Genomic DNA, 107,328 nt, shown 5'->3' on the forward strand with positions numbered 1-107,328 from the left:
TATTGACAATTGTTTATTGGTGATGTTGATTGCTGTGCTGCTACTATAGATCCATGCACTAACATCTTAAAGCATCCCAGCACCAGATGTCCGGATCGAGAATAGGAGATAGTCCAGCTGTGGGAAATGGGACTGGTAGAGAACAGAGTATACAAATACCTACAAAGTAAAATGTGGTAAGCGCTACTGTAGTGGTTCAAAGCGTAGTGGGAGTTCTGAGGAACGAATAATTTCCACTGGGAAGACAGGATCTTGTTGAGAAAACAGCCCCTGAGGTACCCCTTGAAGACTGGAGATTTCTAAAAGATGTACATGCTAGACATACGTGTAGAAAAAGTACATGCTTTCCAACTTTTCATTTCAGCTGAGATCATGATCTCAGGGAGGTGAGATGGAGCCCTGCGTCAGGCTTTGCGCTCAGCAGGGAGTCTGCTGGAGATTCTTTCTTTCCTTCATCCTCTGCTCTTCCCCACTCCCTCATCCCCCACCCCTGCTCTCTCTCCCCACCTCTCTAAAAAAAAAAAAGGACAGAAAAAAGAAAAATACATTCTAGATCTGTGCTGTCCAATATGGTAGCCACTAGCCATGTAACTATTTAAATTTAAAGTAAAATTAAAAGTGCAGTTCTTACTACTGCACTGGCCATGTTTCAAGTGCTCTGTTGGATAGCCACATGTGGCTAGTGGCTGCTGTATTGGATAGTGCAGAACCATAGAATATTTCCATAAACACAGACAGTTGTCATTAGATAGTGACATTGTAGATGAAAAGTTCAGCCTGAGCAAAGACATGAGGAAGGCAGGAAAGTTTGGTGTTGTAGAGTATAGGGTTTGTGGGACAAGTCATCCCTGTTTTGACTGGATCCTAGGCTATGGGAAGAGGAAGTGAAAGACTAGCCCTTTCCACAACACTAGATATCACGGCAGGTTCCCCAATGTCAGTGCCAATGAGGAGAGCTTCCCCTCCATGGAGCTGTTTGACCCCAAACACTGGATTTCGCAGCCTTGTCGACAGATGAAGGATGAAACTATGTAAACAAAGATTATTGGGTGGTACAGGGCATCCAGACTTGTTTAGAAGTTTTTACTCTCTATAGACTCTCTTAGGGCACAATGGAGCTCAAAGAATGATAATTATGTTGTCGTTAAATATATTCTATTACTATTGCTGTCTTCTTTAATTCCAACACTACTCTGCTTCTGGCAACATTGTCTTCATAAATTGAGGCTCATATAATATGGTGGCCCATTCACACTTCAAATAAATAAAGATATATTTTAACTAGCTTATACAATTAACTGGGGTTAATTGTATAGGAAACACATTCATGATCATAAACAGCATTTTCTCATGGGGGACCATGATGCAGTGAAACCACTGTATTTAGCACTGCCTTACTGCAGTGTAAAAGAGTCTGACTGTATTTGAGAAAAGGAGAAAATTAAAGGAGGAAAAGAGGAGACAATAGTAGGAGTACAAAAGAAGGAACTAAGGAAATGTTGAGAACATGGAATGATTTGAGGCAGGAAGATAGGAGTAAACATAATTGTAATCAGGGAGGCTGGAATGATACTTTATTTCACTGAATCTATGGTACCATCAGTGTGCGATGCACCCAGATTTTATGTATTATTAAGAAAAAATGCTACTAAGTAAATTGTAGCATGCGTCCTGATTTTACCAATGTTAAATTGTGAAAGATTATGCATGTTAGAATAAAAGAAATGGGCATTATACAAAAGCTGGTGATTGGACATACTTTTTTTTGACACCATGGAGCCAAGAGTTACTAGGCTCTTGTCTTTGGGGTCTTGTGTCCAGGTCAGGGATGGGGCGATGGCAGATAAAGAAATAAATGGGAGGGGCGCCGAGTCACTTAGGCATCTGCCTTCACCTAAGGTCATGATCTCTGGGTCTCAGAGCCCTGTGTCGGGCTCCCTGCTCGCTGGGGAGCCTGCTTCCCCCTCTCCCTCTACTCCTCCCCTCTGCTCTTGCTCTCTCTCAAATAAATAAATAAAGTCTTAAAAAAAAAAAAGAAAGAAAGAAAGAAAAAGGAAACATCTTTCAGGGATTAAGAAGCTTACAGTGCGTGTATTTCAAAGGAGGAAGAGATCATAGGCTTTGAGGAATAGATCCTATTTGTGGTCAGTTCTGAACAATGGATAGATATAATTTCATCTAGTGGAAAAGGTGAGGAGAGGATGGTAACATGGCAGAAGGAAAGCTGAGGTGTGTTCAGAAGGCAATGGGCAGATAACCTACCAAATGTACAAAAGTCTCATGTTCTCATCCTCCTATTTCCTTGACCCTGGAATCAATGGTCCTTTTAGGTTCATTCCACTTAGAATAAACCTGGGAAAGTTGGGGCGCCTGGGTGATGCAGTTGGTTGAGCGTCCAATTCTTGGTTTCAGCTCAGGTTGTAATCTCAGGGTTGTAAGGTTGAGCCCCACTTTGGACTCTGTGCTCAGCACAGAGTCTGCTTGAGCTTCTCTCCTTGTCCCTTTGCCCCTCTCTTTCTCTCTTAAGTAAATCTTTTTTAAAAGGGGGGGAAATGGTGGCGCCTGGGTGGCTCAGTGGGTTAAGCCGCTGCCTTCGGCTCAGGTCATGATCTCAGAGTCCTGGGATCGAGCCCCGCATCGGGCTCTCTGCTCAGCAGGGAGCCTGCTTCCTCCTCTCTCTCTGCCTGCCTCTCTGCCTACTTGTGATCTCTCTCTGTCAGATAAATAAATAAAATCTTAAAAAAAAATAAAAAAATAAAAGCGGAGGAGAAAAAGGAATAAACCCAGGGAAGAAATTTGTCTGGTCCATTCTGAGCCACACATGTTGAAGATGATGAGAGTTCTGTGTTTTGTGTAAGTTTAGAATGTTAGAACTTGGGACTCCTGGGTGGCTCAGTCAATCAAGCATCTGCCTTCGGCTCAGGTCATGATCCCAGGGTCTTGGCATTGAGTCCTGCATCGGGCTCTTTGCGCAGTAGGGAGTCTGCTTCTCCTCTGCCTGCTCTGCCAGCAGCTCTCCCTGCTTGTGTGTGTGCGCACATGCCCTCTCTGGCAAATAAATAAATAAAATCTTAAAAAAAATAAAGGGAGGTTAGAACTTTTCAAAAACATTAGATTTTGGTCCCATCTCTTTGTAAACATCTGTAGAAGGGAGAACCGGGATTCAAAAAATGGAAAGCTGCATAGTTTATGGAAACCAATAAGGCAGAAAAAGAATGATAATTCAGTTATGTGTAAGAGCTACAGGCCATGTGCTGACATAACAGAGCCTGGGAAACCAAGGGAAAATAGCTATTCCATGGGGAGGGTGAGGAGTTTGGGACTTGTAGACAGGTAGAGATAGATGTGAATGAAAGTTATAAATGTTAGTCTGGGGCTGGAGGGAGGTAAGCATTTGGGACTGCCCTCCTATATGAAACTGTCCAAGTGGATGAAACTCCAGGAGCAAAGTAGAAGAGAGGAGGTCTTCAGACAAAACCTTAGGAGTATATATTTATGCAGGGAGAGAAGGACTGATCAGAGAAGTAGAAGGAGAACAAGAAGACTGTTGTGTCATGGAAAACAGAAGAAATGTTCAAATGGAGGAGGGTTCAGCTGAGGGCAATATTTACCATAACAGTTCAGAAGGGTAAAGACTGAACAGACCAGGCAAGATGGAGGCCAGAGGTTCGGTGGGATCAAGCACACAGCTGGATGTTAAAGAAGAGGGACTCTTCTCTTACCTGTAAGTGATTTTTGTAGATAAAAGGGGAAATGCTCCAAGGATTATGACTTTTTATGATTTAAAGAATATGCCGGACTTGTTTTCTTGGAGGATTTTAAAATAACATGGTGACTGGTTGAGGGTTGTTGTGGTCTCAGTTGTTGGTTCTCCAAACTATTCTATTGGAATTTAGGGTACCGACCTGAAAAAACAGTGTTTATAACCTGGTCACCAGGTCTGTGGACAAGGAACAGTCTTGAGGACTTGTACCATCCTCTGTCCCTGCATGCATGGGGTGGACACCTCCAGGAGACAGTGTGGCTTCTGTCTCTATTGCAGAAGATAGAGCAGATGTTAAAGCAACTTCATTGTATAAAGGGCCAAGTATTGAGTGCATTGTGTGTGCTTGGCACCATGGTGAGGATAGGATATATGGTTCCCAACATGATTTTCATGTAAACCCCGCTGAGATGGGAAGGATTGCCCCTATTATATCCCCACTAAAGTGTGCTGCCTTCCATTAATGTATTCAACACATCTAGGTAGACGGACTTTGTGTAAAACAATTATTTCCCATACTACTTTCAGGAAAAAGGCAATTTATTCCCTTGCTTAGATGGATAGAGACGGGGTTGGAAAGCGTAGAAGGAAAACCCAAACCTGTCTGAGTTGTGCTGGAACACGTGGGCATGGAGTCATCCCTACACCCAGGTAGAAACTTGGAGTCAACTAGGACACATGGCTAGCTCTTGAGGCTGGAAGCTGGCCTATGAGACATGCAGCTATTCAAGTGGCCAGGACAAAGCATTATGGGTTTCCACCACCTGTGCTGTTGTAGGGAAGGAAAAAATTTTCCTCAACCCTCTTAGGGTCCCTGACTGAGTCTGAAAATGAAACGGAAGAAGACAGATTAACAGGAGAAAAGAATACATTTTTATCTAATACAAGTCTCATGTGACACCGAACCTTTGTAAAGACATGAAGACCCAAAGAAATGGTTAAACCTGAGTGTTTTTATGCTTGATTTGATGAAGAGTGAAGAGTGGTGGGAAGATGTCATAGGACAAAGGGTATGAGATAAGTGTAGTAAATTGGGGGCTGTGGGGGACTTAGCAAGGCCTGTTTCTTCAGATTTCTCTCTGTGTCCCTTCACCTTTGGAGATAAGAGTGCTTCTTTCCTCTGGGTGTGGAGAGGACGGTATCTCATGACCTGCTTCAGGGGATGGTGGAAAGTCCTTCTTGCACAAACCGCTTCTCAAATTCCTTAATCTTGAAATAGTCAGTAAGCTATATTTGGGGCATTGTGTGTCCTGTTTAAAAGGTACAGACCAGGGACACCTGGGTGGCTCAGTTGAGCCTCAGTTCGGCTCAGGTCATGATCCTGGAGTCCTGGGATGGCGTCCCGCATCAGGCTCCCTGCTCGGCAGGGAGTCTGCTTCTCCCTCTGACCCTCCCACTTCTCATTCTCTCTCTCTCTCAGATAAATAAATAAAATCTTAAAAAAAAAAAATATATATATATATAAAGGTACAGACCAGGAGAGTTCATATCCCCACCACAACCCTTGGAGAGTTCTTCCCCCTTTTCCTCCCATTGCCAAAGAGCAGACACCTGTGGTTGTGGGATTTACACTGGATTGGAAGCAGCTGGAACGCCCATTTCCACCCCCACACCAACCACTAGGAAATGTGACATGAGTCAAAATTGTTCCCACAAGGAAGGCTGCGTGCGTAACCCCTCTGAGGGCTGATGCGGTGGCCTGTTTGCACAGAGACCTAAATCCTGTGCCAGGAGGGTCCTATGTCCTAGCCTGTCCAAGCCCCAGAGCTACGGGTGAGCATCTGCACCAGCAGTATAAAAACATTCCCCATTAGCAGATTGGATAAAGCACTCAATCCTCACCCTCAGACCTTCCGATGTCATTATGAAATGACATTTGGGTCAGCCACTGAGAACATTAGGTTTGGGATTTATTTTAAAAGAGAAATTGAAAAATAAACCTTGGCTCTAGAAAACCATTATTTAATCTAAACTGACCAGGTTTATGGTGCAATGCTCTTCTCCACCTTGTCCATTTAGTCTAAGGCCTCTCAAACTCTGCTGTCCATATGAATAACCCAGAGGTCTCGGGAGGGGCACCCAGGACTGTGCATTCCCAACAAGCACCTTGCAGATGTTCACTTTGCTGGTCGGCAGGCCACGCTTCAAACGACAAAACCCTAGGGACCTCTGCTCATCCTTTAAAGTTGAGCTTAAATGTCACCTCCCCTCTGTTGGTTTCCTGACATCTTCTTCCTTCCCAAAGCAGAATCAATTACTATGTTGCTGGTGCTCCCAAAGCATTTTGTGGGCATTTGAGCATTAAGAAATTTCCTTTACATTGTGATTATCCTCTTTAATCCATGTTTTCCTAGCTTTGGCCAAGCAATGGTCCCCTGGAACAAGGCAATGGACCCAGCCAGAATGGGGGGACAGTGAGGAAGGGAGAGAAGCTCACCTTTCCTCTCTTCCCAACAACTTTTTCATCCTGCTCTTGAGTAAACCAACCAGCCCAACAAAGAATTCTTAACCCACTATGAGCAAGTGCCCTGTCTTTTAATCCTTCCAAGAACCCCATGAAGTATGGTTCACAGAGAAGATAAGAGGGAAAGATAGCAAGATACAGGGCAAGGACTGAATCAGGACTACTGACCCCAAGTCCTTTCAGTTTTCATGGTTCCCTGCAGGAAACCTGTGGGGTTCGAGACACAAAGGTCCCCAGGGAAGCCTCAGTCTTCTCCCATTAGCTGGGATCAATACAGAAGGTACCTGGCTTCCTTGTGGCCCAGGTGGAAGAGGTTAGAGATTGGGAGGGACAAGCAGGCACCAAGGTTCGCATAGAACTTTGGGCTTCTGAACTGACTTCAGATTTGTCCCCAAAGAAGTGCCCAGCCTTGTGCCTGGTCTTCTGGCTTCCAGCCTTCACCCTCTTCTCCCTGTCCCCATTAACTCTCCTCTTCCCTAAGAGAACACCACTGCTCCACTTCTGGAAGCTAACAGCAGCCGGCACAACAGCCCCCTTTCTCCCCTGATGCCCGCTCTGCCATTGTAGGGCTGGAAAGCGCAAGACGGCCACAGCCCTTTTTCATTCCTCCTGTGAGCAGAGAGAGTGCATGTGGGTGTAAGCTGCAGCAGAGGACAGAATCACACATGTAATAAGCCCCAAAATGTAAGCTCCAAGGGACAGGGGTTTCCATCTGTATTCTTAATTGCTGTGTCTTAGGGCATTTAACGGTTCTTGGCACATGGCCGATGCTCAGCAAATATTGGTGGAAGGAATGAATGACTAACTACTCATTGTTAAGTACCCATTATGTTCCTGATGTCATGCCGGCTGCTTTATTTGCACCATGTCATTTCCTGTTAGCTACGGAAATGTCTTATTCATGCTCGGTATGGAGGCAGGAGTCTGGAGATTCAGTGACTGCATTTTGCGAGCTGAGTGACATTGAACAATGTACTTGATCTCTCTGAGCTTTAGTTTCTCCATCTGGAAAAAAAAAAAAAAGACAGTAATTCTGGCCTCTTTGGTTGGATATGAGGCATAAGTTAATGTGTTCAAAGTCCTCAGCCCAGGGCCCAACCCAGAGATAGACAAGGAGAGGAACAGGAGAGGGCATGAGGAGGAGGAAGGTGAAGAAGACAAAGGAGAGGAAGGAAGAAAACATTTAAAATAGCCCTACAGCCCAGACTATCCCTTCCATCTGTAATTGCAATAATTTCTAAAACAATAAAAATTTTAACACAGACCTGATCTCAGAGTATATAAAATTCTTCACAAGAGAACCCAGTTTGCATTTTACCCACACATTTTCCTCACAACTGATGAAAACCAGTTGGCACTCTTGGGTACCATCTTTCCAAGAGGAGGACTCGCTCTTCATTTTGCCACAGAAGGAACAAACCCAGGGAGGTTGAGCAGCTTGCATAATTGCAGACAGCTAGTTTTTAGAGGAAGAATGTTTACCCAGATACTCTCTTTTGCCAGGTTCAGAATTTAAATTAGTTAATATTCATCAAATGAAATGAATTTGTAACAGCATATGACCTGGATTAAGACTTCTTTTGGCTAGAGATTTCATCCTCTCAGTCTTCTGACCCACTGGGACACTATGAATGCCCAGACTTCATGTATTTCCTACGAAGTTGGAATGATAAGATGGGTCTCATCTCACGTCTCATGATTCACTGAATCATGCTTTTCACTGAGCTTCCTAGAGCATAGCTCTGGGCTCAGGAAATCTCCTTTGAAAAAAGTTGCTTGAGGTTGTTGAATATTATCCAGGTCAATATATTTGCTTTTAGCGAGACCCTCTGACCCTTGACCTCATGGTCCAAGATGGTGGTAAGAATCCTAGCAGTCGTTTCTTCAACTGAAGAAGCAGGATGCTTAAGGGGAGGAAGAAGGAAAAGTGGAGCATCCTTTCAATGAAACCTGTCTTTCAAGAAAAGTTCCAGGAGGCTGTCACACACTTTCCCTTTGGCTAGAACTTGGTCCCATGGCCACATCTAGCTGCAAAGAATGCTGGGAAATGTATTTACTCTGAATAGGCATATACTTAGCTAAAAATAGGGAATTCTGGAAGCAAAGGAAAAACATATAGTGTAGGAAAGAGCAGCTCCTGCCACACCACCCAAGAACACACCCACTTGTTTCCATGAAGTCCCAGCTGAGAAGAGTTAGGAAGGTCGTAAGTAAGGACAAAATGTTCGGCCATTGCCTGGCTCCATCCCTCCCCCCTCACCCAGATAACTCTTGTTCCTATCTCAAATGTGAAGCAGAGCAGAGATACATGGGTCTTTCTAAAGAATTGTGTTAATGCCAGAAGCTTCTGTTACCGCTGAGCTCAGAAACTTGGAATGTTTCTATGCCCAGAAATAGGACCTGGGCACTGAGTCCCTGCCATCATTTATTTTGAAAGAGGGCAGGAGTTTTCCTTTACACCAACCGCCAATTTTAGGGACAAGCAAATGGGGTCAGCAAGTCCGAGGTAATTCTCCTTGGATTGTAAAGGCCTCAAGCTCCTCCTGCCACTCATCACCCCCCCCACCCCTGCCACCCCCCACCACGTGACTTCTCTTTCCAGAGGCTGCGCTGGCCTGCCTTCCCCACACTCTAAGGGGGCCTCGATTACTAGAGGCAAGAAAACAAAACAAAGCCTCTGAGGTGATTCTCATTCTGGGGTTGTTTTCCCAGGAATAATGAAGGGTTTGCCATGAGTCACCCCCATCCTCTTAGCTAACAGTAGGACACTGTTTTGAGATCTCCCTCTGGTCTAAAGGATGTAAAGGGGACACAGAGGAGAGCTTCTTTTGAGTTGGGATAGCTTTAGACATTGAGTCGATAAGCAAATATGACATACATGTATTAATAATAATGCCAGAGTGAGGTGAGGAGCTGGGGCTTATTGTTCCAGAGGCTCTTTTTTAAATTAAATTAAATTAAATTAATTTATTTGACAGAGAGATTGAGAGAGCGCACAAGTAGGCAGAGCAGCAGGCAGAGGGAGAGGGAGAAGCAGGCTCCCTGCTGAGCAGGGAGCCCGATGAGGCTGGGCCTTCTCCCAGGACTCTGGGATCATGCCCACTGGGTAGAAACTTCACCTACTGAGCCACCCAGGAGCCCCTCAAGGCTCTTTCTTAATAAAAGAAACAAGACTACATTTAAAAACAACATAATGTGATTTACAGTGTGTTGTTAGTTAATGGTTTAGTAATCTGGACCATTTGTGTGCCTGTGGTTCAAGTTACTACCTACCTTGAGGTCATAATGTCCAAAAACAAAGGCATCTTTCGTTTTCTACAATACTCTTCTGTTTTTGTCTCCTTCATGTTAACCAATAGTCCACAGGGATATGGGTATCTAAATGTTGGGCATGGCTAGTCGTATCTGTATTTCTGGAAAAGGTACCTTTTATTTACTGTTTGTTTGTTTGCTTGTTTAATTTTTATTTTAATTTAAAAAGCTACCTTTTAATAAACTATTTATTTTTAGATAACTGTGTAAATTACCTATGGCCCACAGCTTTTATTGAGGTCACTGCAGTATGAATGCATCCATCTTAAGGGGAGAATGGTTCAGTGAGTTTTAACAAGCACGTATACCCACTAACCTGCCTTCCTGTCAGGAGACATTTCTGACACCTCACAGAGAGTTCTCTAGTGCTTTCTTTCTAGTCAGTCCTTCATGCCCGCCTCTCCCTGACGTCACAACCAATATTCTGGGATCTGTCACCATTGGATTTGCTTTGTCAATTCAAAAACTTCGTGTAAATGGAATCATAAATCATGTTGTCTTTTGTGTCTGGCTTCTTCCATTCAGCGGCCATTTTGGAGATTCCTTCATGGTGTGGCAAATATCAACCGCTCAGTCCTATTTGCTGCTGAGGGGTATCCCATGGTATGAATAAACCGTGATTTCTGGATCCATTCTCCTGTTGATAGACATTTAGGACATTTTCAGTTTGGAGAAGTGAAGTTTTTTATAATAGTTATAATAATTTAACTAAGTGCATAAATAATAAATGTATAACTTATAAATAAAGGAGCTGACAGAGATGTGTGAGTATGTGCCTGACTTATCACAGAAACATGTGCCTCAAAGATACTCCATTAAGCTCAGAAGTGGCAAAGTCGCAACCGGAACCGTGCCTCGTGTAGATTCGGGATTGAGTGAGGAATCACGGAAGATGGTGAGACAAAGTGAAACATTACCAATCCACACACTTTAAAAAAGTTGTTATCTACCAATTGCCATCAAATGAAGAACGTAGGCTTGGTTTGAAAATGAATTTTATAATTTAGAGACGAGTCACTCCTGATGGGCTATTAATGGTTCCATTTTACAGTGGAGAAAATTCTTGGACCCTTAGTTTTCTTATGTGTAAAATGGAGACACTAGTTCCTCCCTCACAAGTTTTTTTGAGAAGCAAATGAGAGAATGCATGCAAAGAATCTATGAGCTCAAAGCTTTGTGTGAGTGCAAAGTGCTAGTGTTGTCAGTGACAGAATCACACAGGTTTCCCTCAAAAGATGGCAGTGGAGTATTTCACATGTGTTATGCATTTTTTAAAAAATTTATTAACTCATTTACCTTCCTAAGAGATACATATATTGTTATCATTCCCATTTTCCAGATGAAGAGCTCAAGGCCCAGAGGCCGCACGGGTATAAATGGCATATGTGGGATTTTAATCCGTAGAGCTGGCATGAATCTGAGCTGTTACTATTGTACCATCTGCCTTTCTAAAAAGATGTCATTATACCTCCTCCCTACAGCTCACTTTACAGTAATTGTCTACATCCACAGCCTTTATTTCCTTGTGGGAGGGTTGCTATATTCAGATTTGTTGGCCTGCTCTCTATAAGATATAAGAAGGAAGCTGAAAGCTTGCCTAAAATCTCAGGGATTTCCCATTTTGGGGCTTCCTGGAGGTTTGCAGGGAGACAGCCGGGTCAGCCACGCTCTCAGCAAATACTCTATTTATGAGACAATCAGAACCACCCGCAGGACAGAAGAGATCCTGGGAGCTCCTACTTGTGGCTGTCTTTCCCAGGACACAGCTGAGCTGGGAAGCTCGCTGTAGCACTGAATGCTGAGAAGGAAGCATCCCCGTGCCCAAGGCCCTTTGGTCACTTACTGGAATGTCTCTGTCCTCACCTGGACATTTGGCCTTGCTTCTCATAGCCCACTCTGAGTTGGAAGGCTCCTTACATGACTGGGTGGGGACGGGGGAGGTGGGTAGGCGGCAGCACAGCATTTCTTTTTCTTTTTTCTTTTGAAATTACCAGGGACCACTCTTTAAAAAGCAGGGGGCACCCAGGTGACTCATTCCAAAGAACATGGATCCCTTGATCTCAGGGTCATGAGTTTGAGCTCTATGTTGTGTGTAGAGATTACTTAAATGAATGAATACATAAAAACTTTAAAAATAAAATAAAACAAAATAAATAAAATACAATAACATTGCTAATTAATACTAACTGATACCTTCAGACGGACCCAAAGGTAAAGTTCAGTTTTTAAGCAAAATTATCATGGTTGTCTAAAATATTACATGTCCCTAACACTGAGGTTTCAGAGTGTGAGTTGTGGAAGTTCTAAAGTTGGGTGAAGCTTAACTCAGCGACACCCGAAACTGAACATTCAACTCTAGAAGAACCTGCTGAGAAAACCACCTGTGCTGCTTTCTTTAGCATTTTCTACAGAATAATTAGAAGCAGGAGTCATGGGCTCTAAAACCACATCACCAGGGATTGGCTGGCTGTATCTTCAGCATTGACTAAAATGGGAAATTACCAGGTGTACCAAAATGGAGCTAATGAGAGCAAGAACCTCCTACAACTTAGTAGCCACTTGGGAAAAGCGGCCCAAACCAAATTACCCATCTGGACCTGTTTTCTGTTCCTAAATGAAGTAAATTAACTTGGAGAGCACTAACACCTCCTCCAGCTAGCTGGTAGTGTCATGATTCTAGGAGATGCCACCAACGGTTAGGGATGGCAATCCTCTACAAACCTGTCCTTTGTATTCATCTTGGAGCTGTCCTGGATGTTCTCCTGGTGGGATAGCAGGGTGTGGAGCAAGATTCAGGGTGATTTCAGAAGCCCCTAAAGTGGGCACCTGGGTGGCTCAGTCGGTTAAGCATGTGCCTTCGGCTCAGGTCATAATCCCAGGGTCCTGGGATCGAGTCCCTGCGTTGGGCTCCTCGCTCAGTGGGGAGACTGCTCTTCCCCCTGCTTGTGCATTCTCTCTCTGACAAACAAAATCTTAAATAATAATAATAATAATAAATTAAAAAAAAGAAGGCCCTAAAGAAAGCCAACCCTGACAGTCAGAGGGCAGAAAGTGGACACAAATCCACAAAAAGCATTCATTTCACTGACTTTTAAGGATCCCCAGTGTTTTCTCTCTCCTTAAAGCAAGGAACCAAGTCATTGGAAAAAGTGGAGACAAAGGAATGCACAATGAGACTGGCTATTTTGTTGTGATTTTTCCACAGATTCAAAGAGAGTGGAATTTGTGTCTACTTATTTTTAAGGAATTATATGCAACCAGCGTTAATCTGTGAGTCAAGACAGTCTCATGCTGAAAAAAGTCCAATAGTCATACATTACATTGCACAGCTATTATTTCCTTCTTTTCTGCTGCTGAATTCAGCCTACGCCTATTGTTTATTTTATGATAAGATTAAATTACATTCTTTCTTTTCTTCAAGAGTTGAAGAGCTCCAAATATGGCTTCTCATTCAAAGAATTCATTCTTACCATGGCCAAAAAGCCTTCTTTCGTTTAAATGGATCATTTAATTCCCTAATTAGCAGGGAATAATCTGGAACTAATTAACTAAAATATCTAGGATGTCTTCAAAATGCCTTGGACAACATGTTAGATGAGAAGACTGTGTGACAAATCTTTTCGCACACACACCAGCCATTTCAGGCAGAGGGAGCAGTCCGAGTCAATGGAAAAGCACAGGCTTTGGGATCAGAAGCCCAAGTTTTCCTGTTTATTAACCACATGTCCTGCGGAAAATAACTGAATGAGCTGGAGCCTCAGCCTCCTCATCCATGAAGTAGACGTAGTAATCTGCTGTGCCAACTTCCGGGGCCAGGTCTTGGGGCCAAATGGAACCACAGAGGTAAAATGTTTTGTAAATGCCACAGGACCGTTCAGCGGCAAGCTGGAGTTACCCAGCGGTTTGGTGGCTTTGGGCAGATGAAAGAAGTCCTTGTGTTTTGCATTCAGTCATCAGACCACAAAGTGCCACTGAGGGGAACCCCACATCAACACCCCCCTCTTTCATCCCAGCACATTCTGTGAAGGGCTCTGAGCGGTCACTGTGGCTTTAGGCATAGACTGATAGCACAGTATTTCCTTCTTTCTCCACAATGACTCCTGTAGAGCTGGGATGAGCATATCAAACTCCATCAACAAGAACTAGGGGACTTTTTGAGTTTGTGTGTGTATGTTATACCGGAACCTAGAAGCCTGTGTGTTTCAGTTAAGAACAGTCTTGGAAATGCTAAGTTGCCGTAACAATTTGATCATGAGTCCAGCAGAGGGAGACAGGCGTGCACTGAGTGCCCACAGGACCAGCGATGTAATTCACAGCTTTACATCACAAACAGGAAATACACTCAAGACACTTATGAGGGCCTGGGTGGCTCAGTTGGTTAAACATCTGCCTTCAGCATCCCGGTATGGAGCCCCACATCTAGCCCCCTGCTCAGTGGGGAGTCTGCTTCTCCTCTGCCCCTCATCCTGCTCTCATGCTCTCTCTCTCTCTTAAATAAATAAATAAAATCTTTAAAGGCCCTTATGAATTCAGCTGCACTTCCAAAACACTTTCAAAATGGGTTTGCACTTTATTGGTCATAGGAGCCACTAGGGCATTTGGGCAATAGTGGCCAATATGGGTCGTACACTCCATCCCCAAAGGCTTCCCACCTGTGGCAGGCACCACTGGAGGCTGAGCCAGCTGGCACCCTGTTTTCTTCCTTCCTGAATCACAGCCCCAGTTTTGTTCAAGTGTCCACCCCGTTGCCAGTGCAGAGGGGGATTCTGATTCGTCTCAGTCATTCAGATCACATTTTCCCCTGAAGAAGGTAAATGGTCTAGGGGTGGACCTTACTTGGTTGGCCCAGTCAAACTGAAGGGAAGGGCTTATCTTTCATACTCTGGGAAGAGGTTTTCTCTCTTTCTCTCCCATTGGATATAAATGAGGAAATGTGTTGCTGTTGGCAGCTGTAGTCCGCCAGGGGAAAGGAAATAGGAGACACATGGAAGAATGATGGAAGGAAAGAACCTGAGTTGTTGTTGTTGTTCTTTAAGAACCTATGTTTCAGCTGGGGCGCCTGGGTGGCTCAGTGGGTTAAGCCGCTGCCTTCGGCTCAGGTCATGATCTCAGGGTCCTGGGATCGAGTCCCGCATCGGGCTCTCTGCTCCGCAGGAAGCCTGCTTCCCTCTCTCTGTCTCTCTCTCTGCCTGCCTCTCCGTCTACTTGTGATCTCTCTCTGTCAAATAAATAAATAAAATCTTAAAAAAAAAAAAAAGAACCTATGTTTCAGGGACACCTGGGTGGCTCAGTCGGTTAAGCCACTGCCTTTAGCTGTCATGAGCCCAGGGTGCTGCGATCGAGTCCCATATCGGGCTTCTTGTTCAGTGGGGAGCCTCCTTCTCTCTCTGCCTCTGCCTGCAGCTCTGCCTGCTTGTGCGCACTCTCTCTCTCTCTCTGACAAATAAATAAATAAAATCTTAAAAGAAACAAAAGAGCCTGAGTTTCAGATGATACCACTAAATCAAACAACCTTGGAGCCTGGATATCTTGTTATTGGGAGATAATACATTTCTTTTTAAGCCTGCTTGAGTCAAGCGTCTATTTTTTGCAGATACAGTACCTTTATAGACTGATGGACTCCATTTGCTTTCCTCAAGGGCACCCAGTGGTCTTCAGTCCATTGAGTGGGTTGAAGTAGTGATTGAGAGATATTACCTCTCTCTTTTTTTAGGTTAAAATATTTTTTTTTAGAATGCCACTATATTTAATATACAGTGTTATGTCAATTTCAGGTGCACAATATAGTGACTCAACACTTCCATATATTACTAAGTGCTCAGCATGGTAAGTGCCCTCTTTAACCCCCCTCACTTATTTCACCCATCCCCCAACCCACCTCCCCTCTGATAACAATCAGTTTGTTCTCTATAGTTAAGACTCTGTTTCTTGAGAGCCACTATATTTACTACTTTTCACAGGGCTTGAACTCAGGACCCTGAGATCAAGACCTGATCTGAGATCAAGAGTCAGACGCTTAACCAACTGAGCCACCCAGGGGCCCCTCGACTACTTTCTATTTTAAACTGTCTATAGGTTTTCCATAAGTCGCTTGTTGAGGAATTGCTGCAAATTATTTCTGTGATATTATTCTTTCCATGGACATAGCACTTTACAGATACCTATTATTTACTGTTAATCCTAGATGGAACTGTAACTTAGAGGGATTATTCCAAATGAGAGATTACAGCACAACATGTCAAAAAATATCCAGAGTCACCCAAGATGTCCATTACTGTGTTGGAAATACTCTGTATATAGTAAGTCCTCCTCTCGTTATTTATGGAGGGAAAAATTCAAGTCATCTAAAATAACAAACCATGGTAGTTAAAGCAAACAAAAAAAAAGGAATATTTACTGCTGCCTTCATTCTCTTTTTCAAGGGTGGGGGGTTACATATATGTTTTTCTTACTGTCTTTTGTTGCTAATTTATGTTTATAACCTCTAATCAATTAAAACTAAACATCACATTTAAAAAACCCACTTGTGGCTCCTTTTGGAAAGAACTTGCCAAAGCCGGGAGTAGGAGTTGCCTCACAGGAGGGAGACCAAATGTCCAACGTCCCAAGGATTTGGGCCTAGTGTTTGAGGGATTGTTGTTCAGAGAATCACCAGATAATTTGTCTAAGCATTTCTGAAACATTTATTATTTTACCATAATTTTGAGAAATAAAGAATCAAAAAAGAATGTAATTTTTCAACCAACAGTATACAAAGTCTTGTGCTGGGTGCTGGTGTGATAAAAAGATGAATAAGATACAGTTGATGACATTTTATATTGTCTTTAGAGAAAGAAGGTTAACACAGTGTATGTGAGACAAGTAGCCAACCATTTTAAGTAGCAGATAATGAAATGTTAAAGTTTGTGGTGCAGAGTTAAGTGCTATCAGTACACAGAGAAAGAGAGCTCAAGATGAGCTATTGTGGTCATGAGAGGTTATTTTATAAAAAAGATGAGCCACAGGGGCACCTGGGTGGCTCAGTGGATTAAAGCCTCTGCCTTCCGCTCAGGTCAGGATCTTGGGGTCCTGGGATCTAGCTCTGCATCAGGCTTTCTGCTCAGCGGGGAACCTGCTTCCTCCTCTCTGCCTGCCTCCCTGCCTACTTGTGATCTCTGTCTGTCAAATAAATAAATAAATAAATAAATCTTTAAAAAAGATGAGCTACACAGGATGGTTTGGATTTGGATGAACTTCCAGGTGAGAAAATTGGGACAATTAGGGTATCGTGTTTAAAAAACTAAATCAATGCTAATCAAAAATAATTTTCATTTCAAACATTTTTGAATGTTTTCCTAAAATGTATCCCTACATGAACATCTGAAATTGTTTCTTATTTTTTGGAAGGCTTCAAAATTAAACTAGAAAATATTGTCAATATATTTATGTACTTTCTTCCTTAGGAAATAAAAGCATTGGGCATTGAATAGGTTCATTATTCATTCACTAAATATTTACGAGCACCTACTTGAGCCCGCAAAGATTCTAAGTGATGAGCAAAAGAAATCTTTTTCAGAGTAGCTAAAAAGGGAAGGACACAAAATCTAATTAGGTAGGGTGGTTGGGGGCCTTCTTGGAAAAGGCAATGTTCAGTTAAGATTCAAAGAGTGAGAAGAGCCAGCCAGCACTGCCAAGATGGCAGCAGAGCTCCAGGCAGTCCCTGAGGCTGAGTTTGAGGTGCCCAGGTGTATCAGCCAACGTTCTGGAAAAACAGAATCTATAGGATACAGATCTGTTTCTACATATCTTTATTTATCTAACAATCTATCTCCTACTTTATTTATTTCAAGGAATCAGTTTATGTGATTGTTGGAGCAGGAAGTCCAGAGTTTATAGTGCAGGCCAGTAAGCTGGAGTTCTCAGGCAGGAGATGATGCTGTAGTTACAAGGCAGAATTTCTTCTGGAAAACTCAGGTTTACTCTTAAATTCTTGAAACTGATTGGATAAGGTCCACCCACATTATCAAAGCTAACCTCCTTTACTTAAAGTCAGTCAACTGATGGTAGATGTGAACATCATCTACAGAATGCCTTCCCAGCAAGACCTAGATTAATGTGTGATTAAATAACTGAGTTGTATGGCCTTTCCAAGATGACACATAAAACATCATAGCAGGAAACTGTCACATCTAACATGATGTCTGGAGCATGGTGAGGTGAGAGAAGGTAACCCAATAAACTTGGGAATATGGGCAGAAGCCTCAAAGCCAGGATACAGAGTTTAGCTTTTATTCAAAGTGCTTCAGAAAACCATAGAAGGAACGTGATTCTAAAGTTTATATGGAAAGGCAGAAGATCCTGACTAGCCATTAAAATATTGAAGAAGAACAAAGTTAGAGGACTGATTCTACCCAACTCCAAGATCTACCTTACAGTTACAGTGATCATGACAGTACGGTATTTGTGAAAGAGTAGACCACAGATTGATGGAACAGTATAGAGAGACTAGAAATAGACCCGTACAAACATAGCTGTCTGATTTCCAACAAAGGAGCAAAAGTCATTTGATGGAGAAAGGATAGTTTTTTCAACAAATGGTGCTGGAACAACTGTGTATCCACATGCACACACAGACACACAGATGCACACACAGAGAGAGAAGAAAGAAAAGCAAAAAGTGAATCTAGAAAAGGCATCTACTTATGCAGTAAATATTTATTGATTCCTATCAAGGATCAGGCTTGTGATGATTCTTATGAGGAAAAAATATGTGTGGATAAAATTCAGACTCTGCTATCAAAGGGTTATATTCTGATGGTCTGTTGACCCTCGGCACTGTAGCTGTGGCTGGAGCCATTGGGGTTTGTTCAGACCCAAAGACTTAGATTGTGGAAAATTCAATCCAGTTAACTGAGGCTTCTTCTTTTTTTTAAAAAAAATTTATTTATTTATTTATTTGTCAGAGAGAGAGCACAAGCAGTGGGAGGGCAGAGGCAGAGGGAGAAGCAGACTCCCCGCCAAGCAAGAAGCCAGACATGGACTTGATCCCAGGACCCTGGGATCATGACCCGAGCCGAAGGCAGATGCCCAACTGACAGGGCCACCCAAGTGTCCCTAACTGAGTCTTCTTACTAATCTAGACATCCCATCTATGACAAAAATTGTAAAATAGATGGTGGGCAATCTCCAAATAGCCTCTTGTAACCACCATATTAAATACTTAAATAATTTAGGTGGTTTCGGTGTGACATCAATACCAGCTGGTTTATGGATTAGTAATTCAACAGGAAAATGACACACTACATTACAGATGGGCTTAAAAAGATCTAGAGATCAGGGAATTGGACTAAACTAAAATTGCAGATGCAGAACAGGGGTGATGGCTTTTGGTGCCTGCTGTAAATATCACAGCCTTCTTGGTATGCCTGATATTAACAGTCTGATGGACATTTTGTTCCCTCTTTGTTTCAGTTGGCTGCTCTGACCCATCTCCAGATGTGAAGGGGCCAAGGGGAAAAAGAGCCCAACAAAGTGGGTTTATGGGAATAAAAGTTGGGATTCAAGTCACTGCTATGTGACTCCTGGGTTGGAGAGAAAAACTTGAGTTTGTCAGACTGCTGATCGTTCCCCTGAATGTATTCTCCTGTTTTTACCTAATGAAGGAGTTTTAGCTAGGCATAAGTTGACTCATCGAGAAAGTGCCCTTCTCAGACTCCTCACAGTTGGGAAATGGTCGACTTCTTGCCAGGAGAATGTGAATAGAAGTGATGAGTTCAGCTCTTGTGTCACTTTCTTAAAAGGAAATTGCTTGCCTTTCATTTCTTCTCTTTGCCTCTCCCCATGACCTGGGCAGCCCAGCTTTAACCACGCATATAAGGACCCTATGAACCATGTAGCCTAAGAAGAAGCAACAGGATGGAAAAAACATTGTGTGGATCAGACTTGCCTATCCACCTGGACTGGTTGCCTCTGAAGTGTTATGGAGAGAGAAAAAATATTCCATCTTATTGTTGGTCTTTGAATGTTTCAATTATACAACAGTTTAAATTGCAGGTTAAGCAATACAGTGAGTAAATAAGTAGCTGCATCAGGAACTGAAAAATGACTCTTCCAATCATTGTTTCATCCAGTTCATTTTCTTTGCTCTCTTCTCTCTAACTACCTACCTGGCAAGTTTCAGTCCAATGCCAGACCACCTCATTTAGGCACTGAGTTCAAAGCTAGAGCAAGACTGGGGTGCATGTAGCTAGGGATGCTCTGGAGTGAGTAACTTGAAAACAATTGATGAAGACCTAGGTCCATTGTCTTGGAACAGTCAGGAATGTGGTGTCTGAAGTTGACCTTCTTGGTCAGTGAATGTTGGGCTTGTTCTGAGGCCTGGAGGCAAGGGGACACTTGAAAAGCCTATAAATGGCAAGGAGAAAGCAACCTAGCCTCAACTACTACCTGATCCTTTCTCCACTGAAGGAATACTACCCTGGAGGTCCTGCATTGGTATAGAGAAGCCTGGGATGAGTGAGGAAAGAAGTTAGAGGGATGCCTGGGTGGCTTATTTGGTTGAGCGTCTGACTCTTGATTTCAGCTCAGGGTTGTGAGATTGAGCCCCACTTCAGGCTCTTTGCTCAGGAGGGAGTCTGCTTGAGTTTCTCTCTCTCCCTCTGCCCCACTCCTGCTGGCATGTGCACTCTCTTGTTCTCAAATAAATAAATAAATCTAAAAAGAGAAGGGGGGGAGAAAAAGTTAGCAATAAAGGAAACTGGTATGCTGAATAAAGGAAAAGGAGAATATGGTAAAAACAACAACAACAAAACAGTGGTATTTAAAATTGGTCTGGAAATACCATACTTGAGTAAGTCAGTCTGTGTCCTCAGTAATTCTTGGATCATGATTTCCAACTCCTCTTTCTTCCTGAATCTGGATGCTAGCCCTAGCTAGTTGTCTCAGGCTCCATGTCATCTTCACAAAGTCCTCCTATATCTTTATCTTGCAAAAATGGCATGGATACTCTTTCTATAGAGTCACATGGTGTTAGTGAGGAGAAAACATTAGTAAGAGCACTTATAAGTAGGGAAGGCACAATACTTTCTGAGTATTTCTGAGCCCTCATGATTCCCCCACAAAGGGTGTTTGGGCTGAGAATGATTGGTCAGGCCCAAATGCAGAAAGGACTCCAAGACAAGACCTCACCCCATAGGGTTCTGTCTGGTGGTAGAAGTGGCCTTGTTAGGAAGGCTGGGCATCTAGCATCAGCCTGTCCTTGCGTTGAGCTAGACTCAGACCTGTTGAGCCAGCTCTCTGCTAAACTACTGAGAGAACGTGAGAAATGGGTATTTGAAGCCATCTAGATTTACCCTCTTTGGTTATGTCCAGGATCCTCCAAACTAGAAAGAACTACATTTTCCAATATTACAACATGAGCACCAAAGAGCCTTTAATGGACTTCTCAATGCCTTCTTGGCCTAGAGATTTTTGTGTACTCAGCCCCAGGATCTTTCCCTTTTGCCACTTTGATTCTTCAGGTCAGCAAGTCACTGAGATACAATTGAGTGTCTAATCATGCTTGACTTGTGTTGACTTCTGCAGACATCACATATTCTGCCCTTATTTCTATATATTGAATTATCTTCAACATCTGTTTATTGACTGCTGTTAAAGGATAATTTATATAAGAAGATCTAATCATAACTCTCATCTAACTATAAAAATGAACACATGTCAAGGTTTCTATTTAACTCATTAATTAGCAAAAGGACTAGTAAGATGTTACAACTAGTTCATATGAGGATTTGATTTATATTCTGTACTGAACAAAAGGAATACTTTGCAAAGCTATGGACAGAAAAGATACATTACTATCATCTCTCAACATGTTGATGTCTACTTGGACAGAGTTGTAAAATAGCCTGGTCAAAGACAATCAAAGGCCACATCCTGAGAGGTTGAGATAATCCCTGGAGGGTCCGCTGGACAAGGCTTAGCATTCTACTGCAAGGACACCCAATAATCTCTTTGGTCCCTTTCAGTATCTGACAATTTATCCTGGCAGACTTCCTTCCCCCTGTGGTCATACATAATTTAAAGATTATTCTTGGTCATCAAAAAAAGCTGGTCTCATTAGATTTGGCTGATTAATTAGATAGGTGCATCACAATTGTTTATTGATTAGACAGGCCTCCTCTCAGCCTACTTGGAGAAATCTAGAGTCATACAGTATTGAATGGTCCCAAATTAACTTCCGGCTGTAAGTGTTCATAAAGAAACTTGGAAAAACACATCTTATTTGTTGTCCCAAGATACTCCACCAGATTTCAGCTGCAGTACCTTTACATTTGGGTAAATTCCTTTCTTCTTGAGGTTTTGAAAAAATATCCCAATGGCTTGCCTTTGAAGTGAACTTCCTTACTAACTATCAGGCTGGACCCTATGAACTCATTCAGGTCAGTTTTCCTGGGAGGACTTTATAAGCTTTCACTCCATAATTACAGTCAAGCTTGGCTCTTTATTCTTTTCAAAAATGTTTAAAAAGATCTTCTTTTTAAGTAATCTCTACATTCAACGTGGGGCTCGAACTTTCAATCCCTAGATGGAGAGTTGGATGCCCTATCTACTGAGCCAGCGGGGGGCCCCACCCTTTGTTCTTTAGAATGGCTTGTCACATCTATTCAACTGAGCATCATTCTCAACTACAATATTCCAGGCAAGGCATTGCTTGCATAATGGAATCTTCCAATTATGTCTTGGCACAAAGAAGGACAGATACTTACTGAGCATATGTAAACAATTATATTGAAAGTAAAGAGATTAAGTAAGTTTCTGAATTACCTGAGGAGGGTAATTAATTGTGTCAGTTAGAACCGCATGTCATTTTTAAATGTTTTGTTTTAGTTTACAACAGTAGAATTTACAAAATTATTGTGAATTGCATACAGCATAAGAAGAAAAAAGGAAAGGTTTCCTTACACATCCAACAAATAGGACATTAAAACAAGTCAACAGTGCTCCAAATAACCTCAATAAAATTTCCTGTACCAATTTGTTTGGTCTTACATAATTAATTCTCTTTCTTATGGGTGATGGGTTAGCAGTTTCATGAAACTGTCTGCTTTTCAGCTATAAAGAGCCTTGGAAATCCTGACTAAGTTCCACCGATATACTCTGAAAGTTATCCAAGCCATGTCAGCTGAGATTTGAAGGGTCAACGGTTTAAAGGACCTTGTGCTATCGTTGTCCACAAGGTCTTGGAGTGCCCTTTTTTATTGAAGACACAAACGCTGGCCCGTTGCTTACATCAGTCTTTGAATAAGCATCAAAGAAAAAGAAAAATTATATACGGTGTTTAAAAAACTCAACCGAGTACATTTTGAAGCTCTTACTGGCTTTATTCAATGATTCACCAATCAGTCAGCATCTAATCCAGCAGATAGAAAGGAGCTCTGAGGAACTATATAAAATGAAAGATTTGTATAAGCAGAAGAGGGATGGTACAAGGAAGTTATACTAGATGAAAAAGTAGATCGTCACTACAAGGTTACTTTCCTTTAGGGGATGGTAAGGGTCTATCAGGCAGTTTACTAACTAGTGCTAATTAGGTAGGTGACTTCTGATCGAATCATTTAAGATGACATTTCTGTTGGGGGGGCCAAAACTAAGTCTTGGTTTGGTGACATGGAGCTTAGCATAAGTGACTCCATTTGGGGCCCATTCTTTTATCAATAGATATCACAGACTTAATGGCTATTCCTAATTTATTTCTGCTATTTTTTTAATGTGAAAAGTCTGATCAAGTTCACAATACAAATAATACTGCTGACAAGGAATTTTGGTTCTTTTTGTGCAAAACAAAAACAAAAAATCCTCTTCCCCACCTAGCCCTCCCAACCTCAGCCCTATAGACAACCTGCCCAGGTAGGAAGACCCAGGCTGTTGTGGATTCAGCAGAGGCAGGAATGGGGGCAGGGAGCTGTGCAAATCCAGCCCTCAGCTAAAGCAAATAATAATGGCTGGAAGCTTAAAATAGATCCAGGGAGGAGCTCATTAACTTGGCATATGAAGCAGTCAGTACCTCTAAGCATTTCTCATTTTGGAAATTGCTTTGGTCCATTTTCCTCCTATTCATTGGACCAGAAAATATAGATCTTTACTAACATATTCGCCACATCTGATGATGAGCTAATTTAGACCAGCCGAAATAATTGTTCAACAGGAACACAGGACTTCAACCTCAGTTCAGAAAATCCCTGACATCTGACGTAGGAGGATTTATAGGTTTAGTGGAAATTGCTTTCTCCTGCTCTCCAGATTACATACTGTGGCTTGATTTTTTTTTTTTTTTTTTTTTGCATGAGTAAACATCCTTGGAATTAATGAACAGACCAATAATGTCTTAAAAGAGAAAAGAACATCATTTTCCTTTTTGCTGTTTTTTTGAGAGAACCATTTGCATTTGGAAACCCATGCTGGCTGTCCAGAATATGAAAGTTGGAGTCTTCATTTTGTGGTGGGGATGGGTTTGGGCCACTGAAAGCAAAGTGCATGGACGAAGAGAAGTACACGAGATGTCTAAGAAAGGCAGGTGAGTGGACTTCTGGGGATAGCGCTCGCGGTATTGCCCTGAGGCAATTCCAACATACGGTGTTTTACGTGGGTGCCCTTCTCCACCTTTTCCCTTTGTTCTCCTGCTCCCTCCCTTTTAGGAAGTTGGAATTATGTTGTTTTTAATGATGTTAGATTAGATAGAGTGCTGGCATTGCGAATCTCTTATGAATTGTCTTACGCAAAAGACTCCAGAAAAAAGAATATAGTCACCTCATTTTAAAAAGTTAAGGGCAATTATTTGATGTCTGCCTCCTAGGTTGGGACAAATCTGCAAATTCTCAAATAACCAATGGGGTCTTTGATTAGTGAGAATGATTTTCGTTCTAATTATTTCTGGTACATTTGTGGATCTGGATCTCTTTTGATGTCTTTTAAAAGAAAACAAGGCAGCTTTCTTCAAGCTGTATGGCTAGATGGGGTCAATTGATTGTCCCTTACTAATAAATGGGGAGGTGCAGGGACGGACCTGCCTGCAGACCAGTTGCTTGCTCGTTGTCAATGGTACGTGTAACCCCCAGCCATACCGGGGTCCGAGGAGGCAGTGGGGGCAGAGGTGGACGGCCCCTTTGGCACCTGGACTCACTCAGGTGGCTCTGATGACAGCCCCGGTCACTAACTGATGGCAGTGCACAGCCGCACGCCTGCTAGCCCCACATTCGTCAGTGAAATAGCACCGTTGGAGGAAACCTGATCCAGCTCTACCTCTTTACGGATGAGGAGAGAGAGGTAGTCAGGGCATTCTTGATTCTCAGTTCTTTATCAGCTTTAGGTCCAAATTCAGCTTCAGGTCTCGTTATCTCTGGACAGAAATATGAACAGAGGTCCGAAATATCAATTAGTGTGAATGGAAGTGTAGCTTTCTGCAGATCAGGGCTAGTGACAGGACTGGGAGTCTGACTCTTCAGTGCCCCCCTCCTGGGTTTTGAGAGCCCTTCACACATGGGCTCCCGGACAGCCAGCGATGGCGCACAGCACTCCAGGATGTTTTAACGACATCACATAACCAGGAGCTCAAATATCAGGGGACTGTGGGAAGTCCTGGACACGGAGGGGGACTGCTGAGTACAAGCCACATGCCCTGGTTCCCTCAGACTCTCAGGTTGCTTGGGCAAACGGGAATTTTTGGAGCGGTACAGCCACAGAGATTATCTGAATCAAATGTGCTCTGGAGGACTAAGAGCAACCGCAGCGACAAACCCTATTGGTTGTCACCAAGAACTTCTCAGCCTCTCTCCTAAACCGAGCTGGAGTGGCGACCTATTGGTGAACACCAATGATGAAGAGAAGTCCCAGAGAGTGAAATAGATTTTCTTAAAAAAAAAAATTATTTGCACCTGGGTAGCATGGTCAGTTAAGCATCTGACTCTTGGCTTTGGCCCAGGTCATGATCTCAAGGTCCCAGGATCAGGTAGGGGGGATCTAGCCCCAGGTTGGTTTCCACACTTAGAGGAGTCTTAGAGAATCTCCCTCTCCTCTGTCACCCCCTCAAATAAATAAATCTTTAAAAAATTAAATTTAAAAAATTACTTATAAAACTTTCATTTTTTATGATGAAATTCATATATGACTATTATAATTTTAAATTTTTAAAAAATGGGATCAGTGTATTAAAAACACAAAATTCACCCATAATCCCCCCACCCAAAAATTTATGGGTGTTAACATTGTTAACATGGTTGTGTATTTTCTTTTACTCTTTTTGTCTAAGCACATATTGAGTATTAACTAGTTTGGGACTATTCTATACATATAGTTACATTTATAACCTCAAGTTACTTAATATGACTTTGCATGTTTACTTATTTATAGCCTACATAATTATCATTTCAATGACTGCATTATGATGCATAATAATACATAATTTAGCACCATTTAAGCAGTTTCCTCTGCTTTTGGACATTGAGTTGCTTCCTTTGTTATTATAAATATTATACATGAATATCTTTGTACATGAGAATAGTTGTCTACATATAGGATTTTCTTTTTTAAAAATAAGCTATATGACCCCATAAAGTGCTTGAACTCACAATCCTGAGGTCAAGAGTCACATGCTTAACTGACCCAGCCAGGAACCCTTACATATGTGATTTTTTTTTTAAGATTTTACTTATTTATTTAACAGACAGAGACCACAAGTAGACAGAGTGGCAGGCAGAGAGAGAGGAGGAAACAGGCTCCCGGCTAAGCAGAGAGCCTGATGCAGGGCTCAATCCCAGGACCCTGAAATCATGACCTGAGCCAAAGGCAGTGGCTGTGGCCACTGAGCCACCCAGGTGCCCCATATATAGGGTTTTTTAATTAGAATAGACTCCTGGAAGTATACTGGGTCAAACTGCACGAGAACTTTAAAGCTCCAGATATATTTAGCCAAATGGCTTTCCAGAAACAGTGGACCCAACTTACACATCCCCCGCCAGGTTAAGTTTTATTTTTATGTAGCCTTCATTTTTCAAGGGCTCACTTAATTTCTTCCAGATTCTCAACTCATAAACTGCTGGTAATTTGTATGCAGGCTTCTCTTCATAGTTTCTACTAATGAAATGTGAAGCACAGTGAACACGTGCACGCAACGGGGTGAGGCCCGTGAGGTACCCACTGTGCAGAATTTAAGAAGGTGCGTGCATGGTCCCGAGGGGATTCCTCCTTAGGTTTTGTTCCTTACCTGCCTCATTCTAGTCTCCACCCTGGCAAATAACTCAAGAGCTGTTTCCCAAGCTCTCCATGGGAGGCACATTCAGTGGGATTTTCCTCACAAATCATGCTTGGTAAATATCAAAATGCAAGGGCATTGGGCAAGGTTTCTAGAATGGATCAATAGTTATTGTCTCTCCCTCCTCCCTGGAAGAATGGAGGTATAGCCTGTCTACACCACAAACCCTCGGGCAAATGCCAGCTCACGCTCTAGGAGGGCCAGCTGGTCTACCAGAAGTTGCAAGTTTCATTCTCATACTTGCTTTGTCACGTTAAGGCACTCTGGTGTATTCGGAAGGTGAAGCGGGTCTGCATAGCTTCAGCTGATGTCCAATTTGGAGAGCGCACACTGGTGGCAGTAGCATAGAAGGATGGGAAGGGTGCTAGAAGGGACGTAGAGAAAGTTGCCCACAGCCTATGCCATAACCCAGGTGAGAGAGGGTGAAAGCCTCAAGTGGGGTATGGGTGGAAAGAACAGGACTAGGGGAGATGGATGTAAGAGCTTTAAGGAGCTAGATTGTCAGAATTCGATCAGGTGGAAGACTAGCAGGTATCCGGATTGTGTGACCTCATAGAAGGCAGTGTCAGGGAAAGCAAGGCAGGATGGGGAGCAGATGTAGGGGGAAAGAGGCGTTCGTTATGAACACGTGGACCTGAGGGTGTTTGCCCAAGATGTGAAGAGAGAGCTGTCCAGTTGGAGGCCTACAGGTCTGCAGCTCAGGAGGGAAATGGGCTTAGAGACGTAGATCTAACAGAAGTCATCGTAGTTGGGGGTGGAAGAAGCGACCCAAAGAGAGCAAGTCGCATGAAAGAAGAACAGGATCAAGGACAGAACCTTCGGGAACAGCAACAGTTAAGGAGAGGATGGCGGAAGAAGCCTTCCTCGGTGAGGGACGCTGGAAAAGAAGGACCAGAGAAATAGGTGTATGACTGGAATGGGGAGGTGTCAAAGATGTCAAGAGAGTTATTTATTCGACAGTTGCCAAATGCTTGTCTGAAGGCCGGCACCACACCGGCAATGGGCGCTTCCCCAATGCCTAAAGCAAATACAGATTTTGCCCTCAAGAGACTCACAGACTAGAGAGGCATTCCCTCGAAGCATCAAGGGTTTCCAGAGGGAGGGAGTGACACTAGGGTCAGATCACACAAAGACATAGCAGCTAAGAGCCCCTGAGGACCTCAGAGAAGAGTGACAGTGGGTTGAAGAGCCAGGAGAAGATGGGGTGGGTATAGGTAACTCGTACAAGAAACTCAGCAGTGAATGGAAAGGCTGTGACTGATGAGGGTGAGAGAGAAAGCCGGGCAGGAGTTCTCAGGCCAGCAGAGACCTAGCGGGTGCACGTGCTGAAGGGGGAAGGTGGTAGAAAGGCAATGATGATGATGATACAGGAGATACTTGCTGTCAAATCCCTATCCTGACGAACACAAGCCACTGGATTGTGAACTGGGTCTCTGACTGCCTGAAGTATCTAGGAATTTGATTTTCTCCTAAGTTGTGTTTTCTCTTCATCTTGTCCCTCCCTTCTCCAGATGGTTTGCTTGAACTTTTGATTCTCTTCTTTGGGCTGCTGGGTCTTGCCCAGGTATGACCTGCCATTCAGCCTGAAGGTTTCCTGAGGTCTGTGGCGGCTCCCCGTGCTCATGACAGCCTTCCCTCTCCTCTTTCTCCTTCTCATTTCTTTGGGTGCCTCAGTGCTTCCCAGACACATTACATTCTCTGAGGAGACTTTGTTGCCCCCACCTCCCACCTCTCAGTCTCAACTGGGCAACTTACTTCTGAGCTTCCATAGCAACCCCCCCCCCCCCCAATCCATTCCATCTCAGAGGACTAATCTCTCCGCATTAGTGCTCACTCCTCATCTGCTGCAGCTTCTAGACTATGAGCTCCTTGAGGGCTGTACTAGTCTGCTCGAGCTGCCATGACAAATTACCACCACTTTATGGCTTAAGCAATAAACAGTGATTCTATCACAGGTCTGGAGGCTAGTCCATGGTCAACGTGCCAGCAAATTGTTTCTTTCTTTCTTTTTTTTTTTTTTAAGATTTTTATTTATTTGGGGCGCCTGGGTGGCTCAGTGGTTTAAGCCGCTGCCTTCAGCTCAGGTCATGATCTCAGGGTGCTGGGATCGAGTCCCGCATCGGGCTCTCTGCTCAGCGGGGAGCCTGCTTCCCTCTATCGCTCTCTGTCTGCCTCTCCAACTACTTGTGATTTCTCTCTGTCAAATAAATAAATAAATAAAATCTTAAAAAAAAAAGATTTTTATTTATTTGACAGACAGATCACAAGTAGGCAGAGAGAAAGAGAAGGAGGAGGCAGGCTCCCTGCTGAGCAGAGAGCCCGAAGTGAGGCTCGATCCTGGGACCCTGGGATCATGACCTGAGCCAAAGGCAGAGGCTTTAACCACTGAGCCACCCAGGCGCCCCGCAAATTCTGTTTCTGATGAAGGCTTTCTTCCTGGCTTATAGACAGCCCCCTTCTTACTGGGTCCTCAAATGACCCTTCCTAGGTGCTTGCCAAGAGGGGTGGAGAGGGTATCTCTAGTGTCTCTTCCTCTTCTTGTAAGGACACCAGCCCTATTGGATCAGAGCCCAATTCTTATGATCTTATTTATTTATTTATTTATTTTAAAGATTCTATTTATTTATTTGTCAGAGAGAGAGAGAGAGTGAGAGAGTGAGTGAGCTACAAGCAGGGTGGAGGGCAGAGGGAGAAGCAGGCTCCCCACTGAGCAGGGAGTCTGATGCGGGGCTCAATCTCAGGACGCTGGGATCGTGACCCAAGCCCAAGGCAGACGCTCAACTAACTGAGCCACCCAGGTGTCCCCTTATGATCTCATTTAAACTTAATTAGCTCCTTACCAACCAATCACTCAAAACAGTCACACTGGGATTTAGGGCTTTAACATATGAACTGGGGGGTGGGTGGCACAGTCCAGTCCATAACAAGGGCTCAACCTGTACCTTTATCCTTGTCACCCCAAGTTCAAGGACCATATCTGTTACATGGTTGATACTCGAGAAATGTTAAGCATAAATAAATGAGTGAGTCCCAACTCATGCTATTCCTATACTTCATTCATCCAACAAATATGTACTCACTACATTTCCGGCACTGTGCCCAGGGCTTGGGAGGCAATGGCAATCACTTGAGATGTTGACAGTTTATGGGGGTGACACACATTAATGAAATAATTTTTACAGAATGTCAGAATTTCAAGGACCTTAGAAATCCCATCACTTAAGGATAAGAAGAGAAGGGCCCCAAAACATGTAACGCTTATTACAAGATTATGCAGCATCCCCTCAGAATTCCACACCTCTCATTTCTCCGCGTCCAGGGCCCTCCCCTCACCATCACAAAGGAAGGTAGGAGGTGAGGAAGATAAAGAAGTTCATTCAGTAACTTCATTTACCAAAATACGTTGTGGGCTCTCTCCTTGACAAACAAACTCTTTGTTTGCTTGCTTTTTTGGTTTTGGTTTTTAAAAAGCTGGTATATTTAATTAGTTGTGGGAACTCAAAAGACATTTACTGAGAGTCTAACATGTCCAAAGGCACATAGGTATATAGTGAATAGAATATGATCACTAAACACAGGTTGCTCATAAAGAAGGCAGCATTGGAATTAGGGACAGATTTTTATGAGTCAGAAAATAGTTAAAGAACTATAATAAATGGGAAAAATACAATCTGAGATTTCTGATAAAGAGAATAGGTGGGGAAAAAATTAGAGCTTTAAATTAAAAGAAAGTAATCCAGTGTCTTCTTCAAATGGGAACACATGTGGAATTTATGTTGGGACATATGTAGAAGATAAAAGAGATGATCTAGGTCAAGATTTTACCTGAGAAGTAAGGAAACAAACATGGTCTTCCTGTGCCCTTTTGACCCCATGGAGGGCGATAGCATCTTGGGTGTTTGTACTAAGGACCCACCAGGTTGGTGGGATCAGTCATGGTGGCAAGAAGAAAGCTTGATCAAATGAGCCCGAGATAGGACTTGGCGATAGCATCAGAAGCCACACTGAAGTTGGGCTGGTCCCACCCGCACCAGCCTGATATCTTTTGGTTCCAGGCAGCTCAGGTCTCCCACAGGTGTGCTGACCTCCAGCGTCAAGGAGTGCTCACACCCTGTGTTAGGGTTCTCCAGAGAAACAGAACCACCAGGCTGCTTGTAATATGTATCTATCTGTATATACAGTGTTGCATAGATACATTGCGTGACACAGATGTGGTGTAATATACATGTATGGAGAGAGAGGAGGGAGTAAGATTAACTGTACAGCAACAGGAGTTGAGGCTGCAGCTCAAGTCTGAAGGCGATCTAGTGGCAGAATTCCCTCTTCCTCAGAGGATCTCAGCCTTTTCTCTTATGATTGGATTGATTGATCAATCAATTGATCTCTTTTCTCTCTGATTGGATGAGACCCACCCAATGAAAATCAATCTGCTTTGCTTAAAATCCACTGATGTAAATGTTAATCACATCTTTTAAAATACCTCACTTCAGGGCACATGGGTGATTCAGTCTGTTAAGCATCTGACTCTTGATTTTGTCTGAGGTCATGATCTCAGGGTCATGGGATCCAGCTCACATCAGGTTCCACACTGGACAGGGATCCTGCTTAAGCTTCTCTCTCCCTCTCCTGCTGTCCCTCCCCCACTGCATGCATGCGCGCGCTCTCTCTCTCTCTGTCTCTCAATAAAAACTAAAGCAAATAAACAAAACATAACAAAAACCCTCAGTGCAACATCTTGTTTAAACAGACTGGTGTTTAATCAGAAACTACGTACCATGGCCAAGCAAAGGTGACACATAAAATTACCCATTACATACCCATTACATACAAACCAAACCCAGCATTCTGGTTTGAAAAGCAGATTATTGGTTACTTCTTCAAAAATCCAGCTTAGTAAGAAATCAAAAGAAATGAAGTATTTACACCCAAAAGAAAATATAAAATACTTATTCGCTATGTGGGAAAATGCACAACCTCTGTAGCAATTCAAGAAATATAAATATAATATAAATAACATTAGGGTAACATCCTTATTAGGTAAATAAAGATTAAATGCACACATGCACACACACTCACTCACACACAGCCTGTGCTGGTGGGTCTGGAAGAAACCAAAACCATATCTGTGGGGCTCTGCCAATGGACAGACCCTTCCCACACTGCCATCCACCCACGAGGCTAGAGCTGTAGGTTACCTCTAGTACCATAGAGGGGATGCCTTCTGGAAAAGGCTTAAAAGGTCTCCAAGCTCCCCCACGGCCCAACCCCTTATTTCACAGCAGAGTTATCAGAAACAGACAGAAAGCAGGAACGTGTTGGGATGCCAGTGGCTCAGATGGTTAAGCCTCTGCCTTCAGCTCAGGTCGTGATCCCAGGGTCCTGGGATTGAGCCCACATCAGGCTCATCGGGAAGCCTGTTTTGCCTTCTCCCAGCTCATCGGGAAGCCTGTTTTGCCCTCTCCCTCTGCCTGCCACTCCTCTTGTTTATGCGCGCGCGCTCTCTCTGTCAAATAAATATACAAAATTACAAAAAAAAAAACGTTTAGAAAAAATAAAAGAAATGTATTGTATTCTCTCATCAGCTAGGAAACTTGGGGCCTGAGGCAGAGCGCCTTCCTCTTCACTGACGGGTGTCCTTCCTGCTGTATCAGGTCATTGTCTCAAATATACAAAATGTCCTCAGTATACAAAATATACGAAATAAAAAATATAAACATATTTTTAAAATATTAAAAAGTATACAAAATATCATAGTGGCCTGACTCAGGATGACACTGGAGGGTAGCCCCGTGTTCAGTCTTACGTGGGCCGCAGAGCAAACTCAGCTGGTCTGGCTCCCGCCTTCCTCTCCGACCTCCCTTCCATCGCCACACTGGCCGGCTTGCTGCTCCTGCCACAACTGAGCAGCACCCCGTCCCCCTGCCCCCAGCCTCTGTCCCTGCCCGGCCTCTGCCAGGAGCACTCTTAGGTAACCTCAGCATGTGGTTCCCTCACGTTCTTCAGGCCTCTGTCTGATTGCCACTTTCAGGGATGTGTTCCCTGGCCACCCATATAAAACAGCCAGGTAACACCCCACCACCAAGCCCTTACTCGGCTTGCCATCCTAGCCCTCAATGTATGTTCCCATAAGGCAATAAGGGGCCCAGGATGTGTGTCTTTGAGGATTTCCGTGGATGTTCTGGCTTGGGCAGGAACAGTGATAGGCAACCCCAAGAATGTATCACCAAAGCTCCTAAGCTCAATGGGGTGATGGTGGATCCAAACGGCATGGGGCCCTGGCTTTTGGACCTAGAGCTACCACATACCCCATGACTGGGGATAAGTCACTGCACATTCTCAAGTCTGTTTCATCTGTAAAGGGGAGTCAGTTAGGTCTGTCACCTTAGGGTTATTATAAGGACTGTGTGAGCCAAAGTATGGGAAAGGGCTTGACTGCCATAAAGCTCAGTGAACCTCTAAGGGCCCGGGGCCTCACCTCTGCCATCTTGTGATGGGCGCAGATAGGAAGCTCCCGCACAGACCCTCATCCCACTAGACAGTCCTTAAGGCTCGTCTCTGCCTGGAGGACAGTTACACCATGCACAGCATCTGGGGACACTCTGCGGATCTGCCAATTAGAGAGTAAACAGCACCACCACCACCACCATCCCTGCCCAAGGAAAGGAGATAGTGTAGGATGTTTCACTCTGTCTGAGCCCTAACTGGTTTCATGCCATCGACAGGATGGGACACAAGTTGTCTTTGTAATCAAAGTTCTAGGATGTGGCCAGGAATCATCTTGGAGCTTAATTCAGCAGCTTTCATGATACTTTTTTTTCTTCTTTGTCAATCTCTTGTCCCCAGTTCTCTGAACTCTCTCTTATTTTCCAGATTTTTCTCTACTGCAGAATCCTTAAATTTCCTGAGCTGTGATTCATCTGGATCTGTAGGCTTGAGTTCCACTTAAACAAAAATTAGAACAGTGGTTCTTAACATTGACCGAGGAGGTTTGACAGCTCTTGATAGCTGGGTCTCCCACTCCCGGTATGGGGTGTGGCCTGGGAGGTTTTAAGTTTCTTGGGTGACCCCAAAGTGTAGTCGGGCTGAGAAACCCTGAGTTAGGTGATCTCATGCCAGCATTTTCACTATTCTGGGCAGTAACTAAGTTCTTTTCACTGCTCCCTTCCCAATGCAGAGGCCAGTCTCTTTGATGGAGACTTAATTCTGTTAGCAGAGGCTCAGCCTTACCTTAATCATTGGCTAACATTGCCCGCTCTCTTCCAAACAGAGTATTTCCCTCTGCACACTCCCCTGACTCAGGATACACTTTTAAGGAAAGCTGCTTGTCTTGAGCACCTTTCTTGTGTCCCTCATTTAAACCTTGACCTCCTTCGCACATTTCTCACAGAACCATTTGATTCTTCAGAATGTCCCCTTGGGTTTATGCTTCTCCCTCCGTATTTTCTATGTATTTTTGTGAAATCTGAGTTCTGCACACAGCGAGGAGCTGGGGCTATAGAGGTACACGAGGTAGAGTCCCTCCCTGGTAGAGTTCATGGTGAAGTGCAAGAAGTGGTCAAAAGCTTCCTCCCCTCACACACACACACACACACACACACACACACACACAGAGGAGCTGGTGCATATTCTAATAAAGGCAGAGGGGAAGTATTGACTTTGGTGGGAAGGGGGGGAAACCTGGGAATTCTTCCAGGAGGAGGAGGCATTTGATCTGGGCATGCAAGGCATTGTCTGGGTAAGAAGACGTATGAAGAATGGTGGCAAAGACTTTCCAGACAGATGGGACGGCAGGAACAAAAAGCATAGAGGGGTAATGGGCAACTGCACGACGTGGGGGACAGAGTGGGAGCTGAGGCTGGAAAGAAGTTTTTATGTAGATGTGATGATTACCAATGCCATGAAAAAAAGGTTGTTTTCATTAGCTGGTTGAAAAAATCCCTTCCTCATCCAAATTAAGTTCTCTGTCTTCTCAGAGATGACATAATCAGCAGAGTGAAGTGTAACTTATCAGGCGTTCTGCTATCAGCGAAGTGAGGGAGACTGCCGCAGACCCCTTGGCTCACCTCAGGTTCCCATCCCTGTTCTATCCAACCTCTGAGAGAGTTCTGAGAGGGGTCTTGCGAAAACATTATCCACATACAAGTTGACCAGGAACTATAACAAGGAAACATCAAGATGTATTGTAGGTCAGAACTTTTCATTCTGTCCAAGAGGATAAGATGGACATGGGTGGTTCAAAAAATGTACACCCTCTGTTCAGCCCAAAAAACTGTCTCAAATGTCAACCTATATCATCATAACTTGGGCATGTCTATATTTTCTTCATAACTTCCCAGAGACTCATTCAATAAATAAGTGAGCATCAGTTTTGTGTAAGGTCCATGTTAACTCCTATGAGAGGGGGAAAGATAAGCTTGGACCTTCTATATCTAACCCAAATTCTGGGCAATGGAAACCAAATCTTTCAATGGGGCACCGTGGCCAACCTTGCTTCCAACACTTGGAGCCGGACCCTCTGGATTTGACTCCCGAATCCATCATGTTTACAAGTTATTCGGATCCCCTTTGTCTTAGTTTCCTCATGTATAAAATGGGGATAATAATATTTTCTTTATTTTTAAGATTTTATTTATTTATTTGACAGACAGAGATCACAAGTAGGCAGAGAGGCAGGCGGGGTGGGGGGGGGAGAAGGCTCCCCGCTGAGCAGAGAGCCTGATGCAGGGCTCAATCCGAGGACCCCGGGATCATGACCTGAGCTGAAGGCAGAGGCTTTAACCCACTGAGCCAGCCAGGCACCCCTGAAATGGGGATAATAATAAAGCCTACTGTGTAATCTAAGTTAGCACAATACCTGTGCTATTCAAGCAGTGTCCTATTCAAGCAGTGTTTCTTATTCTTATTACCAGCTGTGTGCCATACTTCATTTCAAGACTAACAATCAGGGGCCCCTGGCTGGCTCAGTCAGTAGAGCACGTAACCCTTTATCTGGGGGTTGTGAGTTCGAGCCCCACACTGAGTGCAGAGCCTACTTAAAAAAAATTAATTATCATACGCCTGGTTGGTAAAAAGATGCCAATGCCATGTAAAATATTTCATGATATATCATAACTTGAGTTTAAAAGCAGGTTACAGTGTCTTCTCTTTCTCTTGTTCTCTCTCTTTCAGAGGACAAGGGTATATGCAGGTGGCAAAGATGGTTTCTGAGTCGTTTTTATTTTCTCCTTTATATTTAAATCTACTTTATAAATTTAACATGGGTGTATAAGTTTTATAAAAAAGGTTATTTAAAAATAATAAACAACATCAGTGAGAAAGACTTTAAGGATCTTATGAGTCTTTTCTAGGCTACAGTCTAAGCGTCACGATGGGAGAGGCAGTGGCGTCTCAGAGCCCGTGTCTGTTGCAGGCTGGCCGGAAGCCAAAGAAAGAACTGGGTCAAGATCAATTTCTATCCCAAGCCCTTCTTTCGACTTCCCCTGCTTCCCTTTTCAGATGCCCATCAAGGGGGCTAATTCTTTCCTTCATTCCACCAACATGTGTTGCGAGCCCACAGGGGCCCAGCAGTGTATGAGGTGCTAAAGATAAACAAGACTCTGCCCCTGGTGGCCTGTGATCTCATCCTGCCCCTGCTGACCATCAGCTGTGATGGCCTGTAGCCCAGACAGCGCTCCCTGCACTCTTAGCCCTTCCCCACTCTTGGACCCATTCCTGGGACCTGCTCCTGCCCAGCTCCTGCCTCTGCGACTCTTTGCTACAGATGACGTCATCCTTATGCATCAGTCCTGATGTGAGTGCCTCAGTCGAGTCCTGGCAGAAAACAGCATTGTACTCAAAAGGGCTTAATGGATAGTTGAATAAAGGGACTACTCGTTGAGCTGTGGGCAAGGTTCAGGGAATGCCTGATGCCAATGTCCTTAAGGACAAGGACCAGTGGGAAGCCATGACTACCCTCGGTCCCAGAGGGGAAACAGTGTTATTGGAGCCTATTGAAGATACTGTGATTATCTGTAATCACAGAGCGACACGTTGCTATTCCCAGAGATTGAAGCAGGAAGAGAATGAGGAATAAATGTCCTGCTCTGTCATCTCCTGCCAGTGCCCATTTGGCTGAATTCACAAGCCAGAGAGCAAGGATGCCCAAGCAGTGCACTTCGCCTGGCAATGTGTTACTCTCTGTAGTAACAGGTTTGTGGCAGACCCAAGTTAAGAATGGCATCAGTTTCAAGTCAGGGTGAACTAATAGGGCAGATATTTTAAGGCAGACCTCCTCAGACCAGTGGTTCTAAGTAATTAATTCTCCAAATCCCTGCTCCTGTGGGTACTGGGGAAATGCTCATCAAAAGGCTAAATTAATGCACTGAAGCTTCATAGTTTTGTTATGTTCTTTCACATTTTATTCTGACTATATTGGAAGGAGATCTGAAGAGTGAGGGGTGCTTTGTTGATCTGAGTATCTAGACTGCCTCCAGCACATCTCTGTGTTAATTTTCATCGTAGACAGAAACAACGACCAGAAGTACACAAAGATGTCAACAAGTAAGACAGGCATGACGGTAAATGCATGCACACAATTCTAAAGATGTCTCTTCCCCACACCTGAGCTGTGGTGACTTTCAGCAGCGACCCCCACCCCTGGCCAAGGAGCAGGAGGCAGAAGGTGGGGGACCAGAGGAGGGGAAACTGGAAAGGAAAAGATGGCGGGGCTCCCAGTCCCGCTGGGGGAAAGAGGTTGTGAGAGGTGACAGGAACAGTTTTTGTCCTCTTCAAGTCCCCAGCGTCTTCCTCTCCTACATCCACAAGCAGCATAGCTTGGCCCTGGCTCACTAGTTCAGATTCTTTCCCTGGACTGCTTCCTTTGCAGTAATTTCCTTACCTCAAAAGGAAACTTCCTTGTCGGTTCAGTAATGACAGTGGCTCCGTCCATTGGGGTATCCTTTAGAGTCTGAAGAGTACTTCTGTGCACATGATCTCATTTACTCCTCACACTCCTTGTCAGGTCACAGGACTTTACCTTCTATTGGTTGAGGAAACCGAGTCTCAGGGAACAAGCTGCCTAAAGGCACAGAGTAGGCAGTGTCAGGGTTTCTCTGTCTCTCAGACAGGTTCCCCTCACCCCCACTCCCACCCCCACCAAAATGATGAAAGGTTTCTTCAAGAAAGAAGATAGCAAGGACATAAAGGTGGACTGAGGTAGTTATAAGGGAGGAAACTGTGTATACCGAGGACAAAAGGATCCAGAGCGGTGACTCTCAAAGTGTTGTCTCCAGACCAGTGGCATCGGTGGCATCTGGGAAAGTCTTACAGGTGCAGATTCTTGAGCCACAGCCCAGACCCACTGAATCAGAAACATCAGAGGAAAAGGGAAGCTCAGGAACCTAGGTTTGAACAAGGAAGCTATTGAATCCAGGGGAAAGGAGGTATGTGTGGTGGTAGCCTGAAGAGAACGCTGGTGTTAGCATAAGGGGGAGCTGGGAAGGTAGTCAGTGATTTCTGTGGATTCTAGAGCTGGTGCAGGTAGGTGAATGAAGACCGTCCAAGGCCACTGCAGCTTCGTTTGTAATAGCAGAAGACTAGAAACAACCCAAATTTCCACCCGTAGAGAATGGTCACATGAGTTACGGTGTATCCATGTAGGGAACATGACACGGTATAAAACAGAATAAGAGGCTTGGGATATTTACATATGGGAAAAAAGCTGAAGTATATTTAAATAAAAGAAGAAAAAGTAGGAGCATTTATATAATACATTAAATTTGGATTTTAAGGGCGCCTGGGTGGCTCAGGGGGTTAAGCCGCTGCCTTCGGCTCAGGTCATGATCCCGGGGTCCTGGGATCGAGTCCTGCATCGGGCTCTCTGCTCAGCGGGGAGCCTGCTTCCTCCTCTGTCTCTCTCTCTGCCTGCCTCTCTGCCTACTTGTGATCTCTCTCTGTCAAATAAATAAATAAAATCTTTTAAAAAATTTGGATTTTAAAAAGGGGAGAACTAAGAACATATATTTGTAGTTGTATCTCCAAGAAAGTCTGGACAGAGACAAGAAGTCGTTCAGAGAGGTACCTGTGGATGGGGAACGGGGTAGTTGAAAACAAAGACAGGATGTCAATTTTCCACTCCATTTCCTTTCCTAAAATTGTCCGCCCCTGTAAATAGATCACCTCTTCCGGAAAAAATAAAAAATAAATAAAAACGGCCATCGGTGCCATGCGGCAGCAGAAGAACAAGAAGCTACTTCCCGTGGAACAAGGATGGTGGGTATCCAAGGGCAGGTCCAAACTCTTTCTTCAGAATGGGCCAACAGAGGTCAAGGGTGCCAAGCTCTGCCCACACCCATTGTCTCTGCCCTCCAGCTCGAACTCTCCCAGAATGGCTGAAGTGCTTTGGGGGAGTTTAGACTTCTTAGTAAGGACTTAGTAAGGACAGGACCAGCATTTCTCAGCCTTAGCTACACATTAAAATCATCTGGGAAGCTTTTGGCTCAATGGGTTAAGTGTCTGCCTTAGACTTAGGTCGTGATCCCAGGACCCTGAGATTGAGTCCCACATTGGGCTCCCTGCTTATCAGGGAGCCTACTTCTCCCTCTCCCCCGACCACCCACTCATGCTCTCTCTCATGTGCTCTCTCTCTCTCTCTCTCAAATAAATAAATAAAAATCTTAAAATAAATAAATAAATAATAAAATAATCTGGGAAGCCTTTTATAAATGCCAACTGCCAGGCCCTATTCCCAGAACAGCCATATCCAAATCTCTGAGGTGGGCTCTGGGCATTGACACTTTTTAAAGCCCCTCAGTTATGATTCTAAACCCGGTCTTGGACCTGCCGGGTGAGCTCATTAATCCAGAAAGCTGGAGAGAGGAGGCAAGGCTATCCAATAGCTTATAAAAGGAGAAATAACACAACCCACCAAACCTGTCACAATCGAATCTGGCTGAAAAAAAATTTTTTTTTATCTGTCTTGATTGGAATCTGTGATGAACCTGTTTCTCCCCGCCTTGGCAGCCCCATTCTGAAGCGAAGCCCTGATATCACCAAATCGCCACTGACCAAGTCAGAGCAGCTTCTGAGGATAGATGACCATGATTTCAGCATGAGGCCCGGCTTTGGAGGTATGAGACAAACACTCATGGTGGGGTCTGTCCGACTGTCCACGGGTAGAGGCCAAACCAAGGGACCACACATGCTTTGTTCTCCCCCAATCAGGTGCCTCCATTATGCTTGGGGGCCAAGATGGAGCCCACAGGTCTTCTGGATATCGTCCCTGCCCAGCCCTGCCCATTTCCAGGCAAGCTAGCTGAGCTCTCCTCAGGCCGCTGCTCCTGACAAGGAAGGCTGGGGATCGGTGAGGTCAGCAGCTGGCTGTGGGAAGGGCCAGGGGAAGACTGGGCCACCGCAGCCCAAAGCTGCCTCCTGAAAATGCTCTGAAATAACAACCTTGGACAAAATTTGCGCTCATCTGGGAGCTGGCAGACGGAACTCGGGTGTCAATCCGAGGGCAGACTGCGGTCTGCTGGGTTTAATTAAATGAAAATAGCTTGAGAAAATAATGATCTAGTGCAGAGGGCTGTCTGCTTAGCCTGCAGCTGGCAGATTTCAGCCCCTTCTGTGTCAAATAGGGTTTTCATCCATATGGGTTTCTTCCTGGAATAAAATATTTGTTTCAGAAATCGTCCTCATGTTTTTATTTCTCCCAGCCGCATTCACCCAAAGAATAAACAGGTTCTAGAAGGGAGTCACTATCAAATCTGTAACCTGTTGCTGTTGGATCCAAACCTGCCTCCATCTAGGATAATCCAAGTGTGGCCCATGCTTGCCCACATCCAGCGGGGGAAGGGGCAGCAATCTATTCCCTTGATAATGCTTTCCTTCTTTTGATGAATATTATGTTTTCGTGGCCTAGAAATGGAAAAAAAAAAAAAAAAAGATTCTAATGTTTCCAGGCCACCCTGATGCCTCACATTTCCCTTGCAAGCGACTCTGTCATGCGGTGAAGATACAAATCTGTAGGCTTGGCGAATGGCCTGCCTGTGGCTTTGGTTCTGGGTGCCTCAGGGCCAGACAGAGGCATTGACTTCCATGACAGAATCAGGAGGCAGATATAAAGAACAGTGCGGACGACCCCGTGCTAGGAGTCACTCCTCAGATCAGACCCAGCTTTGAGCTAGGTCATCCCCTGTAGCTTTCCATGAGCACGTGTAACCAGAGAAGAAAGTTTCATAGAAACCTTCTCCTTAGAATCACCTGAATGATTCAGACAAAAAACTTAAAAACAAACAAACAAAAGCTCTTTGTTGGAATATTCCAGGGAACCAGCCCCAGGATTCAAACCTCTGATTTCTGGTTTCACTTCAGCTTGACATGTGGGGACGCCAAACCTTCAAATCCGGCAGGAAGCGGAGGAAACGGGTTCCAGGGGGGATGCTCTTCCTGCCTGTAGTAAAAATGCAAGCAAAAGGGATCAATGTCTTGCCATGCCCCATTTGCAGGTCCGGCCATTCCTGTGGGTGTGGATGTGCAGGTGGAGAGCCTGGACAGCATCTCAGAAGTCGACATGGTAAGCGCCTCTGTGGCCGGGGCTGTGAGCACGTGGAGTCACACGGGGCCTGTGCTGGGCCGGGAGGTCGACACGCCTGAATTCACAGGGTCTCACAACTCCCCGAGCCGTGGGAATGCCCACACTCATTTTACAGTTGGGCGAGGAAGGTGAAGACACTTGCCAATCAAAAACAAAAAGAAAAAAAACAAAGTAGAAGGTATAAAAGAAGTGATTGTACGAAATAAAGGTGTCTACTGATCATAAAAAAAAAAAAGACACTTGCCAAAAGCCTCCAGTTGGTATGACACAGAGCTGGATGCCAAAGTTGATCTCCCTTCAGTGCCTAGGCTCTTTCCCCTGGCATGTGTACTCTGGGCAAAAGCTCTCCAACAGACAGTAGGATCCAAGGTTGCAGTCATGTAGCCAGATATTCCACAACTGGAGATCCTGTATCTGGCTGTTGAAATGCAGAACTGCTGAAAAGGGTCCTTTTTTTTTTTTTTTTCCCTCTTCAGTGGGTTTAGGTGGGAAAATGGAATGTTCTACAACTCCCTGACTTACAGGACTGGTTACAGCCTCACATAGTCTGGGGGTCTCCAAAAGGCAGACTTGAGAGAAGCATTCTAGCACAAGTAGTTTATTTGGGGGATGATCCCCCAAAACCCACGAAGAGCGTAGGGCAAGGTGAGACAGGGATGGGGAGGAAGGGAAAAGTCCCGTGTCCTCAAGCCGGTCACTGCTGTGAATCTCAGTCCCATTAGGAAAACTCTGAGAATCAGCAAAGAACATAGCTTCAGGCTATCTCAGCTGAGGGGCCAAGAAGCTGGGGTGCTCATCTAGCCCTCCCTTCCTCCTACACCCCCCCAACACACTGAGGGTCAGCAGTGCTGGCAGCAGCACCTTGTCAGGGTGGAGACAGATGCCAGGGGATGGGTTGGGACTCAGGGACATGGATTTTGCTAGAAGCGTCTGGCTGAGTCCCTCCCCTGCAGTCCTCTTACCGCAGCAAACCCCAGGGACCGGAGGCAAGACCTCTATGTCTCTGCGGTTTCATCCCCAGCTGGGTGACGGCTCCATGGGGTGCCCAGGATCCTGCTGACACCCAGTAGTTTCACTGTGTGTGGTTCCCCTCTCTGCCCCTCCCCTCCAGGACTTCACGATGACCCTCTACCTGAGACACTACTGGAAGGACGAGAGGCTGTCCTTCCCCAGCACCAACAACCTCAGCATGACGTTTGACGGCCGGCTAGTGAAGAAGATCTGGGTCCCAGACATGTTTTTCGTGCATTCCAAGCGTTCCTTCATCCACGACACCACCACGGACAATGTCATGCTGCGGGTGCAGCCCGACGGGACCGTGCTCTACAGCCTGCGGTAAGGCTGCCTCTTTTCCTGGAGGTCCTCTCGCTCCTGAAGCAGGGCGGGAAAGCAGAGCGTTCCTCTACCTGCAAGGGCAGTTTTGCTTTTTGGCTTTGAATGGCTAGTTTTTTTGGTGGTGGTTGTTTTGGTTTTCTTCTTTTTATTTTTACTTTTTACATTTTTTTAAATTGTGTTCTATTAGTCGCCATACATCATTAGTTTTTGATGTAGTGTTTCATGATTCATTGTTTTCGGGTAACACCCAGTGCTCCATGAAGTCCATGCCCTGCTTCATACCCACCACCAGATAGCAAGTATATAACGTCTCAGGAGGCACCACGTTCCCTACGTCAAGGGAAAGCTATTTTATGCGGGAGAAAAAAACTGTAAAAAATTATTTAGTCTCAAAAACACATTTGTGGAAATTTTGCAAGCTGATGCTTATGATTTATGCCTTACCCTGCAGGTTATATTTTAATTTAAAAACTTCGATCCAAGTTTTATTGAGTTGTATTTATTTGGCCTCTAGTGGGAGGCAGCGAAATAGATAATGTGTTCTTCTGAAAGACTTGCCTCCTTAGATGTCTCAATTCCCATCTTTCAGGTATACCTTAGAACTTGGGCTAAAAGAAATTCTCTTTCCTTACCGCGCCAGCCACAGGCATGTTTGCTATCCTTTCTCACCACAAGTTGGGCCGCTTTATGACTTTGAATGGTCTTCTGAGCATCACTTTTAACATAGGAAGAATATAGGCCTTTTTTCTTAGGAGTTCAGAGACCTTGGAAATGTTCAAGTGCTGATTTATCACTGACCTGGGGAAGCGTTCCTTCAACACAGGTGCCACAGCCTGGCGTTTACTGCTCGGCCAGCTTTAGAAACTCATGGTTTAGGAACTCATGGTCCCACTGGGGAGGACGCGTTCAGATGAGCCGCAGGCCTTCATGGAGAAGGGGCTCTGTTTGTTGTGATTTACTCCTCCTGTGCTGTGCTCATGGTGCATTTCAGTTTTTTTAAGATTTTATTTATTTATTCAGGGGGTGTAGATAGTGAGAGGGAGCATGAGTAGGGGGAGGGGAGAGGGAGAAGCAGACTCCCCGCTGTGCTGAGAACCCGACAGAGGACTCGATCCCAGGACCCTGGGACCATGACCTGAGCTGAAGGCAGATGCTTAACAGACTGAGCCCCCCAGGTGCCCTGGTGCATTTCAGTTTTAAAGACTTTGTTCCGGTAAAGATGAATCCATATACCAGTGTCTAAGTAAGGGATGCCTGGACAGGAGCATGGTGTATCTTTTGAGTCAAAGAGGGCAGCGTTGAAGCTGAATTTCTGCCTCCACCCTCCAAAGGAATATTTATGATGATCCCTCAGGACTCACTCTGGCTTGGGATCTAAACAATTAGTTACTAGACACAGAGTGGAGGTATGGGGTTTTCCTCCCCATAGCTTGAGATGCCTTCTGCCATAGAAGTGCTCAGGAGGGTCAAGGACGTAAAATCCCTTCCCCCAGCCGTGTTGAGGTGGTTCTTCCTGGAGTCCTCCCATCTGAGGCAGGCTGTCGAGGCATCCTACAACTCCAAAACCACCCACAAAACATCACAACCTGATGGCACTACCAGGGACACAAAAGACTAGACCATAAGGCATGTGATCACTGGTGTGCTGGTGAATGTTTAACAACTGGTTGGCTGGGGTGGATGTATGCTTGCTATAAACATGGCTGATAAAAGGATGTAGAACATATGAGTCACAAGTAAAATAATCTATGTGATACTTAAAAAAAAAAAAGATTTTATTTATTTACTTGAGAGAGAGTGAGAGAGAGCATGAGAGGGGCGAGGGTCAGAGGGAGAAGCAGACTCCTGGCTGAGCTGGGAGCCTGATGTGGGACTCGATTCGGAGACTCCAGGATCATGACCTGAGCCGAAGGCAGTCGCTTAGCCAACTGAGCCACCCAGGTGCCCCTATGTGATACTTTCTGTTATAAATCCCATACACTTATAATTTAAGTATGATTTCCTATTTCTTATAAAATCCTGAGCCAGATGAAGTCTAGCCCAGCACACGCTGCTTGTGATCACAGAGGCGCTACATAAGAAGCAAGGAAGTGGAAAATCTCCTGTGTGTTCAGAATCAAAGTTGTCCATGAGCCCCCTTGTGGCTAAAAACAGATGCTTTGATTTTTCATCACAAATAAAATCATAGGTTTGTTTTAAGTGGAAAAAAAAAAAAAAAGAGTCCTTGATTGCGGGCTGAGGAAAAGATTTGTAAGATTGTTCTTGGGAGAGAGCTGTGGGCATGAGCCTTTCCTGGCATTTCTCCAAGAGCTTGGAACATGTGTGCCTACCAGGGGGGGATGTTGTGCAGTCGGAGAGCAAGAGAAGAGCCATCTAAACACCCTGAGGGTGTGGTGGGGCCAGTCTGTATCCCCGGGTTGCTGGGAATAGTTGGGTGTGTGTAGAAGGGACAGCAGGTGGGTAAACCAAGAGCCAGCGTGGGGAGTTGAGACTGGTTAAGACAGCCCTGAAGCCTGGAGGGGTCCAGCAGGGGAAATGAAGAACCCAGGAAAGTAAGGAATCAGCTTCAACCATGTAGAGCATGGTTACCAGAGAGCGTCAAGAAGAGAGCACGAAGCCACCTACCAAGGAATTGTCCTGCCTCCCGTCACTTCTGCCTGAGCAGAGATGGGCAGGAATTGACCACTCAAATGTCAACTTCATAACTTAGCCAGGAGGAGGAGTGGAAGTCTTAATGTGAATCAACTTTGAAGTGCTGCTTAATATCTTGGACCAAATTCTTTTCATTTTTGAATTGAGACATGCTTTGTTACCTACAAGGGTTTTGACATTACTTGAAACATAAGCAAAAAAAAAAAAATCACAGGGTGTGCCAAGTTTCCATCCAAGACAAGGGAAGAGCCAATGAATTAAAAAAAAAAAAAAAAATGGAGGGGAGCAGAAGTAGAGGGAAAGAGAGAGAATCTTAAGCAGGCTTCATGCCAGCACAAAGCCCAACGAGGGGCTCGATCTCACTACCCTAAGATCAGGACCTGAGCTGAAATCAAGACGGGACACTTACCCGACTGAGCCACCCAGGTGCTCCCCAATAAATCAATTTAATGAGATACGGAGAAACAAATATAAACATAGTACGGATTAAATCACAAACTGTGCTTGTTTAATGTGTGGTATGTGAGTTACAGGTTGAAAAAATATCAAGTCAGGGTGCAAAGAACCAGTCTGGTATCTGTGATTCTAAAAATATCTGTTTCTGATACAAAGAGAAGAGACATTCAGTCCTTTTGTGGATAGCAAAATCTTCCTGCATTTGAGATTTCATTAGCTCTAAGTCACCAAACTTAGTTTCTAGTTTGTTTCTTGTTGGGGATGCCATTAGGCATAGTAGAAATGGAAGTCCACCCATTAGGTGTTCCAAGTCAGCTGCTATCCTGACTCCTCTCTACTCAAGACACCCTGTTTATCAGGATTTCCAGAGGAGATAAGGCTACCCAGCTGCCAGCAATAGAAAATCCCTTTGAGAATACAACTATTCCATACCCAACTGGAATGGGGAAAATAAAGCAGATATTTTATAATTCAGTTTCAAGAAAGCTCTTTCCCTTGAAATTTTCATTTTAATTAAAAGTGATTTTTTTTTTCCTTTTGGCCATGAATCATCCAGACAGTTTCTACAACTTATACATAGCAATTTTGTGTGTGTGTGTGTGTGTGTGGTTGAAGGAAAAATAGTTTGTTCAGTATCAGCCAATAACTCTTAATCATGTCCTGCCATGAGATTCCCCATGGGATGGGCGATCTTTCGTCTGTGACTAATGATCTGTGTTTGTTTTCCCTTTGATGCAGAAGCCCATTTTCCCATGTAAACTCTGAAACAAAACCACCAGATGCCAGGAAGTGTTTGTATGCTGGTACAAAAAAGGTTTCAGTGTTTTTTCATTATTATGATCTCCGTGGAATTATCCACTAAAAACACCGATGCCCAGTAGGAGATATTATTATCAATATAAAAATAGCAACTTTGCGGGCGCCTGGGTGGCTCAGTGGGTTAAGCCGCTGCCTTCGGCTCAGGTCATGATCTCAGGGTCCTGGGATCGAGTCCCACATCGGGCTCTCTGCTCAGCAGGGAGCCTGCTTCCTCCTCTCTCTCTGCCTGCCTCTGCCTACTTGTGTTCTGTCAAATAAATAAAAAAAAAAAAAAAAAAAAATAGCAACTTTGCAAAAAAACAAAAAGTTCCCCATTTGGCCACTGCCAGAAGTGTTTCATTCATATTATTTCTGATATGTTGAATACAAATATTAAATATGGGTAAAATCAATAAAAGAAGAAAAAAATTGAATTTATCTAAAACCAAAAACAATATATACTCCTATGGTTTCTTCTAAGAAACAATATCATAGGAGTTTTTAATTTCACATTTTTATATCGATTGAGATCGTATATCGTTAATATCATTAATATGCTTATACGTCAATATGTTAATACCGTTAATATGGTTGAAGATGATAGAAGTTGGTAGAGACACTCTGGAGTTAAACATAGAACCCTGAGTACTATGATGACTTTATCATACCTAAGCTACTTATCTAAATCTTGACACCTTGTTTATAAATTATAAGGAGGCAGTTCTACCAGAAGGAAGCACAGTCCTTTTCTGTTTATCATTCTGCATTTGTATTTTGCAGCCTCCGAAATTTTGAATTTTTGTCTTTTTGCTTGTAGGGTTACAGTGACTGCAATGTGCAACATGGACTTCAGCCGATTTCCCCTGGACACACAAACGTGCTCCCTTGAGATTGAAAGCTGTGAGTAGACTGTCCCAGACAGAAGCCCACAAAACCCAAGTAATTCCCAACACCGCTCTCAGTTAGCAGGAACAGCATAGTCCCCTCATTCATGGCTAGTGATTGTTTTCAGTGATTTTTTTAGATTAAAGCTAAGTGCAGAGTAATTTTGAAAATCAGGAGCAAATTTGGGGCTAAAACCTCCATTCCTATAATAGATCCTTTTAATGGTGCTAAGGTAATGGTTTTAAACTTGGTTCTGTGGGAACCTGGGCAATAGCTTGGGGGGTGGTGGTAGAGGGCTCAGCAAATCTGGGTCTCCATGTGCAGCTATTTCTACCTGGTGTCCAATGTATGAGCTCATTTTGATCTGTTTTTATTATTCCTCTGAAAAAGATTTCTGTTGAAGAAGAGATTTCATGCCAAAAACATGTTTGTAACAATTGCCTGTGGGAATTGCCCAGGTGAGCGCAGGTGGCCCTTGAGAGCCTCAGGCACAACTGAGGGGCCTCAGGACCCTTGCACACATGGATGCTCTGCCCAGGTTAAGAGCCAAGCTCTGGGAAAAGCAAGGCTGAGGCAGCGTCAAGAACTACTTGCTTGCATCTCCAGGTCTCTACACCACTGCTCTGTTTTTCAGTCTTTGCCCAAATACTTCCTTTGATGGGCACAGTCTGGACTCTCCCATAATTCCAACTGTCCACTCCTCCCAAGCGAATACCAGCACCCACCCACTGGCCCTTCCTGGCTGGTGACCAAGCCCTAGGGAGGAATCTCTTTGGCCCAGGGCACCTTTGTAGCCTACCTGCATTTGTGGCAGTGAGTCAGCGATCTCCTGGCCCAAGTCATCTGGGGTGGAGGAGGGCAGGCATGTTGATGCAGAGGTCAAATGGACACCTGCATAGGGCACTGAATGTGGAAAAAGGGAGTAATAAATCCCAGGACCAAGGGAGAAACTGAACTACCCACCACATAGTGGCTTCCCACCTGCAGTCATTTCACCCTCAGCAGCTCCCAGGAGAAGGTTACTATTATTTCCATTCTACATGGAGGGACATAACTGGCCTGAGGACATAGCTCTAAGGACTTAACTCATTGGCTCCAGTCCCTTGCTTTCCCTAGCACACCCAGCTAGCTCCATCGGGAATGTGCATTCCAGGCTGCATCAGGTAGGATGCACAGAGAAACAGAATATTGGAGATACACAGTAAGAGATATTAAGGGCAAGGAATTGTGCGAGCATGGGAGCTGGCGAGGCAAGTCTGTGCTGGTCGGAAGAGCAAGCTGGGAACCCCCGGGTGGGACCTGAGCCTGCCTTCCACTTGCAGAATTTCTTCTTCTTGGGGAAACCTCAAATCTGCTCTTAAAGCTTTTCAACTGATCAGATCAGAAAAAGGATCATCTCCTTTACTTCAAGTGAACCGATTGTAGGCATCTGGTCTACCAAGCATCTTCAGAGCAACACCTAGATTAGTGTTCGATTGAATAACTGGGTGCTCCAGCCCAGCCAAGTGGATACGTAAAACCAATCCTCACACGGGTCAAGGGTAAGATATAGAATAAAACAGAGGAATAAAATAGGGCATCAGGGAGCTCCAGAACAACTGTTGAACACGTGGGCAGGCTGGAGTGGCCGCTGTTAGGTTTTTGCCTCAGGTCTGTCCAGGCTGCTGGTAGGTTTGCTCAGCTGGAGTCCCGTGTGTGCCCACTAAAGTGGGTGAGGGTCAAGGGCGTGGCAGCGCCAGAGGGTGTGGTCCTTCTGAGGGAATCTCTGTGATTTTACCCTGGGTAGGAGCAACTGGAAGCCTGCAGAGAAGGGCCTTGTGTTCTCTTGCATCACTTTGTGAGTCCTTTCTTGTTAGAACACAGTCCCTTTACCTTGAGTATTTAAAGATATTCGCCATCAACGGATGCATTACCATGCTTCGGAAGGAGAAAAGAAAGGGCTAAATCAGCCTAGCTAAGGCAGTTTTGCCACAATTTCACCATTTCTGCTCTATAAGGGTATAGCAGATTCATTCGTGTTAACTTAATAAATGGCAGGTTACATTGTGGGGTGAACACTTTTGCAGGAATTAGGAGCATTGAGGCTCGAGGGCTTTGCTCTGATGACTTCTGGAAGACTAGGGAGAATTCATTTGTCTTTTTTTTTTTTTTAAGATTTTATTTATTTATTTGACAGAGAGAGATCACAAGTAGGCAGAGAGGCAGGCAGAGAGAGAGAGGAGGAAGCAGGCTTCCTGCTGAGCAGAGAGCAGGATGCAGGACTTGATCCCAGGATCCTGAGGGGACTTGATCCCGGGATCCTGAGATCATGACCTGAGCTGAAGGCAGAGGCTTAACGCACTGAGCCCCCCAGGCACCCTTATTTGTCTTTTTAAAAATGTTGTTTTGCTTCATCTAAACTGCGGCTTGTTTATTCACCTCTCTTACTCCCAACTCAATAGTTCAGGTGGGAGATGTGGAGCTGCCCCCTGCGGAGCACCACAGACAGGCCTGGCTTCCCACCCCCTCGTACCTGCGCCTGATGCTGTCTCCTGTCTTTTCAGATGCCTACACGGAGGATGACCTCATGCTGTACTGGAAAAAGGGCAACGACTCCTTAAAGACGGATGAACGGATCTCGCTCTCCCAGTTCCTCATTCAAGAATTCCACACCACCACTAAACTGGCCTTCTACAGCAGTACAGGTGGGGGCAGGTGGGGCCTGGGTGGGGGGTGGTCAGCGCTAGCCTGGCTGGGTGGGTCATCCTCTCTTTTAGGAAAGGTGTCAGTGGGTTGTCAAGGGAGCATTGCCTGTGCCACCTGGATTTGAAGCCAAAGATGGAAATCCTAAATCAGGTCGAGGGGGTGGCAAGCATGGGGGAGAGGTGCTTTTTGGATACCACCAAAGCATCTGGAAGTGATAATCTAGAGAATATTAGTAAAGACTCAGACATCAGCCAGGTGAGGAGATTCGTTTGAGCCAGTCATTTCCAAGCTTAGCAGCTGGCATTTCACCCCAGATAGGATTCCCAGAACCCCCTCCTCTGTAGGCAAGAAACTGTTCTATTTTAGCTCTGCTGATTTCTGTTCTCTATTACTCAATTTCTGATTTCTGAAATAACCCTGAGAATCAGGGTTATTCTGATTTCTGTACTCAATTAATCTTCCCTCCCTCTCTTTTTTTCTGGAATGAATTCTCGCTTAACTATACTGCTTGCACAGGTCCACTTTATAACCTTGGCACCCTCCTTGCTTGCTCTGAATGGGCTTGCCCCCTCTCCTGGCCTGGGGGCATGTTCTGTGCTCTTCCTCCTGGCGGCTGAGGTGAACAGCTCTCTCTAACCCTTACCCCAGTCTTGATTAATCAGCTTTAGGATGATGTTATTCAAACCTTTATGTAGTTTCTTTTCTTTTTCTTTCTTTTTTTTTACTAAGCTCAGCGTGGGGTCCAACGTAAGGCTTGAACTCACGACTCTGAGTTCAAGACCTGAGCTGAGATCAAGAGTAGGATGCTTAGCCGCCTGAGCTACCCAAGCGCCTGTCTTTATGTGGTTTCTTTTGCCAAAACATTGCACGACTGCACAGGAAGTACAACCTTTTAAGTCTTCTTATCTGTAGCAGAGGGCACTGCTTTACTCCCAGCATATCATGGCAATCCAATATACCCCACCTTCTGTATACATCACTCAGGAGTCTTGGTTTTTCAGGGGACCCCCACTTCATCCTTAGCATTCTGACACTTCCTCTTGTCTTAGTCTCTTTGGGCTGCTATCACAAAAAGACCATAGACTGGGCAACTTCAGAAATAAAGAGAAATTTACTTCTCACAATTCTGGAGGCTGGTAAGTCCAAGATCAAGATGCTGGCAGAGTCAGTGTCTGATGAGAGCCCGCTTCCCAGTTCATAGACAGCCACCTTCTTGCTGTGTCCTCACATGGGAGAAGGTGCAAGGGAGCAATCTGGGGTCTCTTTTATGGGGTCACTAATCCCACTCGTGACGTAATCACTTCCGAAGGCCCCACCTCCAAATACCATCATGTTGAGGATTAGGTTTCAACATACAAATTTAGGTGGGTGGGGGGTGGGGAGGTGTGGAGGGGCAGACAGTCAGTCCACAGTGCCTCTACAATCTCTTTCTGGGACTGCTCTACAGTGACAAGCACTGTATTATAATTGTCCAGGATGCCAGGGATTCAAGTTAAAGTTGCCAAGTCTCCATTTCATGTTCAGACCTTGCCTTCCTGGGTTTATCCTGCTTTTTCCTTTTCCTTCCATCTTTCTCCTGTTCCTTTGAACGCCTCCATGCATATTTTCTCCTTGTACAGGATGTAAGAGGAGCTAAAGCATGCTGAGCCTGTGATCATTTACTGTTCCTAAATGCAATGTTTGCGTTAGCGTGGTATTTTAACTTTAAAACATTTGCCTCCATAAAGAAATCCAAAGGGGCTTGTTTAAATAAATGTTTCTCAAACTTTATCATGCAGATAAGTCATCTGGCAAATATTGTTAAAAGGAGATTCTGATACAGTAAATCCGGGGGGTGGGGCTGAGAGTCTGCATTTCTAACAAGCAACCAAGTGACGGTGACATTACTGGGCTCTGCCCCAAACAATGAGTAACAGGAGTCTTAAATGGCCTTCTCAAGGGGCTTCCTTTATGAACAAGACAGGGGCCAAAGATGTCTGGAGAGGGACTCACCATGTGGCGTAGGTTATCATATAATCACTCCCACTGGTTTTATTTCCTCTCTGTAAATGTCTGGCAAGTTTCCAAGGAAGTGTCTAGGGATTTTTGAGTCCCAGAACAGAATGGGTTGTGTGCAGGAGGTCAGCTGCAATGATGTTTGGTATCTTTTCTTCCTTGTGTCCCCCAGGCTGGTACAACCGTCTGTACATTAACTTCACGTTGCGACGCCACATCTTCTTTTTCTTGCTCCAAACTTACTTTCCGGCCACCCTGATGGTCATGCTGTCCTGGGTCTCCTTCTGGATTGACCGCAGAGCTGTGCCCGCCAGAGTCCCTTTAGGTAAGGAACATCTCAAGTGTGTCTTTTAGGCATTTGAAAATACAAGTAATTTCTTCCAGATGAAACCATTCATTTCAAATTGGCTCTACACCCCTGTTGGCATGATAACTTGGAAACACCAGGTTATTGATTCACGGGTCAAATACTATTATTAAGGACCTATGTGGCAAAACTGTTTCCAGGGCCCCACGAGTGCCCGTGCAAACAACCCCCTTTTAGTTTTGTTAGAACCATGTTCTGGGGTCGGTGGTCCTGGTGTGTGGGTGCTTTTTCTGCTCACTTGCATGAGGACACCACTTTATAAAACAGGGCTTCTCCAAAGGTGGCCTAAGGGATCTTTGTAATGGCATCTCTGGGGGAATTTGTTTAAAATAAAGAATCCCGTGTCTCATCTACAAGTTTAGAATCAGAATCTCTGAGAAAGGACCAGAACCTACACTTTGAACAAGGTCTCCTAGTAATTCTGACCCATACTCAGGTCTGAAAATTCCTACTCTGTAAGCATTTTGTGAATAGCTCTTTGCCATCAGCTCTCTCCCCCACCCTAAATGTCACACCCACTCAGTCACACCACCATTGCTCGCTCAGTGGTTCCAAGGCTTCAAGGGGGGAGGGAGGGTGACTGCCAAGGTTTTAGTGACACTGAGTTGGAGCTGGCTCTTAAGGTGACCTCAGTTCCCTGTGACTCAGTTGTTTGCCAAGCAAATGTTCTGAGCTTAATCTGAAATCCCAGGCAAACACCCTTCTGACAAATGTCCTGTCCTTTAGCAACTGTCCCATAGCTTGAACAGTCCTGTGCTAAATGGACATTCTAGTTTCAAAAATCTAACCCCCCTAGCTGAGGCCAGCATCATTCTTGATAAAATTGGCCTCCACGTCCTCAAGTCAACTTTGCTGAATGGGTAGCCTAGTCTGGCATTGGGTTGGCTGTCAGAATTGCTCTGACTGCTGATAATACAGGCCCAGGACTGCAAGATCCTACACCAGCAGCAAGGACACCAGTACTGAAATATACTTTTCCCCCCGTTTGGGGAGGTAGTTATAAGAAATACATATATACCTGCTCCTATGCATAATCTCGGATTTATTTATTTACTTATTTATTAATTTATTATTTTTAAATATTTTATTTTGGGGGGTACCTGGGTGGCTCAGTGGGTTAAGCCTCTGCCTTCAGCTCAGGTCTTGATCTCAGCGTCCTGGGATAGAGCGCCGCATCAGGCTTTCTGCTCAGTAGAGAGCCTGCTTCCTCCTTTCTCTCTGCCTGCCTCTCTGCCTGATCTCTCTCTCTCTCTGTCAAATAAATAAAAATCTTTAAAAATATATTTTATTTTTTAAAATAACCTCTATGCCCAATGTGGGGCTTGAACTCACCACCTCAAGATCGCAGGCTCTATTGACTGAGCCAGTGGGGTGCCCCTATAGATCTCTGTTTTAACCAATTGAATGGAAAAATAAATGTCTTGTTGCCAGAATGTCTAGGGCGGGCTCTCCTGGAAGGACAAGGTGAGACAGATGGTGTTGGCCAGTATGTGGTGGGAGGGGGTGGGTGAGTATAAGAGGTGAAGGAACAGAAGAAGCTTCCTAAAAGCCAAATTTTGAGGGGTCCCTAGGTGGTTCAACAGGTTAAGAATCTGCCTTAGACTCAGGCCCTGATCTCAGGGTCCTGGGATCAAGCATGGAGAGAGGGCTCTCTACTCCACAAGGAGTCTACCTCTCCCTCTCCCGCTGTTCTCTCGCTCGCTCGCTCTTGCTCTCTCAAATAAATACATAAATCTATCTTAAAAAAGAAAGCTAAATCTTGAAAGATGAGCAGGTGTTTGCTAGACAGAGGGGCAGGGACGGAGATACTCTAGGAGAAAGGAGCAGAAGGGACAAAGAACAGAGGAGTGAAGCCACCCAGGGTCTTCGGTCAAAGGCAAACGACTGCTTGTTTCTCACTCTGTTCGCAGGTATCACCACCGTGCTGACCATGTCCACCATCATCACGGGCGTGAACGCCTCCATGCCCCGCGTCTCCTACATCAAGGCGGTGGACATCTACCTGTGGGTCAGCTTCGTGTTCGTGTTCCTGTCGGTGCTGGAGTATGCAGCTGTCAACTACCTGACCACCGTGCAGGAGCGCAAGGAGCGCAAGCTGCGCGAGAAGGTGACCTTAACACGAGTGAGGGGTCTGCTCGGGGATAGAGAGCCTGGTCTAGCTCTGGACCATGGGCACGTCAGACCTTCTCTGTAAATTGGGGTGGTGACATCCCCTCCACCTGCTTCACCAGCTGGTGTGAAGAGCAAACAAAATAATACATGAAAACAGTGTGAAATTTACCCTGGCTACATCTTTCAGTCATTCAAATATTTATTTAGCGCCTGCCACATATCAGCAGCTAAGCCAAGTTAATTAAGACAAAGTCCCTTTAATCGTGGTGGTGTTCATTGTTTAGTGCTAAAAACAAGATGACAGTTCAACATGGTGAAACAATTATTTGTGAACCCAGAGGGGTAAAAAACAAACAAAAAAAAGAAACCAAAAAAAAAGCAAACAAACAAAACACTTCCAGGGAAGCACATCCTCCCTTCTAGGAACCTCTCTTTCATATGTGATTTCTGGAATCACCTTCCCTCCCACCCGGCTTTTCTTTCTTCCTCCTGTCCAGTCAAATGGTTCTTTCCTCCAGAAACCTAGAACCAAGTAGGAGTAAACTAGCACCACGATGCTACACCTTTCAGTCCCCACCCCATCACACCACACTACATACACATAATGTTTTCAGAAACATTTTTATCAGGGCTCCTATCAGTTTCTGACCTCAGGGGGAACGGGACAATTATCTGATCAGGAACATTCGGGGGGGTCTCTGACACGATGTGATGTTCCCTGAGAGTTGCTCCGTAGACTTGGAACAAAAACGGACACCTGCTCTTTTAGCACGTTCCCCTGCTGACACCATTATTTCCCCAAGCCCCGCCCCTAACTGGGAGTAAAAGAACAGAGAAAAGGTCACCGAGACCAGATGGCAGTTTCTTCTGAGAGCCTGGGCAGAGCTCACATCCCAGTGTGTGTTTGCTGTGTTGGCAGCTTCCTTGCACCTGTGGAATACCCCAGCCTCGAGGCGTCATGCTGGAGGGCAGCTACAGCGACGGGGAGGTTAATGACCTGGGCAGCTACATACCCAAGAATGGAGAGAAGCCAGAAGAGATGATGGTGCAGCTGACCTTGGCCTCGGAGAGGAGCTCCCCACAGAGGAAAAGCCAGAGGAGCAGCTACGTGAGCATGAGGATTGACACCCATGCCATTGACAAATACTCCAGGATAATTTTTCCGGCAGCATATATTTTATTCAATTTAATATACTGGTCTATTTTCTCATAAATGCCTGTAACTCTATAAATTTCACCTTCTTCTGTATGTGTCACAGAAATACCTGTGTGATGGAAGTAATTTAAGGTTATGAGGCAATTAAAGTTCCCACTACCCACCCTTCTCCTGCTTTCCAAAACTACATAGACAACATATTCACTGCTTTAATTTGCACTTACTAACCCCCTGTTGCATCCACAGCACAGCATGCTGCCAGGAATAGGACACCCATAGCAACTGGTGATAGTTGTTACTGGAATCCCCTGGAAGAGCACGCTGCCCGTGTTGGGGACACGCTGTAGCTTAACCTGTAGCGATTATTCACATGAATGACGCCCTCTGTGCACACGTCATTATATTCCCTGGACTCGGTGGGATTGGGAAGCACTGAAGTTCACTTGCGTGAAACATACAAGCACCTAAATCCCCACTTGGACCAAAATTCATGCTTCACTTCATATCTATTCCTTATTTTTCAATGTGTCTCCTCATGTTTATTTTAATACAAGGCAAAAATAATTTCCCTGTTTTTATTTATGTCTTGCGGTTCATGAGGTTTCACCTCTTCAGAAGCAAAGCTCTTTAGATTGGTGCAATGACTTCTGATTTGGGGGGATGGGGAGTCTCCCTCGTAGGGAAGCTATGAAGAAGATGGTCTATGCATATGCGTTCTGTCAGTTCTGTCATAGAGATAAATAGCTTAGAAAACTTGTGCTTCAGTGTCTCCTGTTTCATAATAATGGCTTCATGTAGTTCCACCTTGGAGCATGTCCTAGTTCAAAGTGAAGTCCTTTCTCAGGAGTGTGGTACCTTCACTGAGGAACTTGGGAATAGACAGTTGTCATCATAAACACTTCAAGAAAACACATCTTTTGGGACTATTACTAGTTACTTATTAGGAGGAGAAATATTCACATGGTTTCTGGAGAAAAAAAGAACACCAGAAAGAAAAAGAAATGGGAAGACATCACTGTACATCTCCAGTTATATTTAGTGAATGCCAGAATTTTCTGTGAACCAGAAAACAATGGCCCCCTCTCGCTAGGGCATGGGATAAGAGAGAGGATTCTAACTTGATGTATTATTGAAAAATAAACAAGCTATTGTGCTGTGAAGTGTGTAAACCTGGCGATTCACAGACCTGTACCCCTGGGGCTAATAATATATTATATGTTTATTAAATAAATAAATAAGCTATTCATACTATACACCTACAGGATCAACCCCCACCCAACTTATCCAAACAGTACTTGTTCGAAACTCACTTTAATAAAGTGAATTCTACACAATGATGTCATTTTCTTTCCACAGGTACTTGAGCTGAGCATCCATACTAAATAATATCTCTTCATACGAGAACTATGCTTCATTCTAGTATGACAATAAAACCATATCTGCACAAATCCTAATTACAAGGTAGTCTTCCATTTCCCCCACTTAAAAACGCCTTCAAGAAGATACTTAAAGGGATATAGATGAAATAGTTAAACATTACCTTTTGATATTTAAAAACATTTTGAACATTGCTTTCTCATGCTTATTTTATGAAACAATTTCAATCAAATTCTTCACAAACATCCTTGCCACTCACTTCTCGCTCGTGACCACAGCCACTCTGAGTCATCTAGCAAGGTTTCCAGGGCACATCATGTCAATTTCCATCCACTTTGTTTGGGCTGTATGTAGAGGATGCTGTATGAGTTTACTAAAGCTGCCATAGCAGGTGGCTTAAATGACACCAATTTATTTTCTCTTGGTTCTGGAGGCTGGAAGTCCAAGAGCAAGGTGCTGGCAGGTTTGGTTTCTCCTGAGGTCTCTCCCCTTGACTTACAGATGGTCACCTTCTTGCTATGTCTGAGCATGGCCTTTTTCTCTGAGCCCATGCATCCCTAGATGTTTCTTTCTTTTCTAGAAGGATACTAGAACTACTGGAGTAGAGCTCCACCCTTACGATCTCATTTAACTTTAATTGCCTCTTTAAAAGCCCTGTCTCCAAATAAGTCACCATGGGAGTGAAGACTTCAGCAAATAAATTGGGGGGAGGGGTAGAGTGAGGGCAAAATTCAGTCCAGAACAGCTGTCCATGTTGTCACGTCCATTATGTTATTTGCATAATAGTACACCTTATACATGTTTACTCTTGATCTTTATAACATAATCACTTACAGTACTTTTTTTTTTTAAGTTTATAGTGATCTCCACACTGGTAGTAAGGAAGAAAAAGTAATGAAATTCATGTTAAATTTTTTTGCTATCTTGAAGCAATTCTCGCAGGGGACCTCTTCAAGCATTTCAAACTAGCACTGACGGAGGTTATTTCCATGCTCACGTTTCCTCCAGGCCGTACCTTGCTGTCAAGCTACATGTGGGAGAAAGAACTCTAATACGACTTTGTAAAGACTTCAGTATAAAGCAGCTCCCTCTTTCTGGTGGATAATTTTGGAGAGGACCTCACCACATATGTGGGCATCTATATAGTACTTCATGAAGTTTTGCTGGGATAACTGGAGAATAGGAAGATGTGGTTAATAAAATTGCTTGGTTAAGAGGCAGGTACCATTATATGCCCATATTAAATAATTTTTCAAGAGTCAAAATACTGTAACGTACAGTTGACTTGACCTATAGCAAACATAATGTATTCTCTATCTGGTAGTTCAGGATTTTGAGGGTTTATCATCATTTTTGTGCTATAATGTGGACATCATAAAGGTGTGTAGAGTGTTAGCCAGGAAGGAACTGGGGTCAGTCAGACCAGCCTTGACTCAATGGCAATATTCTCTTTCTGTGTTACATATCCCTAACCAATACTCATTAGCTTTTTCATAATTCACATCTTAGAGAAGAGTGGTAATGCTAGGTTTTAGAAAGAATAAGAAATGGCTTGTTAATAACAATGAAACCTCACATTTGTAAAACCCAGTTTTACACAAGTACTTCTTTTTTTTTTTTTTTTTTAAGTAGGCTCCACACCCAGCATGGAGCCCAGTGCAGGACTTGAACTCACATAATCCTGAAATCAAGACCTGAGCTGAAATCAAGAGTTGGATGCTTAACCGTCTGAGCCATGCAGGTGCCCCACAAACAAGCACTTATTTATTTATTTATTTATTTATTTGTCAGAGACGGAGAGGGAGAGAGCCAGAGCACACAAGCAAGGGGTGAGGCAGAGGGAGAGAGAGAAGTAGATTCCCTGATGAGCAGGGAGCCCAACACAAGGCTCCATCTCAGGATCCTGGGATCATGATCTGAGTCGAAGGCAGACGTTTATCGTACTGAGCCACCCAGCATCCCACAAACAAATGCTTTTGATGTGGCACACTGGGAGCAAATGGTCAAGAATGAATTCTTGAGATGTCTTTGGTGCAAAAAAAGGTGTGTGTGTGTGTGTGTGTGTAAGAGTGCAAAAAAGGTGATTTTATTAAACCATAGGGACAGGACCTGTGGGGAGAAAGAGCTGCACTGGGCTTGTGAGGAGTGACTGATTACACACTTTCAAGTAGGGAAGAGGTTAGAGAGAGCCTAAGTTTCTAAATGCAAGGTTTCTAGGACCTTCGGGGCAGTTTTTGTTAGGATAAGTTAATTTACCTCTGTCTAGTAAATCCTTAGTCATGAGACCCTTCAAATGTGTATCAGTGGGCCATCTGTTTGGAGGAAGGTTGCTAACATATCTTGGAAAGGAAGAGATAAAGGCAGTTTCTGAAGGGATTTTCATATGTTAAAGAAGTCTTACACGATCCTAGAGGTTGGGCTAAGGTCAAGTTAAAGTTGCCTTTTGCCTCTAGCAGAGTATTAATACTGAAGCGGTTGAGCTCCACGAGGAAGGAAGGTCACTCTGCTGTCCCAAGTACTTGTCAATGGGCTGTAAGTTGTAAGGAAGTTTAAATTTTTTCTACATTTCTTTCACCTTTGTTCTCCACATCACTTTCACATAGTGTATTTGTATTAAAGATTCCTAAGTTTCAAGTACAGAAACCTTTCATTTTGTGATAACTCACTGAAGAACCCATACGAAGAGACATAGACTAAGAAGTCAGTGAAGGGGGGGCACCTGGGTGTCTCAGTTGGTTAAGTGTCCGCCTTAGGCCTTCGTCTCAGGGCGTGATCTTCAGATCCTGGGATTAGGCCCCATGTTGGGCTCCCTGCTTAGCAGGGAGCCTGCTTCTCCTTCTCCCTGTGCCCTGCCCTGCCCCTCCCTGCTCACAATGCTCTCTCTCTCTCCCTCATATAAACAAAATCTTTTTTTTTAAAGATTTTATTTCTTTATTTGACAGAGAGAGACAGAGCAAGAGAGGGAACACAAGCAGGGGGAGTGGGAGAGGGAGAAGCAGGCCCTGCCAAGCAGGGAGCCCTATGTGGGGCTAGATCCCAGGACCCTAGGATCATGACCTGAGCCTAAGGCAGATGCCCAATGACTGAGCCACCCAGGTGCCCCTCATATAAACAAAATCTTTAAAAAAAAATCAGTGAAAGAAAAGAGTAAGATAAATTCTCGATGAAAAAACAAACAACACTTCCATTTTCAGGCCAATGAGAGTTGAACACAACCCTAATGAATGCAAGATACAATTCATTCTTTTTTTGGTCTATACAGCATTCGACACTTTGATTTGTCTGAGGAATTTGACAGCACCTTTGGTATTTTGTAGCTTGAACCCTCCTGTACCTACCTGTTTGTCCCATATACAAAAGCCCTTTAGACTTTATAGCTCTTTTTTATTCTGAAAACTGAAAATAAGACAGAGAAACACAATGTATAAAGAAATGCAAAATGTAAATACTCCCCAAGTCTCTACCATTTCCTTGGTTTAAAAATTTAATTGACATTTCTAAGAGTAGTATTAACACTGCGGAAAAACTACTAGAGCAAGAAAAAAGGTCCTGGCAACAAATATTAAATATAATCTTAATTTGGGGGGTTGCAACATAGAACCTACGTGAATGTAATTCTAAAACATTGTCCCTAAAAAGGATAGATTCTAAGGAAATGAAAAGTATTGTAGGCTGAGAGGTCAATAGAATTATTTGATAAGGATTAAATAGAGAGGAACACGTGCTCGCTTCGGCAGCACAGATACTAAAATTGGAACAATACAGAGAAGATTAGCAGGGTCCCTGCACCAAGGATGACACGCAAATTCGTGAAGCGTTCCATATTCAAAATAAATAAATAAATAAATAAATAGGAACGCAAGTTGCTTTAGGAAATATTTCGGGCCACGATGGCAAGATTTCTTGTGTGCAAAAGCCAAGAGTTAAATCTCATTCAGGCACATTTTAACACGATTCCACTTGTTATTTTCTATTAAGTTTCTTTCTCTTAGATCTCCTACCAGAAAGCAATCAACTTAGGATCACCCAATTTAATGATATGCCTAGAAAAAAAATCATTCAAGTGTGATGAGAGAAGAAAAAATCCAACTCTGAAAATTTCTCAGTCTTCACCAAAAGTTGGCACCATTTTCTCAGGTCGTACATCTGCGCACAAGTATCCTCATATGAAAATCAATTTTAGTATTCTGGCTTCCCCCCAAAATACCATGACTACCACTTAACATGAGCCTGGCTCCATAGTTACTGGCTTTGCCATTTCAAATAGTTAACAATCTTGGCAAAATTGTCTTTAGTTATGAAATATGGCATCCTGTACCCACATATGTCTGGTGGATTTACCTAAAAACTGAAGATTTAAGGTACAGCTTTACAACAATGTTCCTGTTTTATAATACTGTTCCATAACACAATATAACTATCATGGCATCCTCCAGTTGGATTTCCATACTGGGGTATTCACTGCATCTATTTTTTAATTGGGATAAAAATACAATCTGATTCTGGCAATTCAGATATCCCCAGAACAGTGTTGGCATCGAGGCCTAGGAATGCGTTAAGAAAGCAGAACCTCAGTACCCGCCTTTCTCCTTCTCTATTAGAACCCGTATTTTATTTTTTTTTCCAAAAAAAAATTTTTTTTTAAGATTTTATATTTATTTGACAGACAGAGATCACAAGTAAGCAGAGAGGCAGGCTGGGGTGGGGAGCGGGAAGCACACTCCCTGCTGAGCAGAGAGCCTGATGCGGGGCTCAATCCCAGGACCCTGGGATCATGACCTGTGCCGAAGGCAGAGGCTTTAACCCACTGAGCCACCCAGCTGATCCTAGAACCCATATTTTAACAAGATCCCTTCAGTGATTCGTGTGGGGGCTACCAGAGAGCCTCGGGGGGTGAAGGAATGTACCCAGGGCAGAACAAAAGAGATAGAAGTTTATTGATCACTCTGTAAGACAGCAGTGGGAGGACAGTAAAGGAGAGACTGTCTGCCACGAAGTAGCATTTATAGGGCAGGATAAGGGAGTATGAAGACTTATGGAATTTTTGGGAAGCCTTTTAGGGTAATCTTAGGCACTGTCCGTGGTTGTAATTAGCGCATTAGTCAGTTAGGGCCTATGGCTATTTGGAGTGGGTCACTTAAAGAGCCTGTCTTCAGCTCTGTGGTCACAGTGGGTTCTCTCACCTTGTTCAGGTTTCCATTGCTCAAGCTTGTTGCCTAAAACAACCATCCATACGTTCAAGTTAGCAAAGCTCTGAACTAGGCTCACACAATCGTGCATCTTTGAGTATCATTCCCAAGAAGGGATTTAAGAGCTACGTGCATACATTCAACAACTCAATACTGAGGGCTGAACTATACGTGCTAAGTCTTGAGTTAAGAGCTATAGCTGGTGTGTTGATCTCGAACAAGTTTGTCAGGAACACTGCTCCCTGCCCCCATACTGCTCCCTGCCCCCTAGTCTACAGCCCTCAAGCATCAAACCCAAAACATCGAACATCAAAAACACAAATGTCTCTACAAGATAGAATGAAATATTTGTCCTGGAAACCACAAAGCTCAACTGAGTTTAAACATTTTTTTTTTTTTTTTAAATTCTAAGGGAGGATGAATCTCAGTTACATGGGATCTAAGTGCAGATTTGGGAAGTAAATTTCCTTGGCGGATGGATAAGTTATAAAAAGCAAAAAACCCTCATAATCCTACTAAGCAGAGGCAACTAGTACTGCTCATCTTTTTTTTCTTTTTTTTTTTTTTTGGTACTTTTTAAAAAAGATTTTTTTTTATTTATTTTACAGACAGAGATCACAGGTAAGCAGAGAGGGAGGTGGGGTGGGGGTGGGCGGAGAGCAGGTTCCCTGCTGAGCAGAGAGCCCCATGCGGGGGCTCGATCCCAGGACCCTGGGATCATGACCTGAGCTGAAGGCTATCACTTAAACCCACTGAGCCACCCAGCCACCCCTTTTTGGTACATTTTTATATAGTTGCCATCATATTTTATATACAAATTACTTTTGGTTCTTTCCTGTAACATAGCATGACCATTTTCCTACTAAGAGCTCTTTATATTCTGCAGTCATTGAAATCATTCCCTATTTTAAACATACAAAGCAACCTTCCTCTTAATATTGGATAAAAAATAATACTGGGATGAATACTCTTATTAGATACATATTCTTGTCACACTATTTCATTATGCTAACAATGAATGTCTGAAATGGATGTTGATTTGAGATCAGTATTTTTTATTATGTTATAGGAGTGTGATTCTAGGCTCCTAGCTTTCTAGGACTTTAAAAATCACAAATGGGATTAAGCTATACCTTAGTAGCATCTGACAATATGGAAAAGCAACCCACTTATACTAGCTTAAGAAAGAAAAGAATATGGGGGAGTTTCACCTACAAAAAGTAAACAGAAGTCCAGCTGGGCCTGATGAACACTGAAAAGTTTTCAGACAGCTTTAATTTTTAGGCAGCATAATACCCTTACATTTCTGGGTGATTGCTGTATTGGCTATTAAGTTTGGGGTACCTGGGTGGCTCAATTGGTTAAGAGACCACTTTCAGCTCAGGTCATGATCTTGGAGTCTCAGGACCAAGTCCTGCATCAGGCTCCCTGATCAGCGCGGAGTCTGCTTCTCCCTCCAGCCCTCCACTTCTCGTGCTCTCTCTCTCTCTCAAATAAATAAATACTCTTAAAAAAAAAAATGTCCTTTGCATGTACATGACATTCAACTCCAGACTTGTCATTAAAATTCTAGGGCTCATCGTCACCTAAATGACACCCCTACCCTAGTCTAAATTCCCAGGAGAGCTAATCCAAATGCCTCCTCACCGATATCAGAATTCCACGTCAGTCTGTATAGGCCTTCCAGAGCGCTGAAAAAGGGTAAACCAGCTCTTCAGGAGACAGGAAAGGAGTTAGCAATCAGAATCAGATTCAGATTTTTCCTCCTTGGTCTACCCTGAGCTCGGGGATGGCTGTCTGCAAATGAGCCCAAAGTGAGAGGGATCCTTCAGACTATTAAAAAAAAGAAACAAAACAAAAATGAAAAAAAAAAAAATCAGCATCTGGTTCAAAATGTAGGACATGCTTTTGAGTATGCAGAAAGTAGGTTCCCTGGCAGTGGAATGCACGGATCAAGCCATACATTAAAAGATGAGTAAATATGGTTGTGACAAATCAAGGTGAGGACAAAAAGCAAGTCTTGATAGTGAAATTATGTTGTCATCTTAGAGTAAGAAATTTGTGGGCACCTGGGTGCCTCAGTTTAGCATCTGCCTTTGGCTCAGGTCATAATCTTAGGGTCCTGGGATCAAGTCCCACATTGGGACTCCCTACTCCATGGGGAGTCTGCTTCTCCCTCTGCCTCCCCCAACTCCATCTCTCATGAATAAATACACGTCTTTAATAAAAAGAAGAAGAAGAAGAAGAAGAAATTTGTGCTATGTGAATTCACTTCTAAGCTTTTGCTATTTTTTTCCTTTTGATTTCCTAATTTTTTTTTTTCCAGTCTTGGATCTATAGAGTAAAGAAATCGCATTTAGGCCAGGAGAACTTAGTTCAGTGGCAGAAGGTGGAAGGGTGTAGAGAAAAAGATGGAGTCATTCAGGTCAAGCAGGAGCCTGTTTCAGATAGGGACCTGTGTCAAGCAGAGATGAATGCAGTTCAGGGTACCGCAGAGAGGTTAAGTGACCCACTCTTGATCTCGAGGTCCTGAGTTCAAGCTCCACATTGAGCTCTATGCTGGATGTGGAGCCTACTTTAAAAAAAAAAAAAAAAAAGGTGGTGTAGCCACACGAGATATCGCTGGGACCAGCATCAGCTGACAGCCCAGCACTCGTAACAAGCAGAAGCAGGGGCCCCAGACTGATTAAAACTCCTTTGAAATGGAGAGGATTTTTGCAGCAAAGTGTCACTCTTCAGGCATAACCCCTCTGTGTCTGGACACTTAAAAAAGGCAGCAGCCAGACTGATCTCTGAACAGAACTCAGATCCTTTACTGCTGGAGCGTGATAAGCAGTATGTGTCCACTGAAGGGAGCCTTATCTCAACCGCACCCACAGATTGCCTTGTTTGTTTCCTGTACCCTTCTATTTTGCTTGTTGTGTGGCTTCTCTTATGTTCTGCTCTGTGGGCTGGGTAGGAAGTCAAGTTAATCACATGGTGAAATGTCATTGAGTTTGGAATCCTGAACCTGCTTTTTAAACATGATTAACTTTGCTTTATGATAAGGGAAAGCGGACATTGTGGAAAGACACAACTCGTGCGTGCTCACAACAAAGGGGGCATGGCAACATCAGAGGCTGGAACATGGACTGACAACGGACTGGAGAAACCTAGAAACACAAACCCAAGAGAACCATAGTTGCAATATCTTTCTGCCTGGGGTTTTCTTTCACAAGTTCTTACACACACACACACGTCTGTATATATATGTGTGTGTGTGTGTGTGTGTGTATGTATATGTGTATTTGTGTGTGTGTATGTGTATAATTTAACATGGGACCTTCTCTTAAAGAACATGCAACCTGCCTAAGTGGGTTCTGTGGCATGGGATATATGGTTCTCTTACCACAACACATGAGGAATGGCTCAGGTGGGATGACAAGGCACGCATGAGGTGACTGATCACTAACCCTGAATCCATATCATTTACAGGCAGTTAACAATGCTTGGATTTAGAAGGTTCGGTATTCCCTGAACAAATGAAGCTCAAATGGAAGAACATGAAATTTCTCAACTGCTTTCCATGTTCCGAAGCTAACAGAATATTGCATCAGATGGTGACACAACAGATCGACAGAAGTTCAAACTCTAACATAATTTATCGTTCCCTCAGTGGGGCAAGGTCTAACTTAGTCTTTGACCTAAACAACACTCTTGTCTATTTAAGACCCTGACCTTGTTTTTTTTTTTTTTTTAAGATTTTATTTATTTATTTGGCAGATAGAGATCACAAGTAGGCAGAGAAGCAGGCAGAGAGAGAGAGGAGGAAGCAGGCTCCCTGCTGAGTAGAGAGCGGGATTCGAGGCTCTATCCAAGAACCCTGGGATCATGACTTGAGCCGAAGGCAGAGGCTTTAACCCACTGAGCCCTCCAGGCGCCCCTGACCTTGTATTTCTATTTTATATTTCTGAGGTTTATTTTTTAAGGTGATTGGATACTTTGGTCCACTGAACTAACAAAAGCGAATCTCACATTTCCATCATGAGACAAAAGGACTGGACTCTAATTTGAAAGCGAGCCTACATTTTACACTTGTAATTTTTTTCATTATGAGGCACTTATTCTTCAACCATTGATAAGATCTAAAAACCTATCCTATTGCAATTTAGTTATCAGATGGACTTACTTTGTATTAAAGTTGAAAATTCTTTTTAGGGAAAATTGAATACTATAATTATGTATCTCTTACCATGTACAATTTACACTGGCATTTTTAAGCTTACGAAACTAGTAAAATATTCATTTTTAAACAACACAACTTAAAAAATTCTCCATTATATGAAGAATATGAATTTTTTGTTCTCTACTTTTTTTATTTTAAGCAAACTCCACGCCACACATGGGGCTTCAACTCACAACCCTGAGATTAAGAGTCCATGCTCTACTGAGGGAGCCCGCCAGGTGCCCCAACATTTAGAGTTTGAAAGCAAATCATCACCTGCAAAACAGATGAATTAATCAGAGAATAGTATATCACAATGTATTCGAGGAATTATACTTTAGCTTCATGTATTTTTTATCTGTGTATGCTGAAAACAACCACAAGACAACTGATATTAAACGTATTTATTACCATTTTAGATGTTTATACACACTTTAATACGTATGTATTAAAATATTACAGAAACTACTATCACGGTGGTAGAAATCGTTTACTTGAAAATATTAACGTCCTACACATCAAAATGCAATATCCTCTAATGAACTACAAAATGCCTGAAGTATGTTAAAGAGATAAAACGGAGTTTATCATACCTTACAGCTTTATAAAGAGTTGCTAGCCAGCACAAAGATACTGGATTTATTTTACAATGAAAATGTGCTTTGATAGTTTGAAGGCTTGGACACAATGTAGGGCACTTTCCACAACACCCAAGAGATGCTTTGGGTAAAAAGTTAGAAATGTATAAAACACAACTATTAGAAAGATTTTTTTAAAAAGAATATTAGACAATCATCCTTTAAAAAAACATTTAATATCAATGTCTTCTATCCAAACAGACATGATTCAGGTATTTTCAAATATTTTAAAAACACTTCCCGAAAAATTTCCAATACAGTAGCTTTCAGATGTTCCCTCAACACCAAGGTGCTCAGATGAAGTAAATCTTAGGAGAACTCACCACCACCAACAAGCATTTTTAAGCATATACTTACTCTTCTTACCACCTTAAGCTGAGAAATGTGCAATCTTCCACAAATATTCACTGAGTTCAGCGAACAAACGTTCACAAATGTTCAGCTGAATAACAACAACTAAAATATCAAAGTATCCTTTGGAAGACTGTAGAAAATCAAGTGTCAATTTATATAAGTATTCATAAACACATGAAAATGTTCTAGTGTATCCTAAATGCCTCTGCCCTTTTGAGCTATACAAAGAAGTAATTAAAAGGATAAACTTCTGAGTAGTTCCATAAAATATGGACAATATTTAAAAATGAGAAGCAGTCTGAAAAGCTAAACCTTAACTATACTGTCTTATTAAAGGGCATAGAGGAATTTAGTAATTAATAGTACCACATAATTGTTTTATACAGGTTCTGTTCTCAGGCCTGCTTTTTAAAATTAAGTCACTATGAAAAAAATCTTTTCTGTCTGTAATTATATTTAAATCAATTTGACTCTACCTTTTAAAGTCTATTAATTTAGCAAAGATAGCCAAAAGTTGATATTTGAGGAAAAGACTTTCAATGCAGAGTATGAACAACGAAAGATCATTAAAAAGATGGTAATGAGGGCGCCTGGATGGCTCAGTGGGTTAAAGCCTCTGCCTTCGGCTCAGGTCATGATCCCAGGATCCTGGGATCAAGTCCCACATCGGGCTCTGTGCTCAGCAGGGAGCCTGCTTCCTTCTCTCTCTCTCTCTCTCTGCCTACTTGTGATCTCAGTCTGTCAAATAAATAAATAAAACCTTTAAAAAAAAAAAAAAGATGGTAATGAAAGCATTCTCCATAAAAATAAAGACACCTCAGGCAGGTCCACCTGTACTTCTAGTTTAGGGGAAAAACATGGTCAACCTTTTTAAAAAAATTATATAATTTTAAACTTTGCACTAAGTCAGGGCCTTTTTTCCCACCAAGAGTCAGGCTTTAGTGTACTTGAAGGAAATTAAGTATATTGTAAAGATACTGGCTTCTAATAATATATAGACATATTGCTGTATGGTATCAATATATTGATATATAATCTAGTAGAGGAGTAACAACACTGATCCTAAGTGGTAATTAAGCATCATCTTTCAAACTATTTCTGGTAGAAAAAACTTGGTTGCCCCTTTCCTCAAGCGAGAATACAATTTTCCTCGAAAACAAGATACAAAATTAGAAATTCTGAAAGGTTCTGTTTGTTAAACCTCCGAAAAATATGCAATCACCTTTTAAGTATAAAGCACTAAATACAGGGTCAACTGGGTGACTCGGTTGGTTAAGAGTTTGCCTTCAGCTTGGGTCATGATCCCAGGGTTCTGGGTTCGAGCCCCACATCGGGCTCCCTGCTCTGCAGGGAGTCTGCTCCTCTCTCTCCCACTCCCCCTGCTTGCATTCCCTCTCTTGTATTCCCTCGCTGTGTCTCTCTCTGTCAAATAAAAAAATGAAAAGAGCTAAATATAATTGTGCCTTGTCTAAAAGTGACACTGTTCATCAGAAATCTAGTGCTTCCTTTCTCTTCCCAAATCTTTGGAGATTTAATGTATCTTGAGAGGATCAACCAACAATGGAAATTTAGGCCACTAGAAATGCTTATGGAAATTCAGCACCATTACTGAGGAAACATGCCTCTGAAGTATGAGGGTATAAAAAGAGCTTCATTCCAAAAGGAAAATCTATCATTACAAAGGAAGCAGTCAGTCTCTTACGTTCAAATCATGAGGATTAGTGATCATTGGTTCCTCTGGAATGAGACTTTTGACTCCAGCATTTATATATATGTTTATTTGTGCTTTATAGTATGGCTATATGTGGCTCAAAAAACTCACTGGTATATAAAAAATAAAAAGGGATTAAAAAATCCAAATTCTATTAAAGACTAGTAAAGTAATATAAACTGTCAAGTTTCAATCTAGTACTAAAAAAAAAAAAAAAAAGTACCTCTACATAGACTGTAGAGCATCAGTTCTCAACCTTTTTTCTGACACAATGAATCTACGACATATTCCAAAGAATAAACCCGTATTCTGACCAAGCTTTTCAAAAATGGGAAGGAAAATAAAATATTACGGAAACAGAGATGGGACGCAAATCTTCATGGCAGATCAGCGCCAGTACCCGTGCTGGGTTATGGCAGAGAGCGCTGGTGCAGATGACCCCTGGCCGCCAGTTTTAGCCCTCACCTCTTTCTCTCACGCAAGAGTATTTTCCAGAGCCCGAGTGAGTCAGTAATGATGGAATACTAACCTGAAATTTTCTCTAATTCATCTTTAAAAAGTAAATCAATCACAAAACACAAATGCTTTGTATGAATAACAATGAGCTTGTGACACTTCCCCAAAAAACAGGAGAATATTATTAGTGTGCTGGTTATCTGCTAACAATCCCTGTTCTAGGATGTTATGGAGGCTTTAGAAAATACAACCGTGTTCCTCAGAGTGCGGGACTTAGGTAAGGAATTTAAAACCTATAGTTGCGAAATTTATTAGGTTGATAATGAGGAAACGAATTCCGTCTACAGAAACCGGCCATCTTGGACATACCCAGTTCTCAGCCGGCAGCCTCTGTTGATCCCTGTCCTGTTTGTAAAATCTATACTGACCAAGGCTCTTTGAGATTACAAATAATCAGAAGGGGTGTGGTGGCATCCAAGACCCGGTTCTCAAAGCTGATGTGAAGAGCAGAAGACTGGCTTGCAGAGGGCATCAAGGGAGCTGTAGGTCAGAATGAAGTAAATGCTACAAGAAACAAATGTCTGAAGATGCCAGAACTCCAGAGCAGGATAAACTGCCAGTGCATTAAACCAGGGCACTGCCATCTAAACCCCTTTCCCTGAGTTTTCAATTGGCTTGAAGTTCTATCCTAGGAGAAGATCTGATTATATGACATAAGTCCAAGAGAAACTGGTTTTATTTTACTGTTATGTAAGACAGAGATTGGCAAAAAATTTTTTTTTACACAAAAGCCCAGATAGTAAATATTTTCAGTGTTTCTGGTCACATGATCTGGTCTTGGTCTCTGGTATTTTTTTCCCCCTAGGACTGTTTAAAAATGTAAAGATTATTTTTAGCATGCTAGCCATATAAAAGCGGGTGCTTGCCAAATGAGGCCTTAGCTTGTAGTCCCTTGATACAGAAGAAAACCAAATCTCAACTACTAACTCTCCTCCTTTTTTCAACTTTAAATAATGTCAGAATAGGAATCACAGGTTCAAAGGACTGTAAGGATGAGTGATGTAACTTTCCAAATGGGGAGCTCAAGGCTCAGGGGTCCCGAGTGACTTGCTCGTAACTAAACTCAAATTTGAAGACTCCCTTTAAAATAAAGAGTACTAGAGCTTTACTATATTCACAGCTTAAAGTATTTGCTTTACCAGATACTTTTTTTTCACATTCTTTTATCATGTTCAAGAAATGTACCCTAAGAACCAAGAAAAACTTGAGATACCACGGGGCTTAAGGAGGCTTAGAATTCTGTCCCCTATACTCAGTAAACTGGACAGGCTGGCTTCTGAGTAGAAGCCAGAATAGGGCTGCTGGGTAGAGGTGTCCCCTTATATTGCATTAATATTCAAAGCAAACAGACTTTGCTCCTTTCTCGTTAAGTCCCTCTAGTACACACTGAGCTACTAAGCAAACACTTCACAGAAAGAGTCTAACCCTATCCATCTATTATTTTTTCCTATTACAGAAATATGGAATTAGGAATAGCACTTTAATGTCACTTCTCAGAGTTAATTAAACAAAAATTTTTCATTTTCCTTCAAATGGTAAAACTGAAGCTTATTCTTTGTACCTGAGTTATTAGTTGTTTCCCACAGCATTTCTGATTAAAACCTGCTTTCATTATCAACGAAAAGATTCTCTAAACTAAAGCAGATATAGTCAGATATTCAAAATGAACCTTCCCTAAATTTAGTACTTGAATTTTAAAACTATATCACAACCCTAGACCAAAGGAAAAAAATCTTTCATGGGTCAGTTCTGAATATAGTTTGAAATCCCTTGAATCTTTTAAAATACATTTATACAACAACTGAATTTATAAAATACTATCATTGATAAACCATGTATCATCCAGGTTGTTTAAGAAATGCCATCACAGGGGTGCCTGGCTGGCTCAGTCGGTGGAGTATGTGACTCTTGATCTCAGAGGGCTGAGTTCGAGCCCCACGTTGAGTGTAGAGATTACTTAAAATCTTAAAAGAAAGAAAGAAAGAAAGAAATGCCATCACATATCAACTCCTAAAAGACCACAACTGCATCAAACATAGATGTGTGAAAATCTTCATTTTATTTATTTAAATTAATTTTTTAAAATAAACTCTACGCCTAGTGTGGGGCTCAAACTCATGACCCTGAGATCAGGAGTCACATGCTCTACTGATTGAGCCAGCCAGGCACCCCTGAAAACTTTCATTTTAGGTATGAGGTCATGTGTTTTCTCTACATCATGTTTTCACGTTTCAGGTAAGAGGAATTTGAATCCCTTAACACTAAAAATTAAGGATGCCTTCCTCCATCATTAAAAAAGATTAAAGAAAAAAATCATTACTTCTCAGTGATCCATAAGTGGCTCTTAGATCTTCCTTTTATTCTACTGTATTTGAAAACCCTTCTTCTTGAAGTTTCAACTTGAAGTCCTCTTTGATTCTCTCTAGCAACTCTGGTTTAAAAATAATATCCAATGCAGTCATTGCCAGAGCCTTGGCGGTACGTAAAGTGTAAGACTGAGCTTCTTGTGAACCTAAAAAGTAGAGAAAATAAATGGGAAAACCTCATTATTTATTATAAATGACTGGTTTTCAAGTTAGTGCTTGATACCAAAACTGCCTCTCCAAATGCCCACCCCAATACAGTATTCTCTGAGGTCACATTAGATAATGAAGTAACAACAGGCTAAACCAAACAGGCAACTACTACCACAGAGCCTTCGCGAACACGGTCACTTCTTTTTTTTTTTCTTTAAAGATTTTATTTATTTATTTATTTGACAGAGAGAAATCACAAGCAGGCAGAGAGGCAGGCAGAGAGAGAGGAGGAGGAAGCAGGCTCCCTGCTAAGCAGAGAACCCGATGTGGGACTTAATCCCAGGACCCTGGATCATGACCTGAGCCGAAGGCAGAGACCCAACCCACTGAGCCACCCAGGCGCCTAACATGGTCACTTCTAAGAACACTTACCTGCAGCTTCAGTGTATTGTTCTGTATGATTCAAGGCATCAGTTCCAATGTAAAAATATGGATGAATCCCAGGAACCACAAAAGTGACATTTCCAAAATCAGTAGATCCTTGGAAAGGTAAGACAAGCCATGAATTTCTAATTGTTAGTCCAATGACCACCAGACTATGGTGTTCTACAGCACCTTACATGATTTGCCACTCCTTTCCTGTTAGAAATTCTCTACTCCTTTGGCCTCCATGACTTGACTCTCTCCTGATTGTCTGGCTTTCTGTCTCCTCTAAATTGCTTCCTCTGCCTGTCTCCTAAGTGCTGGTCATTCCTAGGGAGTTATCTTTGGGTTCCTTCTCTGTGTACTTGTGGGACCCCAAAACCCCCATGTTTTTAATCACCTTTCAGATACTGACAACTACTCTATCTCCAATCTAGACATCTTCAGGAGGTTCTGGATTCAACAGGCTACTGAACAGCTCCCCTTAGAAGTCTCATAAGCACCTCAAAGTTAACATACTAATAATATGTACCAACTTATCATACCCCAACCTGCTTTCTCTTGAACTCATCTCAATAAATGACATCAACCCCCATTTCTATGGCCAAGTCCTTTTAAGTCCACTTCATCGACATCTATTACTGTATTTTAGGAGAACATCTCTAACATGCAAACATATTAGTAATGATGCTTTTAAAAGGAACAAAATCTAAAATAACCCCCAATACACTTATAACTACTTAAATTCTAATAGTTACTTACTGAACAACTATTAGTAAACCACTGTAATAGTCACACCTCAAAAACTGGAATGCCCCCTTATAACCTGCTAGCCTGCGTACTGATGACTGACAATGAATCAAAATTCTAGTTCTCCTTTAAGTAGCTTACTCAAAAATTAGAACTCAGCAAACTTAAACACTAGAAGTATTTAGAATACAAAGGAAAAAGTATGCTGGCTATTTCTAAAAACAAATCTGCTCATTTAACACTTTATATTCACTGAAGAGTTCATTAGTTTCTTTCCCATAACCATTAACTTTGTGAAAAATATTAAATGTTAAAAAACTATATATTAAGTATATTTTTAAAATGTTTTTTAAATGTTAAATATTAAAAACAAGAGCAATAACCTCCTATCTCCAAAGCTGCAAACAAAACCGTTTAGCCAAAAATGGTATTTTCCTTCCTCAAACAGCACAATATAGTATATATGAAGGAACTTAATTACCTGAAGAGCCATTCAGCATTGCATCTTCTGAAATAAATTCTATTCCCAGTTTTTTTCCATTTTCAATATAAGCTTTCCACAGGCTCTTATTGGGAAGAACATTGTAATAATCATGGGCTCCACCTTTTATTTCTACCTAATAAAAAATTATAAAACAAATTTTGAAATAAAAAACTCATTCACTATCTAATTTTCAAACCAGCAAGAGTTTTAAGGGCACACTTCCCCTTCCAGATATAAACTCTCTCAAATATTTTACCTTTAAAAAATATGTATTTTCTACAATGAGACTTCCCTAGGATCCTATCTCCTTTATGTGATCTATGCACCAAACCACACAACGTCACCTCGCTCTACTGGCCAGTGAGTCTCAACTTCTGTAACTTCAGTAGGGTACGGGGGGAGCCCAAGAATCTCCATTTTAACCAGCACCTCCTAGTAATTCTGTTGCAGGTGGTCCAAAAACCAGGCACTGAGAAACACTGCTCTAGGCTGTAGCCTCTACAAGAAAAAATTAAGCTTTACTCATATCCAAAATACAAGCTGACACTGCCACTACTGCCTGAAAGGTTTAAAGGTACCCTGGGGCAAGGTTCACAATGAAGAAGGGTTGACTATGGTCTTCACTTATTATTTATTCATTTTTCAAAGTAATCTCTACACCCAATGTGGGACTTGAACTCACAACCCCAAGATCAAGAGCTGCATGCTCTACCGACTGAGCCAGCCAGGCGCCCCCAGGCCTCACTTATTAATTTCAGTATTTCGGTGTATGAAGATTTACAAGCAGTTTATCGGTGGCCAGTTAAGAGGATTTACAGATTTTGTTTTGATTAAATCCAAATGGCTAACAGTTCCTCAAACTAAAGGTAATACCACTACCACTAGTAAAACCCAATATAAAATGGTGGGGTGAACATTTCTTCTATACTTAGCAATATCTAAGTTGGAAATAATGACAACCTTGGGGTGCCTGGGTGGCTCAGTGGGTTAGAGTCTTTGCCTTCAGCTCAGGTCGTGATCCCACGGTGCCGGTATCGGGCTCTCTGCTCGCTGGGGAGCCTGCTTCCCTTCCTCTCTCTCTGCTTCTCTGCATATTTGTGATCTCTGTCAAATAAATAAAAATCTTTAAAAACAAAAAAAACAAAACAGTTCCTCTTTAAAAAAAAAAAATGAAAACCTGGTCATATATTAAAAGTCAGCCAATATATAAAAAATTATTACGAGACTATCTAAAATACAGATTAAAATCTAGTAACAATACACCTCGTCCTAAAGGAATATTCCCCTTGTGATACTAGCTAATGATAACAGTTCATGCATTTATTCTATAAATATTTTTATTATAATTATAAATAAATAAGGGATGAATGATTAATTTTTTTCCTCTCTGGACATTTATGCTGCCTGAGAATCACTGCTACTGTGAGACACCATTCACTAGCTGAATAAATCACACATCTCCAGTCTAAGGAGAGCAGAACAAATAAATTAGTAAGGATGAGAGTTAGGCCCTAACTCTTAATAAAACACCTAATTTAATTCTCACAAGAACCTGAAGATAGATTATATGATCTCCATTTTTCAAGAGAAAACGGAGGCCTAAACAGATGAAATAGTAAGACAGCAATAATGTTTCCAAAAGTTACAAAATCAGTAGGTAAGAAGCACCTATTCCAGATCTTGGCTCTCTGACTGGACCCCGACTCCCTTCCAGGGCAAGATGACATAATTCTCAAGCTTCTCATTCTAATGTATGCCCTGTATGATTAGTACATAAATGTCCCTGATTTCATGGAAATGAACAAACTTTCCTCACTAACTTCTGCATCTATTTTAACTTTCCAGGAAGCCGTAAGTATTTATATCATTGCTACACATACCTGTAATTTCGCCAAAAATAGCTTTTGCTGATTTTGCCCCAAAGTTCCCTTTATAGGACTATTTGAGTAATTTTAAAATATAACTGCCAAAAAGGGAGGCTATAACTTGCAAAAAAGCAGGGATTCGGTTTAGCCCTATGAAGAGTTATTCCAGGAACAGTGTAATAAGAGGACCGTGGTCCTTCCTATGTGGGCACTAAGTAAAATGAGTAAGAATTAAAGACCTTCATATCAGCTACTCAGTCAACTGATTTTACATACTCAAAACATTGCCAAATGAAAAAGGGGCAAGGTAGATTCTAATCTAACTTTAAAAAAAAAGATTTATTTATTCATTTTAGAGAGCGACCTCAGGTGCATGTATACCTGTGAGATGGGGGAGGGGCAGAGAGCATCTCAAGCAGACGCTGAGCTGAGTGCAGAGCCCCAGGGAACTCAATCTGAGATCATGACCTGAGCTGAAATCAAGAGTCTGACACGTAACCAAATGAGCCACTCAGGCGCCCCGGGTTCTAATCTAACTTGGTAATATTCTAACTAAACAACCCCAGCCCACATATATACCTCTGATTATAATTTAGATTAACTCTTAAAAGTTCTTACTGTACACCCAGTAGCCAAAGCTGCAGCTCTGAAGCAATCTTCTGCCTTTTTGGTCAAAACTGGAAGTTCTTTCATTGAGGGTGCACGGAAGTAATAGATTAATTCGGAATAAGAGGGAATGATATTGGGTTTTACACCACCATTTTTTATTATGCCTATAAAAAGAACCAAATTACTGAAATTGAGCTTGGAGACCATTTCTTTAGGTTAAAATATACCTATTAAGTTTTCAGTCAGTATGTACACGAAGAAAAACAATTTAAATTCACTAGCTTCACAGATTTACCAAAGATTTTGACATGTTGTACAAAAGTTTCTATACACACAGTAAAGTAATACTTTCTAGCTAATAGGGAAAAAATTGTCTCTGTGTACTTTATTCTAAGGAATTTATATAATGCTAAGAAATTATGTTGCATGATTATAAAGCTATTAAAAACTTCTATAACTGTCCAGCTTTCTGAAAGAGAACTTTATTTTAGTAGGCTTCTTTACAGTTATATATTTTGAGAAACTTTTGACCTAAGGGGAAAAAAAAATGGTATAAGCTTCTGTAATTACCCTTGTACTTCCAGAATCCAGTGGATATTTTAAATGGCATATAAATTATGGGAACATAATTTTTATGCCAGCAAGAAACCAAAGCAGGTCAAAAATCAATAAGCACTATTAACTGTCAAAACAAATGCATTTATTTGGAAATACGACGAGAAGGGAGGTTTATCCATTCAAAGTAAAACTAGAATATACGTACAAAGTCTAAATTTATATGACCCGCTTTCAGAAATATTATTTCTACGTATTTCTCTTAAAAAAAACTAAGAAAATTAGCAAAAGTGCAACTATAAACTAACTTCAGCCTACAACAAAATCAGGTAAAGAACAGATATAAAAGTATAACAATATCCCAAATCATAAGAAAATAAACTAAAAAATAAACTCGTACCTTCAAAATAGTATTTTATTACTGTTGTTACATTAAGGTAAAACACATAATTTTATAAGATGTTACTCAGGATTAGCAGCACTTGACAAAATAAAACCAGTACCCTTAACTTTTTTTAAATTGAGGAAATGATCTGCTACCATTAAAAGACAGTGAGGATAACTGGAAAATCAAGATTCAACTTTCAAATACCCAGAGAAAGCATGTATGTCCTCACATAAAACCAATTATTTCTATCTCAAAATGACCATTCAATTTATGCATGAATACTCTTAACTGTCTTCTTACCCAATATACACAAACATCCTAGGATTTGGTCACATGAATTTCTGAAAATGTTTAAGAAGTTTGGAGTATTCAAATGAAGTACATAAAATGTTTCCAATTTTTAAAACTCACACACTAATTACACTGCACAACTATATTAAGCACCATCTATCACACGCAACATTTGACATCCGTACCATGGACTCTCCAGGTTGGTTTCATTTGCTGTCTCAACACAGACAGATTGTTGTAGGCGAGAACGGCAGCATCCAAGGCATTTAATCCTTCCCAGGGATACGCAGCGGCATGGGAGGCTTTTCCATAGTACTTTACAGTCATGCTACGAAATAAAACATCATTTGGAATTACTCTTTTCAAAATTGCTAATTCTTTACATTCTTTTTATGTACTTCATTTGAATACTCCAGGTACTGTTATTAGAATTTCCCAACAAGTATTCAGAATTCATTCAGACTGCTGGAATTTTCATTTGCAAATCATTTGTAGGAACAACATAACAATTTATGCACCTTAGTTATAGCTTACTTAGTTATAGCTTACAGTAATACAGTAATACAGTGACTGACACGAAGATGGCATTCCTCCCAAAAGAGAGAAAAAGATATCTTTGCTCAGTCGACCTCCCGTACAAATTAAATCTGTATAAAATTCAAGTCAAACAAACATGCAATTCTGGATTAGATGCTGCAGTTACAAAAAAGGGGGCTCCTGTCTCCTTCTACACTGCATTGTGGTAACTCTGTATCAAAGGTCTGCAACGCTCAGCTAGTTCTGTCTTAAGGGTGGGAGAAGGTAAAGGAAAACAAACAGGGGAGAGGCAGAGGCATTGGCAGAGATCTCTAACCTCTAAGGTTCTCCAGGCATGTCCTCCTATCCACTACCCCTAAAACCAAAGAGGAAAGATTCTTCCTACTGCCACAGCACCAGCTCCTGGGAATAAGAATGAAGATACCAGAACCATTAACATGGTCATCCCCTGGGGCGCCTGGGTGGCTCAGTGGGTTAAGCCGCTGCCTTCAGCTCAGGTCATGATCCCAGAGTTCTGGGATCGAGTCCCACATCGGGCTCTCTGCTCAGCAGGGAGCCTGCTTCCTCCTCTCTCTCTCTCTGCCTGCCTCTCTGTCTAATTCTGATCTGTCTGTCAAATAAATAAATAAAATCTTTAAAAAAAAAAAATGGTCATCCCCTGAAAACAAGGCCTGATAAGATGCTGAGATGTAAGATCACTGAGAACAAGTAAGAAACTCTGCCTGAATGGTTCAGTTATTAATCCCTAGCTACCACAGGGGAGAATATGTGGTTTTCCAGAAACAGCTGAGCAGTGGCTCCTTGAGACGGCCCACAAAGTGGACCATTAACTACTGTGATTCTAAGTTCTGGTGTACAAAATTCAAACCACTTCAATGATCCATGCTCCCAAGTACCAAAGAAGGGAGCTCTTCCACATAGAGAGAACTAAATAAAACATCACACCAGACAAATCAGCAAAGTATCTACTGGCAAATTCCACTAAAATCCACAGCTGGTTAATTTCTGTATACTCTCTCAGAAACATAATTCACCCTTTTTGCAAAGAACTCAAATTACAATCAATAAACTGGAGAAGTGTGCTTTCTTCCCAACTCTAATAAAGCTGCCTCTTACATACCTAGTCAGTTGCAAGGATAACCCCATATTAAAGGATAGATATTTTCCAGAAAACAGATTGCTCAGTTTAAAGTAGAATATGTGTTAGGACGCCTGGGTGGCTCCATCTGTTAAGCGTCCAACTCCTGGTTTAGGTTCTGGTCATGATCTCACTCATAGGATCCAGCTCCACTTCGAGCTTTGCGCTCAGTATGAAGTCAGATTCTTTCTGCCTCTCCCTGTGCCCCTTCCCACTTGTGCTCTCTCTCGCTCAAATAAATCAAGCTTTAAAAAAAAGGATATGTCAGTGGCTCAGTGGGTTAAAGCCTCTGCTTTCGGCTCAGGTCATGATCCCGGGGGTCCGGGGATCGAGCCCCGCAACGGGCTCTCTGCTCAGCGGGGAGCCTGCTTCCTCCTCTCTCTCTCTGCCTGCCTCTCTGCCTAATTCTGATCTGTCTGTCAAATAAATAAATAAAATCTTAAGAAAAAAAAAAGGATATGTGTCAACACATTCTGTTTGCTATTTCGATGCTTTTCAGGTACTACTTTAACAGTCCTATTATGAATACCATATTCAATCTCAATTAGAGGAGAATTACAAACTGTTATTCAAAGGAAATCAAGTAAGGCATCACATCATCACTTTTCAATTCACTTTTTAAATGCATAAATATGGGGGCGCCTGGGTGGCTCAGTGGTTAAGCCGCTGCCTTCGGCTCAGGTCATGATCTCAGGGTCCTGGGATCGAGTCCCGCATCGGGCTCTCTGCTCAGCAGGGAGCCTGCTTCCTCCTCTCTCTCTCTCTCTCTCTCTCTCTCTCTGCCTGCCTCTCTGCCTACTTGTGATTTCTCTCTGTCAAGTAAATAAATAAAATCTTTTAAAAAAAATGCATAAATATGGAGGGGGTTTCTTAAAAAATTTCTTAAAGATTTTATTTATCCATTTGTCAGAGAGACAGAGAAAGCACACAAGGGAGAGCACAAGCAGGGGGAGGGGCAGAGGGAGAAGCAGACTCCCAGCCAAGCAAGGAGCTTGACATGGGGACTTGATCCCAGGACCGTGGAATCATGACCTGAGCCGAAGGCAGAAGCTTAACCAACTGAGCCACCCAGGTGTCCCTAAATATGGAGTTTTAGTCTCCAGCTAGAACATGCAAACATCTTAACACTCTGTTTTCCACAAGTTGTTTCAACTTGATCACTCACTCATGTTCCGCCACATCGGGTAGGTAAGCAGCATTCTCTTGGGATGGGTGGGCCATGAAAACAACATCAAGATTTTTAAAAGCCCCTGCTTCAATTAAGTCAATTTTGCCACCACCATCTTCTTCTGCAGGGGTTCCCAGGACAATTACCTAGAAGGAGATACCTGTGTCAGAGCAAAAAAACAACAACAAAAAACCTCGGAGGAAAATATCAAATTGATTCCCTTGCATATGTATTCACAACCTACACTCAAACTATGTGGAGGGAGGTTTTGTTCTCTGATACTTCAATAATGCAGGGGGAATAAATCTATGGTGTTAAATTAACCACAAATTCTAATTTACATTATTATACTAATTACATGCCAAGTATGCACTAAAGCTACAAAAGGAAATTTTTCCTAATTTTATAACTCAATTTTATACAACTAATGGCAAAGATGAAAAAAAGATAAATACTATCTACTGAGCTCCTCCAAATTCTTTAGGACTTGTCTCTTAAGGCTTCTTCTTGATTAAGTCTTTTAGTAATATATATAATTATTCATATACCTTTTTATTATTATATTTTTATTTCATTATTATAATTATTCATAAACTGATAAAGAACTTTCTGATTACTTACTAGGTATCCTCACAACAACCCTGTGAGGTAGGCGAGTGATGTATGCCATCATTTCAGGGATGATAGTTTTGAGGCAAGGAGGGAAGTGTTTTGCCCCAAAACACAGAGCAAGTCTCCAGGTAGAGCAGGGATTAGATGTCCTGATATCAGGCCTGAACTCTGGTTCCTTACTGAGATACCTCATTAAAATGTCTTAACTCATTAAACTTTTATGAAGAGCATTAAATAAACCTTAATGCCACAGTTAGAAACAGCCAACTATTACACAAACTTACTAATTCGATTCCACCAGTTCAACCAGGCAGACTTACTGGTCACCAAACACCTAATTAAACAAAAGAGAACTTTACAGAATAAACATTTTACTTTGATATTTAAGCTTAACTTCATCAAACAATTTTTAAAAACAAAGAAAAATTATCTGTAAACAACTAATACACTTTCAAGGTCATGTATAGGAAAAACAACGAAATGGGCTGGAAAAAGTCTTGGCTTGTTAAGGGACTCAACATAAACTCCACTTTCACAGAGGAAAGATAACCTTGCTAAAACTATTCATTACCCTTCAAAAGTGTACATTTCCCAAAGCTGAACCTTGTTTGTTAGTCTATAAAGCACTTAAACTCTTAAATTAACCTACTTGTTACTCCGAACCCTTGACTCCTTAAATCTGATGACTTCTCAAGTTACATTTTGCTAACTTATCAAGTTACATTTTGCTGACTTCCCGGAATCTTGCATAAACCTCCTTAAAGTTAGATCTCTTCAGTGTTTCATGCAATGCCAAAGGACACGCCCCCCCACCCCCACCCAACTAAACAAAAACCTACCCAGCTGCAAAATCAAGCCCCCAGAAGCAGAAAAGAGAAGGCAGCTAAAGAGAATAAGCCACAAAAAATGAAACAGTTAAGATAAAAGAAAAGTTACTGACACTGGAAAAAAATGGGCTACAGAATATGAAAAGAAAACCTCGGTCTTGCCCTTAAGCCGAATGGAGACGACTGTATCTTAGCTCACAGAATGAAGGATATACCATCTGAAAAAACACAGTAACACAAGATTAAACTCGCCCTATAATAGACATAAACGGCATTTCCCCCACTTAAAGGAGAAATATCTTAAAATCATGAAATATTAAAATTTAAGGATGAACTCACCCGGGTAGTAAATGTTCATTCACTTCCCCACTCTTTGTGGGGAGGTTTGGTAGTTCTAATGACTGAAAACTTCCTATCCAAATACCAATGATTCGAATCACAACAGCTCCTATGACTGCCACGAACAAAGGATGTTTTGGAGCCTAAGAAAGAGAGACTATAGGTTTCCCTACAATAAGTACTTCCTTCCAGAGATTGCACAACCTTGTCAGCAAATTGCGGTTACCTCTGCTTCCAAAAATAAATCACAGCGACAACCAGGCTCGGTTCTAAGTTCTCTCCTTAGGGGAGTCTACTCAATCGTTTACAACTACATAAGAGAAAACAAAACAAAAATCTGAAAAATGTCGCTGGGCCGACAACCTGAGAACGACTGACTTTTATCCAAGAGTTCTGCCTTCTGGCAAAGGCGAGGCCGGGACACCGCGGGAACAGGTGCGCACGGGAAGCGCCGGGGCCTGCGATCCCCGGGTCCCGCCCGGCCTGGGCAGAGGCGCTGGAAGTCCCGAGCCAGGGACCCACCTCACCTTCACCGGCGGAGGCGGTCCGGGGAGGCTCTCCAGAGCCCCCTTCACTCCCAGTGCGGCCGCCGCCCCGACCTCGGCGATCAGGTTGTGGCCGCAGGCGTGCCCGATGCCGGGCAGCGCGTCGTACTCGCAGAGGAAGCCCAGCTGCAGCGGCCGCGGCGTCGCGCCGGCCCCCGGCGACCCCCACTCGGCGCGGAAGGCCGTGGCCAGGTGGTAGTGCGGCTGCACGGTCCACGAGGCGACCGGAGGCTCGCACTCGAAGAAGCGGGTCAGCACGCCGTGGGCCCGGTGCTCCTCGTAGGCCAGCTCGGGCTCGCTCCAGATCGCGCGGCTCAGGGCCCCCAGGCGCTCGGCCGCCTCGTCAATGCGCTCCGCGGCGCGCAGCTTCAGCAGCTCCAGCTCGGAGACGCCTGCGCGGGCGCCCCCGTCCACCGGCCGCTCCTCTCCGGGTCTCATCGTGCCCACCGCCGGTGACCTGAGAGCACGCCGCTAGACTCTCCGCTCGCTTGCTCCCTCCTAGCTGCCCACCGCTGGCCCGCACGCCCAGGCGTCCGGGAGTATCCGACCTGAGCGCACCAGTCAGCCCAGCAGCTCCCGCGAGCACCGCCCCGGAGCCCCGGGGCCCCGCCTCCAGCGCCTCGCCGGGTACAAGATCCGCCCCTTCTGCACCCCTTCTGCGAAGGCTCCAGGCCGCAGGAGGGGGTGGGGAATGAGGAGTGCTCCCAGCGGAGGGCACTGGAAAGTGGCGGTGTAGAGGGACTCGTCTCTCTTCCGTCTCCTTGACTGTGCTTACAACTGAACTGTGCTTTAAGGTCATTATCACTTTTCTGCTGCTGCTTATTTCCCACAGCAGCAGAATGAGGACGGTTTTATTGGTTAATTGGCGTCAGGCACAGGACCAAGTGGAACATGATCCTTGAAAAACGCCACTTTCCTTTCTAGAACAGTAATGAAAACTTATACAAGCTTTTTAGTTCATAAAACTAGATGTCAGTATAAAAGTGCTATACGGAGAACACTGCTCTATAGACTCCATGTTCTTAAAGTGTACTGTGCTGTCCTCACTTTCTTCTTCATGAGGCTGCTGTATTCTCTTAAAAGGTGCAACTACTCGGGGTGCCTGGGTGGCTCAGTGGGTTAAGCCAATGCCTTCACCTCGGGTCATGCTCCCAGAGTCCTGGGATCGAGCCCTACATGGAGCCCTACATGGAGCCCTACATGGAGCCCTACATGGAGCCCTACATGGAGCTCACAGCGGGCTCTTTCCTCAGCGGGGAGCCTGCTTCCTCCTCTCTCTCTCTCTGCCTGCTTGTCATCTCTGTCTGTCAAATAAATAAATTAATTAATTAAAAAAACAACAACAACAACAACAACAACAAGAAAAAAGCTGCAACTACTCTGTGTACTTTTCTCCTAAGAGTGAAACTCGTGTCTAGAACAGCACCTGGAGTACAGTAAGGACTGAATATGTATTCGCTACTATAGTCTATTTGAGTAGAGTAGAACTAAGAATTTAAAATGACGGTATTTTTTTTAAAGCCCATACTGAAGAGTTAATAAAAAGATTTATGGTCAGGGCGCCTGGGTGGCTCAGTGGATTAAGCCGCTGCCTTTGGCTCAGATCATGATCTTAGGGTCCTGGGATCGAGTCCCGCATCGGGCTCTCTGCTCAGCAGGGAGCCTGCTTCCCTCTCTCTCTTTCTCTGGCTGCCTCTCTGTCTACTTTTGATTTCTCTCTGTCAAATAAATAAATAAATCTTTACCAAAAAAAAAAGATTTATGGTCATAAATATTCATACCATTTTGTTGACTTAGGTGTTTGATTTGAACAGTAACAGCTATGAAAGAGAACATACAGCCGGTTTCATTTGTAACTGTAACTGATGGCGAACTCGACTAACAGGATGTGTGCAGCTGCTGTGCGCAATGTAACTGGGTTGTAAATTACCCCAGCAAAGAAATTCAAGATGCTGTGCTCTTGTTTTCTTCCAGAATTAAGCACAAAGTCTGAGGGGAAAAAACAAACTGCTGTTGATGCTATTCTAAGGTGTTTTGTGTATTGAAAGCTTCTATCGGCTTTTCATACTCCACCATCCTTTCCCTTAATTTGTCACAGTTAGGTTAAATGGGACACGATATATTCATGTAATTAGAAAAATGCATTTTTTAAAGATTTAATCTGTTCTAGAGAAGTGTGGTTTTTGAAAATAAGTCTAATGGAAGCTGGGTACATGAAGACTTTCTGTTACTGTTGTAACTGTTCCATGTGCTAACAATCCCAGAGCAAATGTCATATTTGAACTCAGAAAAATACTGTCATTCTCCTTGACACCCTAACTAAATCTCAGCCTGAAGGTGACAAATGTGGTAGTAAATTCCTGGGCCCCCTTATCTATACTAAGTAAATCATACCCTTGTATATTTCTGATAAAAATTCCACCTTTATTTATACAATACAATGTTATTGCTTTATGTGAGCAAAACCAATATGGGATGTTTGTAGAACACTTACCCCGTGGCAAGGACTTAACATGTACCGAGTGTTTTCCATGTACTAACTTATTTAATCCTCATAACAACTTAGGAGGTTGCTAATGTCATTACTTATCTTTACAGATGCAGTGTCCAAGATGATACAGCTGGTAAATAGTGGACCCAGGATGGAACAGAAGCTAGTCTGGTTCCCTGTGGCTTGCTTTCAGCCACCATGCTTTATTGCTTATGTAGCAGACATCCAAATTCATAAATGCATCGGTAACGTGTCTATTTCCATCAGAACCCATTAACAATCACTTATTTTGAATAAATATACTACAGCAACTCTGCCTGTTGACATAAGTAGAACCCATGTTTGCTGGTTCTTACCAGACAGCTATAAACAGCAACAGAGAAGGCATACATATAAATTTTATATTTAAGCTGTTCATATGGCTTATCATGAATGAACAAAGCTGTCACTTAAGGTAGAAGAAAGATAGATTCATTTCAAGTTGTTCTGTTTGCCTGCACATACATGCTATTTATCTCAGGTTTCCTTTGTGGGTGTCCTATATTTCTCACTCATGGTGCTTGTACCCTTTTATTTAATAAATGATGATAATTTGTTGAATGTGTATCTTCCCCAGTAGTGCTGGGGGGAAAAGGAATAAAAAGTGCTAAAATGATTTCATCCATAGAGAGTGCAGATATTTCACCAAAAACTAAATACAACTTCGAGTAAAAACTTAAAAATTAATTTAAAAAAGAATTATTTGCAAAAGTGCATAGGATTCTTGCTGACTCTCTTCTCATTTTAACAATATTTGGAATCTGAACATTCCTCTTCTCTGGAACCAACCATGGCCCTGGCTGATTGGGGCTACCACTGGCAGCGTGTGGAATAGGCAAACTACAGTGCTGCTCTAGAATGTTCGTTGCTCACATCGCCCCAACCACCTCCCTCTGTTCCCCCACTTCAAATAATTATAAGCATCTCCAGAGAACTCTCTAGTTGATATAAACCTGCAACTTGAACTAGATTGTGTATTAAGAAATCACTTCTGAGCTAAGATGTTGGAAAAACTGACTGCCATTTGGCAGAAAGCGGTGAGCTAAGAATTCAGCAGAAAAGGTGAATTTTGATTGAAGGTAAAGAACACGGAGGAACCGTGTACACATTGCTAAAGAAATAAACCTTTATCCCGACACTGGGTAACTACTGGATGTTAGGCAGCAGGGGAGAGGTCAGACTGGATTTTTGTTCTGGAAGAACAATTGAGGAGCACGTGGAAGGTAAATTGGAAACCGGCTTCGGTCTGACACAAGCTAACCTGTTCCTGCCATGTCCGGGGATTCCGGAAACATTCCACAGGCAGAAGGCTTATGGATGGTGAAGTCATTAAAAGACATAGGGGTAACATGAGCATGAGGGACAACCTGATAGATATGGGTTAGACGTGTCAAGAGAAGGTGGAAGTGTCCCCCCCCCCCCCCCCCCGGCCAGGAGAGTAGCAACAGCACTAAGGAAAGTGCATTTCTACGCATCTGCTATGCATAATGGTTATAACCAGAGGAGAATCAGACTAACCGGGAGTGAATGACTAGGGAGCGAAAAAATGAAGCGGAGGAGGAAATTCTGGGAAAAAAAACAAAGGGAAGAAGCACAAATGTCTGGCAGAATCTTGCTTCTGTTGGATAAGGCTCTATTACAACTTGTTTTTAAGTTCTGTGTACATTTCTTCAAGTGGCCCACGAGGTCAAGGCAGCTATATTCAGAACCCAGAACATCCTGGTACATACAGTTATTTGAGGCTCCCTTTGGCTTCCATCTCTCCTGGCAGTGAGATTAGCTGCTCTGCTGACCATGACCGTTCCTGGAAATGAGGACAGTGAGGTTCCCAGAGGAGGCTTCTCCTTTGCCCCAATTCCCTAGGGCATGTGTATTCCAACACTGGGAGACGTGGCCTGGCTTGTGCTAGATGAGAACACTTCTCTCCTAAGGTTATGGTGCAGAAAAATGGAGAGAATTTTTATTGCTCCCCTACCCTCATTGGTAAAACATTTAGTAGAGCTTGGACCCAACTCAGTGCTTGAGGGTCCTTCTCAAGATTCCTCTCTCCAGCCATGTGTGTAAGTTGGCCATGTGCATACCATGGTTAGTAATTACCTATTTTAAAGATTCACTTCTCAAACATCTTGGTCATCTTGGTGTTCATTATTTTAAAGTCACTAGCAGGAATGGATGGTGAAAATGGTCATAGAGCACTTAAAATATTCAAGATGTTTTATAAAAGATGTGGTAATGAAGAGTCATTACTAAATAAAAACTCTGTGGTCTAAGTATTAATAAATAATATCTAGCAATTAGAACATGCTGGTAGATGAAGCAGGCAGCAGACTAAACATTTCCAATAAAACAGATTAAGAAAAAACAATTACAATGTTCCCAAAGGTATTCTGCATAAAACCCCTTTGCCTTTCTGTTTTGCTACAAGGTGTGAGACCAAAATAAGAAAAGAAGAGACCCTGGAGGAAAACTTTGGCTAATCAGAAAAAAAAATAGGAAAGCCAAGTTATGTCTTTCTTACTAGTTAATATTTCAGAGTATTGACTGTTTGTTAACAGGGCACCAAATAAGCCTCTGACAATCGGTCAAGTTGAAACCAGAGCAAAACTAGAAGATTCAATGGCTGGACAGAGGGGGTCAGAGGTACAAAGTCAGGCAAAGGGTAGTTTCAATTATGCAAGATGACTAAATCATAAAGATCTACTATACATCATCGTGCCAACAGCTAACAATATTAAAACTTTGCTAAGAAAATAGACCTCATGTTAAGTATTCTTATCACACATACACACAAATAATCAAGAGGGCAGGAGGAAACTTTTGAAGGTGATGGATATGTTTATGCAATAGAGTGTGTGATTTCATGGGTATATACTTATATCCAAAATCATCAAGTTGGGGTGCCTGGCTCCGTGGGTTAAAGCCTCTGCTTTTGGCTCAGGTCATGATCCCCGGGTTCTGGGATCGCCTGCATAGGGCTTTCCACCCAGTGGGGAGCCTGCTTCCTCCTCTTTCTTTGCCTGTTTCTCTGCCTACTTGTGATTTCCATCTGTCAAATAAATAAGTAAAATCTTTTTTAAAAAATCATCAAGTTATATATATTAAATATGTACAGCATTTTGTCTGTCAACCATACTTTAATAAAATGGTTTATTTAAAAAGAAAAGGAAATGCTTGCAAGAATCTGAAAACCTTCAAAAAGTTGCACAGGTTTCTCCCATAGTCTGGTGCTTTCCAAGTTAAAAGGTTTTGTGGGACTCTAATCAACTCTAGGAATAGTTCCTAGCTTAGCTTAAGTGATGGACTAATTTAAATATTAGTGGCTATGGCAACAAATTGTGGTTAATTTTACATTTTTAAAACATGCCCCTAAATTGGGTATCTTGTGCTAATACAGCAATAAGGGACAGGGATCTTGTCCTGGCCCTGACACTGTCTCCTCGGGCAGCCCAGGTTCTCACCTATGAAATGAAATTGGACTCAGTTATGTGTAAGACCCACTCTAGAATAAAGATAGCTCAAGGATCCCAACTTCTAATCATCCTGCTTATCTGCTTCAATAAAATAATTTATTTTTAAAGCACAGTTTGGTAGTAAGACATGCTTTCCACTTTGCTTTAGTTGATCACAGAGCGAGAGAAGAAAGGATGTAGTACACTCTAGATTCTGGTTGTTTCTTCCCAGTCCCATTTTCCTTTTGCTCTTCTATTTTCTTTTTAAATGTCCCATTCCTTATCTCTGATTTTTTTAAAAAGATTTTATTTACTTATTTGACAGACAGAACACAAGTAGGCAGGGAGGCAGACAGAGGGAGAGAGAGACACAGGGTCTCTGCTGAGCAGGGAGCCCAACGCTGGGCTCCATGCCAGGACCGTGGGATCATGACCTGAGCAGAAGGCAGATGCTTAACCGACTGAGCCACCCAGGCGCCCCTTTATTTCTTATTTTTATTTTTTTTATTATTATTTTTTAATTTTTTATTTTTTATAAACATATATTTTTATCCCCAGGGGTACAGGTCTGTGAATCACCAGGTTTACACACTTCACAGCACTCACCAAAGCACATACCCTCTCCAATGTCCATAATCCCACCTCCTTCTCCCAACCTCCCTCCCCCCAGCAACCCTCAGTTTGTTTTGTGAGATTAAGAGTCACTTATGGTTTGTCTCCCTCCCAATTCCATCTTGTTTCATTGATTCTTCTTCTACCCACTTAAGCCCCCATGTTGCATCACCACTTCCTCATATCAGGGAGATCATATGATAGTTGTCTTTCTCTGCTTGACTTATTTCGCTAAGCATGATACGCTCTAGTTCCATCCATGTTGTCGCAAATGGCAAGATTTCATTTCTTTTGATGGCTGCATAGTATTCCATTGTGTATATATACCACATCTTCTTGATCCATTCATCTGCTGATGGACATCTAGGTTCTTTCCATAGTTTGGCTATTGTGGACATTGCTGCTATAAACATTCCGGTGCACGTGCCCCTTTGGATCACTACGTTTGTATCTTTAGGGTAAATACCCAGTAGTGCTATTGCTGGGTCATAGGGCAGTTCTATTTTCAACATTTTGAGGGACCTCCATGCTCTTTTCCAGAGTGGCTGCACCAGCTTGCATTCCCACCAACAGTGTAGGAGGGTTCCCCTTTCTCTGCATCCTCGCCAGCATCTGTCATTTCCTGACTTGTTGATTTTAGCCATTCTGACTGGTGTGAGGTGATACCTCATTGTGGTTTTGATTTGTATTTCCCTGATGCCCAGTGATGTGGAGCACTTTTTCATGTGTCTGTTGGCCATCTGGATGTCATCTTTGCAGAAATGTCTGTTCATGTCCTCTGCCCATTTCTTGATTGGATTATTTGTTCTTTGGGTGTTGAGTTTGCTAAGTTCTTTATAGATTTTGGACACTAGTCCTTTATCTGATATGTCATTTGCAAATATCTTCTCCCATTCTGTCAGTTGTCTTTTGATTTTATTAACTGTTTCCTTTGCTGTGCAAAAGCTTTTGATCTTGATGAAATCCCAATAGTTCATTTTTGCCCTTGCTTCCCTTGCCTTTGGCGATGTTCCTAGGAAGATGTTGCTGCAGCTGAGGTCGAAGAGGTTGCTGCCTGTGTTCTCCTTAAGGATTTTGATGGATTCCTTTCGCACATTGAGGTCCTTCATCCATTTTGAGTCTCTTTTCGTGTGTGGTGTAAGGAAATGGTCCAATTTCATTTTTCTGCATGTGGCTGTCCAATTTCCCAGCACCATTTATTGAAGAGGCTGTCTTTTTTCCATTGGACATTCTTTCCTGCTTTGTCGAAGATGAGCTGACCATAGAGTTGAGGGTCTATTTCTGGGCTCTCTATTCTGTTCCACTGATCTATGTGTCTGTTTTTGTGCCAGTACCATGCTGTCTTGATGATGACAGCTTTGTAATAGAGCCTGAAGTCCGGAATTGTGATGCCACCAACTTTGGCTTTCTTTTTCAATATCCCTTTGGCTATTCGAGGTCTTTTCTGGTTCCATATAAATTTTAGAATTATTTGTTCCATTTCTTTGAAAAAGATGGATGGCACTTTGATAGGAGTTGCATTAAACGTGTATATTGCTTTAGGTAGCATAGACATTTTCACAATATTTATTCTTCCAATCCAGGAGCATGGAACATTTTTCCATTTCTTTGTGTCTTCCTCAATTTCTTTCATGAGTACTTTATAGTTTTCTGAGTATAGATTCTGTGCCTCTTTGGTTAGGTTTATTCCTAGGTATCTTGTGGTTTGGGGTGCAATTGTAAATGGGATGGACTCCTTAATTTCTCTTTCTTCTGTCTTGTTGTTGGTGTAGAGAAATGCAACTGATTTCTGTGCATTGATTTTATATCCTGACACTTTACTGAATTCCTGTATAAGTTCTAGCAGTTTTGGAGTGGAGTCTTTTGGGTTTTCCACATATAGTATCATATCATCTGCGAAGAGTGATAATTTGACTTCTTCTTTGCCGATTTGGATGCCTTTAATTTCCTTTTGTTGTCTGATTGCTGAGGCTAGGACCTCTAGTACTATGTTGAATAGCAGTGGTGATAATGGACATCCCTGCCGTGTTCCTGACCTTAGCAGAAAAGCTTTCAGTTTTTCTCCATTGAGAATGATATTTGCGGTGGGTTTTTCATAGATGGCTTTGATGATATTGAGGTATGTGCCCTCTATCCCTACACTTTGAAGAGTTTTGATCAGGAAGGGATGTTGTACTTTGTCAAATGCTTTTTCAGCATCTATTGAGAGTATCATATGGTTCTTGTTCTTTCTTTTATTGATGTGTTGTATCACATTGACTGATATGCGGATGTTGAACCAACCTTGAAGCCCTGGAATAAATCCCACTTGGTCGTGGTGAATAATCCTTTTAATGTACCGTTGAATCCTATTGGCTAGTATTTTGGTGAGAATTTTCGCACCTGTGTTCATCAAGGATATTAGTCTATAGCTCTCTTTTTTGATGGGATCCTTGTCTGGTTTTGGGATCAAGGTGATGCTGGTCTCATAAGATGAGTTTGGAAGTTTTCCTTCCATTTCTATTTTTTGGAACAGTTTCAGGAGAATAGGAATTAGTTCTTCTTTAAATGTGGTAGAATTCCCCTGGGAAGCCGTCTGGCCCTGGGCTTTTGTTTGTTTGGAGATTTTTAATGACTGTTTCAATCTCCTTACTGGTTATGGGTCTGTTCAGGCTTTCTATTTCTTCCTGGTTCAGTTGTGGTAGTTTATATGTTTCTAGGAATGCATCCATTTCTTCCAGATTGTCAAATTTGTTGGCGTAGAGTTGCTCATAGTATGTTCTTATAATAGTTTGTATTTCTTTGGTGTTAGTTGTGATCTCTCCTCTTTCATTCATGATTTTATTTATTTGGGTCCTTTCTCTTTTCTTTTTGATAAGTCAGGCCAGGGGTTTATCAATTTTATTAATTCTTTCAAAGAACCAGCTCCTCGTTTCGTTGATTTGTTCTATTGTTTTTTTGGTTTCTATTTCATTGATTTCTTCTCTGATCTTTATGATTTCTCTTCTCCTGCTGGGCTTAGGGTTTCTTTCTTGTTCTTTCTCCAGCTCCTTTAGGTGTAGGGTTAGGTTGTGTACCTGAGACCTCTCTTGTTTCTTGAGAAAGGCTTGTACTGCTATATATTTTCCTCTCAGGACAGCCTTTGTTGTGTCCCACAGATTTTGAACCGTTGTATTTTCATTATCATTTGTTTCCATGATTTTTTTCAATTCTTCTTTAATTTCCCGGTTGACCCATTCATTCTTTAGAAGGATGCTGTTTAGTCTCCATGTATTTGGGTTCTTTCCAAACTTCCTTTTGTGGTTGAGTTCTAGCTTTAGAGCATTGTGGTCTGAAAATATGCAGGGAATGATCCCAATCTTTTGATACCGGTTGAGTCCTGATTTAGGACCGAGGATGTGACCTATTCTGGAGAATGTTCCATGTGCACTAGAGAAGAATGTGTATTCTGTTGCTTTGGGATGAAATGTTCTGAATATATCTGTGATGTCCATCTGGTCCAGTGTGTCGTTTAAGGCCTTTATTTCCTTGCTGATCTTTTGCTTGGGTGATCTTTCCATTTCAGTGAGGGGAGTGTTAAAGTCCCCTACTATTATTGTATTATTGTTTATGTGTTTCTTTGATTTTGTTATTAATTGGTTTATATAGTTGGCTGCTCCCACGTTGGGGGCAAGATATTTAAAATTGTTAGATCTTCTTGTTGGACAGACCCTTTGAGTATGATATAGTGTCCTTCCTCATCTCTTATTATAGTCGTTGGCTTAAAATCTAATTGATCTGATATAAGGATTGCCACTCCTGCTTTCTTCTGATGTCCATTAGCATGGTAAATTCTTTTCCACCCCCTCACTTTAAATCTGGAGGTGTCTTCGGGCTTAAAATGAGTTTCTTGGAGGCACCATATAGATGGGTTTTGTTTTTTTATCCATTCTGATACCCTGTGTCTTTTGACAGGGGCATTTAGCCCATTAACATTCAAGGTAACTATTGAGAGATATTAATTTAGTGCCATTGTATTGCCTATAAGGTGACTGTTACTGTATATGGTCTCTGTTCCTTTCTGATCTACCACTTGTAGGCTCTCTCTTTGCTTAGAGGACCCCTTTCAATATTTCCTGTAGAGCTGGTTTGGTGTTTGCAAATTCTTTCAGTTTTTGTTTGTCCTGGAAGCTTTTAATCTCTCCTTCTATTTTCAATGATAGCCTAGCTGGATATAGTATTCTTGGCTGCATGTTTTTCTCGTTTAGTGCCCTGAAAATATCATGCCAGCTCTTTCTGGCCTGCCAGGTCTCTGTGGATAAGTCAGATGCCAATCTAATATTTTTACCATTGTATGTTACAGACTTCTTTTCCCGGGCTGCTTTCAGGATTTTCTCTTTGTCACTAAGACTTGTGAATTTTACTATTAGGTGACAGGGTGTGGGCCTATTCTTATTGATTTTGAGGGGCGTTCTCTGAACCTCCTGAATTTTTATGCTCGTTCCCTTTGCCATATTGGGGAAATTCTCCCCAATAATTCTCTCCAGTATACCTTCTGCTCCCCTCTCTCTTTCTTCTTCTTGGAATCCCAATTATTCTAATGGTGTCACTTATCTCTCGAATTCTCCCCTCGTGGTCCAGTAGCTGTTTGTCCCTCTTTTGCTCAGCTTCTTTATTCTCTGTCATTTGGTCTTCTATATCACTAATTCTTTCTTCTGCCTCATTTATCCTAGCAGTGAGAGCCTCCATTTTTGATTGCACCTCATTAATAGCTTTTTTGATTTCAACTTGGTTAGATTTTAGTTCTTTTATTTCTCCAGAAAGGGCTTTTATATCTCCCGAGAGGGTTTCTCTAATATCTTCCATTCCTTTTTCGAGCCCGGCTAGAACCTTGAGAATTGTCATTCTGAACTCTAGATCTGACATATTACCATTGTCTGTATTGATTAGGTCCCTAGCCTTCGGTACTGCCTCTTGTTCTTTTTTTTTGTGGTGAATTTTTCCGTCTTGTCATTTTGCCCAGATAAGGGTATATGAAGGAGCAAGTAAAATACTAAAAGGGTGGCAACAACCCCAGGAAAATATGCTTTAACCAAATCAGAAGAGATCCCAAATCGTGAGTGGGGAGAAAGGGAATAAAAAGAGGTTCAAAAAGGAAGAAAGAAAAAAAAAGAGAAAAAAAAAGAAAGGAAAAGAATTTTTTAAAAAAGAAAATGAATAAAGAAAAATATAAAATGAAAAAATATATATATATTAGATAAACTAGTTAAAAAACGTTAAAAAAGAAAAGGGTAAAAATTTAAAAAAAAAATTACCCAAAGGTGAGAAAAAAGAAAAAAAAAAGAAAAAGAAAAAGAAAAAAATTAAATTAACTGCAAGACTAAAAAAAAAAAAAAAAAATCACAGGGAGAAAGCCATGAGTTCTGTGCTTTGCTTTCTCCTCCTCTGGAATTCTGCTGCTCTCCTTGGTATTGAAACCACACTCCTTGGTAGGTGAACTTGGTCTTGGCTGGATTTCCTGTTGATCTTCTGGGGGAGGGGCCTGGTGTAGTGATTCTCAAGTGTCTTTGCCCCAGGCGGAATTACACCGCCCTTACCAGGGGCCGGGCTGAGTAATCCGCTCGGGTTTGCTTTCAGGAGCTTTTGTTCCCTGAGCGCTTTCCGTAGAGTTCTGGAGGACGGGAATACAAATGGCGGCCTCCTGGTCTCAGGCCCGGAGGAGCCGAGAGCCCAGGGCCCCACTCCTCAGTGCGCCCTCAGAGAACAGCGCTAGTTACTCCCGTCTGCCTGACCTCCGGCCGCGCTCCGAGCTCACCGAGCCTGTGGCTGGTTCAAGGTAACACCGAGCTGTGAGCTTACTGTCGGCTCTGTCTCTGTAGCCGGCTTTCCCATTCCAATACCCGCAAGCTCTGCGACACTCAGACACCCCCCATCCTTCTGTGACCCTGTGGGACCTGAGGCCACGCTGACCCCGTGTGGGCTTCGCCCCGGTTTAGCCTCTGGAGCCATGTCCCTCAGTGGAACAGACTTTTAAAAGTCCTGATTTTGTGCTCCGTCGCTCCGCCGCTTGCCGGGAGCCAGCCCCTCCCCCCGGGGTCTATCTTCCCGTCGCTTTGGATTCATGTCTCTGCCAGTCCTACCTTTCAGAAAGTGGTTGTTTTTCTGTTTCCAGAATTGCTGTTCTTCTTCTCTTTGATCTGCTGATGGATTTGTAGGTGTTTGCAATCTTTAGCTAAGCTATCTAGCTGATCTCCGGCTAGCTGAAGTAGTCTCAGCCTGCTACTTCTCCGCCATCTTGACTCCTCCCCCTCCTATTTCTTATTTTTAAATGTACATACATCATAAAAGTTTACTCATCCATGAAATGGGAACAATGGTACCTCTACAGGTAGACTATGTGCGAATTAAATGAACTCAGTAGTAGATCTACTTAGTGAGTAGATCTCACAAGTAGGCTGTGTCGGAATTAAATGAACTCAGTGTAATGTAAACATTGGACCAGTGGCTGGCATGTGTCCTGTAGGTACTCAGAAACATTAGCAGATATCATTGGGATTATTAGAATTACAGTTTTTAAACGTTCACTCTAAAAATCAGAAAACTCAGCAAAACACAAAAATAATAAAAATTATTTGTAATTTATGACCCCATCACTGTGATTATTACTACGGAGTTGTAACATTTAACACAGCGAAGCATGTGCTTCCAGACTCCTCTCTGTCTCTTTTCCTACAGATGCAGGTATGTTTACATATCATCTGTCTGTGGCTAGGCCCCCTTTGTGGCTCCCATATGTGTTCTTTTTTCATCTTTAGGCCAGACCAATATATTAATTCCAGGGCAAATCACTGATGATGATGACAGTTTTTCCTGAACGCTTTGAAAGGAGATAAAGACTGCATTGCATCATACTCTCCAGCAGAACAGTTATTCAGAATGTTTCAGCATTTCTCTTTCCCTCCAAGTCCCTCTCTTGCGAGTAGCACCTCACATCTCCTCTCCTGCACACCACTTCCTCCACAGCCACCCCAGCTGCCTCTGGTGCCCCTGCTCACAATGCTCCCCAACGCACGCAGGGTTCTACTGAGAACCCTCCAATCAGGGAGCATTTGGACAAATGTCAACTACCTGTTGACTGTTTAGGGGTGAGTCAGGTCCTCTGTGTACAATGTACTTTGACATTCATCAGTGGGAGAGGATGACCTTAAGTTTAATCATTATCTTTCAAGTCAGGAGAGAGAAAAGAAAAAGAATTTGGCAAATCCAAGTGGTTGGGCATCCATGCACTGATTCTCTGACCCTCCCAAGTGGTCTGCTTGGTCACCATTGGCTCAGCAACACATACCTAAGAGTTCTGGGATGAAGGTCCGTCCCAGTTCCAGGATGACCTTGATGGCACTTGGATCCCTTCAACATGTCCTTTAGATCTCTCAGCCCAAGGAAAGCCTTCTTGCCTCTCTCCATTTCTAAAAGTCTAAGTCTATGGTATGCTTTAAATGAAAATAATAGACATTGCAAGACTCCAGTCTCTTCCTTGAAATGCTGTGAGCATCTGTAATTTTGTGATGAGCTAAAACCCCATCAAATTACTTGGGCTGTGTTGTTTCAACTGGAAATATCGCCTCTGTTCCAAAGTGATACTGTGATGCTCTCCAAGGTGAACCTGATGCTATCACATCAGCCCTTGACAATCTGCTGACCCAGAATTTTATATAATGTGCTGTCTTTTTATACCGATGTTGTGCGGATATCTTACTATATTAGTCTGCTCGGGCTGCCATAACAAAATACAGGTGACTAGGTAGCTTGAACAACAGAAATTTATTGTCACACGGTTCTGGAGACTAAGAGTCCAAGATCAAATTGCCATCAAGATTGCTGTAGTGAGGCCTCTCTTCCTGGCTTGCAGACAGCCATTTTTTTACTGTGTCCTCAAATGGCCTTTCCCCTGAATTGCACAGGGGTGGAGAGATGGTAGGGGAAGAGAGAGGCGCAGGGGTGGAGGGGTGGGGGAGACTTCTGGTGTCTCTTCTTATAAGCACACCAATCCTATTAGATTAAAGCCTCACTCTTATGACCTTACTTAAACTTAATTATTCTCTAAAGGCCCCATCTCCAAATACAGTCACATTGGGGTTTAGGGTTTCAATCTATTAGGTTTTTTTGGAGGGGAAGCTCAAATCAGTTCATAACACCTACTATACACCAGCAGTCTAAGGTAACAATATAACAGCAAAGCAGAGGATTGGTTTTGAATCAAGATATCATTATAAGTTATAGTGTTAAATATTTCTAAAAAGAGACATCTAGAGTAAACACATACACAGAATTAGACAAATCCTTCATACAGGCTTTCCAAGTATTTTCCTTGAAAAATTGAAAATTATTAATACACTTATAACATTAGAATTTAAAGTGTTCGTTTCCTTTCAAGAGAGCATTCCTTGAAATTTCATGTTTTTTCTTAGTGATTAATGTGAATCAGATTAAAGCATTCCTCAAAAGCTGAATTGTACTTGCTCTAATAAGTTTTTTATGCCAATTAGCTAAAATTTAATTATTGTTATTATAAGCTGCTTAACTTCATTAAAACGGACTTCCTTTGTTATAAATGAATTTGGCTTATCAGAAAAGTTCATTCAAACTGAATTATGGGAGAAGAGATATTTAATTAGTATTTTAATTTTTTTCAGGCAAATAGGATAGCTGGCCAATTTTTAAAAATCTAGAATGTCACTTTTATTGTCATTTTAGAAAAGCAAATACTTTATCCATTGCCTAATTTATACCAAAGGGCAACAAGTGATGCTCTCATGTTTTTTTCTTATCAAATATCAGTTTATAATTTTACTGAAGTGTTGTTGTTACCCAGATGTTAGTTTCTTTCTCTGGTAATACGTGACCATTCAGAGATCTGCAATTATGAGGACATGTAATTGGGATCTCTCATGTTGCTTCGAAAACTTTAAAACCCAGATTTGACTATACTATTCAACATCAGAATTTAGCACAGAACCGGGGTGCCTGGGTGGCTCAGTTGGTTGAACAACCCACTCTTGCATTTCAACTCAGGTTGTGATCTCAGGGTCATGTGATCAAGCTTTGTATTAGGTTCCACACTGGGCATCGAGCCTACTGGGCATTCTCTCTTTCTCTCTCTCTCTCCCCTTCTGCCCAGCCCCTCTGTAGCACGCACTCTATCTCTCAAAAAAAATAAAAATTTAAAAAAATTTAAAAAAAAGAATTTAGCACATAACCAAATTAATTGTGTAACAGTGTATATCACTACATTTGAGATGGGAATAAAAGCCTAAAGTTATTATGTCCAGTGATTTACACTCATCGTTAAAAGAGACAGACCCTATGCCACATAATTTTAGTATACTAGAGAAACTATGAGAAAAAAAAAACAATGAATCATGCAATGTGTTTGAAGGAAAGAGAGAGAGAGAGAGAGAAAAGAAGGGCAATAAGGAAACTATGCAGCCGTAAAATTTTTACATCATTGTAGTCTTCTTTAGATATTTAAAAAAATTAAGTCTGTGATAAAAAAAATACACACAAAAAACCCTGCATTTTTAGTCCATGGATCACACACTGGAAGGGAAGTTAAAGAAAGCAAACTCAGCTAAATACAGAAATAAATAAAGAGAATGATCAAAGTTGCCAATTCATGACTTAATCAGTCTATTTGTCTGCTTTCAATTAATGGCTAAATAAGTTTCATGCAAGATCATATTAAACCTGAGTTTCTACATTGCATAACAGGATCACCTGTCATAGCTGCTAATCTAAGGGAATTTGATCTTCAAGTACCCAAGGCTGTGAAATAAACAAACTCTCCACACTTTAACCAGATTCCAGTTTCAAACTCCAAATTCTATGAAGTGCTTCCGATGTCCCCTTTTGACTTTTGAGTACTAATATTCCCATTAGCTTCACTGTATTTTTTTTTAAGATTTTATTTATTTATTTGAAAGACAGAGATCACAAGTAGGCAGAGAGGCAGACAGAGAGGGGGAAAGCAGGCTTCCTGCCGAGCAAAGAGCCCGATGCGGGGCTCGACTCCAGGACTCTGGGACCATGACCTGAGCTGAAGGCAGAGGCTTTAACCCACTGAGCCACCCAGGCGCCCCCTTCACTGTATATTTTTAAAATCAACAGAGAAACTCAGCAAGTGCTTGTTAGTCACCTTTGGTCAACTTGGTATCTGAAACAGTAATAATTAGTAAAGCTTCAGTAGTATTGAGATTGGTGCACGCAAGGAAATTAAATCGTGCGACAGATAATCAGCCTCAGCAGTCCACCACTCTGATCAGAAAGCAAGCCCAAGGAAGTGGAAAAGCCTTAAAAGCTGACAGAAGCACCTTCTGAGAAGTATCAGCTGGTCTGCAAAGTAAAAATATTGGAGCAATGGATCCCACTTTCAGCCTCTGCTGCTCAAACCAGAGATATTGGCCACCATCCCCTGCTATACTGCCACATTTTTTTTAAATTTATGATGAAATATAGAATTGATCAAAAGAGAAATCTGTTCTGAGGAAGTTTATAAGATTTATAAATACTTAAGACACCAAATTTTTCCAAGTATAAATGTATATATAGTACATCTGTTTAGAAATGATACAAATGATTAAAGCATCATGCAGATATATATGTTTGAAAAAAATACTTTGTGTATTAATTTGTTAGAAATAAATTGCGCTGAATTAGCAGAGTTGGGTGAACACGACTCACGTGGTAAGCATGTGTCTTGATTAGCAAGATTCTTGGAAACACAGGTCTAACAACAAGGATGAGACTTCACCATTTGAAATTCCTGTAACCACAAAAAAGAGGAAGAAAGAGAAGTGAAATTTGGGAGAAATTTATGCAACAACCAGAGATTAAGATCAAGGAGAAGGGTTGAATTTGTGGATAAAAGAATGTTCCTGAATCTCAAGGACATTTGGGACATAGTGGCTGCTGTATTTCCCGGTGCCATGGTGACAACTGCATAAATAAACTAAATGTTCCTGGGTTGAGTGTTATTCTACCTGTCCTACCCATAGGCAGAGATACTGCACAACTTAACGAAGCTTAAGCTTCAAGGCCCCAAATGGGCTTAGAAATGCTTTCACATCATCATATATTTGACTAAAATTCAAAGAAGGTATTTTAATCATAGTCAGTTAAGACCACCATCTCTTTCCATCCTGACTTTTCCTCGGTCATGTCACATTGGAATGGCCATAAGCATGTTGGGATCCATTTAATGGAAAGTTGAACTAAGCATACGTTTGGTTTGGGTTTACCAGAATATAATTTTGTGTTTTTGCAGTCTTTTTGTGTAAAGGAAAGTATTGGTAGCTGTCCAGGTGCAGAATGGCTTCCAGGAGTATCCCTACTGTCTGCTATGCCCACACTCCTGGCATCCTGTCACACGAAAGTGAAGGGACAGAGGTCTTATTGCAATGTGACCTTATCCACCAATGCACAGTGTGTGGGTAGAGGGGAAGAAACAAGATTTGAAATGAATGGAGTTTATTGGAAGTCAACTTATTGGAAATTCTTCCAAATGCTAGAGAAGCAAAATTATTAAGACGGCAAGAGTCTGTTTTCATCTTCCTTGTGGAAAAGGAAGTTCTATCCTGTCAGTGATATACTCAACAATGTGATGAATACAATTACAAATGTATCATGGTTTCTCCCCACTCTTTTGTGCATAACAGAATTTATCAGAACTACTGTCTGTAGTGTACACACTTAGCAGGACTCTACACAATGAGTACATCTGTCTTGAAGTAATATGTTATATATGCATTGCAAAGTACTGGATTGTGTCTTAGCATACCTGATGCATCTTGTCTTTACAAAGGCTGATGACATGTCACTCATTAGGAGAAGATTAATTGACTCTTGATTTAATGCAAAATACTGGCATCAATAAGGATAACATAAAACTCATTCTATTCCACTGAGACAGGACGTGGCAGACAAACTGGCTGATGTCTGTGGCCTATTCAAAAAGATTTTTTGAAAAAGACCTTATTATTTATTTGACAGAGAGAGAGTGAGAGAGGGAATACAAGCAGGGGGAGTGGGAGAGGGAGAAACAGGCTTCCCGGCAAGCAGGGTGCCCGATGCAGGGCTCGATCCCAGGACTCCAGGATCTTTACCTGAGCCAAAGGCAGATGCTTAACGACTGAGCCACCCAGGCACCCCCTACTCAAAAAGATTTAAGGGTTATCACTTCCCAAGAAAACGTGAAATGTCTTTAAATCTTACAGTTCGTATGTGACAGAGACTTTACTATATTTGACAATAATTCTAAAAATATACATGACATTACTAGCCATGAATTCCAGGGGCATCTGGGTGGCTCAGTGGGTTAAGCCTCTGCCTTCGGCTCAGGTTGTAATCCCGGGGTCCTGGGATCGAGCCCCGCATCAGGCTCTCTGCTCAGCGGAGAGCCTGCTTCCTCCTCTCTCTCTGCCTGCCTCTCTATCTACTTGTGATCTCTTTTTGTCAAATAAATAAATAAAATCTTTAAAAAAAAATATTTTCCAAATTATCAGTAATAAAAAAACAAGTTTAAACAATCACACTAAACTAAATCATCCTTATATAATCATCCAATATTGCAAACCACTGTCATATGAGGAAGAGATCAAGGTTGCCCGGCTGGCTTAGTCAGTAGAACATGTGACTCTTGATCTCAGGGTTGTGAGTTCGAGCCCCATGTTGGGTACAGAGATTACTTAAAAAAAAAGAGAGAAAGAGGTGTGTGCCTGGGTGGTTCAGTGGGTTAAGTATCTGACTCGTCAGCTTAGGTTTTGATCTTAAGGTTATAAGTTCAAGCCCCATGTCATGTTGGGCTCCATGCTGGGCATGAAGCCTACTAAAAAAAAGAGAGAGAAAGAGAGATCAAAGTCTATGCAGAAAAGCAAAAAAGGAGAAATAGTGTTATAGAGAGATTTTGGGTACCCATAATACATAATTTTTTTCCTGGATTTTCTGATATTTACAATTTTTATCAATTTTAAAAATTTAAAATTTTCTTTTATTAAATAATCTCTATGCCCAACATGGGGCTCAAACTCCAACCTTGAGATCAACAGTCCCATGCTCTATTGATAGAGCCAGCCAGGCACCCCAACTTTAAAAAATCTTATTTTTAAAATTTATTTTTAAAGAAGAGTTTATTCATTTATTTGAGAGGTCAAGAGTGCATGAGAGCACAGAATAGAGTGAGAGAGAAGCAGATTCCACACTGAGCAGGGAGCCCAATGCGGGAGGACTCGATTCCAGGACGCTGGGATTGTGACCTGAGCTGAAGGCAGATAACTAAGCCATTCAGGCCCCTCCCCACATTTTTAAAGATTATATTTATTTATTGGAGAGGAAGAGAGTGAGAGAGAGCACAAGAGCAGGGGGAGGGACTTTAAAAAATTTAAAATGACTATTTCCATTCTTTCGTTTTGTACCTGGCCTCCTGACTTAATTCCCTCCAGCAAGACAGTGCACCCATCGCGGCTGCTGCAAGTATTGATTACTAAGGACTCATATCTGCACCCTGCTGCAGCTGACCACCTGTAGCTTCGGGGAGCCACTTCCCTAGAGATGACTGGGATGCTGGACCACCTCCATGACTGAATGATGCTGGGGCCTAAAACCCTTGTCTTCTAGCAGGGTAACATACATTCCAGAGCCTCCCCAGGAGGTCAGGCCAAGGCTAGATATCTTCTGAAACCACACCTTTGCCTAGCTTCTCTGGCCCTCTCCTGCATCCCTCACTCCCCAACAATTTCCTAAGAGCCAGCCCTTGATAAATTACTTGCTCAGGAATCTCCATCTCAGGCTCTGCTTCTAGGGAACCCCTAAACGCCTATCTAATTTTGTCTTCTTTTTCTTAGATGAGTGCCCTAACCTGTAGAAAACATCAAGTCCCCCAAATTGTAGATGTTTTTCGTCCTACTTAGTGGTATTACTGCACAGAGGACACTCTGATTTGGAAGGTGGGGATCTCATTCAGGTGGTTTGAGGAGCAAGTTTGGGTTGCTCACTATTTTAGCAACTTTGACAATTGTTCGTCCTGCCTCTTCCACCATCAAATATTTGGTTAAAGGGGTAGGATAAAAGATGAATGAGCTAAGATTAGACACAGCAGCATCTAACCCTACAGCCCAACTTACAGCATTTTATTTCTGGTGTTACTCCAGGGCAAACCTGCAGCCACCAGAAACCAAGGCTCCTGTATCTCTATTTTACTACACAGCTTTCTTCCACAAGGTTTCCTCGTGAGTTCAAGATAATTCCTGGTGTTCCCGCCCTTGTGCCCACATTCCAGGCAGTAAGAAGGAGGGAGAATAGTAAAAGGAGTATCCATCACTGGGCTCAGACCCCTTTAAGGGGGCACTCCGGGGGTCTCTATGTGTCTTTTTCCTTCTATGTGTCTTTGGCCAGAACTTGGTCCTGTTTCCCCAACTAGATGCAACTAGATGCAAGGGAAGCTGAGAAACGTTCTTTCCGAGAGGTAATTTGCTGCTAGAACACAATATGGAAAATGGCAAGCAGGAGGAGGTATGGAAACTTCACAAAGCAGATAAAGCTGAAATTTCAGCACTGGCAGTCAGAAAAGCCAAAAGGCAAGACAAAACAACTGTGACATTGGAGGCACCTGTCACTTTGAGGTGACAAGACGAGTCATAAGCCCATATAAGGAGCAGCTAGTGCTCCAGATGCCGGCTCTATGGTGGTGCTTCCAGGCAGCTAAGTCCTTCCCATTCCGACAGAAGAAGACAGGCATTCTCGCTGGAGAAGTTAAAACAGAGCTCCAGCTTCAGGGGTATTTCAGGGAAGTAAGGCAAATGGTAAAATCGGGAGGTTAAGTTAAATTCTGTGTATTGAGTTGTGAGAGCCTTTAGTGCCATGTCCTTACTCAGCTCCTAGAATGACAGCAGCCAGGTCTGAACCTTCCACAGGAGGACAGAAAAATAGACCAACAACAACAAAACAAATTTTAAAAAAACAAGCCCAGGAGAAAAAAGCCACAGATGCTAATATTGGGGTGCCTACAAAGTAAGACCTAAGGGAAAGTACAGTAGAGTGAAGCCACGAGTTAGCACACTCAGCCAAGCTTCCAATCATTTTTCTTTTTTGATGTTTTTTTCTCTTAAATAAAGACAGAGAGCCAAGAATCAGTAGACTTTTGAAGAATGTCTCTGCCACATCCACCCTATTCCCAGTCTAAGGGCCTGTGAGCATCATTCCTTGAGATACCAGTACTGGACACCTGTTCTAATCCTAAAACTCTCAGTTCAATGGCATATCTTGGCCTCAGAGGCTGCAGGTGACTTAAAAAAAAAAAAAAAAAAAGACTGCTCATATTCAGTGTCCTGTGTTGGACAATGTTCTACCTTGTTGTTTATCATAGACCCCAAGACTGATGGGGCACACCTAGCTCTCATGAGATGGTCTCTGACACAAACCGGGATTAGCTTAAGTGCAGAATTACTCCAGTCTCTCAGCTCCTAAAATTATCCAACGCACCCACTCACCGCTGTCCTACTGAAAACGAATTACTAGCTTGGTGCCAAACACTGGTTGACTCCCACTGCTATGGAGGGACAACTATAACCAAGGATTGCAGTACTTTTCTGGGTGATACAGAGAAACAATGGAGTAAGCAAGGCGCAGCTCAGTCAATCTCACTGAATTTAACGTGACTGATACACTCAGGAACATGTGAGAAGGCACAGACTGCATGGGAGGGCTCTAGAGAATTCATGGGCCAGAGGCACCTGCCATCTGGGGATGACATTGTCCCCATGAGACGTGACTAAGAGACAAGAGACGTGACTAAGCCTCATTTACTGACGGCAATGTCCACATTAACTACAACCCTAGTAGTAGAAGGCAAGTTTTACCTAGGATGGTTGGATGTACATTCAATGCCTTTGTTTCATTTCCCCTGGAAGCAGAGGCAGGGACTCATAAGGGCAGGTGACTTCTTTGGAAGATAATGCCAGAAAACAGGGGAGTGACACTGGCAAAAAGAGAAAGCCAAAAAAATGTGTATTACTGAATTACGAGACACAGCTAGGGGTCAGTCCTACCTGGGACCCTCTGAAGAGCTCTATAGAATCCACTTGGAATTGTATACCATTGATAAACTGCACATGTAATCAAATAAAACACAGTATCTATACAATGTTTAACGAAAAATAAAATAGGGGCACCTGGGTGGCTCAGTGGGTTAAGCCTCTGCCTTCGGCTCAGATCATGATCTCAGGGTCCTGGGATCAAGCCCCGCATCGGGCTCCCTGCTCAGCAGGGAGCCTGCTTTCTCTTCCTGCCTCTCTGCTTGCTTATGATCTCTGTCAAATAAATAAATAAAAGCTTTAAAAAAAAACAACTTTATAAGATTATATAAAAATAATAAAATTATTTTAAAATGTATAATTATAAAATATAAAATTATAAAAAATATATAAATATGTCCAATTATATATATATTATTATAGTTATATTCTGAAGGAGCACCTAGGTGGCTCAGTCAGTTAAGCATCTGACTCTTGATTTTGGTTCAGATCATGATCTCAAGGTCCTGGTTTTAAGCCCCACGTGGGCTCTGCACTCAGCGGGGAGTCTGCTTGAGGTTCTCCCTCCCTTTTCTCTCTCTCCCTCTGCCCCTCCCCTCTCCAAATAAGTGAATAAATCTTAAAAAAAAACCCAAAAAACTAGTATTCTGAGAACTTAAGTTCTAATGGATGTTACTTTGATCAAAAAGAATGGTTCCTTAATTGACATTTAAAATGCCGATGAATGAGATTAAAATTCCTTTTGAAGAGACATCATTTTAAAAGTCTGGAGCTTCTGATGTTGGCTCCAATAGGTGGTTCATTTGAAAACTGGATTAACCTCAAAAGAGCACCCATTTTTTAGGATTTTGGAGGTGGAAGAGAGACTCCAGCCCAAAAAGAAGGGAGGGAACTGCTTCCCAGGAAATGAGAAGGAAAAGGAGGTCTCCACAGGTACTATTTCCTTGGATCAGGGCAGTAATGAACCTCACATTGGAGCGTAGGTAGGTGGCTGCCTCCTGGCAGCACAGGAGACCTGAATAGAAGGAAAAAGCAGCTCTGCTTTTAGACCACACCCACCCTTGGGAGGGATAATGAGGGAGCTATTGGCTGGAAATGCTTATTGAGATATGGTGACTCTTAACTCCGTGACCAGGTCATTCTTAGAACTTCAGCCATCATCTCTTCTTGTCTTATGTGTCTGGATCTTTCTTCCTTAAGTTCTTTTATTAGGGAAATGATTTCCTCCATCATGTTCAGGTGTGTTCTCTTCTGCTTCCCATAGGTGTCCACCAGGCTCTGAATTGTTGATGACTCTTTCTTTAGGCTAGTGTCCTCCAAAGATGACTCAATCCCTGCATTCCCCTTTTGAACAAAGCCAGGCTTGTCAAAGAGTTGATACTATCTTGAATTACTGCAGCTGGTATTTTTGACATGTTGAGCCAGTGTTTGTGAAAGCAGCATTCTCCATTTCATGTAAAGCCAGCTTCTAGCCAACTGGACAAGTCTAAACAAATATGAGACTCACCAAAGGCGGATGACAGATGCATACACCGCTGATGCCAGCTGGAGACCACGGAGGACAGGGTCCAGATTCCCATCATCCAGCCGGTTTGTGGCTGTACCACCACCACTTGTGGTTTCCCAAGGACACCTGAAGCCAAGCTTTACAGTGGTCTGATGTCCTTCCATAGCACTGAAAGCCTAGAACAGAATTCTGCTGAGTTGTCATGCCTCCACCAGCCCTCATGCCAGCTCCATAACAAACTTCCCCTAGTAATACCTGGAAATATTTCATCCTGCCAACCTGGGCAGTCTACTGGGGAGCTAATCCAGGGTAAGGAGA

General features: G+C 42.5%; 2 protein-coding genes, 1 long non-coding RNA gene and 1 other non-coding gene across 6 annotated transcripts in view; 2 read left to right on the forward strand and 2 right to left on the reverse strand.

The window, feature by feature from the left end:
- The first annotated feature begins 23,629 nt into the window (after positions 1 to 23,629).
- Positions 23,630 to 57,028, forward strand: GABRR1 (gamma-aminobutyric acid type A receptor subunit rho1). The gene is made up of 9 exons (XM_059176327.1): positions 23,630 to 24,090; positions 39,823 to 39,929; positions 41,307 to 41,374; positions 42,507 to 42,730; positions 47,454 to 47,536; positions 50,065 to 50,205; positions 52,374 to 52,526; positions 54,479 to 54,675; positions 55,600 to 57,028. Exons 1-9 carry the CDS (start codon positions 23,972 to 23,974, stop codon positions 55,891 to 55,893), a joined length of 1,386 nt encoding a protein of 461 aa, XP_059032310.1. The 5' UTR covers positions 23,630 to 23,971; the 3' UTR covers positions 55,894 to 57,028.
- Positions 57,029 to 60,934: 3,906 nt separating this feature from the next.
- On the forward strand, positions 60,935 to 61,042 carry LOC131834905 (U6 spliceosomal RNA). Its single transcript, XR_009354999.1, has one exon. It is a non-coding gene; the product is annotated as a U6 spliceosomal RNA (small nuclear RNA).
- Positions 61,043 to 71,865: 10,823 nt separating this feature from the next.
- PM20D2 (peptidase M20 domain containing 2) lies at positions 71,866 to 83,471 on the reverse strand. The gene is made up of 7 exons (XM_059177105.1): positions 82,855 to 83,471; positions 80,547 to 80,695; positions 77,892 to 78,034; positions 76,482 to 76,636; positions 73,996 to 74,131; positions 72,774 to 72,881; positions 71,866 to 72,337 (listed from the first exon to the last, which is right to left on the reverse strand). Exons 1-7 carry the CDS (start codon positions 83,308 to 83,310, stop codon positions 72,183 to 72,185), a joined length of 1,302 nt encoding a protein of 433 aa, XP_059033088.1. The 5' UTR covers positions 83,311 to 83,471; the 3' UTR covers positions 71,866 to 72,182.
- A 13,756-nt stretch (positions 83,472 to 97,227) lies between these two features.
- Positions 97,228 to 107,328, reverse strand: part of LOC131833610 (uncharacterized) — a 14,270-nt gene continuing 4,169 nt past the window's right edge. The window contains exons 2-4 of one of the 3 annotated variants that reach the window (XR_009354550.1): positions 107,011 to 107,186; positions 101,255 to 101,419; positions 97,228 to 100,240 (exon numbers count right to left, since the gene is read on the reverse strand). This is a non-coding gene — a long non-coding RNA (uncharacterized LOC131833610). Of the gene's footprint in view, positions 100,241 to 101,254; positions 101,420 to 104,080; positions 104,396 to 107,010; positions 107,187 to 107,328 lie in introns of those variants that run through there. The other 2 variants (XR_009354551.1, XR_009354549.1) reach the window with 2 other exon arrangements.

The sequence above is a fragment of the Mustela lutreola genome, chromosome 6 (genome assembly GCF_030435805.1).
Source record: "Mustela lutreola isolate mMusLut2 chromosome 6, mMusLut2.pri, whole genome shotgun sequence".
Classification (NCBI taxonomy): Eukaryota; Metazoa; Chordata; class Mammalia; order Carnivora; family Mustelidae; genus Mustela; species Mustela lutreola.

Coding starts and splice junctions, on each gene's coding strand:
- GABRR1 (XM_059176327.1), top strand. CDS start 23,972: ATGCTGGCTGTCCAGAATATGAAAGTTGGAGTCTTCATTTTGTGGTGG. Junction 24,091..39,822: donor GAGATGTCTAAGAAAGGCAG/GTGAGTGGACTT, acceptor CCGCCTTGGCAG/CCCCATTCTGAAGCGAAGCC. Junction 39,930..41,306: donor CATGAGGCCCGGCTTTGGAG/GTATGAGACAAA, acceptor CCCCATTTGCAG/GTCCGGCCATTCCTGTGGGT.
- PM20D2 (XM_059177105.1), bottom strand. CDS start 83,310: ATGAGACCCGGAGAGGAGCGGCCGGTGGACGGGGGCGCCCGCGCAGGC. Junction 74,132..76,481: donor CTTTGGCTACTGGGTGTACA/GTAAGAACTTTT, acceptor ATTTTTTATTAG/GTAGAAATAAAAGGTGGAGC. Junction 72,882..73,995: donor AATGCTGAATGGCTCTTCAG/GTAATTAAGTTC, acceptor TACCTTTCCAAG/GATCTACTGATTTTGGAAAT.